This window comes from Acartia tonsa, chromosome 12 (assembly GCF_053477335.1).
Source record: "Acartia tonsa isolate MP-2025a chromosome 12, ASM5347733v1, whole genome shotgun sequence".
Taxonomy (NCBI): domain Eukaryota; kingdom Metazoa; phylum Arthropoda; class Copepoda; order Calanoida; family Acartiidae; genus Acartia; species Acartia tonsa.
In genome coordinates, this window is record NC_137271.1 from 29,250,669 (window position 1) to 29,362,167 (window position 111,499).

Here is a 111,499-nt window from a genome sequence, read left to right on the forward strand (position 1 = left end):
AAATAATTAAGTCGGTTTTAAGGTACTAAAACGCAACAAAATAAAAGAAGAAAATGGCCAGTATGAACAAAAATAGTAAGATCTTTAATTTGACACCTTACTTTTAAAATTCTGTTGAGTAATTATTGAAAAAATCTATTTTTTTAACCTCGGTTTAATAAAAACTTTAGACCTAAATATTTTCTCAAACAGACATAAAAAACATGTGTTCATGTATACCTTTAGAATCAGAAAAATATTACGAATCTATTCTAAGCAAAATTGAAAAAGTTTTATAAAACTATAATAAAAAAAATAAGTTTATTTTAAGAATCATAATTTTCGGCTTTAAAGGGTTAGCTTGAACCAAACCTGAACAAAACCTAAACAAAAGACAATGCAATGTAGCAGATATTTTTTAAACACAAGAAACAATAATGTATTTTTAACTGCATTGTTTTGAAGTTTATAAACAGACTGATGCATATTTGTTCATAATTTTTCATTCTTTACATGTTCTTTAATATCACTATATTTATTGTAGTATCTATTGTATACATTGTATGAACGTTCTCCTTTTTTTCTGGCAATTCTATAGGTTAATTTTATAGATTAAGCTTCCCGATTTGTCAATTTTTGCGATTTGTGATTGGCTAGTTTAGTAGTTACAATTCTTAAAATAACTTTTTTATTTTTTCTATTTTTTATTACAATTTTTTTAAACTTTTTCAATTTTGCTTACAATGGATTCATATTATTTTTCTCATTCTAATGGTATATATGAACCCATATTTTTTATGTCTGTATGAGAAAATATTTAGGTTTAATGTTTTGATTAAACCGAGGTTAAAAAAATAGATTTTTTCAACAATTACTCAACAGAATTTTAAAAGTAAGGTGTCAAATTAAAGATCTTACTATTTTTGTTTATACTGGCTATTTTCTTCATTTATTTTGTTGCGTTTTAGTACCTTAAAACCGACTTAATTATTTTTTTAAAAAACTTAAATTACTTAAAAAATAAGAGGTCTACAAAAAAACCGATTGCATATCTGAATTCTATGAAAAATTTTACATCTACTACTTACTGAAAGGACCGGCTAGCTATCTTAAATAAAAAGCAAAAAAGTTGATACAACTTCTTTTCACATCTGCTTATATATAAATAATAGAACTCTTAGAAGTGTTGCTATAATACTGCTATTTACATCTTAATATTTTAAGTAATAAGGTTTTCTTTATTGAAGCTAAAGATTTATTTGACTACTGAGCCAATTGAGTTCTCCTATTTAGGGAAGCTTCACATAGGTTCCAGAGTGGTTTTAGGCTATTTCATTTTAAGATTTAAGTCTTGGGATGGTTTTAGGCTCATTTTCGATCTTCATGTAGAGTTTTTAAAGAGAGATATTTTTTATTTATCGCATTATATTATAAACAGCTTTCAGTGGATATTAAAATCAGTTTTGTCCCGGACTAACAAAACAGGTATTATTTTTATTTTATTATTCGTAGAAAATTGTCTGTATTACGATGTTATACATAATTATTCAGTATTGCTGAGAACCGGTTCTAATCAAGCGTATACAAATCGGTTTCGAAGCCATACTGAAAAAAGTTTATCTAATTTTTAAATTTGTTTATATGAACATAAGTTTTAAAAAGAATTTTCACCTTAAGTCAAGACATGAAGTTAAGGGTAGGGTAAGGCATATAAAAGGAAAAATACTTTTAATCTGAAAAAAATTAAGTTTATAAGGATAAAAGGAAAACTACCAAAAAATAAATCGTTATATATGTAGATTATTATTTACAAGCATAAAAGATTAATTTAAAAATCTAAAGAAAGGTTGTAGGTTAAAATATAAAATAATTTGGTATCATTGTCTATTTATTCAAATATCCAGTCTTATTTTATTTTTGGGTGAAATCGCTAAAACCCATTACCCTTATTTGATAAATAAATTTAAAATAAGTTAGGGGAGGTTATTTTTCTTAACTTCTGCGCGGGGCCCTAACCCTGTGTGGTTACCCTGTACCCAATATAACCTAACCTATTATATGTTTATCTACATAATTGTCTTTATCCTTGAAACATCTTAAAGTATTGTTTTAAAATTTGATACTTTGAGACGAAGAAAGGTGTAATAAAGGGTAAAGAACCTCTGGGTGTAAATACAATGAAACATATGTATAAAATGAGAAAATTTATTGTCCATTTATACGAGAATCTTAATCTTTAACAATCTAAAGTACTGTTATAAAATGTTACCAGCAGCTAGGGCTAGGGCCCTTTAGAACTAGTTGAGGGAAGAAGGGTGGGGGTTGACCCTAACCTTTAACTTAAAATTAAATATTTTTTAATGGGTGGGGAGGGGACTTTTTTCTCGAGACGTGGAATGTACCCTTCCCCAAATAATTAAATACCTTCCCTGGACCTATAAGAGGCTTTACTTAAAGGGAGAACCATATCTTCCTGCGGTTAACGAGATCCTTACATCTTGATACTTTCCTAAAATGAATAAATAAAAATACAGCGATAAAGTATAGTTATTATTTAATAAAAACACAGAGACTTAACAGAAAAATTAATAGATTTTTGTAATTTTCAATAAACACCCATGCAAAAAGGCAGAGCAAAAAGACAAGAAATATTTAAGAAAGGGGATGGTGATTTATATAGATTAAATGCAGATACTTAGGCTGTGTGATATCATAGCATAACAGTACGATTCCAACCCCTTTTTGGCTGTTATTGTGAAGTTTTTTTTATGAAAAAATTACTTACAACCGGATTAATGATTAATATATTGGAGCAAAGCTCCTCCTACTTTTACTATTCCAGTCCAGATTTATACATTAAATTAGAAAGGGATTTAATCATAAAATTTAATTAAGATCAGAGAAGGAAGACAATATTCCAAAAGCGAAGCCTTTTTGCTTCCATACATAAACTTCTCATAAAAAACTTCATCGTTAAGAACAAGCGTTTCAGAACTCCTTTTAATATGATATTTGATTAGGTCCATAGGGTCAAAAAAAATTTAATTTTAAGAATGACCAAGTAAAGTTAGGACACTGCAGGAATAGGCCCCACATTGCTCAAACGGCACTTTAAGTGAAAGCACCATAACTGTGCTTCAAAATTATTGAAATTTGTACATGAAATTATTGTTTCCATTTAGTTATCCTTATATAAAAGTAACACGATGCCTGTTTGTGTCTCTGCCTGTCTGTCTGTCTTTGTGTTTGTTCCGAAGGATCTCGCTAACTGGGGGACCGATATTGTTCTACTTTGCTGTGAAGATTACTCATAGGTCCAGATGTTAAATTTTAAATTTCCATGTGACGTAAAATTTTAAAATATAGATTTTACTGAAATGGACGTCATTAAATTGTTTTATTGATTTAAAATTTAGCCTTTTCATATGATCATTATATTTTTAATCCCTGGAATTTTTGTTTTACAAATAGAAAAAGTTTTATTTATATAATGTATAAAGTTTTAGATTTTATAAAAACAAATGTAAAATATAAATAATTAAAAATACTATTATTTCATCTGAAGAAAGTAAAAATTTCGTTCTAAAAGTAATAAATAAGGTTAATAATTTTGGCGGTTTAAATTTCTTGTCTTATTCTAGTTAAAGTTAGTTATTGAAAAAGTGGTATAAGAAAATAGAATAACATAATTTTATTGGGCTAAAATGTACTGTTATTTAGACTATTTATTTATCTTTATAACCAACATGTAAAGTGACCGTATCAGCTTACTACCCTATAAAAATGTGGGAAGGGGTAGTAGCATCTTACACTAATTAAAACAGGTTAAGAAATCTTATTTACAAATTGAGGGGGGGGGGGGGGGGAGTAGTTAAAAATGGCGGGATTTTTCAATTCATAAAAGGTTTACTATTATGGGGAGGGGATGGGGGGTAAAGAAACAAGTACTAAAGAAGGAGAGAAGGGGCATTTACAGATTAAACTAGATGAAACAACCCCTATAAAAAGTCTGAATCTACCAAAGTATTTCAGTATCTTGCTAACTAGTACCTGATATCAAACTATTCAAACATGGCAGAAAAGAAGCCCAATGGTCTGACCAAGCCCATGACCCTGTCCCCAGAGTTGGCCGCCATTGTCAGCGCCAAGAAGGACGAGAAGCTTGCCAGATCAGAGATTGTGAAGAGGCTGTGGGCCTATCTGAAGGCCAACAACCTGCAGGACCCCGCCAACAAGCAGTGGTTCACCCCGGACGCCAAGATGGCCCCCGTCTTTGGCAAGGAGAAGATCAAGGCCTTCGGCATGGCAAAGTACCTGAAAGCCCATCTGTCCTAGAATAATTTCGTGGATTTTCTGACGCTGAAACTAGATAATTGACTACATTAGCCAAACCCGGTAGAATTTTCTCTTCAATTTACCTCCATGAAATTTACAAGCATTTATGTTTAGACTTTATTATATGTAGATTCTTGAAATTTCTATTTATTAACAATTCAACTAATTTGTAATTATTAATTTGACAATAAATAATGTTAAAAATTTGAATTTAGTGTTTGTTATTTGTATTGCTCTATAAGCTAAGCTTTTCATTTATTCGGGTAGTTCCGTCCATAACGTATAGCTCATAAAATAAATCATTATTTATGCACTTTATTTAGAATTTAATGATTTTTATTTCAGTCGATTATGTGAGTATTAAAACGTAGCAACTCTATCCTATTATATAAAGTAGTAAGCTGTTTTTGTCTGTAGCGAAGGATCTCGCTAACCGCTGATCCAATATGATTCTCCTTTACAATGAAGCTTCTTATAGGTCCAGGAAAGGTTTTTAACAAATTTTGGAAAGGGTATCTCTCGCATTAATTGCCCCTAGAAGCTTCTAGGGAGTGTAGCCGCTAGTAATAATTAAAGTGTTCTTGGAAGTATGTGTCTGTATAAAAATTCTGTATTTCCGTAATGTCGGTTACATAATTTTTTTGAGCGTCGCCTTCATGTTCCCGGCCTTAATAGTTTGAAAGTTGTTAGTTTAGAGTACGATATTAATAAGCTTTTCAGTGCAGTTTTTACGACATTTCTAGTTCTATGTAGATTATCTATGCTACTATTAAAATTTCTAAAATTATTTTCAATTTACATCAAAGAGAAGTTGTATTGACAAAAATATTAAATATAATTTTATTCTTAACACAATTTGCAATTTGCAAATGATAAATCCTTTAACCATTCCCAATGGTTTAACGGACGGACACACCTTAAGTGGCGAAATCTTCGCTTCAGAAATGATAAATTGAATCAGTAGTTGTATGATTTTGAGAAAATATGATTTAAATTATCATAAAGTTTCCATTTCTTTGATAGTTTAATCTTTACAAAGTTAGGGTTAAATCAAAGGTTTGTAATATTTCAATGGACATAGGATATACGTGATAATATTTACAGGGGAAAATTTGTCGTCAATTTAGTTGGCTAATACTAACTGTTTTTATTGGTCAATTCGTTCATTCATTAGGGAATAGGAGATAGGAGAATATTGTATTTTAAAATACAGAATAATCATTTCTTTTATTCTTTCAAAACCGATTAATATCCGCTGGATTAGAACCGGTTCTTCGCCATACTGAAAAATCATGTCTAGTAACTCATTACAGACAATTTTTCATGAATAATAAAATTAATACCAGTTCTGTTAGACCTATCGTCTCCTCGGGGTAAATAAAATTGGTTTTGATATTATAAGTTTTTATTTTAATATCCGCAGAAAGCTGTCTATAATACGATGCTATAAATATCTATTATATTTGTATTTTGTTTCATTGTATCTTTGAGTGTTATGGCCGGAATCGGTCTTGTTTATTATTTTATTATTTAATTCGTATCATACGTCCGTCAGTCTGCAACGCTATTCGTCAAATATAATATTCACTGCTTCCCTTGTTATATATCGCATCGTATTATAGACAACTTTCTGCGTTTATTAAAATAGAAAATTGTAAGTTTTACAGTTCATAAGACCCGAGTATCCCAAGGCCTGGGCTTACAAAACTGGTTTTAGTTTAAGATTTGTATTCTTAGAAAATTGTATATAATACGATAATATACAAAATTGTTCAGTATGGCTTAGAACCTCTTCTATTCTAAGTATTTGTATTATACTTTTAAGGTTAAGCTCCGTAAGTTTGAATCGACATTATACTTGTTAAATATAATATATATTTAAAATATAGAATTTGTAACTTTAACCTGTATTAAATTATATTTGAATCTCCGCCTATTTTTGTTGTCTGGTATTATACTCCTCCTCCCCATATCTATTCTCCTTGTAAATTAGCGCAGTACAGGGTTGTCAAGGGATAAGACAATAGATGAAAAATTTATAAACATCCCCGAAGATGATACATAAAATTACCCCTTCTTTAGATTAAATTTTTAGTTGAAAAGTTTGAAAACCAATCAAAATTAATTTACAGAAGCCAAAGTTTTTTAGTATAAAGATATGCGGTTATAAACCTTTTAGTTCCAGCGTAATTTACAGTCCAATGTCTCCTCCATCCCTGAGTGCGGCTACTCTATAGTTTGTAAAGATATCACCAATTATTTAGCTACTTTACATTATTAGCGGCTTCGCCCCTAGCCTCTAGGGGCTTTGCCCCAAGAGGTTTAATCAACCTTTTTTTTATGTTATTTAGATTTTTAAAAAAATAAAAAAAAAATTTTGGGGGGGGATTTTACATTTTTTTTGACCAGTAGGTATATTCCCTGAAGAGTAGAGCCCGATCGGTTCAGTGGTTACTGAGATCTTAAGCTTCAGACAGACAGACAGACGGACAGACAGACAGAAAGACAGATAGACAGACAGACAGACATCGTACTATTTTGTATTATACATTATAAATAAGACTAACGATACGCTAGTATGTTTTTGACTAGTAATTAATTTATAATCAAAATTACAGGAAAAATAATTTAGGTTTTAAGTAATGTTCTAAATTATATTTTAATTTATTGATAGCATATGTTTTTTTTATATTCAGTAAATTTTTATCAGATTGTCTTAGAAAAATTTCTTAATTTGTTTTTTTTCTGTTTAAATGATTTGATTTCGTTCCCATTATTATTGATTCAAGAAATTTATTTATTTTAACATGTCTACCAAAAATGGATTTATTATTACGTGGATATTACAACAGATTTTTATGTTCTCCAATAAAGTGGACCTTGAAGCGGGCTATACTAACAATATCCCTAACACCCTTACCCCATCCCCTCTCCTTCTACTAGATAAAAAAACTGACCAATAAATGATAGGGGAAATAGTAAGCTAAATTAACGACAACTTTACCCCTGTCATAATATCCAGTCCACGTATTTTCTACATACATTCTACCAACCCTTTTTTTCTATTATTCATCCTGATCATGTATAAAGGTACAGGAAAATATAACAAAATTTTACGTAAAATGAGGAGCATTACACAGCAACCGACAAAATAAAAAAAACGAAATAAATCTAAATGATATACAGGGGGGGAGGGGGAGATTAAAAGGCCGCATTTACTACAAAGTGTTGCCCCCTATATCCGCGAAAAGACGTTTATAATACGACGAAAGAAATAACTATTAAAAATCTTATTCCGTATTATAAAATCAAATAAAATATTTTTTATCTTATCTTACTAGCGGTGGTGCCCCTAACATATAAGGGGATCTTATTAGAAGGGGTAGAGAGGGAATAGAAAAATAGTTTGAAACTAACCTAAGACTTAAATCTGAAAATAAAATGGCCTAAAACCACTTCAGGACCTATGTGAAGGTTTTTTGAAATAGAAAACCAAATCAGTTCAGTAGTTATTGAGATTTTAAGCTTAAGACAAATTAACCTTACTACTCTATATAATAGGATTATATATGTATAATGGATTTTTTTTTATTTATTACAACCAGTCTCTGTTTTTTTTACCAAACTGACTGATCACTATTTCCATGACTATACCTAGCATAAGATAAATGGAAAAAGTAAAAGTAATAAATTTTGTGTTCACCATGGTAAAGTGAAACAATTTCTAGAGGAGTTACTCTAGAATTCAAACATGTTGGTCTGTCTGACTCTGCACATTAAGATTGCATTATAAAAAGAGTATGGTTGATAAAATAAATGTATTTTTTTAAAAGTAAATGAGACAAAACTGGTATTACATTTATGATTTGTTTTTTCTGTAATACGATGCAATACGTGATGTTCAGTATGGCTGAGAACAGGTTCTTATCGAGTGGATATTAATAGGTTTCGATGCCATACTGCAAAAAATGGCAACTGCGGTTAAAATGTTTACTAGTCTCATTGAGGTAATACTCTTTATGTCGAAACATCGAGTAACTAGAAGATTTGCATTCGAAAGTGGAGGGAGATGGATGAAAAATACCCACTCAATATAAATATAGTTAGCGAGTTCTTAACGAACCAATACAAAACCCTTACTATTTCATAGAGAAGGATATTCAATTATTTCTTCAAATTCAATGTTTCACTTATTAAAGTCTTATAGCTAACAAATCGTAAACTTTTTCCGTGGATCCTGAACATATGATCAAAATATGAAATTCGAACGTGAAGAAAGTCGCTCAAAAAATCAGCATATGACGTCATAAAAATGAGTTTTTTTGATTGACTTTTTTCACGTACAAAAATTCAAACAATTTTACATACGAAAAATATTAGTTTAATGTAATTTTTATGCTGTTTTGTTTTCACAGCCTAAATTTAGACACAAGATGGATATTTATAAATATTTTTGTGCCATCACATCCGCATGAAGACATCATATATTTAGTCTGAATTCTACTTTACTTGTTGTATGAGGCCGTGATGGAGGTGGAAGGTTAAGGCAACCATCTCTTTCAATTTATTAAAAAAAAAATTTGGGGGGGGGGAGAGGGGGGTACCCTACCGTCTCTCAAAATATTCATAAACCTTTCCTGGACAAAAGAGTATCTTCATTGTAAAGGAGAACCATATTGGTCAATTGTTTATCGAGATCCTTCGATACAGAAAGACAAGCAAACATACTTTTACTTTTAATAATTTCTTTTTTCCAGAAATTTCACTCAAAAGTATGCAACTAGCTCTTTTTGCAATTATGAAAAACTGAAAGCTATGGCACTTTTGAGGAAACCATTTCACAGTATAAATAATTTTGTCACGTGCCCTGTAAACTTGGATAGTTATTTTAATAAAAACAGGAATATCTTTATCCATAAATAACCAGTACGAAGTTTCGTGATTCTTAATAACTTTTTAAACTTTTGATATCAAAATAAAATTTCTCGTTGTTCCAAGGAATTATTTGCCTATAGATGAAAATGCAAGTAACTTTTTTTGATTTTTTGATTTCAGTTTTTTTCACTTTAAAGGTATTGTGGTTATTTGCATTAGAAATTTAGTTTCTAGAGTTGTTTAAATTTAGATAAAGAAGTCGGTAGCTTTTATGCTTTATATAGACGATTCCTCCGATTTATGATCATCTTCTCTACGTATTACTTTGCTTTGTTTATATTCTGGATATACTGGATAACATACGTTTTAATGAATCATGTATAATGCATTTTTGCCATATATATCTATGAAAACTTTGAATCAAGTCCATCATAGTCTACATAAAGCACTTACATATTTATATGACAACATGATCTTTTTAGTTTTTATCAACTTTACCCTTTCAGTATCATGATTAGGTATCATGATTCATTATTGTATTACACGGAAGACAACTTACATAAGTAGCGAAAATGAAAATAATAATTAGTTCTCATCTTGACGCTTTTGAATAAACAGCTGATTATCTCAAATAAGAGCTGAGCAAATTATATGTCTCAGTCTTATGTACCCTATATAATTTCGAGATAACGAGAAAAAAAATTAGGATGTTCATTGTCCAGATAAATCACAAATAATTTCGGCTGTTTATCTCAAATTAGCAGCCAATCTACTTAAATTATTACTAGGCGTAGACTGGTTGCTTTTTGGTTAGAGAAATCTTTACACAAAATCTCAACCGTCTTTCCTAAATAAGTCCTTTTGACGTATAGAAAAGACTGCAGTAGAGTAGATTTGCACCAAAAAAAACATTATAATGCTATGAAATATTAAACATATTTAATACATAATAAGTGTAAATATGAGAAATATTTTTGATAATAATTGATAGACATGAAAAAGCTTTTAGTACTGAAAGGCTCACTTATATACACAATTATACTTGTAATTTATACTAACTACATTTAGTGGCTTCGCCCCTCCCAAACCTTTTTTGTTCATTTTTTAGAATAAAAAAATAAGTGGGAGAGGAGGGTATTTTTCATTTCATGACTGATTTTTTCGCCTTCCAAATATAAAAAAATTTATGATTAAGAATGATCTTTAAATGAATCACAAAAATGGTCCGGTCTATCAGTTATTTTGTTTATAAAATATTTTAACTTAGACAGACAGACACAGAGACTTCTTACTATCCTCCTGCTTTTCCTATTATAAAAAGCAGTAATTTTTATCTGTAGCTTAAGATTTTGATAACTACTGAACCATTTGAGTTCTCCATTTAAGGGAAGCTTCACATTAAAATAAAGATGGTTTTAGGATATTTCGTTTTTATATTTAACTCTTGGGATGGTTTAAGTTCATTTTCTACCCTTCCTTGCCCCTTTCAATACAGAAGCACAAGATGCTAGGGGCACGGCTGCTAGTATATTCTTAAAGTAAATGTTAATTTTGTAATCTAAACTGCATTTTACAAAAGCAAAAACTTAGTTTTATTAAAATTTGTAAAAGTTTTGTAATGTCAAAATGTTCCGTGACATTATTACCAAATAGTTTAGAAACAAAACTATCAACTTTCCAAGAGAAGTTCTTATATTATTCTGTAATAGCGGATTCGTTGGGACATTTGTGGAGTGGGGAGTGGGGTAAGTCAACCCTAAAATTTCAATTTTAGTAGTTTTACTTTTAAGAAAAAAAAGTACAAAATGTTTTGTGAAAGTATTTATTAGGAACGATTTCTCTTGTGAGGTTGGAGTTTATCTCCTAAAATAGTTATAAAACTTCCCTAGACCTACAGGAAGCTTCACTGTAAAGCAGAACAATACCATCCGTAAAGTGGCCAGCCAGCGAAACACACATCCTGTTACTTTTACTGTTTCCTGTTACACTTGATATTATTCCTTTTAATAAATCTATAAAAAAAATTCCTACAAAATAATTTTTTTTCAGTTTAGTGAAAACATTAAAAAAACACAAAGAAATAGTACCTTATTTTGTATAAAAAAATCAAATTTACTCCATCTTTCTATCTATCATACAATCTTCATTTCATTTTTATACTTATCTATCTTGAATATATAAATATTTTTAAAAAATTATTTGCACAGACAAACACAAACAATGTCTATATTACATTTACATATTATGTTTGTTTATTTCATCAAATGATTTGTAGAAGTCAAACTGCCCATAATTCTAAAAAATCAATTTACTAGCAAGCAGAGAGAGATAGAGAGAGAGAGTGGTGTTTATTGCACTAGTTCCGAAAGTTTCATAATAACATTTTATTATTCGTTTTCTAAAAATTTGCCGCTTTCCTAAATTTTGATTGGTTGGCTCATTTAGTTGAATATTTCAAACGCTTTAACCACTAATTTTAATCTACGGAAGGGGTAATTCTATGATTAGAGTAAAACACTGGAGGGAGAAAGGGTTAAATAACTGTATCTCCCCATCGCAACCGCCTTGTGCAACCTTTCTATTTGGTCATTGAAAATCAACCAATGGTGTCGCTTATATTAACACCGCCAAGTAGCAGAAAATAATTTAGAAGCAGACGAAAAAGGTCTTTGAAAAAGGAAGGGAGGTAATAATAATCTATATATTCTATGTATAAAAATTGTGGATGTACATCAATTTATCAGCCATTTTCCATTTAGATCCCTGTCTAGCAAGCTTTTTATAATCATAATGAACAAGTATGATAACATTGCATTGTTGCCAAACTCAAGAATAAATCACCATCAAAAGACAGATATATACAAAACAAAATCACAAAAACCTTTTGATACATTAACAGAATCTCTGTGTGTTTGTTTGTCTGTACCAAAGGATCTTGCTTACCGCGGAACCGATATTGCTCTTCTTTACAATGTAGATTATCATTGGTCCTGGTAAGGTTTGTAACTATTTGGGGGGGGGGGGGGAGAATACCAACATCTTTCCTAAAGAAATTGCCACTAGAAAAATACCCCCCCCCCCCAAACAAAAATTTTTCTTTACTTTTTTCTTTTTTAAAACAAAAAATTTGAAAAAGAGGTCTGTAGGGGCTATATCTTATTTATATAGCAGCCACACTACCAAATTTAGAATAAATCATATTTTTATTTTGCCATATGTGTTTGAATATGTTTTATGTGACAACATCTTGACTTATTTCAATATTATTTGTCTGTCCAATATTTCTTTTTTTTGTAGTGAGGAAGCTGAGCAGCCTATCCAGCGAAACTTTAAAAAAAAAGGTAGCAAGAATTACCACCTAATTTTTGGCGATACACATTGGAAAATCGGCCTTTCAAGCAAAAGGTAGCATGCGAGTTCGCGATCGATATCGTAGCAGAGTAGCATAAATTAAAAAAGTGTGTGAGATATATATATAACTTATTCCTTATTAAATTAAGTTGTGAATGTTATGATCTCTCTCTGGAACGCGCGCGCTCGCTCTTTTAATTTATTCTACTCTGCTACAATATCGATGGCGAACTCGCATGCTTGCTTTTGCTTGAAAGGCCGATTTTCCAACGTTTATCGCCAAAATATTAGGTGTTAATTCATGGCGAATGGGATTCGAGGTAGCATAGGAATCGGTTCATAAATTGCACGAGCTCGAAGGCGACTCTATGGCGAAATATCTTGCTGGGAGCTAGAAAAATATCCAAACTCAGCTGCGTCCACCATCAGCTTTGATTTAGCAGTCTCTAAACCTGTTTTTGAGTTGTTATGGAAATGATATTGTTTACAAATTAATAAGAAATATTTTAAAAGAAATGCGTAATGTAACGGGCTATCCTATTATATAAAGTAGTAAGGTTTTTTGTTTGTCTGAAGCTGAAGATTTAAATTATTACTAAACTGAATGAGTTTTCCTTTTTAGGAAAGATTAACATAGGTCCTAGTATGGTTTTTCTGTCATCTTTTTACCCTTGAAGGCAGATGCTAATGGCACTGCCACTATTGTGTTAAAAACTAGAAAAAATTGAACTTTATGGCTTCTATTGAAGCAAATGTCAATTTTCAGTTATCGAATTTCATAAGATAAGTTACAAAGTAAGATTAGATATTATATTTCAAATAACCCTTTCTACTTATTATTTTACAAAAGCTTTCAACAATTAAGGCCATTCCGTCTGTATATTTCAAATCATACTTATTAATCAACTTCCAATAATCAGATCAATACAAAGCATTTCTTTATGAAAATTATAATTATGATCTCCAGGGGGCTTGGCGTCTTTTCCGGTTCTAGACCTTTCCACGCACCTTGACACATATTCCGAGTTTTAATTGCAGTGTAAAGCGACCATTCGCCCTGTAGAGGGTGAATATATTGGGCTGTTTATGGATGATGATGACTCTAGGGGGCTTGGTGTCTCTTCGGGTTCAAGACGTCTCCACGCACCTTGAAACATACTCCGCTTAGGATCGCTTATGATTGCAGTGTAAAGCGTCCGTTCGCCCATCATAGAACTAACAATTTGATTGCACGATCTTTGTAATAGAAGTCCTAACTGTGCATGGTAATGAGTAGTGCCAGTTCTGGGCCAAGGATTTCCCCATACTCTATCTATTTATGTCACACACCTGACATAGAAGCAGTAGGAACCATTTTAACGTCTTTAATTATGACGTGATGTTATGCTGAGATTCAAACCTATGACCTCCCCAACGACGAGCGGATGTGGTACGTGTTGAGCCACGGTCGCGGGTTATGAAAATTATGATAACTATCAATTTCGTTCTTTATAAATCAAATAGTAATTTCTCGCATCGTATTATAAACAGCTTTCCACGGATATAAAATATACAATTATAAGATGATTGTACAATTTTATATTCGTAGAAAACTGGGTATAATACGATGCCAGACATAGTTTTTTCATTTTTTTGTTTTTCCACCGGATTCGAATGAACAAAAGAAATATATTTCTAAACTTAGTTTTTCCTTTTTTTTTGAATAAAATAAAATTACATTTTGGCCAAATTTTCATATAAAATTTTGAGGGAAGATAAATTATTTAAATTTTCTTTTTATTTGCAACACAAAAATATTCAAGAAACTCTTCTATTTTCCGAGAGGACCAATTTCAACCACCTATATCCTACTTAAAGAACAAAAGCGAAGCTTTTCTATAATAAAGGTCGGTGCGACCGTCTGTCCGTACCTACGTCATTAATAGATACCTCTAATCGTTAGAATTGTCCCATCGATTTCAAACGTAGCATGGTGATTCCTATGGTAGTTAGGTAATATTTAGAGAGCCCAGCAATTCTATAATTGTCATCAGTTTGTCCGTACGTCCATGTTGATTTTTAACTTTTGTGTTATAATTATCCTATTGACAAGATTTTTGGAAAACTGATTCCTCTTACAACAAGGTACAAAAGAATTTTTGCGACTTATTTACTTTCATTTTTGTTTATTACTGTTTTAATAAAAGTCAACTATGAACATAAAAAGCTTTGTCATACTTTCTGAATAGGCTTTGCAAAACTTTCAGTGTATAATAGTATATTCTATTCCTTACTTGTTACCTTATTTCGATCTTATTAACATTTTCGTCCTTGTCTTTAAATAAAAAGGAGGGGACTATAGTAGTTTTATCCAATAGTAAAATATGGGAATTGACCAAATATTCTTTCAATACAAGAAATAACATTAACATGGAAAAATACTTTCTTTAATGTAATTCATAAAAATCTATTAATTTTTCAGTGAAGCTTTTAACTGATCTTAGTCGTCAACCGTCTTAATCTTTAGGAATAAGATACTAAAATGGCGGTTCTTTGCATCTTTTAGTCAGTGCCGTTTGTTACTTTTTCATCATCTTTTTGATTGTCTTTTATTATCTAGTTTTGTTAAGCTAGAATTGCTTAAAAATAATTGCTTTTTATAAGTTATCTCCATGTATAATTTATCTAATATACCAAAGAATAAATGTAAATGATATTTGAACAAAATATTTTCTTAGCTTATATATCATAAATATTCTTATTTCTATTATTTTATTTGTTATTGCATATTAAAACTCTTAAGGGCCAACACAACACCCAATATACAGAAAGAAGGGGAGGGAGGGGACATTGGGCTGTTTATTACTCTAGTCCCCAAAGTTTTATAATAATGTTTTTTATTCATTGGTTAACTTTGCTGACTTTTATTGAATTTTGATAACTTGAGTGTTCAAACGTTTCAACCACTAATTGTATAATACTGAAGGGGTAATTTTGTGTGAGAAAATAGTTATTTCTCGCAACGTATTATAAACTGCTTTCCGCGGATATAGAATGTACAATTAAAAGATTAAAACTAGTTTTTTAGCCCCGAGGTGCCGAAGGCACCGGCTAAAAACTGGTTTTAATCTTTTAATTGTACATTTTTATATTTGTAGAAAGCTGGATATAATACGATGCTAGACATAGTTTTTTCGTATGGATGAGAACCGGTTCTTATTTACCAGATGAATACGAGAAATTAATTTCTTGTACATTGTCCTTTCACTGTATGACTGTTCTCTAGGTTATATTATACTAGTATTAATAATTACAAATGAGATGTTTATTGAAAACTGCAAATAAAACTTGAGTAACATAAGAGAAACGAAGAAATATTTATAAAGGATAAATAAAATATCTAATTAATGTGAAATCCAGTGCAGAGTATGAGTAGAAATTTCACTAAATATATCCATATTCTAAGTTTTTGTATGAATCTTAAGATCTCGGAAACTGTAAGTACGAATTTTTTGTACGGTTCATAAATATTTTGGGGCGGTGTTAGGCTACTTTCCTAAGCTTCACTTTAAACTTACTTCCCTTAAAGCCTAGACGCTTCCAAAAAGCCAAAAATAAAAGCTTAAATTTGTTTTTAAAATGCATAATTAAAATAGCAAAAATAAGTCAGGCTGTGAATAAGCTCAATTTGTTCTGGTTTGTCTATTAAAGAATACTTTCTTTTTTCTCTTGTTTTAGCTAATTATGTTATTTTGTGTTATATTATGTGAATGTATCTGGCCAAATGATGGAATAAGACGCATGTACTTCCTCATTATATTTCCACCCTCTCTGGGCATCAGATGTATAAAACTCTCCATTTCCTAAGAAATTATATCATACTTTGTAATCGTTCAGGGCTTCTTATTACACTAGTCCCCGAAATTTTATAATAACACTTTTATTCGTTGGCTAATCAACTTTGTGGACTTTTATTGATTTTTGATTGGTTTGTTTATTAAGTTGAATTTCAAAACATTTCAACCACTAATTGTAATCTAAGGAAAAGTGTAATTTTGGTAATTTTGTGTATTATCATTGGAGTGTACAATAAGCTAACGAATATTGTCTTTTCCCTTTAAAACCCTGGTATTCGTCTGTCGTGTCAAATCAAGGAAAAAGGTTTAGTCAAAAAAGCGAAACTAATCTAATCTAAAATAATATTTGAAGGGTAAATAAAAAATGTCGTTAATACCACTATAGCCATGCCCCGAAAACAGCTGAAAATAAGCTGTCAAAAAATGTCACGATAGCATTTATCTAAAAATGAACATGCTCTGAAAAAATTGTATTTCTAGTACAAAAAAATATTAATTTAAGTAAAACAAGGATGACAACATCCATAAGTAGCGAAGCTCAAAATTTATTGATAGGCATCAGGAAAAAATAATCTTTTGAGTATGGTAAAAAGACATAAATGAAATAAATCACGAAACCTTTTAAAATGTATAATATCTTTTGAAGCATTAAGCTAATAATAAAAACGTAAAATCTAGGAATCTATCTAGCACCCCAACAAATAGCAAGTCTTTATCAAACTTGGTGAAAATATGTATATTGTATAATGTTGACTTAATTAATCCCTAAACATTCCAGCTGTTTATCTTGAACAGGAGTCGAAAAAATCAGGAAAACTTGAAAAACTAGGAATCGATCTATCACCTCAACCAATTATCATTTTTTGAAAAAACTTTATAGTAATGCGTAAAATATTGACTTAATTAATTTCTAAAAATTCCAGGAGTTTATCTTGAACAGGAGTTGAGAAAAATCATGAAAACTTGAAAAAACTAGGAATCGATCTAGCACCCCAATAAATATACAAATCTTAATAAAACTTAGTAAAAACATGTAGGATGCAAATTTACTTAAATCCTGAAAATTTCAGTTGTCTGACTTGAAAAGGAGTCGAGAAAATTACAAAAACAAAAAATCTAGGAATCGATCTAGCACCCCAATTAACAAACAGATGGACTAAACAATATATAGATTAGATGCGCATATGTCATGGGAATCTTCACTAAAAATTTCAGCTGTCTATCTTTAATAGGAGCCGAGAAAATAACGTTTCCCCCACTCTGTCTTAGACAGACGGACGGTCGGACATTTCGAATTATAGAGTAGCTTCGCTACTAAAAAGATCCAGTAACAAAGGTTGATAAATAAATGGGTTAAAGAAGCAATAAATTACTTTAGCTTTTTTCAGTTTGTAAATTGTATTTTAAAGAAAAAACAACACAACGATTTTAGAGTACCTCTTACTCTAATTTGAGTTGATATTACACAAGTCCCCAAAGTTTTATAATAACATTTTCTTATTCGTGGGCTTAACAACTTTGGGGACTTTTGATTATTTGGTTCATTAAGTTGAGTGTCTAAATGTTTGAACCACTATTTGTAATCTACAGAAGGTGTATTTTTATATATGATCTTGGGGAATCTACATCAATTTATTGACCTTTATTTTTCCCTTTATTTTCTGGATAGTTACTTCATCTAAAGTCTTAAAATGAAAATACTTAACATGATACACTTGAAGTTAACTCTGCACTATATGGAAAGTAGGTAAGGCAGAAAATCATTATTATATTATATTTCTGCTATCACCCCATACTAAATTTAATAATATGTAAGTAAATTTACGGGAAATTTTTCGTCAATTTAGCTTGCTAACATGGATCTCATTTATTGGTCAGTTTTTTAATCCAATAGGAGAGGAGGGTATATGGTAAAGAGGGTGGAATGGATTAATCTTAATTTCAGCCAGCTGCGTGTTTCACTTTATTAGAGAACATGCAAATATGGTGTAAGATCCAAGTAATAATATACAGGGATCTAAAGGGATAATGGTCGATAAATTGATGTAAATCCCCGATGTCAATAAACAAAATTACCCCTTCTATAGAATATAATTAGTGGTTGCAACATTTGGACACTCAACTAAATGAAACAGCAATTAAAATTCTCTAAAAGTCCCCAAAGTTGCTGAGTCAACAAATAAGAAAACGATATTATAAAGCTTTAGGGACTGGTGTAATAAAGAGTCCAATGTCCCCTCCCTCCCTGAATAAAATATCCATTGTCTCTATGTAAATGTCCGTCAGTTTAATTAATACTTTAATTAATACGAATGTCTGCAAAGGCTAAAATTGGCTTTCCATTTCAAGACTTAAATAATTTTTTTTAATATTTCATAAGAATTTCTACGTTCTAAAGTTTATTTTTATTTTTCATCAAAAACCTTATTATTACACTTGTGTAATAATATGTAAAAGTAAAGTTTATCTGGCCTGACCATTATTACTTATTATTATATTATATTTCTATTCCTTTTCTTTCATGATCTTTGTGTATTATCTTATGCCTTATTAGCTATAGAGAAGCTACTCTATAGGCTAGCTAGAGCCAACGTACCAATAAAAAAGTTGAGAAGCTTATGTCTGAAAAGTATGACTTTGTAATCGATTAATATCCACTGGAAAAAGGTTCTCAGTCATACAGAAAAATTATGTATAACATTGTATTACAGACAATTTTCCAAGACATAAAAATCATAAAACTTTAATCTTACAATTTTTTTATTTTAATATCAATGGAAAATTGTTATAATGCGATGCGATAAAAAAAAACTATTATACCACCTTAAGTAGTCATATTGTTATTAGAATATCGTTATGTCTACTTTTTATTAAAACTATATTATTGGATGGCCAAAATGCCTTTAAAACGGTTTACATCGGATTGCTGCACTACTAGTTGACCAAATTGGCTATACATATTTTTGACTATGGATTAAAGTTTTCTTGCTCCTAACCTGTTATAATCATTATATATCCAAGTATTAAGTACAGAGAACACCTATAGGTATAAATAATTTATTATTATACTTATGCTTTGATGATCACTAATCATTTCTAAAATTAAAAAAAAAATGAAAAATAGATTATACCTATTGGAAAAGAAGCTTTATGATATTGCTTTGATCAGGAGTAGAGAAGACAATTTATCAAAAATTAACCTACAACCCTTTTTGTCCTATTATATAATATAATAAGCTTTTCTGACTGTAGCGAACCGCTGAACTGATATTGTTCTCCTTTACAGTGAAGCTTCTTATAGGTCCAGGGTAGGTTAATAACTTTTTTGAGGGGAGGGAGGATATCCTGTGTAGGAACCTCCGCCCCTCACACCCTCATGAGATTTTTGACCCCCTTCCCTATTTTTTTCGGTTTCTGAAACTGAAAGGATGCCCCGTGGAGTTAGTGTTATAATCTAATGTAAAATATTTTATATTAAAAAACATTAAATTTAACTAAAAATAAGTATCAGGTAACAAAGTGGTAAATTTTAAAGTAGTTTCTTCATGATCATTTACAAACAGGTTAAAATATTTCTTTAACATTTATACTATGTCCATGACACTCTAACGTCAGGTCCAACAACCCAGAATGAATAACGGAAGCCAAATCTCTCCTTTTCTATCCAAACAACCAGGATATTAGGTTAAGTAACATCTATCAGACAACCAACTCTTTAATTGCACGATCTTTGCCTGATCCCAACTGTGCATGGTAATGAGTTGCGCCTGTTTAGGGTCTATTCTAAATAATCATATCGTGCACCGGACATAGCAGCAGTAACGTCATTGGTAACGTCTTTAGTTGATTTAATTGAGTTAAAAGGAGTACACAGCATTTAATTCATTAATGTTTATTTTATAAATGTTAAGAATAAAATCCTCTAAATTCCATAATTCCAAAATGGTTTTAAACATTTAAAAATAAGATTTCGGTTTTTATTTTCTTGACATGTTTTCCCCCAGGGTTAAAAAATAACTCAACAGGGATAAACAGACATAAAACAATAATTAAAATCATATTCAGGGAAAATTTGTCTATGTTCTTTTTGCCTTGCTAGCCCTTGTTTCTTCTAAAATTATTGTTTTAACTCCAAATATTCACCAGCAAAGGAAAAGGATTGATTTGTCAACCGTATTCTTATCCCTGGTATCCATTTTATAAATCTCAGGGATCTAATGGGATAAGACATTGGACGATAAATTGACGTATATCCCCTTACGGTAATAAATAAAATCTGTAGATTAAAATTATTGGTTGAAAATAGAGGACACGAATAGTTTGGAACCTACCTCTATATTCTCAATAAAAGTACATAAAGTTTTGGAGTAAACGAATAAAATAACGTGATTATAAAACTTTGAATACCATTATGATTTACAGTCGAATGTAACCTCCCTCCCTGTCTGAATCTACTTATGAATTCTGAAGATGCTTTCTATTATTGAAGCTTGGTCCAGAAATAACAAATAAAGTGTCTCTAGCATTCATACAAAACGGCGGGAAGATTATTTCCTGTATGGCTCCAAAACCGATTAATATCCGCTGGATTGGAACCGGGTCTCAGCCATATAAGGTTATTACTAATGTTTTTAGAATGGGCCTCCGGGCTCACAAAACTGTTTTTAATCTTATAATTTTTCAGTTTAAGATACGTGGAAAGCTGTCTATATTACAATGCAATAAATTGAAAATAATAGGTTCTTTCCCTCAAAGTGCCTATCGAGCACTGAACAAAAATTATTATAACAAATTAATGATACACATGATGGAGTTTTTTCCTATGTCTAACCCCTGCAGGGTTACCCAGTGCCTGATTTAGCCTAACCTAACATAGTAATAAACAAACAAACAAACAAAATAAACCCGTTCACCCAAAAAATATCATAAATTCCATAATTTTTGTACTGGGAGCTATATCTCCAAGGGACCTACCCCTACCTCCTAAATATAGCATAAAAAATGCTATGTACTAAAAATCATAGAACGATCGTTTTAACCGTTTAAGAGATCTTTTTGTACATAACTACAGACTGAAATATTGAGTTACTTTTATTTGGGTTATTTTGTATTATACATATCGTATGGAAACCAACTGGGGGGGGGGGGGGGGGGGTTATTATATAACACTACCCTTCCTTACTTTAATGCTTTTAGTACTTTTGTAATAGTTTAATACCATTCAAGTTACTTTGAAATGTGATATACTACTTTTATGGTTTACGGCAGTTACAGAAATTAAATATCAAAAGATTAATATATACTTATGCCTTTTCCGTTACCGTTTAAGCTTCATCTTTATAGTTCAAAAATGTATTTATTGGAAATTAATTAAAATCTAAGCTCTTATGAGAAAACTTAATTAAAAGGATTTAATCATTAATAAGAACTTTAATAAAGTGAAATTTGTAGCTGTCTAAAATAACGATACCCCCACCCTTTCCTTTTGCCCCATCTCCTTCTAGTGGATAAATTATGTCTATGTTAACAACCTAAATTGACGACAGTTTTTCCTCTGTTATTCTATTAACATAAAAAAAATGCTACATATATTTCTTATCGTATTAATAGATCATGCTGTGAAAGATATCTATTTTGAATATAATACATTAAATTTTATAACGATCATTTCTACTCTTAGAAAAATATGAGACCAATATTTTATTCAGGTGTTATATCCTTGTCTCTTGTCTGGTATTAAGAGCAGGGGTTTAGATGTAGGACAATAGACTTTATATTCTTCTTAATCTATGTTTGTGATATTCATGGATATTGATATTATGCCTTTATTATCTTATTAATATACTAGCGGCTTCTGGGTCAAAAAAAATTGCAGCTGCCAATTTCAAAATTTTCGGGGGAAAAAAAATTAGATCTGCCCCAGTATCAAATTTAAAAAAAAGGGTGGTGGATTTTTTTGTTTTTGGGGGTGGGTTAGGGGTATTCCACCCACCAAGAAAATAGCCTAAAACCACCACAGGACCAGTAGGTACATTCCCTGAAGAGTAGAATCCAATCGGTTCAGTGGTTACCGAGATCTTAAGGGACTGACGGACAGACAGACAGACGGACAGACGGACAAACATTATTCTACTTTGTATTATAGTTTAGCAGCTGTGCCCCTAGCAACTAGGGGCTCTATCAAAGAGATGTGGAAGGGTAGAAAAATAGCCATAAACCATACCCATACTTATTTATAAAAATAAGATAGCCTAAAACCATTTCAGGACCTCTAGGAAGCTTCACTGTGAAGGAGAACTATATCAGTTCAGCGGTTAGCGAGATCCTTTGGTACAGACAAAAAAAAGTTTACTACTTTTTAAAGAGGATTAGAAAATGACATATCTTAATCAACTGCAATGTTCTCTCCTTGTCTCCCTGGGTATTATGAGTTTATGACAGGGATCTAAAGGGATAAGACAATTGCTGATAAATTGTTGTACAATTACATCCCCAATGATCGTACACAAAATTACTCCTTTGTAGATTTAAATCAGTTGTTAAAACGTTTGGACACTCAACTTAATGAACCAACCAATTAAAAATCATTAAAGTCCCAAAAGTTGTTTAGCCAAAGAATAAGAAAACGTTATTATAAAACTTTGGGGACTAATTTAATAAACAGCTCTATGTTCCCTGTCACCCTGTGTATTATGGGTTTATGGTGTAAGCCTCCGTACAAGATAATGGTCTGAATATAAATTATTGTTTGGACAACACTTTTATTACAGCAAACCTACTCCATAACTATTTCTTTGATTTTCTTAAAATTTGTTCAGTTGTTGTCAGATTCAATTAATTTATATGCCTCTTATTTGTTTTTTATTGACAGTCTGTTTGTTCGATTGTTTATATATTACTCAACAAGCATTTGTGCATACATTTAATGTCAGGGGCCTAAAGGGATAAGACAATAGCCCTTAGATTGATGTACATCCCTAATGATACAACACGAAATTAACCCTTCTAGGGATATCAATAAGCGGTTGAAACGTTTGAACACTGAACTTAATAAATAAACCAACCAATCGAAATCCATTAAAAGGCCCCAAAGTTGTTGAAACAACGAAAAGAAAACGTTATTGCAAATCTTTGGGACTAGTGTAATAAATACCTGAATGTCCCCTCCCTTCCTGATTAAGAGTCCACTAACAGTTCTTTTATATCTATCTGTTCATCTATAGCTTACATTCTTCAAAATAATGGATCTTACGTATTTTTGCTTTTATTCAAAAGAATTACTACATGACTACGTCGTTTTTCAGTTTTAACTACTTTTTATTTCAACTAGCGGCTTCGCCCCTAGCCTCTAGGAGCTTTGCCCCAAGAGGTTTAATCAAACCAATTTTTCGTATTTTAGATTTAAAAGAAAAATTTAAAAAAAAAATTTGGGGGGGGGGCAATTTTTTTTTTTTTTGGGGGGGGGGGGGGTAGTCGACCCCACTATTTTAATTTTAGTTTTAAAAAGTAAAAAAAAATTTTTTTGGGGGGGGAGATTTTTCACTTTTTGGGGGGGTTGGGGGTGTCCCACCCCCCAAGAAAATAGCTTAAAACCATCACAGGACCAGTAGGTATAATCACTGAAAAGTAGAGCCCAATCGGTTCAGCGGTTACTGAGATCTTACGCTTCAGACGGACAGACAGACGGACAGACGGTCAGTCGGACAGACAGACAGACAGACAGACATCGTTCTACTTTGTATTATAGATAGACCTAACGGATGATTAATGTATGTATATATATTACTTCGATTTACTTGTTCTCTTATAAAGTGAAACACGCAGCTGCTAAATTAACGATTCCCCCTTTCCACCCCTTTACCCTATCCCCTTCCCTCATACTGGATGCACGAACTGACCAATAAATAAGTTCCATGTCAGCGGGCTAAATAGATGACAATTTTTCTCCTGTCATAATATATTATACACGTATATTCTACATCTTTTGAAAGATTGTAATTGTAAATATATATTACGTTGGAAAATGATCAAAGGTAAAAATCGACTTCGCCTAATGTCCTCTTATTCATAGTAGGTAGTAAATTGACCTATATATAGATAGATATATTATAGGATATATGGATATAGTTAAGCCCAGTTCACAAAAGCTAAACAGTCGACCGATAGAAATTTCCAGTCAACCTTTTTTGAGGTCAACCTTTTTTCAGTCGTACTTTTGAATATTTACTTTAAAAATAAATTATTTAATGTTCCTTTTTCCCTGAGATAATAATAATAGATAATCCCTTCCCCAATTTTCTAAAAATGAATTGAAGTAAATATTTTTTTCTCGTAATTCCGTAAAGTTGGATGCAAGCTTACAGCAATATTCTCTTATTATGTCAAACTGAACTAATTTATAACGGAACGCGAACTATGACTGGAAGCTAGCTTCAAACTCTACGAAATATGCTAAAAAAATACCCTCTTTTTCAAATTAATTAATAATAAGTAGTGAGTATTTGTTTTTTTTATTACATTAAGTCAGGTTAAGTCAGGTTATATTGGGTACTTGGTAGCCAAACAGGGTTATGTAAAGTTCTCAGTAGGATAGAGCCAACCACAATTTTTAGACATAATAGCCCCTTCCCCCTCTTAAATTATATAAAAATAAGATTAAGAAGGAATGGGGCTTCAGTATTCGACATGCTTTTTAGTGGAAAGCACTGAAATTTTTCTTTTAATTTAGCGTCTTACGTAATTTTATCTTCTCTGTTCTACTTATTGTTTTTTTTAATACTTTTCCCTCCCGGGTGGGGGGGGGGGGGGGATAAATAATATATTCTCCAACAAATTGACCTAAGAATAAATACAAATAAGAGTATTGTAGAAATATTCACAGAATTATAGGGAAAAGGAATATATAAAAAAAAATGCACAAATAGATATTTAGATGCATAGAATCAACATTATAGTATTCTAGAACAAGTTTTCAGTCATACTGAAAAATCATGTACAGCACCGCAATATAGACAATTTTCCACGAATTAAAATCATGAAATTAATACCTGTTCTGTTAGCCCGGACCTTTGGTTCCTCGGGGTCAACAAAACTTGTATTAATCTTATAATTTTTATTTAATATCAGTGGAAAGCTGTCTGTAATACGATGCGAAAATAACATTTTCATTTAACATTTTGCCAATAGGTTCTGTTTTATCAAAATCTGAGATATAGAGTTGGTCCGTACGTCCGTAACGGTTAGCACTGAATAATTTTAGGCATTTCTTATATACCAACTTTTACATCATATGATTATCTATTCTATCATCTTTATATTCCTAGAAAGAAGTGAAGCATCTCTATGATCGAGTCTTAAAATGTAAGTATGTTCTTATTAACAAATTGTGTTTCTTTAAGTGCTGTCACTCTATAAGTGTTAATATTTATTTGTCTGTCTGTCTTATTTGGGTAAATGGCGTTTCTATGACCGGCAGAAATACAGCTGGATGTTTTTTTGTCAAAATGTAAAAAACTCTGCCAAAAATACATGTAACACCAGTATTTTTACATCCAAAATTTTTATACTTTACTTTTATGAATGGTGTCATCCATGTTTTACCATAGAATTATTGTTAAAAATGAACTTTCTTTAGAAGCCTAATCCCTTAAATCTATCTCTCTCTTTTATACATATATGTGTAAGGAAAGGTATTATAATAATAGAATAAATGAATAATATTAAGTAATAGTGTTATCCCAATTGTTATCTATATCTACACGACATTTTTATAATAGGACAGCAAAAATAATGGATGTAGAATATACGTGGATATTATGACAGGAGAAAATTTTTTGTCAATTTAGCTTGGAACTCATTTATTGGTCAGTTAGTTCATCCAGTAAGAGGGAATGTGATGGGGTAAAGGGGGTGTTTTTAGCCCGCAACAAGTTTCACTTTCTTAGGGAACATGAAAATCTAGTTTAAATCCAAGTGATAATATGTTTTACAATATAATTAGTGCATGTTCGTCTGTCCTGTAACTACAGTCCAACAGCTACAATACAGTTTTCAATAATGTAAAACACAGTTTCAAAGTAAGTTTTAAAAAAAAAAATTTACAAAAATAATCAAATATTTTGGTAGGATGGAGATACCCTCCCCAAAATAGTTAAAGACCTTCTCCTACAAGAAGCTTCAATGTAAAGGAGAACTATATTGGTTCAGCGGTTAGCGATATCCTTTGCTACAGATAAAAAACCTTTAAAAGGGTTGGAGGTAGGTATCCCTCACCCCACAAATTTACTTTTCATTTAAAATAGAAGGAATTTTGTATTTATGTAAGGTTTTATAAATTAAACATCTAAGGTGTTCTTATTCTAATGCGTTTTCTATTTTACAAGTTTGAAGTAGATTGGACTATTCTAAAATGCCTGTATTTATAATCAGAGCTAACAACAGAAAGACGTCACAACATTAATGTAGAGATTATTCGCTTTACTACATACAGTAAAAAGGAAATATTTTAAATTTTATTTCAAATTGAACATTAACAAAGTGTCTTATTAATAATTCAAACCATCTAACTATTAAAATAACAACAAAACGCCTAAATTGTTCAATGTAAAATTAAAGAAAACATATTTTATTCTATCAAACGTTTTAGAGTTAAATTAAGTATCTCGGAAAAGATCTCAAACAAAAACTTACAAATAGGAAAATAAATTTCGAGCGTGGCAGGTATTGTATTATGGAATTAGCTTGTATAGAAACAAAATTAAAATTATCAATAAAAGTTGCAATATTTTAAAATGAACTTTTACCAAACCTCTACCACAAATAAGTTTTGAAAATGTATCATTACTTAAATGAATAAAATAAATGGAAAAATTAACTTCGAGCGTGACAGGACTCGAACCTGCAATCCCCAGATCCGAAGTCTGGTGCCTTATCCATTAGGCCACACGCCCTTGGTATTATATTGAGGAATTAGCTTGTATAGAAACAAAATAAAATTATCAATGAAAGTTGCAATATTTTAAAATGAATTTTTACCAAACCTAACACAAATAAGTTTTGAAAATGTATCATTACATAAATGAATAAAATAAATGGAAAATTAACTACGAGCGTGGCAGGACTCGAACCTGCAATCCCCAGATCCGAAGTCTGGTGCCTTATCCATTAGGCCACACGCCCTTGGTATTATATTGTGGAATTAGCTTGTATAGAAACAAAATAAAATTATCAATGAAAGTTGCAATATTTTAAAATGAATTTTTACCAAACCTAACACAAATAAGTTTTGAAAATGTATCATTACATAAATGAATAAAATAAATGGAAAATTAACTTCGAGCGTGGCAGGACTCGAACCTGCAATCCCCAGATCCGAAGTCTGGTGCCTTATCCATTAGGCCACACGCCCTTGGTATTATATTGTGGAATTAGCTTGTATAGAAACAAAATTAAAATTATCAATAAAAGTTGCAATATTTTAAAATGAACTTTTACCAAACCTCTACCACAAATAAGTTTTGAAAATGTATCATTACTTAAATGAATAAAATAAATGGAAAAATTAACTTCGAGCGTGACAGGACTCGAACCTGCAATCCCCAGATCCGAAGTCTAGTGCCTTATCCATTAGGCCACACGCCCTTGGTATTATATTGAGGAATTAGCTTGTATAGAAACAAAATAAAATTATCAATGAAAGTTGCAATATTTTAAAATGAATTTTTACCAAACCTAACACAAATAAGTTTTGAAAATGTATCATTACATAAATGAATAAAATAAATGGAAAATTAACTTCGAGCGTGGCAGGACTCGAACCTGCAATCCCCAGATCCGAAGTCTGGTGCCTTATCCATTAGGCCACACACCCTTGGTATTATATTGTGGAATTAGCTTGTATAGAAACAAAATAAAATTATCAATGAAAGTTGCAATATTTTAAAATGAATTTTTACCAAACCTAACACAATAGAAATAGAAGAATAGAAGCATATTCTGAACCGTTTTTTCGTCAAATCTAAGAAGGAACATTTCTAGCAGACAAAAGTATTGTTTACTTTCGACTCAAGCTGATGTGGATTCTTAAGAAATTATAGACTCGCTACTCGATAGTGAGGCAAAATTATTTTTGTGAAAAATCATCCAAAAGCACATTAAAAATCTACAAAAATTAAACAAAATCATATGTTAATAACCCATTAAGATTTTATTTAATTTTTGTAAATTTTTTTATTCGATTTTGGATGATTTTTCACAAAAATAATTTTGCCTCACCAGCGAGTAGCCAGCCTAACTTATTTTTTTAAGAATCCACCTCGTTACTAAGCTTTCAAATTTAAACGAAATTTTTGGGCAATTAATTCTGATTCCGCAAAGCTTTCTACTAAGAAAATATACTATTTACAGCTGACTTTTATGTATGTATGAAATGAAAAAAAACATGCCTTCATAGCAAAATGTGTACACAATTTCAACCAATGAGATCCAATGTAAATTCCGATGCTATTCTCCTATTGGCTCAATCAGACATTCCCTCTCTTTCTTAGTACCTTTATTCCTAACACAAATAAGTTTTGAAAATGTATCATTACATAAATGAATAAAATAAATGGAAAATTAACTTCGAGCGTGGCAGGACTCGAACCTGCAATCCCCAGATCCGAAGTCTGGTGCCTTATCCATTAGGCCACACGCCCTTGATATTGTATTATGGAATTAGCTTGTATAGAAACAAAATTAAAATTATCAATAAAAGTTGCAATATTTTAAAATGAACTTTTACCAAACCTCTACCACAAATAAGTTTTGAAAATGTATCATTACTTAAATGAATAAAATAAATGGAAAAATTAACTTCGAGCGTGACAGGACTCGAACCTGCAATCCCCAGATCCGAAGTCTGGTGCCTTATCCATTAGGCCACACGCCCTTGGTATTATATTGAGGAATTAGCTTGTATAGAAACAAAATAAAATTATCAATGAAAGTTGCAATATTTTAAAATGAATTTTTACCAAACCTAACACAAATAAGTTTTGAAAATGTATCATTACATAAATGAATAAAATAAATGGAAAATTAACTTCGAGCGTGGCAGGACTCGAACCTGCAATCCCCAGATCCGAAGTCTGGTGCCTTATCCATTAGGCCACACGCCCTTGGTATTATATTGTGGAATTAGCTTGTATAGAAACAAAATAAAATTATCAATGAAAGTTGCAATATTTTAAAATGAATTTTTACCAAACCTAACACAAATAAGTTTTGAAAATGTATCATTACATAAATGAATAAAATAAATGGAAAATTAACTTCGAGCGTGGCAGGACTCGAACCTGCAATCCCCAGATCCGAAGTCTGGTGCCTTATCCATTAGGCCACACGCCCTTGATATTGTATTATGGAATTAGCTTGTATAGAAACAAAATTAAAATTATCAATAAAAGTTGCAATATTTTAAAATGAACTTTTACCAAACCTCTACCACAAATAAGTTTTGAAAATGTATCATTACTTAAATGAATAAAATAAATGGAAAAATTATTTAGGCCACACGCCCTTGTTAATATATTGTGGAATTAGTTTGTTTAAAACCAATAATAAAATTGTCAATGACAGTCGCAATATTTTCTAACAGGTATCACCAAACTTAACACAAATAAAGAACAACTTCAGAAAATAATAATACCGTCAAAATTTTAGTCTTTAGAAATTTTTAATAGCTAGGCTACTCTTGTAACACTATTGGGTGAATTATATCAGTATATGATTCCGTCGGTCTGTAGGTCATGCTTCAAAAGAGATAAATGATTATTTTGTTCTGTAAACAGTAAATGTTTTATGTTTGTTGTTGTTATTATTTTACATTTTACGCATATTTTCTCTCTTTGTTTTTCTTTTTTAAGTCAACTAAACATCTGGCATATAACTGACTTTTTATGGTTGCCTGTTCGTTTATGATAGTTTTGTGCTTAGCTTCTTAAAATGAATATTATCATCCTCATTTTTTTACTTAATTTACGTAAAGCAGATAGGTAGAATTCATAGAAATACTATAATTTCCTTTGTATCTAGATTTATTGTAGTAAGGCATTGTAAGGTAAGTCATTGCAGGTCTGGGATACTTTTATTCCTCCGTACACAATTTTTACAAGCTGTTTCCGAAAATGCACCTACAAACATCCAGCTACTTTTTTATATAATAAAATGTATCAAGAAACCTGATCAGAATTAATTCTAGAAGTGTGTGTTGTAACATTAGCTAGAAATAGGAAATGAAAAAAATGGTTAATCTTCAAACTTTCTTCATAAGAAGGGAAGATAGCTAACAGTATCCTATTTATTTCAAATAGCCTGTTAAAAAGAAGTAATGAGTTTTTTGTCTAAAGCTTAAACTACTAAACTGTTTGAGTTCTCCTTTTAAGAAAAACTACACACAGATCCCAGGAAGCCGTGTGATGGTTTTGGGCTATTTTTCTCTCTACTTCTTACCCCATTAAAAGCAGGGGCACAGCTGCTCGTGGATAATAAATCACTATTCTCTTCACTTTTCAGCCGCTGCAATAATTAACCACCCTAACATTAAAAAGTAAAATCTTAGATAGCCTGGAAATTGGGAAATAAATGGGAAAATTTACTTCGAGCATGGCAGGACTCGAACCTGCAATCCCCAGATCAGAAGTCACACACCCTTATTAACACAAAGATGTATTAATATGTCATTAAGAGCAATTATATAAATATCAAATAAAGTCGTAATATTTTTTCTCGTATTCATTCGAATCCGGTGGATAGGAACCGGTTCTCATCCATACGAAAAAACTATGTCTAGCATCGTATTATATCCAGTTTTCTACGAATTTAGAAATGTACAATCATAAGATTAAAACTAGTTTTTTTAGCCGGTGCCTTCGGCACCACGGGGCTAAAAAAACTAGTTTTAATTTTATAATTGTACATTCTATATCCGCGGAAAGCCGTTTATAATACGATACGAGAAATAACTATTAACGACTATCACCAAACCTAACACAAATTGAATACAACTTTGAAAAAAATATATGATTGCACTGTACTGTAAAGAAATGAATTAAATAAATGGGATAATGAAATACGAGCGTGGCAGGACTCGAACTTGCAATCCCCAGATCCGAAGTCCTTATCCATTAGGCCACACACTCAACTTATATAATTACAAAATTATTATTGTTTCAAAACAATGCAATGATATAAATACCAATGAAAGATGCAATATTTAAAAATGCTAATCTCTTTTGTCGGTCGATGCTGGAAAATAAAAAAAATCTTACTTTTGAGGAAATTACAAAAGTTTAGTTACAAATTACCAATATATAATGATATATATTACTGTAAATAATATAATAAACAAGGACGTTTACCCAAACAAAATAAAAGAATTTGGTGAATTATCATTGGGGATGTACATCAATTCATATACTATTGTCTTATCCCTTTAAATCCTGATCTCCTAAACCTAGTCTTTTTCATCCCCCTAAGGCTCACACCTCGCATGACAAATTTCTCTGAAAGTTACTCAAAGAGTCAAAGATTAGCTACAAATCTAAAAAAAAAACATTTTCATAAAACGAAGAACTAAATATTTATTTCTTGTTATCATTTTTTATATCTAGAGAGAAAAATGTCAGGTAGAGATCAAGTTTTGTCTTTTTATGACATGTTTCTCTGTTTTCTTTTTGTGTATAAATTATTATTGATCTTTATCCAGTAGGTACACCTGTATAAGTACTCAGATTTTTATATATTTCTCTGTTAGGGTTTCTCTTAACTTAACCGACAATTTTTTCGTAGCTTTCTTAACGTTTTTTGGGTGCTTATAGGCTGCACCGTCATTCACCTAAAAATACTAAGTTCTAGGGGAGCAGCCGTTTGTTTTAAATTGAGTAGCTACAAAATATCAAATAAAGTTCTGTTAAGTCAACTAAAATAATGTTTTTTTTTCAAATAATTTTCAGTAGAACCACAAAATAAAATCCCTAATAATGTATTTGTAATTACTGTTTTTTTTTCTCTTTTCATAAGCTATTTGAATTGAATGAGACATAAAAGTGTTTTAGTTTGAACAGTAAAATTGATTAAAAGTAATTTAATTATTACATTGAAAAAGGTTTATTCAAGCCAAATTAAATAAAACAAGGACAATCATATTAGGTATCGGCAGCTCTGCGAATCATCCCCTCTTCCTTCCCAGGAAAACCATGTGTACGCCACTGGAAAAATTTTGTGGTTTTATAGGTATCAAAATTGAACTTTATTCACAGATTTTCGTGTAGTCCAAAACGATTATAGACCAGAGAGAGAGATAGAGATAGAGGCTATTCATTACACTAGTCTCAGTTTTAAAATAAAGTTTTCTTATTCGTTGGCTTAACAAATCTGGGGACTTTAGGGAATTTTGATTTGTTGATTCATTAAGTTCAGTGTTCAAACGTTTCAACCATTAATTTTACTCTACAGAGGGGTCATTTTGTTTATCATTATTGAAGATCGGCAATTGTATTATCCCTTTAGATCCCTTCATATAGACAGACAATTAGGAGTGTTTATAATTTGTATATAAAAGCTTCGCTCTCAACAAATTTGTTTTAAATGAGTGTTGTGTAAAGGTTTAGAAATAAAACCGGGATTTAGGAATATTGCAATAAAAGATTAGTAATTACAATTCCTTTATTTTTTATTTTTCAAATTATAGATTATTGGTAGAAAAAGCTTTGGGGGGGGGGTGAATTTAAGTGCCATTGTCCACTTCCTCCCTGAGAGAGAAAAAAGGATGACAACTTCCATAAGTAGCGTAGCACAATTAAATCACGGAATGTACAAACAGACGAACTGAGTTATACAGCAGATGTTTAGTTCTAATGGAAATGAAAAGAGAGAGAGAGAATATGCCAAACCTTAGAAAATCACGAAACCGTAAAAAATAAGCATGATTTACAGACAGACGGACAAAACGATGCCTTTATATCATATGAATCTTCACTAATTACAAAAAATTACATGTCCCCCATAGCGTTACAAACGGACCGATAAATTGAATTATAGAGTAACTTAGATACTAAAAAGAAATGAAATAAATCTTTTAGATTTAAAATCCTCATTTATCTTAGTTCTAAACAATAAACGAAAGTTTCATTTTGAATAAGAAAATAATTTATTTTCTTTTGAACCTGTAGCTATTAAGAAATAAATTATTTAATTTTGTAGTTGCTGAGAACGTGATAAAACAGTTACTTTAACTATAGTCGCTATGAGCCTCGGCTCCAAGCTGGAGGTACCCCAACTATTTATTAATTTTATTTTTGTGTGTGGGGGGGAGGTAGTCGGAGATTACTCTTTAAAAAAGTTAATGCATAAAATGGTTGAAATTTAATGTTGACATTATGCTTAAGATTTTAAAAGGTTGTTGAGAATCTAATTTAAGTTTTCAAATCTGATCTTTTCAGCAATTACATTTTACCAGGGATTTATAGTTATGGTAATGGATAATAGATAAGCTTCACCCTAAAAATATATTAGAATATATGAAAACTGAAGATATAAAAGAAAGGTAGAGTTGAATAAATTATATGTAATTGTCCTTCCCCCACCCAGCCCTGCAGTTTACAAAATTTGTGTAAACATAAGTTTAATGTTAAATCATAGAAAACTATAGATGTATAATCAGGTTGTGTATTATAATCCGCGACTGAAACGTATCTGCTCGTGGTTAGGGAGGTAATGGGTTCACATCTCGCCTCAAACTCAAACGTTAAAGCTAAAGTTGTTAAAAGTTTTACCTACATCTGTTAAATCTGATGTGCGACATAAAAGGAATATGCCTTGACCCAAAACAGGCATATTTTAATCTTCAATAGAACAAATTTATGCCAAGGGATTTTTTTGCTCTTCAGAAACCTAATAAAAATAACCCCAATTTTAAAAAGTATAAATAGCGTAAGAAGCGCCTTTCCGCCTTGAAATTGGGCTTAAATTGCCAGACAGTGGGGGGTGGGACACAGAACCATTACTGACAATTATGTTATGTATCTTATGAAAAAAAATCAACTTCTCACCCGACGTCAATCCTTAAAACTCTATATTAGTCCTGTCCTTGTTCTTGATTAATGATGAAACTTGTGTTTAGCTAAACTTTCACATAATATTTAAACTTTATCTTTAAAAAGACGTAATATGATGTTTTTTTAAAGCATTTACAAATGTTCGTTTTAACGGAACCGTAGTTTTCACTGTTGCTTTTTACAATTGTAGTGGGTTTTCTTGCGTTGTCCTACTTTGCTATTTTTTTAATTAAACAAGAATGACAACATTCATAAATAGCAAAGCACAAAAAATCTATGAGATCTAAAGAGTTTAATTCATGAATAGTTATTCAATTATATTGGTAGGGGGAGTGGGGGGGGGGACTCACGAGACCTTCATCGCGTATTTTTATATTTTGGAGCATGACAGACAGACCGACAGACAATGTAAATTACATAAAAAAAACCCTTGAAGAATTGGAACTTAAGTTCTTATACAAATACATGCAAAACTTTTAAAACACGAAAAGAATGTAGGATTGAAAAAAATAAACGGCTTAAAACCTGGTATAAAACAGTCCCACTGCCTTAGTTATCATATACTTAAATATGCCCTATAAAGAATATTGACAAGAAAAAGAAAAGGTCTAGCATTAAGACATCTGAGTAAATCTCATTTTCCTCATAGCGTTACGGACGGATTGACAGACAAGTGAAATATAGAGTAGCTTCGCTACTAATAAAAAATATAAATCTGAGTATGTCAATGTTAAAAAGCCAGGCCTTTTTAGATTCACTGCTTTTTAGCATCAAATTCTTTCTAACTATGTACGGATAACAATGTTGAAATGCATAAAATAATTGCAAAAAGTTCCTAAACTTCAACATATAAGAGGAAACATAAAAAGATACAACTTTGCTGGAAAAGTTACACGAAACATGCATGGAAATTTAGCAGGGCTCAACATCCGCGCGTCAGCCACCCGCAAGCCGCAGAGCAATTGATTTTTTTTATCTTCAACCCTACTAAGAGAAATTATCATAGTAAAAACACTCCCTCGTAAAAAATTTTTAAAAACTAGAAATTTAAAGAGGATAGTCGTCATCTCCCGCTCCCCAACAATACCATACTGCCCAACCCTTACATCAAGTCTTTAGAATAAAAGAACTTGAACATCTAAGGGATAGGACAAAGAACTCTTATATTGCATGATATTTGGCCCATAAAATTGTTTTTAATGGGTTTAGGGGGAAAATGACTATTAAAATTTTAAAAGGTTTATGATCTTTTGATATCAGGACGATGAGTTTATTTCATTGCCTTCCACCCAGGGGTGCATCTCTAATCTTGAAAACACTATATTCAACAGTTATTTAAAATCTAATTAATCTCTTCTCTGATCAATATAAACTCTCAAAGGCAGAAACATATTTCCAATAATCTTTTGAGCTTTGACAGCGACTGAAAAAACTAGCAAATAATAAACATTAAAGAATAAAATTTCTCTATGACTTTTAGTATAAAGGAATTTTGTAAGAAATCAATTGGTTTTAGTATATCAATGTTATAATGTCCCATTCCTATTAGAGTTTTTGAATGAGTGCTCAAAATAAAGAATTATAAATTTTGGAATAGTTACTTGATTTTATCAGGGAGGGCCAAATACTTTCTAGGAGTTACAATTCTAAGGGTGGAGGGTGTCGTCGACCTAAAAAGCCCAAAAACCTTTACATGATCAAAGTAAAACTTTCTGGAATGATCGGTCAATCCGTTTTCAAGACCTCATAACGAATTATTCAATTATCCTTCCCCTCCCCCCCCTCCAAAAAAAGGGTTTAATAAGAATTTGAAACTTTAAACAATATATGTATGTTAAATGCGTCAATTGGCAAGGGTGCCCCTTTGTTCACTTTCTATACATATTCTGAAAAGGGCGGGACAATATTAAATAATATTGATGTACAATACATTATTTTCTCAATATTTGCAAGCTACTGAATTAAGGCAGAATTTTACACATGTAGTGTATTAAAGTATTAATGAGAAAATGTTATTTTTTATCCATAATCCAATCTCTGAAGCCCTGCAAACATCCAATCAGCCATAAAGACATATTAAATACACATTTTAGAACAGAATAATGGCATTTTAAGAAAAAGGGATAGTTGATTGAAACTAGAAAATATTCATGATATATTGTTTTCGTCATAATAGATGTTTTTGATAAATAAGTTTTTTTAAAATATAAAGTAGCAAGGAAGGTTTATTTTTTTTTAAATATTTATATTGGCTATATAATTTTTAGGAGTATATTTTACTCTTTTTTTCATGTTCCCTCATCCCATCTTTATTGATTGGAAAGGTCGTTAGATTCGATTTGGGGTAAGAAGGGAGAAAGTCTTTGACCAATAGATAAAAGTAGGCTTTAGTAAAATACATATATATTTTTTTTAAATTTTTCAAATAGGTGGTTTTCCAAATGTATTTTGCTAAGTTTGATAAAGATAAGACAATTCTTTCTAGCCCATACAGATTCATAAGTCAAAACTAGATGTATTTTAGTCTGTCGTGCTGACCAGGGATATAAATGGTTAAGACAATGTCCTATGAATTGACGTACATCTCCAATAATAATACACAAAATTAATCCCATGCAGATAAGAATTAGAGGTTGAAACATTTGAACCTAATGAATCAATAAATTTAATTTAAAGTCCCCAAAGTTATTAAGCCAACGAATAAGAAAACGTTAATATGAGACTTTGAGGACTATTGTAATAAACAGCCTAATATCCTTTCCCTCGCTGCGTACTGACCTTTTAGAGTAGTCCGATATTAGAAAGCCACTGTTTAAAAATTTCGCAACATGCCTACCAGTACTAGAACCAGGCGTAAATCTGAATCCAATAGTGTTATTGGAAAAAGGTTATGTATGTCTTAGATGGTGTTTTTACACTTACAACAATAAAAACAAGGATGACAGCTTACAAAAGTAGCGAAGCAATAAATTTCTACTCTATATTACACTTTGTCTGTCCGTCAGTCAGATTGTAACGCTTTGGGAGAAATGTGATATTAAAGATAAGCAGCTGAAATACTTAGTGAAGATTCCTATGACATATGCGCGTTTATACATTGTTTTGTCCGTATGTCTGTCTGTCATGCTTTAAAAGGTGTAAATATTATCCTTTTAAGGTTTCGTGGTTTTCTTGTTTTTCATATTCTCTTTTCTTTGTTTTGAGAACTGAACATCTGCTCAATAACTCACTTTGTCTGTTTGTCCATTCCATAATTATTTTGTGCTTCGCTACTTATGGATGTTGTCAACCAAATTCTTCGATGCATTAAAACTTCAATTTTATATGACTATCTACTTCCTTCAGATGAGAAAACACAAAATTTAAGTTCTATTTATTTTGCTTAGATATAGAAACATTGTATTATAGATCCTTGAAAGTGTATGGTTTAGATTTGTGCTTTTGTTTGTTTAATTAGGATGGGTGTGCAAAAGTGCAAAACAATGCAAACTCCTCATATGAAAGTAACAGGTTGTCTATCTGTATACATTTGTGTTAGTGTATGTGTATTAATACAGATTATGCTAACCACTGAACCAATATGATTTTCCTCTACCGTGAAGATTTTTTTATTCCTAGAAAGGTTTATAACTATTTGGAAGAGAGTACCTCCAACTTCTAAAGATAAATCGACCCTGCAAAAAATACTTTACACCCACCATCCCAAACAGAACGGTGGCATCTAGGGACGTACCAGGGATAAGGGATGGGAAACCTGACCGAAAATTAGGTCTCAGCCTCCTTTTTAAAGTGATGGGGCAACTTTTCTTTTTTGCCTATAAAATCAACTCATTTTCGCCAGTTCATTATTGGCTGTAGGCTAATATCCAATAGCCTGAAACTTGCTTTTAGCATTAACCAATTATTAATAACAAACGCGTCCCCCAGTTCATTATTGGCTAAATTAATTCAAGCAAACATAAATTTCTGCTATTAGAAAGACAACAATGGAAAGTTTCTGCTATCAGAAGGACAACAATATATATGACGTTCAATCACATCAACTTATTATTAAATCTACACATTAATAAATGTCCATATAGCAAAACATAAATTGAGAGATCGTTTTTTGAAGACTGAGTAGGATTCAACATTTTATACTTTAGAACAATGTGAAAAACTCATTGTCTTTAGACAATTTAAAAGTTACATTTCATGTGGAATTGATAACCCACCTAAATGATTACAAATACAAAACTAGTTCAATATGTAAATAAAAGTGTACTGTGTTTTGTTAAAAAAAAATTTTCATTAATTTTGGTAAAAATTATTGCACACTTAATTGAACTTTTCTGTTAATATTTAACGTAAAATAAATTTTTTTTAAAATTCTTAATTTATATGTATGCTATGGAACAATTAGTTGATAGAATGTTACCCATGTACTTATTCAAATCTACTTAATTTATTTATTAAAGCTGGGGGGCTAAAGCGGTGTTTATTTCTAAATACAAATTTTGGGATGAAGTAGATCCCCCCTTAAAATGTTTGAAAATAAATCAGATTTAACCATCTCAAAAAAAACTTTTTTTTTAAATGGGGGGGGGGGGGGGTTGGCGAAGTAATAACGGGATTCTACTTAAAGCCACTAACATATTGGTTCTTTGAAAAGTTTTTATTATATTTTATGATTGGTGAAATCAACTACCTGAATTCTATTCTATACTTTTTTTCTTTGCATTCATATAATAGCTATTTCATCATTGTTCATAGTTTTCAAATCTAACTACTGCGTCATCCCGAAACTAGTTTTTTAGGCCTAGTTGGAAAATAGGCCTGGAATAATATTTTCTTACGTTTCCCATCCCTTATCCCTGGGACGTACCCATTAGTTATTTAGAAAGCAGAGCGATGTCTGTTCGTCTACCTACTCTTGTGTAGGTCAGGATGAATCTTAAGATCTCCATAACCGCTGAATTTTCAGGGAACTTACTTACTGTTCACTCAAAGGTTTTAGGCTATTTATTAGGAAATGGGACACCACTCTGCTATCTGTATTTTATATAAATATTATTCTATCTCAGTTTAAAACAAACAATTATTTTTGAGAAAAGGTAAAATTTTGAAAGATAAATTTAAAATGCAGAGAAAAAATGTCCCAAGAGAGCAATGCTACAATTAACAAATGGACAATTTCCCCCATATTTAATTCAGGGATAGGCCATTTAAAGATAAAAAGAATCTTTCCCTCGTTATAATGAATATAAATTTTGACTAGACAAATTAAATTATAAATTAATTCCTATGCTATCATAATGGATGTAGAATACACGTGAATATTATGACATTGGAAAAATTGTCGTCAATTTAGGTTGCTAACATGAACAAACATCATTTATTGGTCAGTTCGTTCACCCAGTCGAAGGTGATGGGGTTGGGTAAAGCGGATGGACCGTTATCTTAGACCAAATTTCAAAAATCTAGAAATTTATACAGCTTTGTTAGGGCAAAAAAATTTAATATTTTTTTATGCACTACATGATATTTTAATCAATTATTACTTCAAAAAAATAATATTCTTGTTTTTAAAGTAATAAAAATAGCTTTCTCTACAAAAGAAAATGTTTTGCCAAAATTTTGTATAAAAAATGTAAAAATCTTTTAAGATAATTTTGTAGAGCTCCCAGGGGATATATTCGCAATTTAACAAAGTGTTTCGTCCACATTATACAATTTATAATACATAATACTTGGATGTATGTCTTAAAGAGTTAATTCAAATTTCTTCAGGGTAAAAAATACTTAATTCCTAACTGTCAATGGTTACTAGCCTATAAAATGCTATGCAGTCTCTCATAGAATTCAATCAATAGCTAGCTTGCTAGTAGTGGAAAATGTGTCTTACAAATAAGAAACAGAAAAAACTAACAACCGAGGATTTATAAAAAAAAGATTAAATTTTAAAGAATAGGGGCGATGCCACTAGTTGTTTTAATGATACACAAACATAGTAATTAATACTATTTTATGTGCTCATTATCTTCTTATTGTTTTATCACAACAGGGATAATTATCCTGAGGGAAAAATGTTTACAGGGGTAATATTGTTAGGATGTCATTATACAGTAACTTTTTCCAGTATGGCTTCGAAAACGATTAATATCCGCTGGATTCTATCTGATTCTCAGTCATACTGAAAAAAAACTGTATAGCATCGAATTACAGACCATTTCCCACGAATATTAAAATAAAAGTCATAAAATTAATATCAGTTAAATTAATCCTAGCCTTCGGCCTCTCGGTTCTAATAAAAGCTGTCTATAATAAGATTCGATTAATTTATAGCAATGGTCGCCAAGCAATTTCTAGTATTTCCGTGAGACCAATAATAAGGTAACTTTAAAATGGAAAAGGCAAAAATAGACAAATTGCTAAATTACATTTCCTTGTATTCTTATATATTTTGAAGACGAGAAAATCCCTCAATGATGTCATAAAAATGAGGGATAAGGAGAGAAGGAGTGGGAAAGAAACAACCTAAAAAGAGATGGATAATCCCTTGTTTTTATGACGTAACATACTGATTTTTTGAGGGACTTTCTTCGTCTTTATATATTTTTTTATATTCTTATTCATTTGCAGATAATCAAAAAATGTTAAAAAGATCAGTCTGTCTTTGTTATTTCCAAAAAATGAGTGTCAGTCTTTTTGTCCTTGGATTTAAGTCACAATTATTTTTACTTGTGAATGTATCCCACCCTGTGGTGGAAACATTAAGAGGGGTTGATACCCCCCCCCCCCCCCCCCCGACAAGGGTCAACACCCGTATGATACACCTACCTAAAGTATTCAAGGGGGTATTGACAAGTCAGTAATTTCGTGATTTTTTTACTTTGGTGAATGTTGAATATATAAAAGGTGTTCATCCACCCTCACTAACCTAAAAATAACACCCCCTCTCGTTGTCTAAAATACACACCCTTCAAACGGTCACACCCACCTACAACCCCCCTCCCTTTCAAAAAAATTCTCCCCCCCTCAAAAAAAAATAGGTGCGTAGCCGCTAGTCCCCTATTAAGTAATAATGTATTTTTGAAAGGTTTAGTGAGCTTTAAATTGGAAATAAAATATTCATATTTGATTTAAGGACAACGACTTTTAGAATAGAACAATTAAGTTGGTAAATAGTAAATTTAATGTACTTTACTTTAAAAAATATTGCACTGCATTGACCAAGGAAATGTGATCAAATTAGTAAAAATAATTGAATGAATAATTATTTTAAAGATATTTATAACATATTCTTTTGCTTTTTTAAAACATGAAAAAGTATAAAATATACTTTTGGGCATTTCCATGGAGATTTGAAAAATTGAGCATGTCTATCAAAATAAAAAAGGACTGTCAGATTTTATATTTCTTGTTTTTCTTTCTGCAAAAAATATTTTGTACAATATAGAATGAATATGTTGCATAAGTTCTTATCATACGTTAATTACAAAGTAATTTACATTTACTAGATGAGTCTTAAGAATTTTTTTTGGCTTTTATTTGCCGACATTATTATAAAGGTTTGCTACTAAAAAAAAGAAGAATTAAATTAACAAGATAATTTGGAAATTCTTATTTAAAAGTAACTGAACTCCTATCTGTCTTCCTGTATGCACTGAAGGATCTTGCTAATTGCTCCTTTACAGTGTAGCTTCTAATAGGTCCTGGGAAAACTTGATAACTATTTTGGGGAGGGTAACACAAACCTCCAAAGAGAAATCGTCTCAAAAGTGCCGCTACAGAGCGCCAATGGTGTAGAAAACATTTTAAACCAAAACAAATGTTTTAAACTGCCGCTAGATACGTCTAGGGGGGGGGGGGAGTAGTCCATAGTTATTTTATAATTGAAAGTAACAGTCCTTTTCAGGGTTCGGAAGCCGCGCCTCAGCCGCGCATAAGCCTCAGTTTTAAACCTGCTTGTGAGCAGAAAAAGAAATTTTAGAAAGAAGGATTGTCTGCTAAAGAGCAGTTTTATACATCCAGCTGAATTTTATAGTGATAGAATGAAGATTTCACTGAGGCTTATGCGCGGCTGAGGCGCGGCTCCCGAACCCTGGTCCTTTTGCTCATTTGTATTATTCTATTTTTGAAAGAGACAGTCCTGTTGCCTTTTAATATTATTTTATTTTAAAAGAGACAGTCCTGTTGCCTATTTATAGTATTTTAATTTTATAAAAGACAGTCCTGTTGCCCATTTGTATTGTTGATTTGTCGTGTCCAGGAGTACGATGCTTTCTAACATACAAAATTCATTAGAAAAATTATCAACCATTTCCATACAATTCGACCAATTTTTAAAGAAAGCTATCAAATGCTCTGTGGAAGTCAAGACTACACTAATTGCAACATTACAAATATTTGTTTTTAGATTTTTAACTTGGGTCGCAAATGAAACTAAGGATTTTCAAAGTTAAAACTGGATTTTTAATTATTTTTAAGTATACTAGCGGCTACGTCCCTTGAGGCCTCTAGGGGGCTCTTGAGGAGGGGGGAGTTGAATCCCAAAACCTAGTTTTTTAGATTTATTTTTAAAAGTAAAAAAAAAATTAATCCCAAAACCTATTTTTTTAGATTTTTTTAAAAGTAAAAAAAAATTTATTTTAGTTTTAAAAAAGTTTTATTCAATTTTTTTGTAGAGGGGGTAATTTTTTTGGGGGGCGATTTCTCTTTGGAGGGTGTTGGTACACTCAACCAAAATAGTTTTAAATTTTCCCGGGACCTATGAGAAGCTACTCTGTTAAGGAGAACCCGATCGGTTAAGCGGTTAGCGAGATCCTTCGGTACAGACAAACAATTAGAGAAGGTTTATAAATATTTTAAGGGAGGTTACCAACACCCTACCAAAAGAAATAACTCCCCCCCAAAAAAATATCAATTCACCCAAAATAAAATTTTATAAAAATTTTTTACTAAAATTTAAAATTGGAGGGTGGGGGCACCAAATTTCTCAAGTGCCACTAGAGGCCTCTAGGGGTGTAGCCGCTAGTTAATAAATATACTCTAAAGACGGAATAAATTGACAAAATCACACGGACACCGAAAAAAGTGTAAAATGGTTGCTTTGACGCTGAAAAATATATTTAAAACGAAAGCCAATATCAACTGAAAAATATAATGTAATAATAAAAAAACAGCAAAAAATACTAATTAGCAAAATAAATATTTATTTTTTCAAATCAGGGAATTTTAGTAATGGTTAGCATTTTTAAGGGTGTAAAAACATTTCAAAATTAAAAAAAATAATCCACATTATTAGGTTTATTCATTTTATTAGCAGATGTGTTGAAATACTTTTCTGAATACTAAAGTATTAATATATTAAAGAAAGAACTGCGTGGTTAACTTTAGTCTGACATTGAGTTAAATAAAGGTTAAAACATTATTTACTCAATCGGTTTTTAATAACTTAATAAATATTGCATATGTTATAATATATCTTTATTATTTTACTTTATTTCCCGAAATATATTTATTTTTTTAGAAATAATTTACCAGGGATAAGGGATGGGAAACGTAGGAAAATATTATTTCAGGCCTATTTCAAGCCTAGGCCTAATACACCAGTTTTGGGATGGCGCAGTGGTTCCTCCTAAACGCTAATGAAAAAGCTGTGTGTGTGTGTGTAGATAAAGTATAGAATCAAATTCAGGTAGCTAGTTTAAAGTAAAAAACATAACTTTTTATAAACCTATATATTAATGGCTTTTGTTAAAATGAAGTTTTTTATCTCCCAAAATTGTTTTATCTTTTACTTTGGTAATTTGAACTGTCAGAAAGCTATCGTTGGATTTCCCTCAGACAGATTTTAGTTTGTATTATTTGCATTTTTATCAATGAGTAAAAATTTTATTTGAAAATTTCATTGCTAATTAAAATTCAAAATAAATAAACAAATATGCACTTGGGTAACATTATATCAAGTTCTTTGGATACTATAATGTAATGATATATCTGTACTGTGTTGTATTGTACAGATATTAGGGTTAAGGTGTTGTATCAATTCCGTATTAAATTTTTAAAATTCAAAATACAACATCTAATTTATAAACTACCAAATGAAAATTCGTAGCAACCTTTTTTCCAAAAAATAATCCCGTTATTTTTGTTTTTTCTATATGGCCCTTTTTTAATGTTTAACTCTAAGCAGATTTAATAATTAAACTAATGTGATCTAACACCATTTATATTTATTTTTTCGTAGCAGACAAATCATTATTTTTTCTAGAATTGTCTGCTTCTAAAATTTCCGCCAATTGGTGATTGGTTGATACAAAACAAGCCCAAATCACAGAACACTATTGGTTTAGAGCGGTAGCCAATATGAGCCGTCCGCCAGTAAGGTCATTAAATTAGGCAAATGGTAAAAGTTGCATGATCCCTTTCAAAACCAGGCCGAGACCTAATTTATGGCCAGGTTTCCTATCCCTTATCCCTGAATTTACTAGTTTTTGGAATAATTTTCTAGTTTTGTCTGATGTTATTTTAAATGTCAAAAGATAGAAAATAGTCGGGTAAAACCCTTATTCCGCAATTGTAGCAATAATCATTATTAGATTATTGTATGTCGAAATTATGTCAGCCATGGCAATTTTTTAACAAATCCTTATAGCTGAGGGTTGAAAGCTCCTGTAAAATGTTCCTGGGATAAACTATCTCCAAAATCTATGAACTTTAAAGATTGCTAGCACCCAAACAAACTGTACGAACAAAATTTTACAAGACATGGAATTAAAAAAATTAATAATAATCATGTATCTGTAATAAATAAATGCACGTACAAAACATATTTTACGCGTGTTTTCTTCAGTCAAGTTTTTCTTGTGCTACATTGGATCTTTATGCCTTCTATACCACATATAACGACGTGTATCGTTATTTTAGCCAGCTGCAAACATCAGCATATTAGAGTACATGGAAATCTGGTGCAACATTGTAATAATACTCTTTCAATTGATAATTGAAAAATGAATAGTTTGGGGATTTATGTAGCTTCTCCAGGAAAATTTGTGATTCTTCCTCCGATGGCTGAGAGAAATGTCAGAAAACAAATTTGTATAAATTTGGATGTAAATACCAAGTTAGTCTATTTCAGATTCTACAGTGTTATATGAATGAGAGTTTACATATTGTCATGATTGATAGATAAAGAGACACCTCTAAAAATGACATTGAATAGTAATTTCAGGTAAGGTTTGAAATAATTCCTTCTTAATCCATTTAATATAAAATTTTTGAGACAGTTATGTACTGGTAGTTTTAAAGCTCTTTTTAGTCTATGGACTGCAAATTTTTTTTTAATGAAATACACGCTCATAATTAAGAGATTAATTGATCTATATGTGTAAATAGTCTATGGAATAAAGCCAAGCCTAGGATTTACCCGCTCAAATAGCCGCTAATCTTTTTATCCCCTGACCTATCGGTCAACCAATCTCCAAAAACATTTCCCCATATGAAATGTCAATGAAATGTGAAATTTACCATTTTCTGGAGCGCTTAAGCTATGTGCGTCTTAACTTTTGCCGCGCTTTTTGTTCTTGGGTATAGTGTATAAATAAATTGCGTATTATTTTAAAGAACTTTTAGTTCTCATATTATTTAAAGAATTGAAATATTCTAAAAAATAATATCTAAATTTTATAATGTAATAAGTTGTAAGTGTTTTTTGTAACTGCTAAGATATTGTTAATCTCACAAATTTTTGAATAAATGATGAGCTATCGCTCCATCATTTATTCCCTCGGGCAAAAAGTATTCATTCCTAAACAAAAAACTGGATAGGAATACCCCATTTTAAATGGACCTATATACCCCACTTTGTAGCAAATCCTCTAGAGGTTAGGGCTACGTAAAGAGCCATTAGTTTTTTTTGGTAAAGCGAAGCTTTTCTATAATTAGGGTCGGTCCGTCCGTATGTTCGAGACGGATAGCTTTTTCCGTTAATTTATGCATGTTAGAATTGTCCTGTCGATTTTAAACTTTGCATGGTGATTCCTGTAGTAGTTAGGTACTATTTAGAAAGCGTAGCAACTCTATAATCGTTACCAGATTGTCAGTACGTTCATTTTAAACATGTTAATTTTTAACTTTTTTTAACAACAAATTTTTATTTGTCTAATTTTTCGATTGTTTTGATTTTTTGGTACACTGATTCCTGGGACAACAAAGTACAATATTGTAAGCAAAGCAACTCTATTATCAAGTCGTAAAAATGTAAGTATGTCCATAAACATTATCCTGTATCAAGAAGTTTTTCAACAAATTTACTTACAATATAACTTCGACTCTTATACATTTATATTTTGATTATTCAGTTCTGACACTATACAAGTGTTAATGTCTGTTTGTCTTTTTGCTTTGACTCTTGTACATTTATATTCTGATTATTCAGTTCTGACACTATACAAGTATTAATGTTCGTTTGTCTTACCGCTTCAGAGCTTCGCTTTTATGGATGTTGCCATCCTTGTTTGGTAAAGCAATATATCTTTATTTTATAATTTGTTCTTTTTGTTCTAGTTGTTTTCAGTGTTCCCTATTGCTTCCTGGTGACAGTAAAATTTGTCCTACAAGGTAAAAACAGCCAAATTAAAAAATCCAGTAGTGGGATGCATAGACGTCCAAGGGGGGGGGGGGGTAATGGGGCGATTACCCCCCCCTCCCAAACGAATTTGGGAGTGCCGTAGGCACCCCCAAATTTTTTTTCAGTTTACCCCCCCCCCCCCCCCATTTAAAATTTACCCCTACCCTGGGGGTGCCGTAGGCACCCTAACCATTTAGGAGGGGGTATTTACCCCCCCCAAACAATTTTAGGGGGGTAAATACCCCCCCTAAAATAAAAAATCTCCAACAAAAAAAATGTTTACCCCCCCCAAAAAAATTTTACCCCGGGGGTAAATTTTGGGGGGGGTAAACAAAATTTACCCCTGCCAACAGATTTCAGAGGGGGTAATTACCCCCCCCCCCCCAAGCAAATTTTACCCCCAGGGTAAAAATTTTGGAGGGGGTAAAAAAAATTTGCGGCAAGCTTCGCGCGCCATTTTACCCCCCCCCCCAAAAAAAAAAAAGCTTGGACGTCTATGGTGGGATGATTGTCTGTAGCGCGTTGTCAAACAGATGTCAGGTTTAGAGTCTGTCTAGCGGCATGCCAATCAATTTGAAATTACAAGTAGTTACTGCATTTTTAGTCGAAGTGTATGAACACAAGAAGCTTTACAAAGTGTTTCAAAAAATCAACCATGTGACCTCATAAAATTAGGGATGAGAGGAGAAATAGGATAGAAAAGAGATGGATAATCCCTCATTTGTATGACGTCACATGGCTGATTTTTTGGAGTCACTTTGCAAAGCTTCTGAATACAATAGAAGATATGTTTAGGGCTATCAAAGATTACATGTAAGCTACAAGTTTGTTCTTTGGATGAGGTTTGACATCAATAGTAAGAGTATGGAGAATGCCTTGGCTTATCCACTTTAAAAAATAAAAAAATCACTTTTTCCATTAAAACTAATTATTTTATAAAATATTCGTAAATAATATTAGACATACTAATTACTTTGATAAATAAAAATTTTTAGATTTCATAACTAAAATCAATATACTTTTAGGCTATTTTTAATAATAAATAAAGAAAATTGACCAGTGAACGTCAGTTTTAGATTGCTAATAAATAATAAATTAAAATAGTTGCACTTGCTATCTATTTCTATAGTTTGTTTAAGCAAAAAAGAATAAAAACATACATAAATACGCAGCTTAACAAATCAGACAAAGATCCAACGAATGTAACTTTCATTGTTAAATATGAAGTATTAGAACTTCTATTACAATATAGATGAAAAATCTGTAATAAAAACAATATACACCAACTGCCCTTGGATTTGAAGCCTTTAATTTGTTATAGTCCATTTCGTGACTCGCCTCTTAAGGGGCGTTTTGTCGTATTTTCACAGTAGATTTTCTTCTATTTCTAGCCCCCTACGGAAGTGGGTGGAGGGGAGGGGCTTTAACCCCGCAGATCAATCACCTAACCAAACCTAAAATTCAAAAGTAGATATCCAAACACTACTTTCACGTGCTTAATTTTCTATTAGAGATATTCCTTTAAAAAATTTAAAACTTTAAACCTAATAAACCAAACAATCAAATAACTATTAGTTTGACAAAGGAAAAAATTTTATATTTATTTTGAAAAATATTCGAAATTATTGTTGTTTTGGTACAGAATTTCATAAAGAAATTGATATTTTTTGACACAAAGACGATACAATTTTAAATAACATCAGCGATCATAGTATTTGAAATAGTAAAAAAAACCTCAAAATAGCCTAAAACCATCCCATGACTTAAATCGAAATATAAATTAATCCCGGGACTCATGTGTAGGTTCTATAAAATGTAGAACCCATCTGTACAGCGGTTAGTGAGATTCTTCGGCACAGACACAAAAAACTTACTATTTTTTTAATAGATTATTCTGTTTCAGCACTGATGATTACAATGTTTGGAAAACAAAGGTATAGCCATTTTTTTAAAGGGATAATTGCATGAAGTGCATTTCAGAAAAATGATTTGAAGCAAAAGTTACAAGTATACCATCTAACACATATAATTTTGTATTAATACAAATAGCAATCAATTACGCACCACTGAAATAATTATCATGCTATTTTTGTGAAAACAGGACAGCCATTTATGTTGCATATATCCAAAAAATATGATTTTCAAGTCTTGATATTCTTAAAACTACCTGGTAACCGATTAATATCCGGATTAGAACCGGTTATACGTCATCCTAAAAAATCATAATTTTCCATGAATATTAAAATAAAGATTAAAAATCTATACCATTTTTGTAAGCCCTTGGGACTAATACAACTGGTTTTAATCATAAAATTTTTATTTCAATATCTGCGGAAACCTGTCTATAATACGATGCGATAATTAAGTCTATCTAAGCTTCTATCTATCTAATTATCTTATTTTAGACAGGAGCTTTTACAAAAGTTATCCAGGGTGAGGTGTGTAGTGTCCTTGTCAGTGGAGAAACCGGAAAAGTTTATCACCAGGAAAATTTTATATTGCAAAAAAAGCAACTTTCCAGTATGGCTTCTATTGATATCCGTTGGATTAGAACCGGTTCTCAGGCATACTGAAAACTAATCTAAAGCATCGAATTACAGACAACTTTCTACGAATATTAGAATGAAAATTTTTAAAATTTATACCAGTTTTGTTAGCTCAGGCCTTCTGCCACTCGGGTCTAACAAACTGGTATTATTCTTATATTTTTTATGTAAATATCCGCGGATAGCTGTCTATAATACGATGCGATAAATAACTATTATATAATTTGAAATCTAAAACTTCCTTTCAAAATAAAAGGGAATAAGCGTGGGAGCTCACCTGGTTTACTTACTTAGTAAAAGGACAATTTTTTTAAATTATTGCAATATCTATATTCTAAATCATTAGGGCTCCATTTATGAAAGAAATTGTATTTCATCAGAAGAAACTATGAAACGCCAGGTAAATTAAAACAAGGATAAAAACATTTTAAAAGGTTAAAAAAGTTTGAAATAATTTGGTATTTTAAGAGTCACAATTTAAAAAATTTGAAGAAAAGTATTTTAAAAAGAATAAATTAACTTGTATCTGTCTATAGTGCCCTAGCAAAATGTGGATAGATGTCACGGCTTTTGGCCTTCCTATTATAATTATATTGACAGGAAATACCCTGTACCCTATCTCTTTTCTAGGGGGTTTCCTTCCTTCTTCCCTTTCTCTTTCCCTCTACCATGACGTCAATAGAATTGTTAGGCCAAAAGCTGTGACATCTATCCTCATTTTCCGAGGGCAATAAACACAGCTAAAATTGATTTTTCTGATAATTGAAAATAAATACTAAATTTTTCCTTAGGTAGCCTCAAAATTCCGCGATGCCACAGCAAAGCTGGAGGTGAGTAACTAATTTTGCTATGGTTAGCCAGTGCAGAAAGTAAAGTATAGTTTGCATTTTTTATGGACAGATTTTAGCAGGGAGTGAGGGGACTTTAGGCTGTTTATTACACTAGTCCCAAAAGTTTTACAAAAACGTTTTCTTAATCGTAGGCTCTAAACCTTTAGGGACTTTTAAACAATACTGCTTGGTTTTTTTATTTGGCTTGAGTGTTCAAACGTTTTTACCAATAACTATGATCTACAGCAGGAGTAATTCTGTGGTATAATCATTGGGGATGTATGTACACCAGTTTATCGATTATTGTCTTATCCCATTAGATCTCTGGGTTTTAGGCTGCTTTCTGAAATGAAAAAAGAGTTGAAATTTTGAATTCAAAAATTTGAGTAATAAACCTAATTTGTCCTATAAACCTCATTGAATTTAATGACTTTAATCTGTCTTTGACATAAATTGAAAACCAAATAAAACAATGTGTTTTCTTTTACATCAAATTTGCATAAACATTGGGTCAATAAATAATTCATATTTCATATCATTAGGTATACTGATGATTTTTATAGCTAATATAAAATCAATTTAGAAAACACAATATAAACCTTATATAAAAGTAATAGGATGTCAGATTGTCTGTAGCTTAAAATCATTCTAACCGTTAAACCAACATGGTTTTTCTTTGCAGTGAAACTTCTCATAGATCTAGGGAATATTTATAACTATCTTAGAGAGGTTAGATCCACCTTATTAAGATAAATAGCCCTTGGAAAAAATATCTCTTCAATACTTTTTACTTATTAAAACTGAAAGTGAAGGCTTGGACCTACTAGTTCCCGTCTTTCCTATATATTAAGTGCCCCTAGAGGCCTTTAGTAAAAGAAAAAATAATATGCCAGGGATGCTTAAATCATAAGCTTGTAGTCATTTGTTAGTTTTAATCAAACTCCAGATATAGTCATACTAAGAAGAGCTAAGTTATTTTCTTTATGCCAATCATTTATAATTTTTTTCCGGTTATGAGATACTATTCTATTATAAAAAGTAGTTAGGTTTTTGTGTGACGGTTAAGATCTCAATAACTGCTGAACCTTTTGGAGATTTTGATAGTTTTAAGCTGTTTTTCTGTCCCCTTTCATAGCCACTAGATGTTAAGGCCGCAGCGGCTAGTATGATATGTGTAGAATTTGAGATATACATCATAACCATTTCCCTATAGCCATTATGGGGACGTATATATTTAATACAGTACGTACGAACATGATCTAGAAAAAGTACCCTAATTAAAATTAATATGTACAGATCTGAACATGAAATAATTTGTAATGAAAAATATACTTCATATTATTATTTAAATACTTTTAGTATAAAGAAATGTATATTTATTCTAGTGCTGTTCAAACAATGGTTGTAATTGGAATGGTACAACAGCGAATATGACAGGTTATATTAATTTCAATTGCTCCAAATAATAGAAAATAATCAACTGACCTACTTATTAATTTGTATAAAGACAAATAAATTTAAAGGTTTTAGAATAATATTTTTAGATTACATTTTGTATTTACTAGCGGATACTCTTGGGGCACTTGAGGAGGGGGAGTTGAATCCCATTTTTTTCTAGGGGCGATTTCTCTTGGGAGGGTTGTGGTACCCTCTCATAAAATAGTTATAAACATTCCCAGGACCTATAAGAAGATACCCTGTAAAGAAGAACCCGATCGGTTCAGCGGTTAGCAAGCAGACAAACACCTTCTTAATTTATTATAAGGATTAAATATATATAGTGTTAAATGCTTTGATTAAGTCTAAAATACATTAATTATTTTACAATTGATTGTAATTTCAATTACCAGGAAAATTGTTTGATCATTTTTCTATATTTAGGTGGAGGCGGAAATATAGACACTGGATTTACAGTCACATCAAATAATCTAGTAGTGGCTGAAGATAATACACTAGCAGCTGCCATGGGTAAGTAATCAATTATTCTAGTAATGGCTGAAGATAATACTCTAGCAGCTGCCATGGGTAAGTAATCAAATAATCTAGTAGTAGCTGAAGATAATACTCTAGCAGCTGTCATGGGAAAGTAATCAAATAATCTAGTAGTAGCTGAAGATAACACTCTAGCAGCTGCCATGGGTAAGTTTTCAAATAATCTAGTAGTGGCTGAAGATAATACTCTAGCAGCTGCCATGGGTAAGTAATCAAATAATCTAGTAGTAGCTAAAGATAACACTCTAGCAGCTGTCATGGGTAAGTTTTCAAATAATCTAGTAGTAGCTGAAGATAACACTCTAGCAGCTGCCATGGGTAAGTAAACAAATAATCTAGTAGTTGCTGAAGATAACACTCTAGCAGCTGTCATGGGAGTAATCAAAACATCTAGCAGCTGCTTTTGTAAAAACTTGCAAATATACAACAATAAACTGCGTTTTAAGGCTATATGACATTAGGGAGAAAATTAATATTGTCTCTTTAAGAAAAAACATAATTACCTTTTCTATTTTCATTATTTTTTGTTTTATGATATGTTAATAAATCCATCTATTTAGGTTTCATAGTGATAGGACTGGTCCTATTGGTGTTGTTATTATTTTTGTGCTTCCTACTCTATAAACGTCAGAAAACTGCTGAACAAAAGGTAATACAGTAGAATGTTTGGGTATAGTCCCTTTCGTGTAATTGCCTATTTATGGGCGCTTCGTCGTATTTTCACAGTAGCTTTTGATTTTTGATTTGGTTATTTTAGATTAACCCCTTACAGTCGGGCCCCTTGCCGCACCTTAATCAGTCGGGGGGGGGGGGCGTCAACGCCCCCCCTATTATCTCAATTCCTATTAGAGCTAGAGGGCTAAAATTTTGTGCAAGTCCCCTGTGTTATGATGAATTTCCGACTTTAAGTAAGTCAAGGTCAATTTTCGCTTCCTTCACCCTTTTATTTAACAACCTTTGTTTTTAGGTCCTTTTTTACTTAAAAATTTCAAACGGCTGTAATTTTTTTAGTTTTGAAGCTAGAAAAATTTTTTTTTGCAGAAAATGTTTATCTTTATGTAAATTTTATATTTGAAATATCAAAATATAAATTTCAGCGGCCGCAGCTGTACTTGGCAGCTGCCAGCCGCCGCAGTCGGCGGTCGGCGGAAAAACGGCGGCGGATCTTTATGAAATTTTAATACGTTATGTAGACATATAATAAAGGCTTAAGTTTAAAATTTGAAGTCTCTAAGTCAAAAATTGCGGCCACAGGAGCCTTTTAAAGATTTCTGGAGACCTGGAGGATCAGGACCTGAAGGATCATACCTGGAACCTAAAATTGACTTGAACACCTGTATTTAATATAAGGATGTACTACTAGAGGATATTTTAGTATTTTGGTAAGATAAAATGCTTTGTTTTAGTCAAAAAAAATATTTTTGCTCTTTACCTGGATGACCATGCCAGGTTTGCTGGCATCCTGTGCCCGCCAGGATGGAGATATTAAAAAAATTTCAACTCTCTGTTATGTCTCATACCCACATTTAAAAAGTCAAGCAGTTTGGGCTCTTTATCTTTCACACAAAGAAAATAAGATAGAAAAAACCGGATGGGGGGGGGGGGCGTTCAACGCCCCCCCCCCCGACCGTTAAGGGTTAAGTGATAGCCCCGCAGGGTTAAACAATTGGTACCGCAGGGTTAATGCCTCCCGCAGTGGCTAGAAATAGGAGAAAAGCTACTGTGAATATACAAAGAAACGTCCCTTACAAGGCGATATCACTAAAGGGACTATTCCATTTTTTTGTCGAAAGCCAAATTTGCTTGATTCACTTCTTCATTGTAATGAAGCAATCCTACCATCAGAACTATGTACAATGAAATAATATATTCTCATGATTCACATCCCTATAATATATTTAGAATGAAGCAGTACAATTAACTGCTTATATAATAATATACAATGAAATAATATATTCTAATGATTCACCTCCCTATAATATATTCAGAATGAAGCAGTGCAGTACAAGCAACTGCCAACAGAACTATGTACAATGAAATAATATATTATAATGATTCACCTCTCTATAATATATTAAGAATGAAGCAGTACAAGCAACTGCCAACAGAACTATGTACAATGAAATAATATATTTTAATGATTCACCTTTCTATAATATATTCAGAATGAAGCAGTACAAGCAACTGCCAACAGAACTATGTACAATGAAAGATTTGTAACAAATAAACAATACTCAGGTACTAACCAAACTTGGGTTTGTATGTGTATCGGTTGAGATAGGTTTACTCTTGTTTACTATTGTACCATCGCAGGACCAGTATCTTTATATTCCCTGAAGAGTAGAGCCCAATCCATTCAGTAGTTATCGAGATTTTAAGCTTCAGTCAGACATTCTGATGGACAGACATTGTTCTACTTTGTTTGCTAAGCAGTCACTAAAGACTTGCATAGTAAGACATATCATAGGCAAGCATATATACCCTTCCTACCCCCTTACACAAGAGCCCATTTTCCGTTTAAATAGCCAAACAAACTGTACAGGTAAAATACAAAGTGTCCTTGACACATGTAAACCCATTAGTTGAACCATTTACGAGATATTAATGAACAAAACCAGCCAACTTTTGACATATAGTAAAAAAGTGAAAAATTACCCAATTTAAACAAACCTTAACTGACCTAAAGTAACAAACAAACAAAAACTGCTTGTAATCCCTTTTATTTTCAATTTATACCAGGGGGGGATTACATTGTTCAACAAGGTACTTTGCATGAAAGCGACAAATTTTCCTTTATATAACTTACTTGTGTAAAAACACAATTGAAAAAGAATTATATAAAATTATTTCAACAATTGAAGTCTAATTATTGTATTGAATTCAATCGAAATTTGTTTGTCCTTCCCCAACCATGCACTTTAAACGAAAATCAATACTACTGAATTAAAAATAACCTAAACCTTTAATTTAATTTAATACCGTCATTGAAAACAAAGACAATTTTAACCATAAATAGCACGTTGTAAAACTTAAAATTTAAAAAGAAAAATGATTAAAAAATAAATTATATTTATTATTATTTTCTGTGTCTAACCCCTGGGGTCTACCTGTGGTGCCTCAACCCAGCGGGGCTACCCAGTACCCAATATAATCTAACATTACACAAAGGGAAATTCCCCCTCCCCCCCTTTCATTTAAATCTATTTTATTTTGAAGGAAAATTTATAACCAATGGTAGTGTAGCCAAGGTGTGTTTTTCTTGTTTTATTAGGGAGGGGGGGTGTCATATTTCTTTTAGAGCGATTTCTGTTGCGAGGATAGTGGTTCCCTCCCCCAATATAGTTATAAACCTTCTCAGGAGAAGCATCACTTTAAAGGAAAACCTTTGGTATATACACACTGACAGACACCCATTCTGTTACTTTTATTTAAGGATGATATCTTAGATTTAAAAATAGCCTAAAATCACAAATTACAAACGTTCTGATAATTATAGACCAATCAATTAAGCCGTTCAAGAGATCTTAATGGACGTACAGACAAGTTTCGAAATGATTAAAATATTTTTTTTTCTCTTAGAATTTGATCGGTTGTCAAACAAGAATTCTTTAGGAGGCCAATATCCAATTAGTAGAAACTCAACAAAGTAAGTTTGATTATCTCTTAGTAGCGTAGCCACTCTTGAAGGATTCGTGTCTGTCGTTCTGGCTATTGCGAAAATTATCTCTTCTGTTTCCTGATAAAAAAGGTGTAGTGTAACGAAGCTTCTCTCAATTTTCATTTGTCTGTCTATCCGTCTGTCTGTAACGTTAGGTGGGGGGGGGGGGGGTAGCGTGTTCTTCTTTTGTGTAGATACCCCTTATTTTCCTTGCTCTTCACTACTCATATGTATGTTGTCACCCTTGTTTTATATTTTTAATGCATATTTTAGTTCTATATGAAATTTAAGTTCTTTTGATTTAGTTTGGTAAAATCAATAGTTACGCAGTATGATTTGTAATAAATCTCAATTTAAAATATTTTAATTACATTTTTGTGACCTTTAGTATATTTTAATATTTGATCGGATAAAATTCAAAGTGTACTTCAATTAAACTTTGATAACAATTTTATTAATTGAATATTTTTTTTGGACTAATAGGGTATATTAGTAGCGAAGCTACTTTATGATATACTTTGTCTGTCTGTCAGTCAGTTTGTAACGCTATGGGGGAAGTGTGATTTTATCAGCTGCTATAGACGGTTGTAGGCTACCTATACCAATAAGTAACCAGTATGTAATTTACTTTGTCCGTCGGTCTGTCAGTCATTGTACAAAATATAGAAGTTCAAAAATAAAAAAAATATGTGTCAAAGGTTTCGTGATCCTCCCCCCTCCCTCCCCCCAATAAATTCCAAATTTAAACATATGCTCTCTAAATCTTCTTGTCCGTATTTCCATCCATGTTTTCTCTGCTTCGCTACTTATGTATGTTGTCATGCTTGTTATTTTAGAATATCAGTCAGAGAGGCAGAAACCGACTTTATGGCGGATAAATGGCGGAGTCACAGCATGGCGGTCCCGCCCAGAATAGAACCGCCGCCAGGGCCTAAAATTAGTAAACCAAAGAGAGATTGGCAGGATGTTGGCATAGAACGGCGGGACGGCGGCGGTTTTGAACGGAAAAACGACGGTTATGATAACTATGGCCATAAGTAAGTTTTAATTTAATACTTTTGTAGACACACAGACATTTATATTATAAAGTACATAGCTTTGTTTATCAAGATATCGCAAACTTCTAAAAAATAATGAGTTCTTCATTTTGGAGAAGCTTTATATAGGTCCCGTGATGGTTTTACTATAATAAACTGATATTTTGAAAACAGGAAGTTGGCAGATTTTAGAAAATACAACATAATGAAATAAGCTTTAAATCAAACCACAAAAAAAAACACGGATATTTTTACGTTTTGACGGACATGCAGACAAACGAACATACCCAAAAGTCTATTCAACGGTTTAGTTTTATACAGTAATGTCACTCAAAACAGACGGATTTAAAATGAATAAAAATTACAAATAGACTGCTAAAGACCGAAAAAAAGGCAGATAGACAAAGAATTAATATAAAAAGATTACAAAGAAAGTAACAAACTAATAGACGATCATCCTATTACTCTCATAATATATTTAAGGAAAAGCACAGAGAGTTCCAACTTTGACTGGAGATCTGATGATTCTTCAGACTATGGTAAGTTGATAGCGTATTATTATGGAACGTGTCTTGGGTAGAAATATGTTATTTATCTTTTTCTCGCTTCCTATTTGAATACAGAGCCCCTAAATGCTAGGGGCGTGGCTGCCAAAGTAACAGGGATGTTAGTCTGTGTGTACCGAAGGACATTGCTAACCACTCTACCGATATAGTTCTCATTTACAATGAAGCTTCTCATAGGTCCAGGGGAGTTTTATATCTATTTCGGGAGAAGGCATAACAAACATCTAAAGAAACATCATTCCTAAAAAAAAACCCAAATTATTTTTACCTTTTCTTTATAAAATTTAAACTAATAGTTGACGATCGCCCCCCCCCCCCTCCTTCTTACTTCAAGTACCCCTAGAGGCCTCTGGGGGCTTAGTCAGTTTGGCTATAGGATTTCTATTATTCTGTTACGTCTGAAAAATAAAGGGGGAGAGAAGATATCATTACTTCGAAGCCAGGGGTAGCTATTCTAACCAACAATTCTACAAAAATCACGAAACCCTACTAAGTATCTGGTGGTATATTTTGTTTTAGTCATGTATCTGAAGAGGGGTGGGAAAGAAGGGGAGTAAAAGGGGAAGGGAGTTGTGGGAAAATTTTCCTTTAGAGTTGTTTGTCATATTATCATTCCCTTGTCCCTGCTACAAAGCATTGCCTCCAAAATCACGAAACCTTTACGAACTTTAAAAAAAAGTAATTCAGTTGTTGCTAAAAAGATGGTGGTAATTAAGTTCCTAAATAAACCTAAATTGTGTATAAATGTTTTTTTTTTAATTCAGTTTTATTTTGTCTAATGAAATATGCAAAAAATATAAAACTTTTGTATTTAGGGCCAAACCAGATAGACAGAAGTAGGAATACAGTTATAAGACAAGAACAGAATAAAATACAATATTTTAATAATCAGGTATATGGATATTATATAGATAGACAGACAGATATACAGACAGATAGATAGATAGATAGACAGACAGATAGACACAAGATAGACAGATTGATAGACAGACAGATATACATACATATAGACATACAGATATACAGACAGATAGACAAACATATATGTAGATAGACAGACAGATAGACAGAGACAGATAGATAGACAGATAGACAGACAGATAGTCAATGCTTAGATAGATAGTTAAAAATATAGAAAGAGTGCAGGAGAAATAAAAATTGATGGCAACGAACAGAACCTATATAAACAGAAATAAAATGCAAATTAACAGACAGACTATTAGACTAGACTAAAGTATAGATAAATAAAGATGTATGTGGAGAGTAAAGGACCTATTATCACCTCCCCAAACCTATTTACGAGCACCCCACCCAAGTAAGCCTGAATGTCCAAGGTGGGGTGAAATGGACTTTTAAATATTTCTTTTTATTTACAGAAATTGAAAGAAGAGGATTCCTCCGACGATGAGAAAGAAGGTGGTAAAGCCAAGGCATGGTTTGTGGAACTTTAACATTGGCATTACCTCTCGACCGTGTTGCGTGCATGCGCGTTATTCTCCTGTGCTGCACTGTACGCGCATGAGCCCTGTTCTTGTTATACAGGCACTTACTTTTTATTGCCTTGAAACCAACACATAAATAATTTTTTTTAAACGAAGCTTTTCCCATAATAGGGGTCTGTCGACACGTATGACTGTCCCTGTGTAATTTACGGATAGTTTTTTTCTTAATTTGGGCATGTTAGAATTGTCCTATCGATTTGAACTTTTAATGGTGATTCCTGTATCAGGTCTGTTCAATTTAGAAGGCGTAGTGTTTCTATAATCGTTGGCCATTTTAAACGTGCTGATTTAAAAAAAAAACTTTTTCGACAACCACTTTTTGTATGATAATTATTAATTAATTCGTTTCAACTGCTTGATTTGAAAGCTTGCTTCTATGGATGTTGTAATCCTTGTTCTTACTGATGTCTCCTGCATGTCGTTGTCAATTTCTGTGGGTTATTTAAGGAATTTTACGATTCAACAAGGATGATAACATCCATAAAAGCGAAGCACTGAAACGGTAGGACAAACGGACATTAACACTTGTATAGTGTCTGAACTGAATAATCATATCAAACGGATAATTAGATCATATAAAAATTTGTTGTTAAAAAAGTAGAAAAATCAACATGTTTAAAATGGACGTACGGACATTCTAGTAATAATTATAGAGTTTCTACGCTTTCTAAATCGTACCTAACTACTGCAGAAATCATCATGCAAAGTTTGAAATCGATAGGACAATTCTAACATGCCTAAATTAAGAATAAAGCTATCTATCTCGGACGGACGTACGGACGGACCTACCCTAATTATAGAAAAGCTTCGCTTTTAAAAAGGGGGAGAGTAAATACTCATTAAAGTATAGCAGCTAAGATTTTATTATACACATTAGCTTACGCCTTACAACACCTACAGATTATTATATTGAGTGGGTTGGGGGGGGGGGGGGGAGGATTACTTAACCCTTTATCTAAATGTTTTTCAATGTCCTAATAAATTACAATAATGCATGAATTAATGTTAATCTTGTTGTCTATTTGTTGTTAATGCAATTGTCTTCTATAAATCTTAGGTTCAAAATTTATTCTCAGTTGAATTGTTTACTAATTTTCCTACTTTTTTTTATCCCTGCTTTTTTTTATATACTATGCATGATGTGTCATTTTATAATACAGGCTCTTTTAAGAGAAATGTTCTTTTTAAAAACTTAATTACGCATAGAAAAAAAAATTATTTTAGATAAAATGCATAATTAAGTTTAAAAAAAATAACATTTCTCTTGAAAGACACTTTAGATAAGTTCTTGCTTTAAGTGTATTTTTTGCACTTATTTACATGTGTTAAGGTAACCCCCCCCCCCCCCCCACTCTAATTTCGATTCTTCACCATATCACACAAATCCTTTATTGTACAACCTCCTGTGCTAACTTATACATATCTATTTATTCAAGAAGCTTCGCAACTATGCACGTAATCGTTTTAGTTATGCCTTCACAAAAAACATAGATATAAAATTTCCACCATTTCAAATTAAAAAAAAAAATTCCTGTCATTTTATGGTCCTTGGGGCCTCCAAATCAATGAACTCCCCCTAAGTCATACTTTTTAAGTGCCCTGATTCTTTGGAAGGTTGTATAATTTATATATAAATATTTATATGTGCAATTTTTTCATCGGATTTACAATATTTTTTTACAATCTTCACCTTTCTACTTAGGAAAAAAAATTAAAAACGTTCTATTGTTTTTTTTGTATGTATAGGAAAGGATAGTAATTTTTTTTCATCTTAAAAAGGCATAAGTATTTTTATTAAAACTAATCTTGTTGTTGTAACTGGTTTCTCTAAAGTTCTGACCCACACAGAGGAAAACTGGCTGGCAGGATGTCTATCCAAAGGATAAAAAGGAACTTTTACATTTCATATCCCAATTTAAAAAAAAACCTTAAGATGTTAATGCACCTAAAGTTTTCTTTGTCTCAAGCTAAAGATCTCGGAAAATTATGGTCCAATAGAGTTGTACTTTTCAATATAACTTTCTGAATGTCTTGGTGTGGTTTTAGTCGTTTTTCCTGCCTCCCCCGTTCACCTTAAATGAGCTAGTTATCTATAGGTGCCCAATATCGTATAAAGTTTTAATTTGGAGTGCTCAAAGTTGAGTTAGCATCATATCAAAGATATTAAAAGTACGGATCATGGAAGAAAACGAAGTATCGGGTTTCGTTTCACAGTAGCTTTTGATAGGTTTTTTGGTTTAGGTAAATATTAATGATTAACCTCGGAGGGTTAGGAAACTGGCTTCGCAGGGGTTGAGCCCCATGCAGGGACTAGTATTAGGAGAACAGCTACTGTGAACATACGACGAAACCCGCTACTTAGTTTTCTTTCCATGATCAATAAGTACTACTGGCTACTATTGTGAGGTCCATAACATTAATGGAAAGAGAAGAAAAAACCCATTTTTTTGTGCTCCAAATAGAAACAATTTACGCCTTGGCAAAAACTTTACATTGCATATGATTTTATAAATGAAATACCTCCTTTTTAAGAGATACTAGTCCATAAAAAAAGAACACAAAACCAAGTGGAAATTTTCATCAAAAGAAAAAATAATTTTGCCCCCAACTTTTCAGCAAGTCAAAATTAACAGTTTTACTATTCTTTTTGTTGACAACAGCAAATTATGCATAAATACAGTATATTTTCTCCATTAATGTTTATGTTTGACTTGTGTAAAAATTGGAGGAAAATATGAAATTTTATAGAAGTATCATTAAATCAACGATGGCAACGTACATAAAAAAGAAGCTCTGAAATGGTGGGACAAACGAACATCAAAACTTAACAATTAAAATATAAATGTGTAAGTGTTGACAAAAATGTACGTTTTGGAAAACAGGATACTGTTTAAAGGGCATACTCACATTTTAAGGATTATAGATATATTTCTCTTATAACTTTGTACCTTGTGGTAATAGTAATCAGTATTCTAGGATAATTTTATTACACAAAAAAAGTTGTTGTCAAAATAGTTCAAATCAAAATGCTTTAAATGGACGTACGGACTTTCTGGTAACGACTATAGAGTTGCTATGCTTCCTAAATCATATAAGCTGTTATAGGAATCATCAATCAACGTTTCAATCGATAGGACAATTCTAACATGTCTAAATTGACGAAAAGAGCTAACATTAACAGACGGACCCTAATTATAGAAAAGATTCGCTTTTAAAAATAAAATCATATATGAGCCTCTAGAGAACACTGGATATGAAATGTGATATTGGTTATGTATGTAGTCTGTGGAAATGACCAGAGGAAATGTCAACCCTTTTGTTTTCACTGAAGATTTAGAGACTTAATTTGTATTGTATTTTTGATGAATAATGGCAAATAAATCAATCCTCCTTGAGTCCTTCCAAGACGTTTCAAGGCATCAAGAATTAAGGGAAGATTAAATAATCGGCGCTTTCCTACAAATTATGTTTGAAATATGTTTAAACTAAGGAGGGGGGAGGTAGTTTTTTTTATCCTAAACATAACCCCTGCGGGTGTCCGTATACATGTTATGTAAGCCCTTTACCTGTGGTGCCATTCAATATAACCTAACCTAAATTAACCTTAAATAGAGGGACAAAGTGTCTCAAACATCAGCCATGTGACGTCATAAAAATGAAAGATTATCCATCTCTTTTTTAGGGGTTTTCAATCCCGCTTCTCCTCTCATCTCCCTCATTTTTATGATGTCACATGGCTGATTTTTCAAACACTTTGTCCCACAACAACTTTAACTAAAGTTAAAACAAGCCTACGTACTAAACTACGCGTTATCAGTGCTCAATCTGCTAATTTGTGGGAAAGCGCCAAATTATCTTCTATTTTTCTATCCTTGTATTCCTAAATTCCTGTAGACTGTATAAAAATGGATAAAGAATACGGAGATATTGTGACAGTGGAAATTTTTGCCGTTAATTTAGGTTGTTCTTATAGTCCTCAGAAAATGACCAAAACGTTCCTCCATGGACAGTGGAGGGTATGGGGAGTTTCGTTATAATAGCCATCTGTGAAAAACATTTTATCAGGGTATGCGACAATCTTTCACAATGTCCACGTATTCTATATCGATAATTGTATTCCATTATATAAAGTAGTACGGTTTTTATGTCTTAAACTTAAGATTTCAATAACTAATGAACCGATTGAGTTCTCCAGTTTGGGAAGCTTCACATATATGTCTTATGATGGATTGAGATATTATTTAGATTTAAGTCTTGGGGTGGTTTTATCTTACTTTTTCTTACCCTATGAATAAAGAGCCCCTAGATGCTAGGGGCGCATCCGCAAATAAGACTATAATCTCCCCCAAAACTTAATGTCTCTGTTGTATTCATAATTGATCCTTATGGACAATAATTGACATCAAATTGTTTCATTGATGGAAAAGCTAATAATCTTTCTTCTGTTCTTCTCAATTTAGCTAAACTTAGTTTTAAAAGCAATCTCTGTATAGTATAGAATAACTTGTAATGTATAAAATTTCTATTTGGATATTTTTGTCAGTTTATTTATATCAAAATGTGTGTATTCATTATAAAAAAATATTTCATACTTTTTAAAATATTGTAATCTCTAAATGATACCTGAAATTTGAAACAAAATTAATATAACACAATGTATTTTTCTTAATAAAAATTTTAATTTTTTTTTAGTTTGTTTCATAGTTAATTTCATATTAAACAAGGATGACAATCCAATGTAAAAGCGAAGCTCAAAAATCAACAAATCTAAACTAATATTTTGCATTTGTAGAAAAATGTGTAATTAATAATTATTTTGACAATTCAAATTGATCACATTATTATCTTAGGGAGGGAGGAGTCATTGGGCTGGAAATTTAACAAGTACCTAAAGTTTTATGAGATAGATAACTCAATCGTTGACTTAAAGCATTGTGCACTTTTATTTAATCTTGATTAGGAGGTTTAACCAGCAGGATACACACTTTTTTACCAATATAATTTTAATCTACAAAAGTGGTAATTTTGTTTATCACCAAGAGGTATGTGTTAGTTTATTGTCTACTAGAGGCTGCATCCCTAGCATCTAGGGGGTATGTATTCGAAGGATATGGAAGGGCAAATAATAGCCTGAAACCATACCCAGACTTATTTATAAAAATAAAATAGCCTAAAACCATCTTAAGACCTATGAGAGGCCTCATTGTAAAGGAAACCCACATTGGTTTAGCGGTTAGCGAGATCCTTCGCTACAGACAAAAAAGCTTACTACTTTATATAATAGGATTTCTTACTAACCCTGCGTACATACTCGAATTATATAAAAAATTAACATTTATATAAAAAAAGTTAAGGATTTTCTTGTTTCGCTTTCTTAATTGTATCTTTCTGTTACAGAGATCATTATCCAAAGTTTGAAATTGATAGAACAATTCTAATATGCCTAAATTAACTATAAGAGCTAACCGTTAAGTGTAGAAAGGTACACAGACTTACGTACGGAAGGACTTACAGACCCTAATAATAGAAAAGCAGTCATTTAACTAAGACAAATTGTTATCTTTTCTCGAGTAAATTAAAGAAGTCTGCGATTAATAATGAAATGAAAGCCAATCTTTTGTTTACATTTTCTAGCAGACAAAAATCCTAGTGTACACAATACATGTAAACAAGAAAATAGTAATTGCGGATTTTTTGGGGGTAAAATGAAAATAATAATAGTTAAAGTGAATTAATTAACAAGTTTTTTTTATAAAATGAAAACAATCTTTTTAAAATTACTGCTTCATTATATCATATTATACTTAATATTGATTATTTTATGCTATAGTTAAACAACTATAAATATATTTAAATTGTCCGAAATGATTAAACTATTTGAAATATTTCAACTTCATATTTTGTTTTTATTTAGAAGCAGACATAACTAGTTAAGTTAAGTTAAATAGTTATTTTAATAGTTGGCATCATTGTTTAAATTTAGAATTTTAAGGTGTGACTTAAAATGTGTTTTTTTTCCGTTTGTGAAAATTATTTTATTTTATAAAGTAGTAAGGTTTGTTTCTTTGTCTGTAAGATCTTGATAACAACCTTCGAATTAGACTAGGGACCCTTAGATGCTAGCTAATAAATTATATATATATGTAGTGTGTACGTAAGTGTAATTAAGATCTCGCTAACCACTGAACCAATAGAGTTACAAAATTTAGAGGAAGTTTTACATAGGTCCTGGGATGGTGTTAGGCTATTTTATTTCTAGAATATGTGATAGAAGCACCGTTGGATCATTAAGGATATTTACAATGCCCCGTCGAGTCTTCGGCCCTAGATGCTTATATATGTTGAAACGACTATTGTGTTAATATAACTATTAAACCCTCGATTTCGTTGGGATTTTAAAATTGCTTTGGATTATGATCAAACTTCAGCATATTTAAGTTTATGAGATCGAACGTCTAAATAAGAGTCGTGCAATTAATCAAAGACCTGACTGTCTCTCTTTTTTGTAGTCACTTTTAACGTTTATATTGATAAACATGCATTTCATTGTCAATAATAAGTTTAACTAGGGCCTGCGCCCCTATAAAGGGGGAACGTGAGGGAAGAGTTTTTTTTAGGTCGATCCTCCATATACTTAAGTTTTAAAAGAAAACATACAAAATTAATGAAGGGCGGTTTATCTTGGGAGGATGGAGTAAACCCTCCCAAAAATAGTTAATAAAGCATCTTATTAAAGTAGTTAGGTTGATTTTTTGTTCGTCCATTAAGATACCGTTAACTGCTACTGAGTTCTCCTATCGTAGGGTAGCTTTACATAGCTTCTGATATGGTTTTAAGCTATTATAATTTGAAAGTTTAAGTCTTCCGATGGTTTTGGCTTTTTATCTACATCCTTCTCTCTTTAAATACATAGCCCCCTTGTTGCTATGGTCAGATCTGCTATTATGTAGGAATAAATTATGACATCTGCCTTACACACATTTACTTAGGTATAATATCCAGTAAAATTTGTATTATAAACTTTATTAATAAAGGATTTTTGGTTATTAACTACCTAATTATTAAACATTCCATAAGTTTATTTACGAATAGAAAATACAATAGAAAATACTTTATTCTAATATCACATTTTAGTTTTGTATTTTTAATAGGTACCTACAAAATTAATAACAATATTTAGTACTGACGAATTATTTGATAAGCTCTCTATGTACTTTTTTGCTAATATTTGCAACTTTTTATTATACAATATAATACATCATGAAGTTTTTTTTGTATCTATTAAGACAATTTTTAAAATTAAAGTACCTATGTTTCTTTGAATGCTATATTTCTGCCCCCTTCTTCATTTTTTTGTAAATTAATTTCATAAAACTTAATAAATCAATAATATGCTTTGCTTATTTGGATGTACGCACACCCTTTAGAGTTTTTATTTTAGCTTCCATGCCAACTAAAACCTGCCCTGGTATAGGCTCTTTGTATTCTTTATTCCCTGGTATAGGCTCTATGTATTCTTTGTTTGCATTGCTTTCAATTGGAACATTTTTTGAGTTTTTATTTGGAAGATTTTCTTCCTGTTTTAATTTTGAACTTTTTGTTGATGTTGAAATGCCTCTTAGAGTTTTTATTTTAGCCTCCATACCAACTAAAACCTGTCCTTGCACAGGTTTTTGACAATATTCACTATTGCCATCTAGTGGCGTAATTTTAGACTTAATTTCTAGATTGTCCTTTTGGGATATTTTAACTGAGTCTATATTAATGTCGGATAGCTGGCCATTTTTGAGATCTTGATGTTTCAAATTTTCATGTTCTAGGTTATTAATCTTTGAAAGTAATTCTTTAGCTTGAAGTTCGAGATCTTTTATAACTTGGTCCTATTTAAAGTCATATTCTATTTTTATATTTTTAGTTGCTTTCCCATAAGTTCAGTGGCCTGTTAAGCACCTGATAACCCTCACTTCCCTTATTTTAAAAACAAAATAGAAAATAAGGAGGTGTAGGTAGTATTTTTCATTTTGCCTAATAGTGCAGATTATCATAACCCTGAGTGGCTATTCCCTACTCAATATTACCTAACCTCACCTCACCTGACCTAAATAAATAAATAAACAAACAATGAAACGCCTCCCCCTCCCCCCCTTCATTATTTTCAATATATTTCCAAATAAGAGGTGGACTTAAGGATACGATTATATTTAAATAATTTACTGCAAGTTTAAGCCAACAAATCAAGGTTACACATAAGAACCCGAGCTGGATCTTTAAATTATTTTAGTGGTGAGCCAGATCGGGGTGAGCCAACTTTCCACCAATGAGAGCACAGCATTTTATGAAATGCCGCGCTGTGATTGGCTGAAATTCGGATCACCCCGATCTGGCTCACCACTAAAATGATTTAAAGATCCAGCTCCGAATTATTTACGCTTACAAGTTACCAATGATAAAATGTGTTTATAAAACTTTGAGTACTATTATAATATACAGCAAATTGTCCTCTCTCTCCCTGAAAATAAGGAGCATAATTCAAATATCTATATCTTATTTAAAAAAATTAATCATCTTTGTTATTGCTGTGATTTATTTTAGGTGTCCATAATAACTTTATTGCGAGATTTCTTTAGTAATCCCCACCCCAATGTTTTTCATAACCCTAACTAATGAATCGGGTATTGTCGGTTTCCTGACATTGCATCGCTCAAGTGGCGTTTCGTTTTATTTTGACAGTAACTTTTCTCCTATTTTTAGAGGCCAATTGCCTAAACCTGCGGGGCAATCATTAACAGTTACCTACCTAACCTAAAATAACCTATCAAAAGCTACTGTGAAAATACAAAGAAACTCCATTTACAAGGCGCTGTCACAAAACCTAGTCCGACAATACCCGACGAATCCTGTTAAACCTTTTAAATATATGCTATAGTAAAATAGAATATGACACCTTTTTGGAATTGTCTTTTTCCAACATTGAATATTTGTCATTCTTGCTTTTGAGTTCCATTACATAGATAGATTTCTCTTCCTCCATATTTTCTTTATAGTGTTTATATTTCATCTGTAAATTGCGAAGTTTTTCTTCTAATAGATCATTTCTCCATTTGAATGAGAATGTTAAATATCCAAGAAATATGATAATTATCACTAGTAGGAGTTCTCTTAAAGATATGCCTCTCATAGCTTTTTTAATAGCTACCTAAGTATTTTACACTCTATTTTTGTTTCAGGAAGGGAGGGGACAATATATTGTAACTTATAGTACCACAATAACATTTGCAAGCTGAAAACTTTGGGGTTTACTAAAGAATCTTAATTTGGTTCTACAAAGTTACAGTGCTCAAGCTTTTCAGCCAATACTTTTAATCTTCTTAAAAGGCATGTTTTGTTGTGGTTATAAAACTTTGGGTACCAGTGTAATTTACAGTTCAATACCCTCTTCCTCACTTCCCAAAGCCCAAAGAACTAATTTTAAATAGAGTGTGCCTTTTATTTTATTTTCAGTTCATAGATTCAATCCTATTACATGGGCATGAGCATATAAGTTTATAACTTCATTGTTTCTCAAAATTTGACCATTTTAATTACATTCTTGAAATTACTGGACATCATTTTGAGTTTTTATACATTGTTTCACGTTGTAACCTTAATGTCATATTTTTTTTTTTTATGTAAACTTTATTGTCTTTCTGTTTGAATAAGATTCTGTTTTAGGACTTGTTTTCTAGATGTAACTAAAGTCCTTGGCTGATAACATTTAGATTAGTTTGAGCATGTATCTTACGCAATATACTTCCTTTAAATAAGAAAGAGCCTATAATAATAACTCTTTTTGCCCCTGGGGGAGTAAGAGGGAGGGGGGGTATTTACAGCTCCATTCCACCTTTACATACAAATGCAGGGTTTATATGATATTGTGAATATATTCTTTTAGCAAGAATTTAAAAAAAATTTTTTGTAGGTAATCATTATCGAATTTTATAATTTTATTTTATTATATAAGTCCAAGCACATTAACGTTTAAATAATCAACAGCCCTTTCATCCATTCTATATATACCAGCCATTAAATTGATATTTTACACTTAACAATTGTCCTATCCAGATTATGTTGTCCTAGCGAAGCATCTCTATAATCAAGTCTTAAATTTGTATGTCAGTAAAGAGTATCCTGTATTTAACCAGTTTTGCAACAAAGGGGGGGGGGCGAAAGTGACACTTTTTGAAACCAAAACTAAGAGTCAACAAAGGAACTGAACTAAAAAAAGGGTTACAGGTCTGAGATTTTGCATGGCAGTTGCTTTATAGGGGTACAATATGGAACTGTGAAGAAACGGCGGCGCAACCGCCGAAAACCGCCGTTTCCCGCCGTAATTTTTTTTGCCTTTTCTCGGCGGTTTTCGGCGGTTGCGCCGCCGTTTTTTCACAGTTCCATATTGTACCCCTATAAAGCAACTGCTATGCCAAATGTCAGACCTGTAACACTTTTTTTAGTTGAGTTCCTTTGACTTTTAGTTTTGGTTTCAAAAAGTGTCACTTTCGCCCCCCCCCTTTACTTACAATTTTATTTAGACTTTAAATGTTGCTTTTTATTACTAATTTAATGTTCGTTTGTCATTCCGTTTCAGATCTTCTCTTTAGTGGATGTTATCATCCTTGTGTTATATATTATTTTATTTAAATGCTCTTTTTATAAACTTTTCATAGATCTTTCTTAAACACCAATGTAATAAAATCTAGGAGAGAAACCAGAGAGAAAATCCCCCCCCCTCCTCCCAAACTCAGGTAGATAAAAACTGGTCTTACGTTCACCCTTTCTCTCTCTCTCTCTTATCCTATCTCTTTTTCACAAAATGTCCTTTCACATTTTTCTCCCCATATTTGTTGAAAGTAGTAGGTAAAGCAGGGGATTTGATAGACAGAAGTACACGTAGATGGTTCAAATGTCCTAAATAAGTGTTTTTGCAAAACCGTTACAAAACATTAAAAAATATGATTTTATTTCATTAAGAATACGAATATTGCTATTAAAACAGGGAGGGAAGGGACATTTGACTGATTATATTATTACCCAAAGCTTTAAAACTCGATTTCTTCTCGGTTTGTAGCGGGAGTGACGTACAAATTTATTCTGCTTAAGAGTAGCTGTATAGTTTTACTTTTTATGAAAGAAAGTGTCTATTAAATACGTTAGGCCCCATTATTTATTTACAATTCAATATTACCCCCCACCCCCCCCCTTCTTCCTCATCTATCATAAATACTTATTCTTTACTTTAAATACCATTTCTGCTAAATGCTCTTTCAGTTGTTTTGAAGAAACTCTTGAAATGGATTGTTACGTGCGTAAGCGTGCACGCTAGCCCCCTCTCTTCCCTTTACCCAATTCCCCACTCTCTGCAAGCACCTAAGGCAGAACCAAGGATCCTTATTCCTTAAACAATTGACCAATGAAATCTAGATTCCGTTACACATCTTTTTATTAAAGCAATAATGATCATTATGAAGTTAAAATGTATTATTTTCATGCTTTAAAAAGTACATTTTGAATGGTGGAAAAGTTAGAGACAGAAAACTTTTTATTTCATAGGTATAGTGTTGTAGATAAATAAATTAGGAATGAATCATTTGGTATGCGTATGCGAGGTAGTCTAGAATATTTATCTGTTGTTTGATCTAGGCGTATGTAGTAGTAGGCCTTTACCTAGACCTTCCACATTCATCTATTTACAGGAGATCTTTGGGGATAAGGGGTTATTTCATTTTAATACAAATAGTATTTTCTAATAGTGAAACTTTTCAATATTTAGGATCGGTCTGTCCGTTCTTACGTCCATAATGGATAGCTCTTGCTGTATACCTATTGAAACATGTCAAAAATGTTCCATCGATTTCAATCTTTATTAGTTTAAAATCAAAGCAAACTTATTAATATTGTTGAATATTAAATGCGTTGTTATTCAATATATGATAATGTTCGTTTGTCTGTCTTTCTGATTTAAATTACAACTCTTTCTTTATCTTGATGCTTACCTGCTAACTCAGGCAGAATTTTTATATTTGACTTTAGAGGAAGATTAATCTATCTATCATTGTTCTATGCATGTTGTATCTATCCAGGGATGAAGGGGACATTGGGCTGTTTATTACACTAGTCCCCAAAGTTATATAATAACGTTTTCTTATTTGCTGTCTCAATAACTTTTTTTGACTTTTTTGAAATTTGATTGGTTGGTTCATTAAGTTGACTGTCCAAATGTTTCAACCACTAAGTGTTATCTAAAGATTAATTTAGTGTATTATTATTGGGGATATACATTATACATCAATTTTTCGGCCGTTGTCTTATCCCTTAAGATCCCTGAGATGTATCGCTAACTTTCTCCTGAACTTGTAATTTTAAGATTTAGAGTGAAGCGACTACAACTAAGTCTATGGTACACGCAATAACCATCACACACACACACACACACAGACTACACAGGCTTGCGTGTACGTGGTGTGTGTGTGTGGGGTTGTGTATGTGAATAGTTATCTAGCAGTTGTCTGAAATCATATTCAAGTGAATGTAGTACATATCAAAAGGGGGGAGGCGAAAGTGACACTTTTTGAAACCAAAACTAAAAGTAAACAAAGGAACTCAACTAAAAAAAGAGTTACAGGTCTGAGATTTTGCATGGCAGTTGCTTTATAGGGGTAAAATATGGAACTGCGAAGAAACGGCGGCGCAACCGCCAAAAACCGCCGTTTCCCGCCGAATTTTTTTGCCTTTTCTCGGCGGCTTTCGGCGGTTGCGACGCCGTTTCTTTACAGTTCCATATTGTACCCCTAAAAAGCAACTGCCATGCAAAATGTCAGACCTGTAACTCTTTTTTTAGTTGAGTTCCTTTAACTTTTAGTTTTGGTTTCAAAAAGTGTCACTTTCGCCCCCTCCCTTATTTTCAAATTATTCTTTAAAAGTGATTTTTTTAATGTATTGAAGATTGTGTTTTTTTTTCTGCAATTTGATATTAATATATAATATAACATGTTTAATAAAGGGGGAAGGTAGATGTTTAGTTCTTTTTTTATATCCAGTTACATAATATTATTTTAGCATATGTTATATTCAAGGGATAGAATTTGATGTATTTATAATAATTTTGTAAATTTTTTATCAAATAATCAAAGAGTTGATTAATTTTTTTTTTGTTTTGATGCAAAAGATCTTTTAAATTGAAGATTAGTTCGAGTCATGCATTTCAGCGAAGCCTCGTATATGTGTTTTAGGGTAGTTTTGTGCTATTTTTACCCTTATAGCAAGGACTATAAAGTTTAGGTAAAATAAAGTAATTTTGACTTAAGTAGGTCAGAATATAAGGTGCTTGAAATATTGATATCTATTTACGTTAAATTAAGGGGTTTCAAAGGTTTTAGGGTAGTAATCTATTGTATTTTCAAAAATCTTGATGGGGGTAAATTATGGTGTTTTATGGGGGTAAACACGCCTTTACCTCCACCCTTGGACATCTATGATAGTATACCAAAAATATAATTTAACCTTTGATATTTAGGCTATTATACTGTATTTGTACATATACTTTTTTGGATATTATCTAATATTAAAATCATTTACTTCCGGCAATTGATTTAACAGAGAAAATTATTCAAAAATAAAATTATCTTATTTGCTTTACGTATTTATAACAATTGCAGCATGAAATACAATTTTTCCTTATATAAAAAATCCGCCTTTTATGTCTGACTCGGCTGCGATTTTAAAAAAGCTAGTAGTAAGTGGCTTGGCTGGGAATTAATGACAAAATGACCCTCTTCGGCTGCTGCTAAACAAAAATATTTTTAGCTTTGGGTCGCAATCAGCTGCAATATTAGGCTAATTCTCCCGAAATTCAGCTTGGTTGCGACTGCAAAATATCTTGATTTCTGTTCAGCTTGGCAGGGAGGAAGGGGACATTGGGTTGTTTATTACACCAGCCCCTAAGGTTTAAAATTAACGTTTTAATAACTTTTGGGACTTTTATTGAATTTTGATTGGTTGATTCAAAAAATTTAGTTTCCATACATTTTTACCACTAAGGGGAGGGGGGGGGGGAGAGTTTGTACAGTTATAGGAAATGAAAATTCAGTATCAAATTTTGCCCTTGCCGTTTGGGCCTGTCTTTATAGTTATCAACCTAATTCTTTTTGTAAGCTCTCTTGTATGAATGGATTTACCGGTAAAATTTTGAAAATTTAATTTTGGCACTTTCCCTCTAGGGACTAGTGGGGCAAAAGACCCCCCCTAACACTAAAATTTGAAGTTATGAGCTTATTTTTAAAGATATCGAGCTGATTTTTTAAATGGAACCTTTTATTACATAGCTGAGTTGATTAGCCACCCCATATTTCATTTTTGCACTAGGTGCTTTTGGGGTAAAACAACCCCCCCCCCAATTACAAAATGTATAAGTTTAGAGCTTACAAGCCCCTAGAAGTAAAGTGCAAAAATGAAATATGGGATGCCTGGATGGCTAATCAACTCACTTATGCAATAAAAGCTTCCATTTAAAAAATCAGCTCGATATCTTAAAAAATAATCTCTTAACTTAAAATTTTAGTGTTTTTTTTTTTTTTGGGGGGGGGGGGTCTTTTGCCCTACTAGCCCCTAGAAGTAAAGTCCCAAAATTCAATTTTCAAAGTTTTACAGGTAGATCCAATCATATAAGAGAGTTTACAAAAAGAATTAGATTGATAACTATAAAAACAAGCCCAAACGGCCAGGCCAAAATTTGGTACTGAATTTTCATTTCCTATAACAGTACAAACTCCCCCCCCCCCCTTGTAATCTATATAATGGGTAATTTTGTGTATCATCATTGGGGACATGCATAAATTTATCGGTCATTGTCCTATCCCTTTAGATCCCTGGCAGCTAGGAGTCTGCTATTTTTTTCTTCAAATGTAATAGCCCTGTCATTTTTTTTATAAGTTGGCTTGTGTTTTAATCAAATTAATGATTTACATAATCTGTATAACTTCATATGATAATTAGATAACTGTGTTGTAGGTTTTTTTTATTATCATGAAGTAATTAACAGTTTTAATTTTAAGTAGGTAACTTAATTAGAACGAAATTTTATTATTTTAAAGTATGTAGGTTTTATGTTTTCATTTTTTATTTTGATTAGAGATTTAAATATTTTAATTTTTAATCCTTTATATTACACTAATTGCTTCGCCCCTAGTCTTTAGTGGTGGGCAAGAAATGTCAAGAAATAGCTTTAAACCACCCTAAGAAATTTATAAAACTTCCCTGAAAAGTACAACAAATTTTCACCTGCATTTTAGCTTCAGACAAATAACCTTGTGTACTACTTTTTAACAAAAAAAGACATTTTTGCTTTAACTGTTCCGCTAATCAAAAAGATTACAATTTGATTCTAATTGCTTTGATTTTTCTAAATAATCTATAAAATCGCCTGAAATATTTGAGCGAAATCTTTTAATAACTAATTGCAGCTAAATATTTTAAAGAATAGCTGTTAACAACAGACAGACAAACATCCTGCCTTATTTTACATATATTGAGCTCCGCTTTTAGGATTTGTTGCCATCCTTGTTTTTATCCAACTTTCGAATGTGACACCTTGGTGAAAGAAATTAGTTTGCAAAATTGCAGTGGAAACTAACCAGAATTAAATAGGATGACCTTAGTTTTAGCCCAGCAGGGATAGAACAATTATAGATAATTTTAGTAGGTTGTTTGTTTTTGTAGCCATTGTTTCATAATGTTTGGACCTAAGTAGTCCTGGAGAAGGACGCGACACTTTTTTATAGCCACTAGGGCTATCAAGCTCCACGCTCAAGTACATTATGCCTTGACCCGCTGTCTCAAGGTAGATTTATTTGATTTCCCTACTACAACTTTTAAAAGGCGGTCTTTACTCCTTAGCCTAATTATGCTTGGAATGCCCACACCCCGCTCCCCTCCCCCCCCCTCTCATTTAATTTTGTGATAAAGATGGTGGGGCAAGGCTTTTTCGGTAGGGATAAAAAAGATATAATTGTCCCCCCCCCCTTCAAAAAAAGGATACAATTCTGTCCATGTTATTGTTATATCTTTCATTTGACCTATACTATTTTAGAAATTATAGAAACAAGGATGACAACATTTAAAAGTAGCGATGCAAAAAAAATCATGGATTGACAAGTGAGTGAGTTTGTTATAAAGCAAATGTTCAGTTGTCAAAGAAAGAGAGAGGAAATTACAAAACCTATAATTGGAATAAGTATTTTTTAAGCATGACCGACAGACCTACGAACCAAGTAAATTATACACTATATGATAATCAGTACAGTGAATAAAAATTTTAACTGTCCATCTCAAAAAGCAGCCGAGAAAATCACATTTACGGACATACGGACGTACAGAATTATAGTGAATTATAGAGTAGCCTCTCTACTAATAAGAGTACAAGGATTTCTATCTCTAACTGTCACGCTAAATTGATCTTGGTAAGGATTTTGATTGATTTAACTCAGGAAGGGGATAGATACTCTGAAAACTATTTGTAAACAAAAAGAAAACAAATATCTAAAAGAAAATACATTACCTACTTTTACCTACCTACTCTTTGTTGAGGTTGTGTCAAAAGATAGCCCCCCCCCCCCCTCCCCCTCCATTGGACCCATTCAGCATAAAACCTTACAAGGATCTATAAAATAATTCACTGAACAAAATAGAACGGTTTAGCTGTTTACGATATCTAAGCGAAGGAGCTTAAAGCATTTTACGCATAGGCTACTACTTTAAGTATACTAGCGGCTGCGCCCCTAGACTCTAGGGGCTTTGCTCCAAGAGGTTTGATCAACCTATTTTTGTGTTATTTACATTTAAAAAGAAAAGTAAAAAAAGATGGGGGGGTTATTTTTCATTTTTTGGGAGGGTTGGGGGTGTCCCATACCCCAAGAAAATAGCTTAAAACCATCACAAGACCAGTAGGTATATTCCCTGAAGAGTAGAGCCCAATCTGTTCAGTGGTTACTGAGATATTAAGCTTCAGACAAACAGACAGACGGACGGACAGACAGACAGACATCGTACTACTTTGTATTATAGATGTTGGTGTAAGTTATTTTAAAATCTAAAAAGTTATTCAGATAGGAAAAAATTATCCAGAAAAGTTTTGACATTTTTTTCTTGAGAATTTATCCTCTAAACGCCGATGGAACTTTGGTCTGTGACGAGAACAAAAAAGTAGAGAGATTATTTTTATTTCAATTGCTTTGGTTTAAAGTTTAAAATAATTTCTTTCTGTAATTAGACATGAATTTGTAATTAAGTTTGTTAGTTAGTCATAATTAGGTCTTTGTTAGATTGAATTCATAATACTGAAGCCAAAAGATCTAATAGTTTAAATTATCAAATCAATAATGTTATGAATAATTTTCGTTTTTAAAGAGTGTTAAATCCTATTCTAAGGTAGATAAAAACCAACTTTGTGGAGTAAAGAAATTGGTTTAGCCATCTTGAAGTGTCAATTTATTAGAGTAAATTAAAATCTGGTACAACATCCAGGTAATTACATATCGATTGTAATTATATTGATTATTTCCTTCTTCTCTCTTTCTGTCATAGAATAATGGTCTTACAGCCCACTTAAGTAATATTACTTTAATTTTTATATATGGTTTATTAATTCATAATTGAGAACTTTAGGACTTACTGGTGAATGATTAAGGCATGATGTATATAAAAACTTTGTATCACAAGATATCAAAACTTTTTTTGGAGGGGGATTTTTAGCCCGTTTATTCCCCCTTGAGATTCATTGACTGTAGAGTTAAGCTATAATTTAATTTTATATTATCTTTTTTATTTAAGAATAAAATCCTAAATAAACTGGTAAATAAATCAATAATATAAGTTTTATCTGTATTTATCTGAGTTTGTCCTACACACTTGTGATTCTTATAATTACAATGACACATAAAATTTTTTTTGTAGCAATGCTACTCTTTCTTAAAGTTTTTTGATAGCATGGCTAATCTTTCGTAAAGTTACTTTAAACCCAATAGGTCAGCTTAAATATATTGTTAGAATAGAGAATATTTATAGGGGGAGGGGGGGAGGGCATTTTTTCGGTGAAGGTGTGTATTATGTAACCTTCCTTAATGTAAAACCACCACAGGACCAGTAGGTAAATTCTCTTAGAAACAAAACCTAAATGGTTCAGATGTTTGCAATATATTAAGCTTCAGATGGACAGACAGACATTGTACTACTTTCTACGACTGACAAGCATTATGTTATTGATATCATTGGGTAAACAAATATTTTAACAGGAAGTAGCTTATGTTTTGTTTTGTTAGAAAATTGGGAGAAACGTTGTCCTTGAAAGAGTCCTATTTTTAAACTAAAATACCCAGTTATGAAACGCCCATTGATATTGTTATGACTTAGAGATTTTCTATTTATGTCTAGTCTTAAATTACAATTATTACCTAAGTAACATCCAAGCAGACAATCAACCCTTTAATTGCAGGACCTTTGTCTGAAAGTCTTAACAGGTAATGAGTTGCGCCTGTTTTCGGGCCAAGGCATTCTCCTTACCTTCACTATTAATATGACGTGTCAGACATAGCATTTGTAACTTCTCCTTTCTTTACTTTAAGGAGAACATTATCGGATCAGCGGTTAGCAAGATCTTGACCTACAGACAGACACACATTAAGACAGACATACTGTTACTTTTATATAAAGATAGGAACACTTTTCATTGAAGTGTGACATTACTTTTGTCTAGTTCATCTTTCTCTGTGCAATGCAATTTTCACTTTTATTAGCTGCGCAGCATCATTTTAAGTGTCTGTCTCACTCTAGCTTTTCTTCATTATTGAAGTTCAAAACCTATGAAAATATCTAAAATCGTGTCATTTAGATTTATGTAACATATTTTTCTTTTGTCTAATTCATTATAGGAACCTCAACCCTTTAATTTCAATATATTTTTTAATGAGGGGGATGGGGGTTCAGTGTTTCATAAGCACTTTTGATGCTAGGAAGTTTTGTAAACGCTTTTTCTTGTTTTTTTCTCTCTTTTTCTAAATCTAAGCCTATTTTATGATTATTTGCGGATCAGTGACATACTTAGTGTAGGATTTTGCAAGGGTAAAAGGATAATTCTATACATTATAGTTCATATTTTTACTTATGATATTTTAAGCTATGCAAAGACTGAATTTGTACTTGGTTTGAGGAAGATTGAGCACAACCTGCCTCCCTCTTTATTCGTTTTCTAGATAAAAATTATTGGTTAAAAGTTTGGACACAATAGGTTTGAAACTAACTAATCAAATTAATTAAAAAACTAAATTTTGAGCCATCGAACAAGATAACATAGTTATATTACTTTGGGTACAAGTGTAATTTACAGCACAATATCTTCTTCCTCCTTGCTCTTTCTAGACTATTTAGTAAATGTTATATAATAAACTTTTGCTAGATTTCACAAAAAATACCAGTAGCCAGTAGGGGGGCACTATTAGTTTCAACATAAATACTTATCAAAAGTGTTTTAAAGGGCGATTAAGTTAAATAATATTACAGCCAAAAAAACAAGCTTTACTCCATTTTAGATGGAAATATATTAATCTTTATATGTCTGTCTGTCTGTTTGTCTGTCTGTCTTTACCGAAGGATCTCTGTAACCGCTGAACTGATATAGTTCTCCATCAGTGTAGCTTCTAATCCCCAATTAAAAGTGGGAGGGGTCGACTTCCCTTACCCCCTTCCCACATCAAGGGACGTAGCTGCTAGTAATAATATAAATTAGCTTCATTGTATATTAAAGAAAAAATATATATCTGATGTGTTTAAATGTATGTAAATTCTTTACTTTGTAATAAAAACAAAGTTTTAAACATTAAACATCTTAGTTACATGAATCTGTTAAGCTTATGAAATGATTGATATAACAGAGAGAAAATATTTTTATTTTGTAGCTAAAACTATTAGACTTTGAATTTACAAGTGGAATGCTTTGGTTCATTGAAGATTATTGATGATTTGCCTATATTCATTAATTTTCAGTCGTTCTATGGGGTTTCTATCTTTCTATATAAATAGACTCTATTTAAACTAATCAATAAACGAATATTTTCTCTCTATTTAATTCAATGACTTTCATATGCTATACTGTAGAGTAAGTTTGTAAAAAAATCCACGTATTTGATTGATACATTACATGTCTAAACGTTTTCTTATGGTGGGAAACGAATATCTTTTTATTTGAAAATTAACCTCCTTTCATTTTATTTATGCTTCTTTTGATTATAGTAGCGTAAAAAAAATTACTTAATTATTTTTGCTTAATAGAACAATAAATTCAATTTTTTTTTAGCAATACTATGCCTTCTTTAGCAATGCTTTTATTAAATATAAAGTCAAAAAAACTATCTTTTCAAGGTGATTATAGTTATTTATTTTTAAAAGAGGTCCAATTTAAACATTAAGGATTTTATTGTAAAAAGTATTATTCAAGTATGAATTAAGCTAAAATTGCATGAATTTTTGATTGATCAATTTAGACTTAAGAAATTGTGTAGGTATTTTAATCATTTAATGTTTTTATAAACATTACCTTTCTAAAATTAAACATAGTTCATTATGATTAAAGTGTTTGAATAAGGATGGCAATATATATGTGTAAAAGCGAAGATTTAACAATCAGACAAAGAGATAAACACATCTTACCTATTTTAGAGCAGTTACACATTTTCATAAAATAAAGCTATCTATAAAAATGAAGTCTTATTTAAAAGCCCACAATTTATTTGTTTGTAAATTGATGAAAATGCAAGACACGTAATTCATACTAGATACATAGTTATAGATATGTTAGATTGTTCTATTAATTACTATTTAATTAGGTATGTAAATTCAATTAGAATATCAAAATAGTATAACAAACAAATTGGTTTTTGATTTATTATAGACTTACGACTCTTATTATCAAGACTTCTAATAAGACTTTTTAAAATGTAGGGCTATTAAATAGTTGAAAATGCTATTATTTCTGAATTATTACCCTTTGAAATGAAAGTTAAAGTGCACTTTATTAGATTTTCCTTACTGATATAAACAATAAACAAAGATGACAACATCCATAAGAAGCGAAGCACCAGAAATATAGATTGACAAACAAACGATGTAAGTTATAGAGTAGATGTTTGGAAAGAGAGAGAATATGCGGTTAATCATACAAAAGAAAACAAGTACTTTACAAAAAATTAAGTACCTTTTTCTTTTGAAGAATGACCGACAGACAGACGGACCAAGTAAATTATACTGGATTCTTATTGTGTAGGGAATCTTCTCTCAAAATTCCACTCGTATGTATTAAATAGTAGCCGGTTAAATCACATTTCCCCCATAAGATTAAGCGAATTAAAGAGAAGCTTCGCTACTAAAAAGAATTACACTTGTTTATTGTTTAATGATTTTATCTTAAGTTCTATTTGCTCTAAACATCTTTTGAAAAAATATTTGTGCTCAGATTTTTTATTTATTTAGGTCTGTAGGTCTATCTGTTATGCTCTTATTTTTCAAAAAGGGTTGTACTGTCTTTGTGGAAAAATTAAATTTGCTAAAAAGTGTTGAGTTAGAAAATCTTTTAAATGAACCGTGTCAAGAAAAAGACATTAAAATTAATTAGCTTATCATCAGCTTAACTGATACCGTGCCTGCTTGCTGTCTCGGAGATGTGTTGTCTCAAGTCTGGACCACATCACGTTATACTAGAGACGTTAAAATTTTACATACTACTAGTGTTATGTCTGACACGTGACACTTAAAGTGAGAATAGTGAAAAGCATTGGACCGTAAATAGGCCTAACTTATTACAATGCCCAGTTAGAAAGAATATAAATATTCAAGAGAGATTAAACTTCTTGTCCAAATAAAGATAAGCATCGTTTTGATTTATGTTCTTGGCATCCGTGAATAAAATAGATTTGATTTATTAAAGGAGAAATCAAGCCTGTCTTAGAATATAATTTCACTATATTGTAAAAAAAATGATTACACTCCTTGAATCCTTACATTATACTTTAGACTTAAAATTTTTACTTTTTACTCTTTTCCAATTGAGAAGTTTCTTTTTAATACCTAATCCTCTCATTTTCATCTTTTAAATACAAAATTACAATATTTAATGTTATTACTTGAATTTCTCTTGTTTTGCTAATTCTAGATGTATTCATCCTTGTTTCGTTATTTATGGATTTATTTTTATTTCAGAAGTTTTTATATGGGCCTATTATCATGGGGAGGGGTAAGGAGACATCACATTTTGTCCCCGGGGATTTTTTAAGAATGTTGAAATCTTACAGTCGCAGACATTTCAGCTTTATTGTGTTCAGGTAAGGTTTGATTTAGCAGACACGCCTCCTAGAGGCCTCTAGGGGCACTTGAGGGGGAGAAGGGAATCGATCCACCTTTCTTCCAATTTAAGTTTTTAAAAAAATAAAAAAAATAGGTTAGTTCATTTTTTTCTATGGACAATTTCTCTTGGGAATGTGGCGTGATGGTGCCAAACTTTAAGCTTACACAAAGCATTTATTTTTATGATTGAACTCGTCCATCAACTTTTAATGATATCATATTTTTATTTAGATATAAATTTGTGGTGCTAGTATTGTTGTGCATGCTTGTGATATGGGCCTTGTTAGGAGAGGATACTACACAAACCAGTCAGAACCAGTATTCAAATATCATAGGTAGGATAGTATTGTTTTGTATGCTTGTCATATGGGCCTTGTTAGGAGAGGATACTACACAAACCAGTCAGAACCAGTATTCAAATATCATAGGTAGGATAGTATTGCTGTACATGCTTGTGATATGGGCCTTGTTAGGAGAGGATACTACACAAACCAGTCAGAACCAGTTTTCAAATATCATAGGTAGAATAACCTTAGTTACGTGGACAGACAGAGTGGGGGAAGTTAATCTTTACACACATATATGATGCGTGTTAAAAGAGTACAAGTTCAGTTTTGGACAATGAAAATTAACTTTATTGAATTTAATGACAATTGAATTATAATTTCCAAAATGTGTGCAATTTTTTTTACTAAAGTAAGTAGCTAAGTAGGAAGAGGATAAACGTTATACTTAGTATAGGGACGTCAATGCCTTTTATTTTGAGGGGGTTCAAACGTTGAGTTTTAAAGGTTTAAGGGGGGTAATCTGATTTTTTTATTTAAATTTTTGAAGAGGGTGAAATTAGGTGTTTCAAAGTCTATGGCTTAGTATGATACATTGGCTTATCTATTTAATTTGTGAGATAGATATGTTAAAATAGGAATAGGCTTACACACATATTTTAGTCAAATTTAGATATGCCGAAATAGTTATTTCTCGTATCGTATTATAAACGGCTTTCCGCGGATATAGAATGTACAATTATAAGATTAAAACTAGTTTTTTTTAGCCCCGAGGTGCCGAAGGCACCAACTAAAAAAACTGGTTTTAATCTTATGATTGTACATTTCTATATTAGTGGAAAGCTGGATATAATACGATGCTAGACATAGTTTTTTCGTATGGATGAGAACCGGTTCCTATCCACCGGATTCGAATGAATACGAGAATAGTTATTTCTCGTATCGTATTATAAACGGCTTTCCGCGGATATAGAATGTACAATTATAAGATTAAAACTAGTTTTTTTAGCCCCGTGGTGCCGAAGGCTCCGGCTAAAAAAACTAGTTTTAATCTTATGATTGTACATTTCTATATTCGTAGAAAACTGGATATAATACGATGCTAGACATAGTTTTTTCGTATGGATGAGAACCGGTTCCTATCCACCGGATTCGAATGAATACGAGAATAGTTATTTCTCGTATCGTATTATAAACGGCTTTCCGCGGATATAGAATGTACAATTATAAGATTAAAACTAGTTTTTTTAGCCCCGTGGTGCCGAAGGCTCCGGCTAAAAAAACTAGTTTTAATCTTATGATTGTACATTTCTATATTCGTAGAAAACTGGATATAATACGATGCTAGACATAGTTTTTTCGTATTCATGAGAACCGGTTCCTATCCACCGAATTCAAATGAATACGAGAAAAAATATTAAATCAATTAAAAAAATAAAATGATTTTTTAAAAAGATAATGTTCTTATACATTTCACTTTTCCATACAATACTGACATGTCACTATAAATCTAAACAGGCCAAAATGATTTACTTTTTTGCTAACTAAACAGACAAAAATGGTCAATTTTTTTGCTAAGTAAGACGTGACCATAAGATTGATACGAAGGACACTTTTTCATGTTCAAACTTTTGGAATTAAGCTTTTAAGTTCTAAAAAAAGTTCTGAATTTTGTAAACTTTGAATTATTTAGGTATCTGTGTTTCAATAAAAAGCTCTAAAACATTTATAGGACTACATTTTCACTGAAGCTTTATTGTGATCCTTTATGTTTTTTAAATATCTGTCAAAGAAAAAAAGCTGTTTTATTTTCCATTTGTTATGTGAGGCTAGGGTTATGAACCCTTGCCAATTAGGATCAAAGCCCCTAGATTTTTGAAGAAGCAAATACATTGTATAGATCTGAATATCAAAAATTAAATGTAAGTAGATATAGCACATATTTTTATATGTCAAAACTCTTGTATCTAATCCCAAAAATATACATACATATATCTTCCTTATTACTACTTTGACCTTTTAGTTTTGGCTTACACCAAAGGGGTCCTTTTAGAAATGAAAACCATAAATAAAACTCTATGAAAAGGATATTTGATGACTTAGCTGGTTTGGTTTACAGTGGCTAGACATTAGACAAGGCGAAATCACAATAGATCATTTCATTTTTATTGAAGCATCTATTTTCCCTCTTTTCTAACTTTGAAATATTGTTTAGTAGTGAAGACACTAATAATGCTTAACCTAAAAAAAGATGTTTTGACAAAATATCTGACAATTTTTATATAAGAGAATAAGCCATATTTTTCAGTGGGTCACATTTAGTTTTGTTCAAAAAATTAAAAGAAAGTCTTCTTTGAAAACAGTTTTAAATAGACCAATAGAAATCTTCCTATAAATAAAAAAAATCATGACTAAACCAATAATTCTACTCAAGGTTTCACTTGAGTAGAAAATAAATTTTTTCCCCTGACATTTGCACATTTGATAACTATGGTCTAAAATTGGACAAACTTTTGGATATTACATTAAACTTATTATCAGCGTTGTGGAGCCGGAGCCGGGAGCCGCCCAATTTTGCTGGAGCCGGAGCTGGAGCCGTAATTTTCGTTAAAAAATGGCTCCGGCTCCGGGTTAGCTAAAAAGAAGATTTTTATTAATTATAATTTTTTAACTCTGTTGTGTCGTGTGCAAATGCCCCTTTTAAGTTTTTCAAGTCCATTTTATCAAAAATTTAACTTATAAAATCTTCAAAAATCAAAAATAGACTTGGCAAAAAAATAAGTTGAGTTTTTCTTGATTTTAGGAAGAGCCAGAGCCAAATCCGGAGCCGTTGTTTTTACAGGCGGGAGCCGGAGCCGCACCAAAATCAAACGGCTCTGCATCGCTGCTTATTATTTATTTTGCCTCAAGTTTTACATTGTAGATTAGCTTTACTCAAGAGTGTATTAATCAAAAAGTTAAAACAATATTCTTACCTATAGAGTTTTTTTTACATGTTTTTTTTCAAATAAGCTTTACTCTATGAACGAGACGGATATCTGTTTAGAGGTTAGTGAAATCCTTAGCTACAGACAAAAACAGCGTGTTACTTAATTTAATAGGATGAAGCAATTTTTCTCCAATGACCTTTCCCTAACTCCCAGATGAGTCGTGGTGTGGTTTCTCATTTAATCTTTCAGTAATGACACGACACATCAAAATTTTCATTAAAATTGCAAGTGAACACGTCTAGGATGAGAATAATGTATCCGAAAATAAAAATTTGCCTTTAACTTATTCACCACTCAAAGTAAGAGTTTTGTTAATCGATCCATTTTCATGCCATATGCTATTGAGATGAGAAAAAAAAACATTTTGTCCTAATAACTGTTAATTTTGTTAGAGGCACAAAGTCTTTCCGTTAGTGCCTTACGCCTGATTTTAATATTCAGAAAAATTACAAGAACAGAATTGATTAAATGAGGGGTCTTCAGTGATATGACAATAAACAGTGAATTCAAACTAATCCTCAAATGTCAAAAACAAACTTTAATCCATAAAGTTGGGTACCAGTGTGGTGTGATTTATAGTCCAATGTGTGTTCACTCCTTGTGGCCTACTCCATTCTTCTATTAAACAGAATTATTCAAGTTGCAACAGAAAATTTATATCTTTGATACCTAGAGATTCCAATTGATTAAAATCTCAGAATGTCTTTCAGTATCTTTGAAGATCTGAAACTCTCACTTTAGTAGGTTGTTGAAAGGTCAAAGTCTTTAGTTCTGTCTAATTTAATTTTCAAATTAAAATAATATAAAAACAATATAGGTACTTTTTGTTTGTATTTCATTTAATTTGAATTCGTTCTATCTTCTTATCTTCCTATCTAACTGTCTATTTATCTGTCTATCAATCTGTCTATCCATCTGTCTATCCATCTGTCAATCCATCTGTCTATCCATCTGTCTATCCATCTGTCTGTCTATCCATAATTTTATCTCTCTATCATATAAAATCTTGTGGTACACATGTTATTTTTGGTGATGTCATCAAAATATTAATAAATCTATCAATCTATTTGTTTATCTATCTATATATCTGTATATCTATCAATCTATCTGTTCATCTATCTAACTATCTATCTATCAGATAAAATATTGTGGTACACATGTTATTTTGACAATGGTCATACTATGAAAATATTAATAAATGTATCAATATATCTGTATATCCTTCTATCTATATATCTGTAAATCTATCTAAATATCTATCTATCATATAAAATATTGTGGTACACATGTTATTTTGACAATGGTCATGTCATGATAATATTAATAAATCTATCAATCTATCTGTCTATCTATCTATCTGTCTATCCATATGTCTATCCATCTGTCTATCCATCTGTCTATCCATCTGTCTATCCATCTGTCTATCCAACTGTCTATCCATCTGTCTATTTATCTGTCTATTCATCTGTCTATTTATCTGTCTATCCATCTGTCTATCTATCTGTCTATCTATCTATCTGTCTCTATCTATCTGTCCGACTATCCATATGCCTATCTATCTATCATATAAAATATTGTGGTACACATGTTATTTTGACAATGGTCATGTCATGAAAAAATCTATAAATCTATCAATCAATTTGTTTATCTATCTATACATCTGTCTATCTATCAATCTCTCTGACTATCCATCTGTCTATCTATCTATCATTTAGAATCTTGTGGTACACATGTTATTTTGACAATGGTCAGGTCATGAAAATATTAATAAATCATGATCATCAAACTGCATTGTATGTCCTTTGTTTTGGTGGCGTAGCAACCAGGAAGGGATAGTGCATTTGCAGATAAACTGTTCAGCCTTCAACTTTTCCGATGTTAAAAGTTATTTCTTTTATATTAAATTTCCTTCTTTAGTTTGATTAGGTATTGATGCCTGTTTCAAAGTTATATCTTTCCATGTACTTTAAAGAATAAGGCCTCTTTTAGAGTATGTTTTGAGAATATGTCTCTGTTAGTGGTTTAAATGATTTTCTAATAAAACCTCAAAGACTCAAGGACTTGAATTAGTATGTGAATATTTTTCAGAAGCAACGCTTCTGTATATTTAGTTTTTTTGATTGGTACATTTTCTACTCTTTTTTAAAAAAATGTAATAACGATTATTTTAAATCAATGGCTTTCACAACGATTTATCAACGGGATGAAAAACCATTATGTGAGAGGAACCTTTTTTCGATCAGGCATTCTCAACTTTGATTTTAAGGGGGAGGGGGGGGGGTTACACCCCCATATTTCAAGCCAGTTCTTTTAATTCTTTTTTATTTTGGCGTACATTCAGAAAGTGAAGATTAATCCACAACCCTTTTATCACCTTTTTTATCTACTGTTTGCAAAACTGTTCACTAACATTTAAGGGGAAAGAAAAATATGCAATAATTTGTCCTATTCGTTTAAAATTTCTGAACTCCATGTCAAAGATGTTGTTAACCTTGTTATAATAGCTTTATTGCTTAAATTATCTTATGCAAGTTTAATTCATGCTTAAATAGAAATTGTTTTTTTTTCTAAGAGTGAACTTATTCTACCGTTCTATTCCTTCCGTCCCTTTGTCCAATCAGTTACGTAAAGCTTTTGAACTTAAGAATAAGCATATTAGATTTGTCTTATTTTGAATGGTATCGATTTTTACATGATATTTCTATTAGCATTATTTTTTTAATCGTGATTTTCAGGAAAGGGTTAAGAGGAATTTTAACGTCCATGTTAAACAGTAAGATTCACTCGAGTCCCCAAAGTTATTAAGTCAATAAACCCCCCCCCCTCTCTTTCTCTCTGATATTATGCTTGTAAGGAAAGATTAATATTAAAACTTTTTAGAAGACAACAAGTCTCGAGATTTCCCCGACTTCGAAGAGGCCGCCAAAGATGACCCAATATTCGAGGCCAGGGTGGGACACCCAGAAACTAAAGGGGGACACCTGGAGCCTGCTGTCCAGGACACCAGCAGTAGGAAGAACAAACAGGAGGCTGTTCATGATAAATTGAATAGACATAAAAAGGTAAATTAGAATTATGACTTATTGTTTAAGATTAGTAGCAACGGCCCTAGCATCTAATAGAGGGAGGAAGAACATTAACATCGGTGAGCTCAAACGATTCAGTGGTTAGTAAGATCTTGTCAAACAAACAAACAAAATAGTTTAATATCAACTCAAGACATTTATAAAGCTTACCTGAAAAATACAACTTATTCGGACCAGCAATTTCAGAGATATTTAGCTTCATGTCATACAAAAAAAAAACGTTGTTACTATTTTTGTACTAGGTAACTGTTTTATGATGAATTTTAAAACTCTTTTATCACCTGAATGATTGATAGATTTAGTTATTGTTGAACGCTTTCAAATTGCAATTTATATAAACATACTAATTATCTCGGTTTCCTTATTTCACTTTTTGATAGCGAAGCTTCTCCATTATTCTTTAAAAGTCTGTTGGTATGTGATTTTTCGAGAAATTGAGATGAAAAGTATTTCTTTAAATCCAGGGATCATATGGGACACGTCAATGGACGTTCATTAGATATACACATCCCTAATGATTATAAACAAAATAATCAATTTGGGGGGAGGAGGAGTGCGTTCTCAAATTTGTTTATGGGGAAGGGTTGACCATCTGTTTACCCCTCCTTTTTAAAAGTTTCGCTACCTATAAACCTTTTTGTCCTTGTATTTATTCTAAATCAAATTAATCTGTCAAATATTTTGGCTGTCAAATAGTTCTGCGGATTTTGTTTTTGCAGTAATGAAAATTAAATCATGCTTAACATTTGTTATTTTATATATATAACTCCATAGAGTATTGTGTATTGGCCTCGGGTATGCCAATAAATTGATTATATTTGAATAATGTAAATAAATGTCTGAAATATAAAAAAAAAGGATATTTAAATTGGTATATTTTGTGTAATTACTGAGCTTTTTTTGAAATGAGACATGATGATAAATCAATAAAACTAATTTTATTAGGGCAAATATTTTATAAAATACCACGTCTTAGAAGGACCATTAAAATAACCATATTAATTAAATGCTTTGCTGACTTTAAGATAAAAATTTATTTAAGGTTATTAAAGAACAATTTTTAAAGATACTTTAATTCTATGAGATATACTTAAAAACCATTATCAATTTGATATTGAATACTTTACATTTATTCATATATAGGATATTCTATTTTTTATAGTAGTAAGGTTTTTATGTTTGTTTATTAAGATCTCGGTAACCAATGAACTGTTAGAGTTCTCCTTATTACTGGGGGCTTCATATAGGTCCCGTGGTTATCTAAATCATTGGGTTGGTTATACGTTATTTTTCTACTATCACCTTTCCTCTCCAACAAATTACTAGCCAACAAATGCTATTTTCGCAGCCGCTTAAATATTATAACTTGACAGTAAAACATAAACTTTTTTTGAATTTTAAAAATGACATAATATTGTTACAACTGCCAATAAGTTTTTTTGCACTTATTAGATAAAACAATTAATATGCATCATTGAATATGAATATTATTTCCGACAACTTGGATCTTTACAATTTCTACAGGACAATGGCCTATACTTAAATATAAAAGTAACAGGATGTCTGTGTGTTTACTGAAGGACTAAAGGGCATGGAAAGCTTTTTATATAATCTATTTTGAGGGATTTTAGCTTCAGCGTTTCAAGAAATTTAGGTAAAGACAATAAAATTACTCTCTTAAAAAAATAAGGATCTAGGTCAACAACATCCGTCCCCCCCCCCCCCCCATCACATGAAAGTGTTATATAGAGGCCTCAATGGGCGACGGGCGTTGCTCAATGCTATTAAATTCTAAATAACTTACTAGTAATCCTAGGCTAAAGAATTTTTTTCTTTTAGGAAAATGGATTTCATTCTACGTTGCTGTTTTTCATAACCAAAAGATTTTGTTAACCATTGGCATATGACTGCTGGGTTTTTTTTAATGACTTTTCAGGGATATTTATGGCAAGTTATTTCTTAAGGTTCTACCAGGACAAAGCTCTTGAAAAGCACACCTTTATGTATTTTATATTTTTAGTTCCAAGAAGAGTTAGAGTCTCGACTAGAGTTGTTAAAAGTTCCTTCAATCCAACCCCATCCTCCTGTAGATTATAATAAAACAAGCAATACTATCCCGAGACATAAAAAGTTGAGGTAAGTGCTTTTTCACTAATCAAAGGTTATTTGAAATATAATGGGGTGACTTTTTTGCAATATTCCGTAGAGGTGTGTGTTTTAAGACTTTAAAATAAGAGTAGAACTCGAAAATTTAGCATGGCAGTTGCTTTAACGTGGATTTATTAAAAAATAACAGCCGAAGTTCCGCTTCCGCCGAAAACCACCGATTTTCTTTTACGTTTTCTCGCAAAATTTAGAAAATTTTGAATAATTTGAGACCAATTTTTTCTAAAAAATTTCCCCTGCATTTTCTCCTGACTCTTAAAAAATGATATAAGTGTCCAGAGCCAATAAAAGGTCAACTTTCTTAGAAAATTGTCTTAAATGATTAAAATTTGTGTAATTTAGGGAGAAAAAGAAAATAAAAATTTGGCGGGATATACCGGTTTTTGGCGACAGCGGCGGTTTTGCAGCAGTTTCTTCATAGTTTTATATTAGAGCAACTGCCATACTAAATTTTAGAGTTCTACTCCTATTTTAAAGTCTTAAAATACACAAGGAATATTGCGAAAAAGAATCACCCCTTTTTTAGTTATAGTACTTTCCTATGCAAAAGGTATCTTTGAAAACTTATTAAAAATTAGATTTCAAATCGGCGTCGGCAGCAGATTTTTTTTAATGCTTATTTTGTGTTACTTTTAGTGAGAGAAGCAAAGTGAATTCAATAAATGGAGTTGTCTTAACTAATCAAGATCCTGAAGGTAAATATTTTTAAAAGTGAAGTCATAAGTTTTATTTTAACAAATAACTAGTTGCTTCGACCCTAGCTTCTAGAATTTTTTTGGTTGGTTCATTAACTTGAGTGTCCAAACCTTTCACTTTAAATTTTACGGCCATTGTCTTTAGATCTTTTTAGATAACTGATACTTTATTTTCTTAATTTAAAAAAAGTATTAGTAATAGGTAATTAATTTTTTTTTAGAATTTTCCTGGGATGTTGTGGGTATGGCAGACATATCCAGATCTCGTACTGGAGGGCTGAATATCAACAGTATTGAGATTGATGACGAGTTTACCCCGGAGTATGCTCACCAGGTACAATTTTTCCCAGGGAATTATTGAGGAGTAATTTTTGTCCTATTCAATACTTTAATTTACTTACTAGCGACTGCGCCCCTAGAATCTGGATGATCTGCATTCAAAGGGGTAGGGTTTCAGGGGGAAAAGTAGCCAAAACCGTTAATCTACAAATAAAGTATCCTAAAAAAACCTGAGGCCTACGAGGAGATTTTCTAGAATAGAAAACACTATCACTAGTTATCGAAATCTGATGCTACAAACAAAAAACTTACTACTTTATCTAAGACTATCGACGGCGCCCCTTGCATCTAGGGGTTCTGTATTCAGAGGTGCAAGAACAGGCTAAAAAAATAGCCTAAAAATTATTACGCTTAAATCTATAAACAAAATAGCCTAAAACTATCATGGGACCTTCGTGAAGCTTCCCTATAAAGCTAGAAAGGAGAACTCAATCAGTTAAGCACATGATAGGATGTCTATAACAAAATTCAGATAGATATAGAAAAGAAGATTTTTTGAGGGGGTGGTGTTGGCTATTCTGAATACAACCACTGTGCCATTTTTTATTAAAACTCTTTTATTTTTAGGAGCCCGGGGCAGGTGAGAATGGTGACCCCGTCCATTTGTTTGGTCAGGAAAAATTCAGGGGAGAGGAAATTATGAAAACAGAGGCTTTTAACCTTGTTGCCAGGTATGCAGTTTTATTGTTAGGATTCCAGACTATGTAATACTGAAGAGGATAAAATTAATACTTTATTTTAACCGGTTGATAGTAAAGTAGAGTCCAAACAATTAAAGGTTGTGCTATAAAAATGGAGGTTTATTAGTTAAGTAGGACAGTATCAAGTATCGAGTTAGATCTTAGAATAAGAACTTTTATTCTGCCATACTAAAGATGTTAATAAATAATAGTAAAATAATTCAGTTACATGATTTTAATTAAAACGTGAATCTAAAAAAGCCTTTCAATCTAAACCTCCTGAGAAGGTCATGAAAATTGCTTAATGTTACGATAATTATAATAATATTTTGTTTAATATTTTAGTGATAAAATTGTGTATACAAGACAAGTACCTGATACTCGAGATCCAAGATGCCAGGTATAGTTTTATAGACATAGGAATAGACATTTGACTATAAATTAGACTAGTACCTTAATTTTTACTAGCGGCTACGCCCCTAGAGGCCTCTAGGGGCACTTGAGGAGGAGAGAGTCGAATTTTAGATTTTAAAAGAAAAAGTAAAAAAAAATTAATTTTTAGTAAAAAAAATCAAAAAAAAAAAATTTCGGGGGGGGGATTTTTATTTTTTTGGGGGGTTGGGGGTGTCCCACCCCCCCAAGAAAATAGTTATAAACTTTCCCGGGACCTATGAGAAGCTACCCTGTTAAGGAGAACCCGATCGGTTCAGCGGTTAGCGAGATCCTTCGGTACAGACACACAAACATCCTGTTACTTTAGTATAAGGATAATCAGGATAAGTTGATAACTTATTTATTTGCTCAAAAACTTGTTACTTTCGTCGAATTTTAATTTGATGGTTCTATAGTAGTAGTGTCTAAACTATTTAACCAATAGTTTAAACTATACCTACCTAGAATTTTTTATTTACCCTAATCGTTAAATCTCTATCTTAAACTATTATTATTTTAATAGGATTTGGTTTATGATAGAACTTTGCCTACAGCATCCATTGGTAAGGTTTATTCCATAATTAATAGCTGAACTACTCTGTAACTAATGGCAGTAAGTCGGAACGAATACTTAAGCAAAGATGACGTTAATTTGTTAAGATGTTATGTACTAGCACTAGAATGAAGGGGGGTAAGTCTACCGTCAACTTTTTATTTTACATTAAAAAGAAAAAGAGGGAGAGTCGTCGGTTTTTACGGGCGATATTTAGGTATCCTCCCCTTAAAAAAGTTATGTCACTTTCTAAATATATTAAAAACTTCACTGTTAAGGAGAATCATTTTGATCCAGTGGTTAGCGAAACTTTAAGCTACAGACACACCGATACAAATAACAGACATCCGGTTAGTTTTTTTTATAAGAAATAATATCATAAATAAATGATTTGTATATTTTTAGTGATAATCTTTACGAACGAGGCATGGTCTCCTTTAATTAGAACAATCTACAGCGTTCTGAACAGGAAACTACCTATCAATCAATCAATCAACTAGATGTTCATCATTTATTAAAACTCTTTTTTGACAGACGGACAGATATTTGAAATAATAAAGTATTTCTGATAGTAAAACTAAAGAAATTTTTACCTTCCTATGGTTTATCTCATTCCTTTGCCTAAATACTTTTTAAAAGCGAAGCTTTTCTATAATTAGTGTCGGGTCGTCCGTCCGTCCGTCCGTCCGTCCGTCCGTCCGTCCGTCCGTCCGAGATAGTTAGCTTTTATTCATTAATTTAGGCATGTTAGAATTGTTCTATCGATTTCAAACTTTCCATGGTTATTCCTGTAGTAGTTAGGTACAATTTAGAAAGCGTAGCAACTCTATAATCGTTACCAGAATGTCCGTACGTCCATTTTAAACATGCTGATTTTTTTACTTTTTTAATAACAATTTTTTATGTGATAAAATCATTCGATTGATCTGATTTTTTTATTACTGATTCCTATTATAATTTTATGAGCGAAGCATCTCTATAATCAAGTATTAAAAATGTCAGTGTGTCCTTAAACAGAATTCTTCATTTAAGAAGTTTTGCAACAAATTTACGTATAATTTTGTCAAACCTTATATTTTCATATTTTGTATATTCAGTTCTGACACTCAACAAAATGTTCGTCTGTCATATGGTTTCAGTGCTTAGCTTTTATGGATGTTGTCATCCTTGTTTTAAAACAAAGACTTAGAAAAAACAACAATATAATAATATTAATTGATTGTCCTATGAGCAGATCACCAGCTGAGTTTGTTTATGAAATTATTCTTGTGGACGATTACAGTGATAAAAAACATCTTGGCAAAAAGTTGGAGCGATTCATTAGAAAATATTTTCCTTCCAAAGTCAAACTTTTGAGGTAAATATAATACAACATATGATTTTTAAAATTTTTACTGCTTTTTTTATTCATGTAGCGGTCTAATGTGGCTGGAGACCAAATTTTTTACAATTTTTATTAGAGTACTACAATGAAAACTTCTATATTAAAATCTATATTATAGTTATTGTTATTTTTTTTAAGGTTAAAATCTCGACAAGGCCTGATTCGAGCCCGTTTGACTGGAGCCCGTGCAGCGAAGGGTGATGTTCTCATCTTTTTGGATTCACACTGCGAGGCAAACACGGGTTGGTTGGAACCTTTGCTACAAAGGATAAAGGTATACAATACATCATACTACTAAACAATTACATGCTTAATGATTTGAAGATCTAGGCTTTTTTCTAGCTTCTAATGGATCCAGGGAAGGTTTATAACTATTTGTGGAAGGTTATCTCTACACTCCTAAAAGAAATCGCCCCTAGGACAAAAGACCCCATTCCCTCTCCATAAAAAGCAAATATTTTTTTTTCTTTTCCAAACTAAAATTTAAAGTGAATTGTCAACTTTCCTCCACCTTCATTCTCTCATTTGTCTTTATAGGACGTAGCTGCTATCTATAATACAACGTAGTACGATGTCTGTCTGTCAATCTGTCTGTCCGTCTGTCTGTTTGTCTGTTTGTCTGTTTGTCTGTTTGTCTGTTTGTCTGTCTGTCTGTTTGTCTGTCTGTCAGTTTGTCTGTCTGTCTGTCTGTCTGAAGCTTAAGATCTCAGTAACCACTGAACCGATTGGGCTCTACTCTTCAGGGAATATACCTACTGGTCCTGTGATGGTTTTAAGCTATTTTCTTGGGGGGTGGGACACCCCACCCTCCCCCCCCAAAAAAAATGAAAAATACCCCCCACAAATTTTTTTTTATAAAACTAAAATTAAAAAAAGGGGGTCGACTACCCCCCCCCCCAAAAAAAAAGAAACAACTCCCCACCCTTACAATTTTTATTTATTTTTCTTTTAAATTTAAATAACACAAAAATAGGTTGATCAAACCTCTTGGGGCAAAGCCCCTAGAGTCTAGGGGCAAATATGCTACTTATCTTACATAGTACATAGTTTCGTTTATTTAGGAAAACCCACTGGCTTTTGTGGTTCCTATTATTGACGTAATTGATGACAAGACAATGGAGTACTATCATGGCAACGGAAATTATTTCCAGGTAATTAAATTTTTGTTACTTAAAATTTAATTTTAGCGGCCCGATTGCCCAAAAGGGTTTTTACCCCCCAAAAGGGGGTTTGAGCACCCATTTGGGCACATATCTTAGAATGCATATTAGTTTTACTTACAAAAAAAAACATTTTTCAATTTATATTGTTATTTTTGACCTTAATTTTATAATTTGGCTTAAAAATGTAAGTGCCCAATACTACCCTAATGATTTGATAAAAGGCGGCTTAAACTGCCTGATAAAAACCAGTATCATATAGGACCATCCCTGCACTGCACAAAATAAAGAGTTAATACTAAGCTTTGGGTGGTCTCAATCAAAATGTCTTATCGAGCATTGAACCTCTCCTTCTTATTTTTTATTTAAATTGGAAATAATAAGTGAGAGTTAATTTTTTTTCAATGCCTAATTCTTATATCGGGGGCCCTGTACATTCGGTGACCTACCAAGCACCCAATAAAACCGGACCTGAAGTAACAAACAAATGAAAAACCTATGCAGTTTTAGGGAAACTGTATTGGTTTGTATTTAGATATCATATACTTTAAAGAAATGTATTATTAATGTATTGTTACATGTGTGGTGAGATTTGAAATAAAATGAAATTTTTAATTTACAATATGCTTGATTAGGCAATACAAAATGCTAAAAAAGTAGATAAAAATCAAGAAATAGTAGGACAACAAAAAAACTTTGATTGATGACAAACAGAGCTTCTACTATTACCTAATTTTTTTTTACTTTTCAGGTTGGTGGTTTCACCTGGGGTGGACATTTCACTTGGATAGATATTTCTGACGATGAAATTCAAAGAAGAGGTTCTCCTGTAGCCCCTACGAGGTATCTAGTTTTCTATCCCTATATTGTCTTCTTTCTATCTTTGTTTTAATTTTATTTTTATTGTCATTTTATTGTTTTGGCAGTAGATTTCTATTATACAAAGTAGAACACGTTGTCTGTCCGTCTGAAGCTTAAGATCTCAGTAACCGATGAACAGAAAGAAAGCAGTAAATCGCACTAGCAAACAATTTTTTATAATCATATTATATTAAATTTTAACTTAAAACTTTGTTATTGAATTTGTTTAGTCGGTTTCAAACTAGTGTCAAACAACAAGGGCAGGCACATTTTATACCCCCCGCACGCCCGTTGTTTTTAAATTACAAACCCCCTTTCAAGTTTCACAGGGTTTTATATTGGTCCAGTAACTCTTACCAATGTTTTGTCCCGTTATCTGATTTGTTAAATATCTTTGCTTTTATGAATATAATATACGCCCTCTTTAAAATTAAAAATAGCAGAACATGCCTTCTTCTTTCACCCCCTCAAGAAATACAACCCAGGGCAAAACCCTGTGCATGCCATTGAACCTTAGTATCTATCCTTCTATCTAGATCACCTACAATGGCTGGAGGTCTCTTTGCAGTGGACAGACAAACATTCTGGGACCTGGGATCATATGACGAAGAAATGGATGTTTGGGGCGGTGAAAATCTTGAAATGTCTTTCAGGTAAAAATTCAAGTCTAAATTAAGTTTTAGATACGTTTTTATCTCAGCTCCTGTTTAAGATAGAGGCATTTTTTTTGTGAAAATTCCCCTTACCGATTGGCATCTAGTATGTGACTAATGCGGTGGTTGATCTGTCGATCATGATACTCTGTAAATAATATATAAAGGTTGAAATCATCATCATATCAAGTTGTTCATCCATTAATGTTTTCTTTTTTTGTTTTTGAGGATTTTTCTTCTTGATAAAAACTTTTTTTCTTTCACCTATTCCTGTATCATTCACTAAAAAACATAATTTGACATTTTTATTGCAGGATCTGGCAATGTGGAGCTGTTCTGGAGACCATACCTTGCAGCAGGGTCGGTCATATCTTCAGGTAAACAAAAAGCTCCTTAAGTTACGGCTAAAAAAAACCTATTAAATATCCATCAATTAACCAAAAATTTAAAATGATTTACTCAAATTTTCTGCTTTTAGCAGTTATAATTTATCCACAGTTCAATACAGTTAACTATAGGATGATTCCAAATTGTTTTTGTTTACTGTCTGGGCATTATTTAAGAACTGATAGAAAATCCTTTTACGTTCTTAATAGACGTCTAAGGGTTGGGGTAAAGGTGTGTTTAACCCCACTTAAACTTTAAAACCCCATATTTACCCCCTCTAAAAAATTTAAAAATGTATTATATTAGCACTCTGACGTCCTTGATATATGTACATATTTGTTTTAGATCTTTCCATCCGTATACCTTCCCCGGAAACAAAGATACACATGGAATTAACACAGCTAGAACTGTAGAGGTAAGTTAATAACCAGATAAAGATGTCTGTCGACTGTGTAAGTTTCCAAGATTCACAATAACTGTAATGTTTATTTCTAAGGGAGGGGGAGGGGATATTTGACTGTAAATTGCATAGGTACTCAAAGTTTAATGCCAAGTTATCTAATTTCTTTGCTCATAAACTAATACCTACTGAATTTTGTTTCTCTTCACTTGGAATGTAAAGCCCTTTTGCGTTAATTGTCTTATCCCTCTGCAACTGATTGCTGTTGGTTGACATTATACCAATTTATATTTATAATTTAAATTAGAAAAAAATGTAACAAAATGATATTTAGGTATGGATGGACGATTATAAGAAATTATTTTACATGAACAGACCTGATCTTCTCAATTCTGAAATTGGTAAGTTCTAAAAAATATATCTTTCCATTTCTTATGTCCATCTAATTTATTATCTACTTTTTATAAGATGCAGGCTACACTAATGGATATATAAATTACTTGGATGTTGAACTAGATATTTATGTACTATAATAAATTGATACTCCCAGCTGGTGGCTAAAATTACGATACCCCCCATCCACCCCTTTGCCCCATCCCCTCCCCTCCCACGAGCTTTTTGAAATGAGGGATTGCCATATTTTGGTCAAGTTTAGACTTCCAACTTTGAAATTGTAAAAGGTTGATTTCTCTAAGGTATATTACATGCTGCTGTCGAGTGGATGCGCCACGGTCGCGGTTCATCAAACAATGAAATATGTATTCTAGGAAGTGTATCAAAACGGCTGGAATTCCGTGAGGACCGACAGTGCAAGAGCTTCAACTGGTATCTACAAAATATTTATCCACAGAAATTCATTCTGGATAACCCTAGTCATGTAAGTTGTTTTTTTAAGTAGCGCAGATACTCTTTAACTTAACTCACATGTTTTGTCCGTTTGTTGATGCTTAGGTATATCTAATGTATGATTGTATATGATGCCTGTACATGAACATTTATTTCTACCTATTCAATAACATATTACATTTCTGTTGTATTTCATCTCTATAGGTATACGAAAATATTTTAGTTACACAAAAATAAAGCTCTTTTTTGCATCTACGAATTTCACTACAATTCTAGCTACTGACTGTATGTCATCCCCATTCATAAAAACAGTGTATGTAATTAAGTATTTATATTTAGGTATTTGCTTATGGTAGACTTAGAAATCCTAATTACGACACTTGCCTGGATAACCTACAGAACGAAGATAAAGACCCGTAAGTACCTTTCATATCTGGAATGAAACCAGTTCCAAGCCATACTGAAACATTATGTATTGTTTCATATACCTACCTAATTTTTATTTTAGTATTTTTAATTAAATTTAATTTTCAAATCAAATTGAAGATACCTATTGGATGTACATATATCTATTATATTCAGATTTTCTTTAATATAGTATGTACTTTTTAATTCTTTATCTATTTTCAGTTATTATGTAACTTGGTAAGACCATTTTGGTAACATTTGAGATAAAGTAAAGTTTTTTTTGTAAAAAGTTTCTTTTCAAATGTAAATATTTTATTTGAGTGCTTTTAGGGTGCAAGAATTTGGTATATAGAAAATTTAGATAAATTTTGAATAAAAAAAAACAGATTAATTGTAAGCAAACCCATCTTTCCTGCGGGAACGCTAGTGTAACCCTGCGAGGCTCTTTATGCCTTAACAAAATAAGATATGTGATAACCTTAAATAATTTAGGTATGAGCTTGGTCAGTATGTGTGTCATAATTTTATGGCGGCTGCGCAGTTTTTCTCATACTCCAAGGACTTTGAAATTAGAAGAGAAGATTTTTGTGCCCAGGTATTTATCTACTTTTCTTTGAATTTTGAAAAAAAGAGTGGACAATGAACTGTTTATTACACTAGTCCCCAAAGTTTTAATGATAACGTTTTCTTAGGTATTCGTTGGCTTATCAATTTTGGGGAATTTTAATTCAATTGTTCGTTTAGTTGAGTGTTCAAACGTTTCAACAACTGATTGTAATCTACAGAAGGAGTAATTTTGTGTATCTTTATTGGCGACGATGTGCATCAATTTATCGGCCATTGTCTTATACCTTTAGATCCGTGGGTTTTACTTTTTTCACCAATCAAATTTTAAAAATACTCTCGTCATTTGTATGGTACTATGGACCTCCAAAACAGTGGTCTCAAATTAGACAGTCTGTTTTGTCTTTACTCGGATATGTTTTCCACCTATACTTCATTCTAACCAGATAATGTAATATTGAATTACAATATATATTTACACATCTATTTAATTTTTAATCTCTGGACTCCTTCTATCCCACTACCAATAAAGTTTAGATGTATAATCCAGATAACTTCTTGCCCCCCCCCCCCCCGTCGTGAAGACCCTTTTCGTCCTCTAGCTAATCGCTTTCTGTTCTTATGTAGTGACTCGACTGTGTTTAACCCAATACAAAATCGGGACAGGGTCCTCGCCCTGTGGGCAGAGTTACATATAGCTCACGCCCCCTCTATTCTTTTACTTTAATCCACTACCTACCTACTTATTAATGCATCTATCTTTTCATTATTATAGTAAAACACTAGAGGGAGAAAGGGTTAAATAACTATATCTCCCCTTCGCAACTATCTTGTACATGTACAACCTTTCTATTGGGTCATTGAAAATCAATTAATGGTATAGCTTATATTACACAGCCAAGTAGCAGAAAATAATTTAGAAGCAGACGAAAGAGGTATTTGAAAAATGAAGGGAGTTAGTTCTCTGTATATACATCTATACTGTAGATCTGTTTTTTCACTTATTACTTTGTTAAGCAAACTTTGCAATGGATTAATTATGAACAATTAATATTTCATTGTCCTATCCTTTATCCATATGAAATATGTGCAGGTAACCGCGGTATTCCCGCAAACCCGTGAAAAGATTACCATGGCTCAGTGTAAGAAGGGAGATGGAAGCCAGCAGTGGGCTCACACTAAAGAGGGCAAGATCATTCATAAGGTGAACAACATATTTTAGATATTTTACATTTTAAAATGACCTTACTAGAATGTTTATTTGTTTTTGATTTTTTAATTGGGTTGGGTAGTTATCAATTGTTATGTTGACGCAAATTGTTTTATATTTTATACGAAACACAATGAGAAGAGAAAAAAAAATATTTGGGTTGATAAAGATTTATTAAAGATCAACTTGCTTTGCCTCTTGCTTCTTGAGGAGGGAGGGGAAGTAAGAAAATTAACCAAAAATCAACACAAGACATTTACAAATCTTCCCTAAAAAGTACGTACAACAAATTTAGACATCATCCTAGATCTTCAGCTTCAAACAAAAAAACCTTAATACTTAATAGTAAAGAATAGGTTAAGAGATGGTCAGGTATTGCTATTCCGTAATAACTTGCAGTTCTAATGATTTGATAATTTGATTATTATTAAAAGGTGATGTAGAGATACATCAATGGCAGATAAATTAATCTTTTTTTTTCAGTACACCCGAAAATGTTTGGACGGCGGCAGCGGTCAGTCCATGGAAACTCTTACTGTTGCACCGTGTCAAAATATTCCGTCACAAGTCTGGTATTTTGACCATTATTTCAAGTAGTAATATAGACAACCCACCACAAATATGTATCTCAGTAATGGATATAGAATACGTGGATATTGTTGAGAGAATCTCCGTTCTATATCTATTCTATATCTATTATATGAAACCTATTGATATAAATATTAAAACACAAACACTGTCTTGGAATGCCAAAATGTGTATCTCATTCCTATACATGAGAGGATGATATTCATTGCATGTTACAACAAAATCTACAAATAAAATCTCATTCAAGGACGTCAAAGGGTGGGGTAAATACAGTCCGTCCCACAACCGCCCCCCCCCCCCTCCCCACAAAAAATAATCCGTTTAATTTGTAGATTATAATCCCCATAAAAAATAACCCTAACCTTGATCCTTGGGGCTGTCTCAGGCACCAATAAAAGTTTTAAGATTTTCGTGGCATAACCCCCCCATACGGACCTTTGACTCCTCCCTCAAAAAAAGTAAGGGCGCTTCGCACCATACTTGGACGTCCATAGTCTCATTTGTATGATCTGTTAGATTATGTTAAAAAATTGGTTCTTGCCAGATATTATATTTTTCATTGTATTTTTTGAAAGATTTTTTATAGAATTGCTTAAAATTGCTTAAATTGAAATATGCAATTACAAAGTGTACCGAAGTGGCAAAAAATGATATTTGAAAGTAATTCATTCTGAGTTGATAGTAGAGGAGCTACTACATTGTTAAAAATACATTTCTTAAAGTGCATTTTAAAGTGTGTTTACCATCTAGACAGATTAAAAAGCTCAGTATATATCATATATTTAATAAAACATATTCTGAAAGTCTTAATATTCAGTATATATACACAGAGAATGTAAGAATTAAGAACTTTGTTATGAAATCCTTTTTTTACAGTGTGTCCATTACTAATTATAAAAGTATTGTGTTATTGTTCATTAACATTGTTTTAATTTCATAATTTTGAATAATATATTTTATGTATCATTGTTATTTTTTCATAAAGAGACAGGAAGTCGGAGGCTATCATAATTTTGACAAAAATTATGGAAATTCCTGACCCCTCCTTCCAGCCCTTATAATTTCTTTTTAAAAATGAAGATAATATTTATCACTGTAGAATTCTGCACTTATGTTAAACATAAATAAATGACAATTCCACCTTTTTTGTAAAAAAAAATATATTAATTTTTGTTTGAAATTTTAATGATTTGAACGATTGTTTATTGTTAAAAGTTACTGTTAAATTTCTATAAAAAAAACATGCATGACAATAATGTATTTTTGAATACCTAGAGAAAAGTTCTCAATTTTGTTTGAAGAAAAAAAGTTAAATTTTAAAAGTTAACCTTTTGTGATAAAGTATCAGTGTACGATCAGTACCCAATTAAAAAAAAACACTGTCAAAAAATCTTTCTTACGTAAGATTCTTTAATCATACCTACTTGAAGTTTTACTAAATGGAAGTTCAATTTAGTATTATTATTTTTTTTAATGAAAGTTTGATTTTTTATTATATAAAAATAACATATACTATATACCCATTGATTTAAGCTGATCAATTATTTAGCAAAAGAGGATTAGGCTATTATAGAGATCTTATGATACAAATTATTAGACAATCGGAAAAAGAAATCTGTAAAATTTTACAGTATGGCTTTGAAACTGGTTTATATCCGCAGGATTCGAACCGGTTTTACTTTAAAATCATGCATAGCATCGTATTACAGACAATTTTTCACTAATAATAAAACAAAAATCATAATATTAATACCAGTTTTGTAAGTCCGGGCCTTCGGTATCACGGCGCTTAATAAATTGTTTTTAAAATTATGATAATATGATGCGATAAATAACTATTCTTTAAACAGGTATTATAAGGCTTAATTGGAATTCTTTATTTTTTAGGAGTCTAAAAAATAATTCTTTGTTTCTTTGAATATTTGTATTTTAAGACTACTTTAGTAACCCAATCCTTTTAGCAAAGCAATATTATGTAAAAAAAAATGTAAATAGTCTCAAAAATGATAAAATTAATGCCTATGCACAAATATAATCAGTAAAATTGCCAAAATCCTATTTTGTTTATGTTTATATTATTAATAAAATAAAGTATACACATTGAATCATTTTATTTTATTACAATATTGGATAAATATTAACATGATTTTAACATCCATATGTATTAAGGTATAGTTCAATGATATAAATTTTCAAACAGGAATATTTTATTTACATGAAATATTCAGATAATTTATGATATTTACACCAATTTTTGCAGAGTTATTCAAATAGAAAATGGTTGGGGAAAAACATGGATGACAACATCCATAAAAGCGACGCTCTGAAATCAAACTGTTGTAGAACCAACTCCATTTATTGGTAGTATCTAACACACATTCTTGACTCAATGCTTCGCCTGAAAAATACGAAATGTAATGATTATCTTCAATACGGTTGGGGGGTTGAGTCCCCAAAGTTTTATATTAACGTTTCTTATTCGTTGGCTTAACAACGTTGGAGACTTTTATTGGATTTTGATTGGTTGATTCATCAAGTTGAGTGTTCAAACGTTTCAACTACTAATTGTAATCTACACGCGGGATAATTTTATGTATCATCATGGGTGATGTATATCAATTTATCGGCCACTGTTTAATCCCTTCAGATTACTGATAGGCACCTCTTTTGCCAATTTTAAGGTGTTTATAAATTTTATGAACCTTCAGTAAAATCCTATGTACGCATGTTTTAAAACAGTAAATGTCATTTACCCTAAAAGAAAACAAAAAATCTAAAAACTAAAGTTCACCTTGGTCTTGCGTTTTCAGGTGTACCAACAATATCCAGAGCTGAATGGGGCACCCATGGGATGCTTCCTTGGATCAGCAGTTTTTTTTTTTTTTACATAAAATCCGTTAGATTCAAGATAGGAATGTGTGTAGTAGAATATACAATACATGGTTATTATGCTGGTTAAAAATTGTTTAGGTTGCTAACATGGAACTCTCTTATTTGTTAATTCGTTTATCCAGTAGAAGGAGGGGATGTGGGTTATCGTTATTTTAGTTCACTGAGAGTTTTACTTTTTTTTGGAAAATATGAAAATCTGGTGTAAGATCCAAGTAATAATACATCTACATTTTTAAAGATTTCAAAATTCTTTAATACCTACAGAAAAAAATTATTAAAGATATTTTGTAGTTTATGAAATTTTAACACTACAGTAAGTCCTAATTGTGCAATTTTTTGTATAAAAAAATTCCTGTATCAAACTGAGTAAAAATCCAAACTTTTGAGGGAGGCATCTGATCTAGCATCACCCACCTATTCAAATTAATATTAAATACAAATTTATTTTAAACTATTAATAGGTTACGTAGTTATTTTTTATCGCCCCTCGGGGTAGATAAACCTGGTTTAATCTTTTTTTTCATTTTAATATTTGTGAAAAATTGTCTGTAATATAATGTTATAGGTGTTTTTTCGGTCTGGCTGAAAAACAGTTCTAATCAAGCGGATATAAATCGGTTTCGAAGCCATACTGCAAAAATAGTGATCTGCTTAGACAAAAGTTTTGTTCTATTTGTGTATTTTAGACTTAAAGAAAGTGTTTGATACTGAACTTATGGAATTGGACAATCATTGTTAAAAAACTAATTGCATAGCCTCCTGGAGATACCCGCGATAATAACGTAATTTGTAACTTGTCGGGTGGAGTAGGGTTCAAGTCTGGACCATACCAAGTCATACTAGTACCTACTGCTGCTATGTCAGGTTCGTGACATTAATAGCAACAATAGGGGAAATGCCCTGGCCCATAAAAAGTTGCAACTCATTGACATGCACAGTTAAGACTCAAGACAAAGGTCGTGCTATCAAAGGGTTGGCTGTCTATAGGGCGAATGAACGCTTTGCACCCCAATTATAATTTATAACATTCTGTTTGAGAGAGGTGGAGAGGTCTAAAACCAGAAGCGACACCAAGCCCCCTAGAACTCAAAGCCTCCTGGAAATAGGAAAGGGGGAAAAAAGTTTTGAATCATTGTATAATTTTAAGAAATATCAAATGGTGAAATTCGCTTCTGTTAGACACGATCATCCAAATTTGCTGGCTCATTTTGACCTGTAGTGGGGTTTGTTCAGAAATCCTTTGATATGTCCAACTCTGCCGGGAATATGGATCTCCTTGATTGCCCAGTCATCTACAAAAAAATGTGAGTTACATAAGCTCTCAGAAACAGCATTTGGTGATATCTATTTATGTTGTCTTACAGCCAATATTGAGTTTAGATTTGTATGCTTATCTATATGCTTTTAAGATTTGGATACTTTCTTTCTTGTCTTAATTTGTCACCCAACCAATTATCTATCTAGCAACCTTGATGTTCTTTAGTTGCATTAATTTTAGCATGTTAGAATAGTTAATTGGATTTAAAACTTGACATGATAATTCTTGTAACAGCTTGGTACAATTTAAATAGCGTAGAAACTGTATGAATATAACCAGAAAGTCAGTACGTCATTCTGAATATAATGACTTTTTGTTCACATTTTATTAAATTATATAATTATCTTAAAATATTGATTCCAAAATTAGAGGCTTTTGATTAAATAATCTATAAAATTAAGCCATACAATTTAGGTATGTACGTATTAAGTAACGTGTAATAAAGTAATTTTGAAGAAAAAAAAACATTTAATTATTAATATTAAATGGGGTATTCCTGTCCAGTTTTTTGTTTAGGAATGAATATTTCTTACCCGAGGGAATAAATGATGGACCGATAGGTCATCATTTATTCACGAGGGTAAGAAATATTCATTCCTTAACAAAAAACTGGACAGGAATATCATTCTCATTTAAACAAAAAACTCATTTTTTTATGCTAAAATGTGGTTTAATTTTGGTTTTTAATTTTCATTTATTTCATAAATATGAAAAAAGGAGATTATTTTCTTTCTTTTAGTAATTAATAAAAATTATAAAATCTTCCAAAAAAAATTAAAAATCTTCTAAAATCATACCAGGGATATAAATGAGATACCAGGGAAATAAATGAATATTTACATCCACTATTTAAGGGGTTGTTTATATGGGAATGCTTTTTTACTTCATATTTGTTAATGTTCATTTCTCTGAATATCTAATATGATGAGCTTAGTTTCGCTAGATGTTTTCATCCTTCTTTTTATTTACACTAGCGGCTTCGCCCCTAGCCTCTAGGGGCTTCGTCCTATAAAGTAATGGGAAGTCACCCTCCTAATAGAAATATGCAAAAAAGTCATTATTTGTTTAATTACTCTGTGGTAAAATTAAACCCAGGTTGTGCGCTGTATGCACAAAAATTTCAAAATGTAAAAATCAAACCCAGGTTGTTTGCCGTATACACAAAAATTTCAATTAGTAAAAATTAAACCCAGGTTGTTCATATACACAAAAATTAAAATTAAAAAAAAAAATATTGTGTTTTTTTTTTTTGGGGGGGGGGGTCCATTTGGGCCTCGCCCCATGGTGCAGTGGGGTTCCCCCACCCTAATTACTGGTTTTTGTTTACAAAAATAAAAAAATATAAAAATTTTGGAAGTGGGGATTTTTATTTTTGGGGGGGTTGGGGTGTCCCACCCCCAAAGAAAAAAAAATTTAAACCACCAGAGGACCAGTAGGTATATTCTCAGAAGGGTAGAGCCTAATTTGTTCAGCAGTTACTGAGATTTTACAAAAAATGTAATTAATTTTTTTTTTTTTTTTTTGGGGGGGGGTGGGTGGTTTTCTTCAGTTTTTGGGTGGGTTGGGGGTGTCCCACCCCCTAAGAAAATAGCTTAAAACCACCACAGGACCAATAGGTACATACCCTAAAGAGTAGAATCCGATCGGTTCAGTGGTTACCGATATCTTAAGGGACGGAGAGACATCAAGCTCTTTTGTATTATAGATAGGATTGCTAATCCCCCTATGTATCCTACATGTGTATTCACCTATCTATCTATTATCCACCTGGTTCAACTGTAGTTGGATCAATGAAAGCCAGTGGAGTTTTCTCTACAGGGTAGTCCATTGGTCTCCAGATATTCACAATGCCCCAGTGACCTAAACTCCAACATTTTTTAAAAATCAACTATTCATATTAATATATTTCATTCTCATTACCCCCTCATACCCACCCCCTGAAATAAACATCACTTTTTTTTCTAAAAACTTATGTTTTAATCAATTCAGTTTTGTGCTAGCTTAAATATTTTTTCCTTTGGGATTGTTTTATTTTTTCCCAAGGGCGATTTCTCTTGGTAGGGTGGTGGTATCATCCCCATAAAAAAAACTCCCGGGAATAGTCCCTTTCGTAACATCGCCCCATATGGGGCGATTCGTCGTATTTTTAAAATTGCTTTTTATTAGGTTATTTTAGGTTAGGTTATAATAATATTGAGTTAGGTGATTGCCCCACAGGGTTAGAGCCCCCCGCAGGGGCTAGAAATAGGAGAAAAGCTACTGTGAAAAATACGAAGAATCGCCCCATAAGGCGCGATGTTACAAAAGTGACTATACCCAAAACTCCTTATGACCTATAAGAAGCTACATTGTAAAGGTAAACCATGTCCGATCTCAGCGGATATACAGACAGAGAGACATCCTGATACTTTTATATAAGGATTTTCCTTTTCCCCATTCTTCATATTCTTCAGGGCTCAAAACTGCCTTCAGTTTTTCCCAGGCAGATTCCTAAAAATAAAATATAATTGAAAGAAAACTTGTGATGGGCACAATTCCTGATTAAACTTAATTTTTTTGATTATATTTTATCTATTCTTGACTGCATTCTATCCTCTCTAAACGCGCATTTGATACGTTCGAGTAATCTGAAATCTTATAATATGGGTTTAGTTTCTTACCCAGTTCTTTTTCACTCTTTCTAAAAATAAATTGAAAATAAAGAAATAAAGGAAGTAATTTTTTTCTTTACTTTTGTGGTGCCCTAACTCTGTGAGCTACCCAGTATCCTATGTAACCCAACCTAACCTAAAGTAAAAAAAGGAAAACTATTTTAATTCATTTCAAATTAAGGGATTGGAACAGTGTTTTTTTGTGCTCGACTTTGTTCGTCTAGACACTTTGAAGGAAACTGCCTGGATGGGAGGGGGGGGGGGGGGGGATTATTCCTGATAAACTAATTAATTTACCATAGTATAGTCTCCATGTACATGTAGTGCCACGGGTCTGAACTTTGTTCGACTAGGCACTGAGGGAAACAGCCTGGAGGGGTATTATTCCTGATAAACTAGTTAATTTACCATAGTATAGTCTCCATGTACATGCAGTGCCACAGGTCTAAACTTGGCATCTTCCGGAACTTTGCTCAAATCTTCAGCTCTTTTCATGTCGTCCGCAGTATCTTGTCTAGAGATTATTAGAAAAATAGGGAAATTAACAATTTTTTTAAAACTTACCCCATAGCGTTACGGATGGAAAAATTGAATTATTTATTTTTATGTACACTTAATTGATTTATTAAAACCAACAGCTTAACTACCTTTAGACCCAAATTTAATTTTTTAACCACTGAATATGATGAAACATAAGATACAATATTACCTAATTGTATGATCAAACGGCCTGATTTCAGCTACATTTGGGTTTTCTTGTCTTATAATCCTGAATGTAATTTTCTCACTGAGTGATAAAAACAGGGAGGGAGGGGACATTGGACTGCAAATTACAATGGTATCTAAAGTTTTTAAACACGCTATATTATCCGCTAGTTCGTTGGTGTGCTTTTATCGAATTTAGATTGGTTGGTTTTAAGCTTTTCAATCAATCATTATAACCAATAGAAAGGATAATTTAATTAATGCTCAAATTTGACTTATTTTATGCGTGTTTTCTTTGGTCAAGCTTTCACTATGCATCATTAGATCTTGAATATTCCAGATTATTCATTCTTTCTTATGCTACTTATTAAGATGTGCGTGCAAAACATGCACTTTCAGCCCTTGAAGTTTATTGGAGTTTAGAGATAATCAAAACCAGGAACATTTTACTGTCAACAGAGAAAGATTTACCTAATAAGACCTTCCTCATATTCTTTGATAACTTCTTTGTCCTGGACTTCATCACTGCTAAAAGTCCTGAAACATAACATTACAATGAGAAACGAAAAAAGTGAATTATTTAACAGAATTAGTTGTCATTACAAGGAAAAGAATGAAAGAGAATGTGCAAAAATACAAAGATATTCATCACCTAACATAATAAAATAAACTTCTGAAGCATTGCCGACAGACATACTGACAAAAGAATGTATACTATAGTCTAGATTTAATCGGAATCTTCAATGAAAATTTAATTTGTCTATCTTCAATAACAGACGATCAAATCACATTTCCTTCATATTATTACAGACTGCCTGACATACAGAAAATATAATTTATAGAGTAGCTTCGCTACTAAAGGCAGGAAAATTACTACCTGTTAGGATCATTAGTCCAAGTAAATCCGAGCTTGAAAAGATCAGGTTTATAGTTTGTCACATCCAATACAGAAATTTCTGTCCTCTCCAGCTTATAGTCATTGATAACTGTACCTGAAATATAAACAAAGGATGCATTACTTCATATCCCAGGAATTCTTATAATGTTGAGTTTTTATGTGTGCTTAATTTTGGCTAAAAACTGCTCTCCTCTAGAGTGAACCTTACCTCTAATAACCTTGAAATCAACATATTCTCTGCCCTCCTCAAGAGTGAACCTTATCTCTAATAACCTTGAAATCTACATATTCTCTGCCCTCCTCTAGAGTGAACCTTACCTCTAATAACCTTGTAATCTACATATTCTCTATCCTCCTCTAGAGTGAACCTTACCTCTAATAACCTTGTAATCTACATATTCTCTATCCTCCTCTAGAGTGAACCTTACCTTTAACAACCTTGTAATCTACATATTCTCTGCCCTCCTCTAGAGTGAACCTTAACTCTGATAACCTTGAAATCTACATATTCTCTATCCTCCTCTAGAGTGAACCTTACCTCTAATAACCTTGTAATCTACATATTCTCTGCTCTCCTCTAGAGTGAACCTTACCTCTAAAAACCTTGTAATCTACATATTCTCTGCTCTACTCTAGAGTGAACCTTACCTTTAATAACCTTGAAATCTACATATTCTCCGCCTCCTCAAGAGTGAACCTTACCTCTAATAACCTTGTAATCTACATATTCTCTGCCCTCCTCAAGAGTGAACCTTACCTCTAATAACCTTGTAATCTACATATTCTCTGCCCTCCTCTAGAGGTCCAGTTGTGTGAAAATTCACCTTGGCTTTCAAACTTCCCATCTAAATAATAACTTTAAAATTTGGTCTTCTCGATTTCGATTGACATCATTGGGTTATCACTTACTATATCAACATGAAACCGTAGCTACTTTGAAGTATAAACAATATATTCAGAATAGCAATTTGTAAGTTAAACTAAATTGTAATGGATTTATTGCAAAATTACATAAATACAGTATACTGTCAAAGGATATACTTTTATTTTCAGGACTTCATTATAGAGATGATCCACTTATAATATTATACCTTGTTGTCCTAGGAATTATTGAAAAAGAATCAGATAATTATATATATCATATATTAAATATTGTTGTCAAAGTTAAAAATCATGTTTAAAATTCATGTACGTTAACGATTACAGAGTTGCTACACTTTTTAAACCTAAATAATCATTCAATCAAGTTTAACATCAAGATAGAAAAATCATGTCCAAATTAACTTTAAGAGATATACGGACCGACCCTAGTTATTAAAAAGCTTCGCTTTTCAAAATAAAATATAATGTACATTTTTGTTTAAAATGAAAACAAATACCTTATCAATATTTATGTGTAGCTTGATCTGTGTCTGTTGCTAAACTAAATTTTTATCTCTGGAAAAATCTTAACACAAATTATGTTGCTAAAGGAATTTGTAAATTGGTTTAAAATGTGATTTTGAAGTATTTTTTTCCTATTAGGTATAAAATTCGCTTGCTTGTTAAGTCAGGAATTTAAACTTTTATTCCCTTATGAAAAGTAACAGGATATCTATGCTTCTGTCTGTACCGAAAGGTTTGCTAACCGCTAGACTGGTATGGTTCTCGTTTACAATGTAGCTTTTCATAGGTCCTGGAAAGGTTCAAGCCTATTTTTAAGGATGATACCACAA

At 31.8% G+C, this 111,499-nt stretch overlaps 4 protein-coding genes and 9 non-coding genes across 15 annotated transcripts; 3 read left to right on the plus strand and 10 right to left on the minus strand.

Annotated features, from left to right (window-relative positions):
• The first annotated feature begins 3,920 nt into the window (after window positions 1-3,920).
• On the plus strand, window positions 3,921-4,524 carry LOC145334711 (uncharacterized). Its single transcript, XM_080180294.1, has one exon. The coding sequence runs from the start codon at window positions 4,051-4,053 to the stop codon at window positions 4,312-4,314; it is 264 nt and encodes an 87-aa protein (XP_080036420.1). The 5' UTR covers window positions 3,921-4,050; the 3' UTR covers window positions 4,315-4,524.
• Window positions 4,525-27,252: 22,728 nt separating this feature from the next.
• Window positions 27,253-27,325, minus strand: TRNAR-UCG (transfer RNA arginine (anticodon UCG)). Its single transcript has one exon. It is a non-coding gene; the product is annotated as a tRNA-Arg (tRNA).
• A 156-nt stretch (window positions 27,326-27,481) lies between these two features.
• On the minus strand, window positions 27,482-27,554 carry TRNAR-UCG (transfer RNA arginine (anticodon UCG)). The gene has a single exon. It is a non-coding gene; the product is annotated as a tRNA-Arg (tRNA).
• Window positions 27,555-27,710: 156 nt separating this feature from the next.
• Window positions 27,711-27,783, minus strand: TRNAR-UCG (transfer RNA arginine (anticodon UCG)). Its single transcript has one exon. It is a non-coding gene; the product is annotated as a tRNA-Arg (tRNA).
• A 160-nt stretch (window positions 27,784-27,943) lies between these two features.
• TRNAR-UCG (transfer RNA arginine (anticodon UCG)) lies at window positions 27,944-28,016 on the minus strand. Its single transcript has one exon. It is a non-coding gene; the product is annotated as a tRNA-Arg (tRNA).
• A 156-nt stretch (window positions 28,017-28,172) lies between these two features.
• On the minus strand, window positions 28,173-28,245 carry TRNAR-UCG (transfer RNA arginine (anticodon UCG)). Its single transcript has one exon. It is a non-coding gene; the product is annotated as a tRNA-Arg (tRNA).
• Window positions 28,246-28,998: 753 nt separating this feature from the next.
• TRNAR-UCG (transfer RNA arginine (anticodon UCG)) lies at window positions 28,999-29,071 on the minus strand. The gene has a single exon. It is a non-coding gene; the product is annotated as a tRNA-Arg (tRNA).
• A 160-nt stretch (window positions 29,072-29,231) lies between these two features.
• Window positions 29,232-29,304, minus strand: TRNAR-UCG (transfer RNA arginine (anticodon UCG)). Its single transcript has one exon. It is a non-coding gene; the product is annotated as a tRNA-Arg (tRNA).
• A 156-nt stretch (window positions 29,305-29,460) lies between these two features.
• TRNAR-UCG (transfer RNA arginine (anticodon UCG)) lies at window positions 29,461-29,533 on the minus strand. The gene has a single exon. It is a non-coding gene; the product is annotated as a tRNA-Arg (tRNA).
• Window positions 29,534-29,689: 156 nt separating this feature from the next.
• TRNAR-UCG (transfer RNA arginine (anticodon UCG)) lies at window positions 29,690-29,762 on the minus strand. Its single transcript has one exon. It is a non-coding gene; the product is annotated as a tRNA-Arg (tRNA).
• Window positions 29,763-45,581: 15,819 nt separating this feature from the next.
• On the plus strand, window positions 45,582-59,956 carry LOC145333944 (uncharacterized). The gene is made up of 15 exons (XM_080179201.1): window positions 45,582-45,686; window positions 47,021-47,074; window positions 48,988-49,018; window positions 49,490-49,568; window positions 49,975-50,030; window positions 50,422-50,460; window positions 51,846-51,897; window positions 52,342-52,428; window positions 53,013-53,101; window positions 54,618-54,690; window positions 56,032-56,098; window positions 56,947-57,147; window positions 57,631-57,686; window positions 58,529-58,605; window positions 59,090-59,956. Exons 1-15 carry the CDS (start codon window positions 45,664-45,666, stop codon window positions 59,162-59,164), a joined length of 1,059 nt encoding a protein of 352 aa, XP_080035327.1. The 5' UTR covers window positions 45,582-45,663; the 3' UTR covers window positions 59,165-59,956.
• A 21,522-nt stretch (window positions 59,957-81,478) lies between these two features.
• On the plus strand, window positions 81,479-101,616 carry LOC145334628 (polypeptide N-acetylgalactosaminyltransferase 1-like). Of its 3 annotated transcripts, none has more exons than XM_080180160.1 (23): window positions 81,479-81,612; window positions 81,866-82,062; window positions 87,789-87,970; window positions 90,015-90,130; window positions 90,797-90,855; window positions 91,077-91,189; window positions 91,762-91,865; window positions 92,220-92,274; window positions 92,830-92,869; window positions 93,265-93,325; window positions 94,091-94,216; window positions 94,382-94,517; window positions 95,305-95,394; window positions 96,155-96,246; window positions 96,801-96,917; window positions 97,232-97,294; window positions 97,650-97,719; window positions 98,039-98,105; window positions 98,472-98,581; window positions 98,890-98,966; window positions 99,451-99,553; window positions 100,616-100,726; window positions 101,216-101,616. In XM_080180160.1, exons 1-23 carry the CDS (start codon window positions 81,515-81,517, stop codon window positions 101,327-101,329), a joined length of 2,301 nt encoding a protein of 766 aa, XP_080036286.1. In that variant the 5' UTR covers window positions 81,479-81,514; the 3' UTR covers window positions 101,330-101,616. The 3 variants fall into 3 exon arrangements, with proteins under 3 accessions (XP_080036286.1, XP_080036287.1, XP_080036288.1); XM_080180161.1 differs by having other exon boundaries at window positions 81,866-81,969; XM_080180162.1 differs by lacking the exons at window positions 81,479-81,612; window positions 81,866-82,062 and adding an exon at window positions 82,072-82,155.
• A 1,800-nt stretch (window positions 101,617-103,416) lies between these two features.
• Window positions 103,417-111,298, minus strand: LOC145334629 (uncharacterized). The gene is made up of 12 exons (XM_080180163.1): window positions 111,164-111,298; window positions 110,542-110,629; window positions 109,764-109,878; window positions 109,358-109,423; window positions 108,891-108,950; window positions 108,590-108,695; window positions 107,956-108,020; window positions 107,298-107,389; window positions 105,426-105,504; window positions 104,562-104,626; window positions 104,112-104,175; window positions 103,417-103,718 (listed from the first exon to the last, which is right to left on the minus strand). The coding sequence occupies exons 2-12, from the start codon at window positions 110,627-110,629 to the stop codon at window positions 103,676-103,678; spliced, it is 843 nt and encodes a 280-aa protein (XP_080036289.1). The 5' UTR covers window positions 111,164-111,298; the 3' UTR covers window positions 103,417-103,675.
• Window positions 111,299-111,499: the final 201 nt, after the last annotated feature.

Bases quoted from the DNA above. Each gene is read 5' to 3' on its own strand.
- LOC145334711 (XM_080180294.1), top strand. From the start codon at position 4,051: ATGGCAGAAAAGAAGCCCAATGGTCTGACCAAGCCCATGACCCTGTCC.
- LOC145333944 (XM_080179201.1), top strand. From the start codon at position 45,664: ATGACATTGAATAGTAATTTCAG. The intron at 45,687-47,020 runs GTAAGGTTTGAA...TTTTTGTTCTAG, and splicing joins ACATTGAATAGTAATTTCAG to TTGTTTTCAGTGTTCCCTAT. The intron at 56,099-56,946 runs GTAAGTTTGATT...TTGTTATTTTAG, and splicing joins ATTAGTAGAAACTCAACAAA to AATATCAGTCAGAGAGGCAG.
- LOC145334628 (XM_080180160.1), top strand. From the start codon at position 81,515: ATGGGGAGGGGTAAGGAGACATCACATTTTGTCCCCGGGGATTTTTTA. The intron at 91,190-91,761 runs GTACAATTTTTC...TTTTATTTTTAG, and splicing joins CCCCGGAGTATGCTCACCAG to GAGCCCGGGGCAGGTGAGAA. The intron at 97,720-98,038 runs GTAAGTTAATAA...AATGATATTTAG, and splicing joins ACACAGCTAGAACTGTAGAG to GTATGGATGGACGATTATAA.
- LOC145334629 (XM_080180163.1), bottom strand. From the start codon at position 110,629: ATGGGAAGTTTGAAAGCCAAGGTGAATTTTCACACAACTGGACCTCTA. The intron at 108,696-108,890 runs GTAATATTGTAT...AATAATCTCTAG, and splicing joins CCGTTTGATCATACAATTAG to ACAAGATACTGCGGACGACA. The intron at 105,505-107,297 runs GTGGATAATAGA...ATTTTTTTGTAG, and splicing joins TCCAACTACAGTTGAACCAG to ATGACTGGGCAATCAAGGAG.